A 144,179-nucleotide genomic window follows, 5' to 3' on the forward strand; every position below is an offset into this window, starting at 1 on the left:
TGTAGAGCCACTAAAACCATTGAAATTCGCTGAAGGATTCAATCATGCACGACGTACGCTCATTACGTGCCTGTACAACTGCGCTACTTCTGGAATGAAACAGCCGTTAAAGGACGATTTACTATGATAACTGACAGATGATCATTTGAATAAGGATTATACCTGCTGGACGCTTAAAAGATTTGACATAGCGGCGAATTTATTCTATTTTATCGCAAAACAGCTGATGTTTTATGGTATTTCAAATAGTATTTTGTTGATTGTCTCATTTTGGTTCATGGAATTGACAACCATCGTTGATTAACTCAACAGGGCTGACAAGATAACACTTATTGAACCGGAAGTAAAGTCCTAACTGTACTTAACTGTATTGACAACTTAATGTATTTGGATTGGTTGTGTTTACAATAATCAGTGTACAACCAGTGGGGTAGAGTTTATTATTAACTTTATCTACAAAGTGAATTTAATCTAAAATCATAAACAGAATATCAACAACAAAAATAGCCTAATTCTTTTTTTGTGTGTGAAATTAATTTGTTTTTGCAGCTGTAGTTGTAACAAAAGCTAGTCTTTTACTACCAAAACCAGTAAAGATAGCTTGTCCCCATACCAAAGCCCGGTAACGGTGTCTACTCTTTAACACAAACCCAAGTAGAAATATCTCCTCCCCATACCAAAGCCCAATAAAAACATCTTCTCTTCTTGCGAAATTCCAAGAAAATGAACATTCTGCACTCAAATTCAACTAAAGTATAATCTTCCTGTATAGATAATCCATTAAAGATACCTTGTCCCCATTCCAAAGCCAAATAGAAATATCTACTCTTTATGCAAAATTCCAAATATTCAAGAAATATTAACCAGCCTCCATATCGAATCCCATCAACCATTCCCCCTCTCCCTCCCCCTTTCCTGACAAACCCCCAAATCTCTTTACCAATCGTTCTCTCTGTCCATAAAGACCAACGTAGCATGATAAAACATGACAGATCATTCAAGCGTCCATCTCAACAGCAAGGTGTACGTTACGTCCATGCATCATGGATGTTTATACGTGTATAAATCTCTTGACGAGCAAAGTTATCTCTCTGTGGAAGACAACGGGCCACGGTGGAAGATAAGACTTATCGCGGGGCTGGCTTTAACCAGTTGTTATGAGTTATGAGTTATGATTATCTCGGAGCTACAAAGGACTACTGCTATGTATCACAACTGACATAATGGACGCCATATTGGAGATGGGAATCAATACTTGCAAAATGTTTATGTGGTGTTTCTCGGCTGCGCGTGATCTGTAATCTTAATCTTGGCAAACAGAACAAACAAGTCAAATTCATCGCATTAAAACTGTATTTCATGTTATATTCCATAAAAGATAGAAGTGCTTTTTAAGTTGGTTGTAGAATGATTCAATATTGGCTTAAACGATTCTCCATGAACATAATGTTTTCTTGTCTAAAACATGATGTTCCGAAGTAAACATGCTCTTTCGTCAGAGTTCTTGTAGGATTCATTATAACTTGTTACACTTAATTGAATTAACAAAAGATCATTTATTGACTGCAAGCTGTAATTGGAAATGGAAATTCCTTACCGTTTCCTTCAGAACGCAACAAGTGTTGGTGTTCTGGGAATGAATTCTATGGTTACAGTGACATTCTTGGCTGTAGTTAATTTACTAGGAGATAAATCGTATCCTAGTAACCGTCACTTCTCATTTCATCCGAGACTGGTACCATTAAATGTCATTTTATTTCCCTTAGCCATTCATTTGAATTTTCTCCCGAGCATCATTTAAGTCCTTTATATTGTCGTTTCAGTGTAAGACATGACTCGGTGTTGCTGAATAGGATCGTTGGGATCAATAAGACTCCATTATTGCCTTGTAAAAGTGTATCATGGCACTTCTGGGGATAGTAGACCAAGCAGGCCAGACTATTACTGGCCACATCGTCCTGAACACGCTGGAATACCGTTATACCGGAACACCAGGATGTACACTTGCTTCTGACACTTCTCCTTCTATACACTTGATTCTGACACTTCTCCTTCTATACACTTGCTTCTGACACTTCCCCTTCTATACACTTGCTTCTGTCACTTCTCCTTCTATACACTTGCTTTTGTCACTTCCCCTTCTATACACTTGCTTCTGACACTTCTCCGTCTATACACTTGCTTCTGTCACTTCTCCTTCTATACACTTGCTTCTGACACTTCTCCTTCTATACACTTGCTTTTGTCACTTCTCCTTCTATACACTTGCTTCTGACACTTCTCCTTCTATACACTTGCTTCTGACACTTCTCCTTCTATACACGTGCTTCTGACACATCTCCTTCTATACACTTGCTTCTGACACTTCTCCTTCTATACACGTGCTTCTGACACATCTCCTTCTATACACTTGCTTCTGACACTTCTCCGTCTATACACTTGCTTCTGTCACTTCTCCTTCTATACACTTGCTTCTGACACTTCTCCGTCTATACACTTGCTTCTGACACTTCTCCTTCTATACACGTGCTTCTGACACATCTCCTTCTATACACTTGCTTCTGTCACTTCTCCTTCTATACACTTGCTTCTGTCACTTCTCCTTCTATACACTTGCTTCTGACACTTCTCCTTCTATACACTTGCTTCTGACACTTCTCCTTCTATACACTTGCTTCTGACACTTCTCCTTCTATACACTTGCTTTTGACACTTCTCCTTCTATACACGTGCTTCTGTCACTTCTCCTTCTATACACTTGCTTCTGTCACTTCTCCTTCTATACACTTGCTTTTGACACTTCTCCTTCTATACACGTGCTTCTGTCACTTCTCCTTCTATACACGTGCTTCTGTCACTTCTCCTTCTATACACGTGCTTCTGTCACTTCTCCTTCTATACACTTGCTTCTGACACTTCTTCTATACACGTGCTTCTGTCACTTCTCCTTCTATACACTTGCTTTTGACACTTCTCCTTCTATACACTTGCTTCTGACACTTCTCCTTCTATACACTTGCTTCTGACACTTCTCCTTCTATACACGTGCTTCTGACACATCTCCTTCTATACTCTTGCTTCTGTCACTTCTCCTTCTATACACTTGCTTCTGACACTTCTCCTTCTATACACTTGCTTTTGACACTTCTCCTTCTATACACTTGCTTCTGTTACTTCTCCTTCTATACACATGCTTCTGACACTTCTCCTTCTATACACTTGCTTCTGTCACTTCTCCTTCTTCAGTACACTTGCTTCTGACACTTCTCCTTCTATACACTTGCTTCTGACACTTCCCCTTCTATACACTTCCTTCTGACACTTCTCCTTCTGTACGCTTGGCACTGTTACACTCACCATATAGAATGCCTAGATCGGGCCTCATGTGCAGGATTTTATTGCAGTTCACACATTCTAGGTCATGCTATCTCTCCCACACCTCCCACACGTCTCCCTTTACCATGCAGGTCGCTCATCGTAGGCTACATAGCCTTGACCTTGGAGATAACTCATCGTAGGCTACATATCCTTGACCTTGAAGATAACCCATTACAGACTACATATCCTTGACCTTGGCCTATTGAAGGCCACACATCTTTGACGTAGAATATTACCTATTGTAGGCTACACATCATTTTACCTTGGAGATTTCCTGTCGGCGTCAGTGACATAATATACTGTAATGAGCTGACCTGTGTTCTGCGTTCATGAGGTTACATGTAACAAATATTTACAATCAACAACGTCATTCATAATTTGCTCATAAACCTTTTGAAAACATGAATGAAAAAGATAAAACAAACTTACCAAAGACATCTCAGTTACAGACATGACACAACTATGCATGGAGTCCTACAAAGACACTGTGGCGTAGTTGACCTTCTCATAACGTGTAAGGTGTCATAGCACGTCCGTCTATATGTCACCGAAGGAATATATAATCACTTTCTGTAAATAAGATAAATAACTACATTGAACACCATTTTCCTATTACATGCAGTTCAAGGTTTTGTTTTCACGTGTCTACACACGTTGTCCTTGATGAGACCAATACTGGCAGTTTCTCTGACCTTCAAGTAAACTCAAGAACGGCTTTAAAACGACTCGACGCTACGACCTAAACGTTCCGCCAAGCGAAGCACAGTAAAGCCTATTACCAATATTGGTCTATCCATATATTAACGAGGCTGTTTAATCAAGATGCTCTCGGCGTTAGGATGTTGGATTTACTGATCTCTTCCACAGGCAATTTCCTGTTAGACGCGACTAATATGATAGCACGAGAAAGCAGGCCTCAACTACAATCAGTTTATCGTCCTTTCCCCCGGCGCAAGTGATGTTGGCGTTATGCTTGCAATGTCCTAAGTTATCAAATTGTGCTCCCTGCTTGCCAGCAGCCTCGAAGTCATGGACCAATCATAGAACAATCATGGACCAATTGCTGTCCAATTATGGTCCAGTAATGGTCCAATAATGGTAGACAAATCGTGACCCGGGCGATGAGGTGACCTTGTGGTTAAAGCGTTCGCTCGTCACGCCGAAGAACTGGGTTCGATTCCCTACGTGGTTATATTTGTTGTCGCATTGTTGTCCAATGCGGACCATCGGGTGGTTGGCACCTCCTCGTATCGTTACGTGAAGCATTGTTACAGAAGAAGAAGAAGAAGAAGAAGAAGAAGAAGAAGAAGAAGACGAAAGACAAAAAGAAGGAGAAGGAGATGAAGGAGAAGAAGAAGAAGGAGACGAAGAAGAAGACGATGGAGAAGAAAAAGGAGAAGGAGAAGAAGAAGATTGTTTATTAAAGTGTCACAAGTTGTACATCGCAGAAAGCATCATATATATGGTATTGGCATAAAATAAAGTACAACATCCGGCCAACACGGCCTATGAGACACTAAATACTATTTAAAAGCAAGAATTAAAAATAAGAAAATAAATGACCAACAACTATAGTTGTTACAAAGCGCCATCGAAAACACATCAACACGTTTCCCCGTAACGGTTCTCAGAGTGTAATTTACCAGGGACTATTTTCAATTAAATGCATCAAACAAGAACGTAGTATATTTATGAATATTTTACATTACGTTTTTGTGATATCGATCTACCAATCAACTACATTTGTTCATGCTGACAAAGGTTTCAAGACAAACGCCATGTGCAGGGGAAAATGTTAATAATAAATAAGATAAATGCTGTTCCTGTATACGTTTCATGTTTACCCTTGAAAAGAGCATGAATAATATACAATAGTAAACTAATGGCGAGCTGCAACTATTGGCAGGGACGTGAAGGAGTACCAATAATCCAAGGCACAAGGTCACGCTGACCTAATGTCTAACGGTACCTTAGAGATAACGGCATTACTTATTGCAGTTTTATCACTGCTGTTAAATGCATGGCTTTAGCAAGGAGAGGTAATGTGGTGTTTTACGTTCAGAGGATTGTACAAATACATAGCCGTGCATGCATACATTTGCTGGTGTCTGCGTCTCTGTCTGCATATGTGTCCGTGTCCGGATTATAGGCGTTTAACCGAGCCAACTCACTGACTTTCCATTTTCAACATGGACACCCCAATGAGACATTGTGCACGCATTCCGAGTCACACAGTCCTTGTCTATTCCTTGAATACCCAGTGCCAGACAGGGCAACAAAAGTTCCATCGTTTTACGTCGTTTGGTATGATGCAACCAGGGATCGAACATCGACCCTCTCCTGAGTGGATTGACGCTCTATCAACTAGACCACGCGGGCGGGATTGATAAACAGGTGGAAAGCATTTAGTATTTAATGTTTGGGTTCTTGTTCAACGCACCGCTTAACATTATTCCAGGTACGCTGCTATGAGCACTATCCCAGCAACAGCACGACGGGACACCATAAAAGGGTGTTACACATTGTACCCACGTTTGCAGTCGAACCCGTCTTTTGGTGTGACGAGCTAACGCTTTAACCACTCGGCTACCTCGTTGCCACTTCATCTAAATAACGACGCTGAGTATAATTCAGCACTTCGCCATTTGGGTACGATGATCGGAAACGCATGTCGCCGAGTTTGAATCCAGGTCCATTTGGATGCTTATTTACCATCAGCATGCGTTGTTAGGGAAGTATTGTAACCCGAAGTTGTAGACGAACAAGTTGTCACTGTACATATTTTCCAATTCAAAATGAAAAAAAAACCTAATGAAAAGGAATCCTTGAACTTGCCACATATTTCAGACTTGCATCGGCTTTCTTGAAAATATTTGTTTTAGGGGCTGTATGGCCAGTGGCGCTCCTTAACATGACTCACACCGTGAGTCTGTATAATGGCCCAGCAGGTTAACATACAGCTCCGGCTTCGTGTTTGGATCTCCTGTCCAGTGAACCAACCGGCTCAGCTTCAATGTGCATTGCTGTATGATGTTTATTGCCATACAACGATTGTTGGAGAAGATTAATCCCGGCAGCCTTAATGTTTAAAGCGATGTAAGACAGGGCCGATTGATAACGAGCACCAAGGGGCCTGGAAACTGACAGTCTCGCCAACAAACATTCGTTTTGGGTTTTATTTATTGCTTTGAACTCAATCCTACCAATTTGGATTGGGATATTATTAGATGTGGCATACTGATTTACATTTTTGTTATTGATACGAAAAGCGTCTCGCGCCACTATATATCAATACCCTGTGTTCTTCCCAGATAGAGCATTTGTGGGTAAACTCGTAGTTAAGGCGTTGGCTCGTCACGCCGATCGCGAAGACTACGGTTCGATTCCCCACATGGGTACAATGTGTGAAGCCATTTCTGGTATCCCCAGCTCTGATATTTGCTGGGATATTGCTAAAAGTGGCGTAAAACTAAACTCACTCGCTCCTTGCTGAGAGATGATTTTGTAATGATCGTCTGCAAATATCATGTCAATTCAAGTAAAATATTGAAATTCAGTGGTACTAATTTATTTGTAAAATAAGGTCAGTGAGTTGGTCTAGTGGTTAAAGCTGTATGAGGCATAAGAGTCCGGGGCTCTATTCCCGACTGGGGCGGTGGGGTAGCCTAGTGGTAAAGCGTTGGCTCGTCACGCCGAAGACCCGGGTTCGATTCCCACATGGGTACAATGTGTGAAACCCATTTTCTGGTGTCCCCCGCCGTGATGTTGCTGGAATATTGCTAAAGGAGGCGTAAAACTAAAACTCACTCACTCACTCACTCATCGTGGTGCAGTCCACATACGTATAACAACCTACGGTTTAGACGAAGTAATCGAACTACGATAAAGACGATATGACTCCCCTCGTTATAACTTCAGGAATCTCTTTATAGGAGCTACATAAGGAAAGCAAGGCCTTTTTCACCTGACTTGTTTCTAAATCACTTGAAAAAAACCAATTACAATACGTTACGTTTACGGAAACATTAAAATTAGCTGCTTCGGGCACTTGGTTTATTCACACAGGCAGGCGCCTGTCAGGGCTTTCAAAGATGGCAATATATTGAAACTTCACGAATGCACGGACGTTAATTCCAGAGTGTGTTAATTGTTTCTGCTGCCACCTATGATACCCATAGTGTTGATTATAACATCAAACGGACTGCTAAAATAATTATTCTTTTTATATTGTTCATTAATCATTTTTGTCTACTTACCTTTTTCTAACAACGGATGTATGACAACTCCGCCCATTGTATAATTCCTAGTGTATCATAAACATATAATCAATCTAAATCAAGCAATCAGCTGAATATCCAGGTTATAATTGGTCCTCAGCAACCCTTGCTTGTCGTAAGAAGCGACTAAAGGGATCGGGTGGTCAGACTTGGTTGACATACGTCATCGGTTCCCAGTTGCGCAGAACGATGCTCATGTTATTGATCACTGGACCGTGTATAATTCCTAGTGTATCGTAAAGATATAATCAACATAAATCAAGCAATCAGCTGAATATCCAGGTTATAATTGGTCCTCAGCAACCCTTGCTTGTCGTAAGAAGCGACTAAAGGGATCGGGTGGTCAGACTTGGTTGACATACGTCATCGGTTCCCAGTTGCGCAGAACGATGCTCATGTTATTGATCACTGGACCGTGTATAATTCCTAGTGTATCGTAAAGATATAATCAACATAAATCAAGCAATCAGCTGAATATCCAGGTTATAATTGGTCCTCAGCAACCCTTGCTTGTCGTAAGAAGCGACTAAAGGGATCGGGTGGTCAGACTTGGTTGACATACGTCATCGGTTCCCAGTTGCGCAGAACGATGCTCATGTTATTGATCACTGGACCGTGTATAATTCCTAGTGTATCGTAAAGATATAATCAACATAAATCAAGCAATCAGCTGAATATCCAGGTTATAATTGGTCCTCAGCAACCCTTGCTTGTCGTAAGAAGCGACTAAAGGGATCGGGTGGTCAGACTTGGTTGACATACGTCATCGGTTCCCAGTTGCGCAGAACGATGCTCATGTTATTGATCACTGGACCGTGTGGTCCAGACTCGATTATTTATGACAGGCACCATTTAGCTGGAATATTGTTGAGTACGGCGTAAGACTAAACTCACTCACTCACCAGAAGAATGTGAAGAAACGCGTTTGAAAACTAATTACTTTAGTTTGGACATTACACAGTGCCTGCATTTGCCATCCAAGTCATTTAAGAAAGTTGTACAAAGCCAAGATTATTGCAGTTGATGGAACAACATATAATCCATAAACGTATGTCGCAGAAAGAGCATGTTGGATCATGACTTAGAATTTGTGAAACGTTTGACATTACAAGAAGCTTACTAATCCTATTCTGGGCCTAGAGTTTCGAAGTTGAGATAGTCGTAAGTTAGTGTTAACGTGTGGCAATTACGACTGTCTTAGCGCTAAGAAAGCTTCGAAAATCCAGGCCCTGGTCTCTAATTGTTTTGTCTAGACGTCTTAATTTGCGCCCAACTGGGAACTGTCTGTGTTTAATTAGGGTAATCATTAACCGATGAATGGATCAACATGCTGCAACTAAATTTAGCAGGCAGATGAAATATGTTACGAGTTATATCAAAAAAATATCTGAATGAATTGAATTTAAACTTCACATAATTACTTCCACATGTACTGAACCTGAACACTTTTAAAACTGACGGAAAAAAGAAAGTATGCACACGTGTTTGACTGTGGATGAGAATGAACGAAACAAAGAAGGGTTACTCACTTGTACTGATATGGATGTCGAATGTGATATCAGAAGAATGATATCAATGATATCCGACAACAAGTCAGCGGTTAACGTTAGTAAATAAAGGTTTCAAGACATTAGTGTAAACATTCTTTTGCCGAACAGTTATCATTCTTCTCGTAATCAAATAGTTGTGATGTTAGATATGTCTGAGATACGATAGATCTGAGTTTAGAGAGTTCTGATGTAAGATAGGTCTGAAGTAAGAATTTATGGTTTGGGCGAACGTCTATAACGATAATTACGTTTCAAGTGACCTTCCACCACAAACGACGTAAACGCTATTGATCTGAAGCATCCTTAATAAATCAGTGCAGTACAGCACACATAAAATATCCTTTTTCGTGATATTTATCAAAGTAGCTGAAGTGATCGCCACACTGGCGGTAGCAACATAAACAGTGATTCACTTGTGGGCCATTAATTGTCTTCATCTTTACTCCTTTACTTTCTGTAACTTTACTCCATATTTGAATGTCATGTAACGGCTGTGAAAAAAATCCCGAAAATATCCAAGAGGTTTGTTATTGTCTGTATTCCCCCTAACAACAACCTTAAGCTTTCAGTGATTCTCCAATCTTAAAATGATCGCAAGAAGTCACGATTAACTGGTTCCCTTAACGTTGCTGCGCGGTCTGTCGTGTGCGCTTGGCAACCACGATCCCAGTCTTACGAGTTCCGAACTCTTCTCACGAAGCGGGAAGACGTTATTGTGTTATTTAATACCTAATGGGATTCCACTACGCTCTTACACCACGATTAAGCACACCCCAAACCTATATCCGACCTACAGAGGCCTTACGACAATGAGCAACGCCATGCATTAGACTGGTTTCTACATGGCGCTAAATATCACATACATCCATCGGACGTTCTGCCAAATTAATAACCTCTAATGACTGTTCACTTTGCTATCAGTTCAGTCTGGAAGGACCAACCATATACTCCTAAATAACGCGAGCATTGATTTCTGCTTTCTGATTGGTCACGTGTACATCGTTCAGACAATGGCGGCGTGGTTACGACTCAAAGTAAGACTGGAAAGTCCCCATGTGAAAAGGGATTGCAGCTGAATCTTTTGTTGGTCTTCATCCCCGGGGGAAAACCGAGGATGCTACCTAAAGAGGATGCCCTGAACGACAAACATCAAAATGGAGTTAGCCAAACCGAACCAATACCGTAATGGCTTACGAGGGCGGTTAAATGGCGACTGAACTTTCGGACTCGATAAAGCTCTCACAGTCTCATATGGGTCAGTTTTTCTTATAAATATTAGTTGTTGTCGAAGCGAGTACGGTGAGGCGTCTTATGCGTTTACTGTTACGCTAGGTCAACTTGACCTGTCGTTTGATGATTGAAAGTTTCCAGATCGGTGGAACGAATTGATTCAGTGCTCATGTAGCTAACGGCGAATTGCGGGCTGTCACTCCCGTGTCAACTGTTTGAACTTCGAGAATGGGCATGTTATTGTGATAGGACTTGATTGATGGGTGGGTAATTACGACAACGAATTTCTTCTTGAAGAAAGGAAAAGCGATAAAAGACTACCGTGTGACGGGAAGTATATGTTAATATGGCGAAGAAAGCCTATCAAAGAAGAAGCTGTTGAAGTTTTGATGAGTTATGCAATTATGTGTAATACGTCTCTGTCACATACCCTCAGGGCTACGGCTGGTAATGTTGTGGCAACCGTCGATGTCGATGGCGGTAGAATTAGCTACTTCATCATCAGAGGTTTTAGGATCAAACACATTCAATGCTTTTACTGAGTTCCAAGTTGCTCCAAACCTGCTAAAGTAACCTTTTTGATGTGGTAGTGAAACTAACACGAACTGGATTACAGTCTGTAAGAAGCAGTAGATTATTGCATGCAGTCTTTTGGCAAAGCCCTGGTGATTAAATGCAGCGGAAGGAGTTATCTATCCCTAGCCGTGGTGGTTGATGGCCTAACGGTTGATGGTAGATAATATCCAAGCTTTCCAGGAGTGTATACCTGGCCCTGTCAGTACATGGTACATGATCATGGATCGGATCGCATTTTATTCGTAAACGTTTACATGATTCAATGAAATGTGTGTTGTTTTGTTTTTTAACGTTGCAATAGACAGTATTCACTGTATAAAAGGTGGGAATGTATGGAATCCAGCTTCTGTGTTGAAAAAGAAAATGTTTTGGATGGTTTTCTTGCCTTCATAGTTATGAAAGAGTAAAGGTATTTTCCGAAACGTTGGGTTCATAGTATTAATAAAGGTTGACATCCATAAATCCCCAGCAAAATTGCTGAGTGCGGTGTAACACAACATACAAACAAAATTATACGCAATGATGACAGTGGTGACCAATAACCTTTGGCCATGACGAATATTTATTATCGCTGGAGATCCGTGAAGGTTCGGAGTAGAGGATAGAATGGGCCGTCAGCAACCCATGCTTGCCATAAGAGGCGACTGTGCTTGTCGTAGGAGGCGACTAACGGGATCGGGTGCAACGTGGTCTCGGTTGACACATGTCATCGGTACCCATTTGCACAGATCGATGCTCATGTTGTTGATCACTGGATTGTCTGGTCCAGGCTCGATTATTTATAGACCGTCGTTATGTAGCTGTAATATTGGTGAGTGCAGCGTAAAACTAAACTCACTCACTCACTCACTCACTCACTATCGTCGCTGAATATATATGTAGCGGTCATAAAATTTCCGTGTCCCGTGCTGGGATTCTGATACGAAATAGGATGCCTTGTCCACATGACCAAAGAGTTTAACCCCGTCAGCAAGCTGACACGGTAAGGATGTCATATGTGGGATGACTCCACGCCCTGGTACACATATGAAAGAAGACGTGTACAGTGCACCGGGCAGCCGATAGTCTACCGAGACACAGTCCCAGAACCGAACTGTTTCCCCTACTGGCTAACCCTCCCTGCAATACCAAAAAACCCCTTAATGAAGCACGTACAGATTTCCCCTGGGTTCAACATATCCCATTTTACTCGGGCTCCTATTCGATTCAAAAGGCGAATAAGTGTGGTTTAATGTCACTTTTAGCAATATCTAAGCAAAATATCAGAAATGGACCTTAGATATTGTACCCTTGTGGGGGATTCAAATGGGATTATCTGTTGCTATCAAAATCTGTATATTCAGAGACTCAAAGTTAGTCAACATATGGTCTATAGTAACAGCGTCTGAGAAAGTGGGACACACGAGTTGGGCGGGTTGGGGAAAACTAGTTATTGTCTTTAATGTCGCAGAACGACGCCTGTAGTACTTAATCATAGTGATTGCGATAAGTACGGCCATTTCAGTAACGTTTAACCAAGACTAAAGCTTTCCCGTGTCTTCATAAGTGCGCCCGGTGTAATTCTTCTCGTGCAGCGACCATTCTACTTGTTTTGAATAGCCGAAACACTTCAAAGAGTAAACAAAACTGTTCGATAGGGGAAATGTCGGTTTCGCAGCAGATACACTGCAATAGTTATCGATTTAGCAGTTGGTAAGAAGACAAAAACAAACTGCATACATCCAGGGCTTTGAAGACGTGTGATGAATTGTACTATGGACGCAGTGCCTGCAGACACGAAGACATGGGGAACCCGGTAATCAATTGTCAGCTCAGTGTGCATTCATAGCAGTGTCTGTCTGCAGTGGAGAACACCGATTTAGCGCATGGTGAAAGGCAGTGGTGTACCGTCAGCTGCTTCAAGCATGTAGCGTCGTGTGCGAATACACATTCGTTCTGTATACAAATACTGCGTAGGTTGAAAGATAAACTGCGTGCGTGTTCTTAAATAAATAGATCGATGTAGGTCATACTGAGAATTTGATATGTTCAGTTTTAAATTATCAGTCGATGTGGTTTTGCGGTGGGGTAGCCTAATGATTAAAGCGCCCGCACGTCACGGCGAAGACCCGAGTTCGACTCCCCATTTGGGTACAATGGGTGAAATTTATTTTTGGTGTCAGCCCCCTCGATGTTGGTGGAGTATTGTAAACGCGGCGTAAAAAATAGTGTCTCACTAGGTGAGATGTGAAACGACGTCATCATGATTTGACGTAATTAGAGGTGGCGTTGTTATTTCTGTGACCTTGTTTCAGCGTTACGTACCACGCGTACAGTGACGTTACTTTTCCGTGCAACGGTTCATCTTGAAGTAACGTTACGTATGTGTAACGTTAATTTGATACGTCGTCACCGTCCCGATTAGTTTCAAATAGCGTTATATCTGTGTCTCCGTTCACTTACACATGTGCCAGAAGCTAATTTCAGTCGAACTCTCTTCATTGTCCCAAGACAGTCTGAAATGACATTATTTAAAGATGATTTTACTCAAGGTTTATCACTAAGTGCCTCGTCATCACCGTCTCTAGTTTAAAGAATATACATGTCGAACGATAATGAACAGACAATATACCAGTACCAACGGAAACGTCGAAATGACGTTATAAGACCGTCCCTCGAATCAAGTGACTTAAGCGATATATTGCCACCAAACATTTTCGATCACTTTTAGTGTTGCCAGTTTGAAGTGACTTTACATCAGTATCTCCCATCAAAGTTTATGTGAGGTGTATTTAAATGATCAATTCAAGTTTCATCACTATTTTAAACCGTTTTCAGAATCGTTTTCGGCAGATATTGGAGACTATGCGTTATGATAATTGTGCCCTTTTCATACCACGATAACTCGTCATGTATCAGTGCTAATAGGTAGGTGGAGAATACTGCAAATAATACGTGTTGTTTACGGTATTTGAGTCTTGTCCGCTTTATATGACGTTCTATAAATACCTGATGTTTGGCGAAACCTGCTTACGTCATAACTGTCATGGCTACTGCAAGCGTTAACTGAGAAAGTGACAACTGCCGTCTCCGAGTCCAAGGTCATGGTCACAAGCTTCAGCAACATCAGTTGACAAAGACGTCAACGCGACAACTATGTCACTTCACATCACTCAAAATTCAAAATTAACACAAACCGATATTAACTGATGGTTTCTAAACGATTTCAGAGGCAATTCTCATTACTGACATTTTTTTCAAGTAAAACATTACTTCCATTACTTTCTATGACAAAGACAAATGTGGGAGTCGGAAATTGCCATATAATGCTGCTACGCATGATGATCGTTGTGAGGAGGATGGAGTTCCTGGGATATATCGATCCTTCCATAGTAGAGGAAAGAGGATCCATCACTAGCAGTAGGGGAACAAATTGCCTCTTGTTATCGGATTGGTTCTTTCTTTATTTCTCAGGCAAACTTACTTGTGTTTAATTTGGAAGCAAAATTATCATTGACGCGGATGTTACAGTTGATGCTTGTGTTACTTGGTAACACAAACAGGCAGCGACAAATGGTTTTGTGATAAAAGACAAAAGATGCGCCTGCGTTTCCGTGCAATCAAGCAGACAGCCAGTTCGCTTTCCAAAATGTTTGTCCCCAAACAAAAGCTGTTAACGTGTTTCATCAATATAATTGAAATCTACGTGTAAAAGACACTGTATGTAATCGTTAAATTTATCTGTCAAAATTGCCAAATATATATTTTGATACGGTATCTGTCAAAATTGCCAAATATTTGATACGGTATCTGTCAAAATTGCCAAATATTTGATACGGTATCTGTCAAAATTGCCAAATATTTGATACGGTTTATGTGTGTCCATTTTGTTTAGTATATGAAGCTGTCGGTGAATAGTCTTTGATGAAATAAGCCAGACACAAATGCCAGAGAAATACTCAAGTACCAGGAGACACATTCATTTCAATCGTTTTATGTTTGGGTGACTGGGGCAGACATATCAATGTTCGTCACAACGGTGCTTGACTGGTTGTATGCAATTGTTTTGGAATCTACACTAACAGCAAGAATCATATAGTGAGTATATATAAGTGAGTGAGTTTAGTTTTACGTTGCTTTTAACAATATTCCAGCGATATCCGAAATACTCATGTGGGGATCGAACCCGGGTGTTAGGTGAAACGAGCGAACGCTTTACACACAGGGCTATTCCAAAGTCGTAGAATTATTTAACAACGGTGATAGGCACTGATGATGATGATGATGATGATGATGATGATGATGTCAACTGAAGTCAACACAGATAATGCCTCCCACGCCATATGTCTATTGAATCGCGTAAAGCACACCAGGTGCACGGTTTATGACTTTAGGAGATTCCATTCCCATGGAAATCTGACAGCGTGCTGAAACAGTATGGACACAGCAATCACCGTCACTGAAGCATTTGATTGTGAAGACAGATGTACTTGACGGAAGATGATTTGGATGAATGATCGATACTCAATCACAGCGATCAGTGACATATCCGGTGATCGATGACTCGTGCGATGGACAGGTCGGCGACCTAATAACAGCTCTGACCAATAATTACACCTCGCCTGAGCTGGACCAAGCTGATGAATGATCAATAGAAGCACGCTGATCTAATGCCAACCCAGAGAGGAAACAGATACGATAGTTCATCATCGCAATAGATGATGAGAATATTCATCATGTCAGAACTAAAGGAGAAGACTCTCACAGTATGGTCGGCTTGGCGAGAGCCTGCAATGCTGTTGAGATGCTGTTTATGCCACTATTCTGCAGTTTGGTTACCCATGCCATAAATCTCATATTAAGGCTCCCGTAGATTCCCAAATAATTGCATATTGAGCAGCGGCTCAAGACAGAGTTGTCGTCTCACCAATTTTATAAACGTTTTTTGTAAACGGTTTTGTCATTCGCACAGATGCTATATATCCATCTGTGACAAAACTCACCTATTTTTATGCGACTTTTTGGTGTTTTTATCATTGGTGCAAATCATATATAATTATTTGTAGCATAACTCACCAATTTTAAACGGTTGTTTCGTTAGTATTTTATTTTGTGCTTGTTTTTTATGCCCCCGGATGATATATTATTAGCCGTGACGTAATTTCCTGACCTATCATCCAGGGCTGTATAAGAGAAATGGAAGTTGATACTATTCACATTTTGTAAATATCATATCATATCATATCATATCATATCATATCATATCATATCATATCATATCATATCATATCTATGATTTGTACACGTCAAGGTCGAAGGGGCGGTCGCCATGTCGAAGTCGATGTGCTTGATGTACTGTAGACTTAACGTTTAAAGCTAGAAACTTATATTACTCGCTGAATCTGGAACATTAGTAAGTTGTGAATAATCCCACAGTCTGCTCGGATCGTGTGGATCTGCCAGTGTAGTCAGCATTTTATCAGCATCAACAGTTTAGGCTCGCGTTAAGCACTCACAATGTGTTATGTTTGTATATATGGTTACATGTGATAAATTTCTCCATTAGCTTCGGGAACCAACTGCAAACTGTATTCAGGTGAATTGCATCGGGATCATGCATCAAATTGCTCATGAACAGGTGCAAATATAGTGCATGTGAACAGCTGCGTTTTGGCGTAAAGTTTTGTTAATAATTCACCAATTTTCATCATTTACTGCACTCATGACAATAATCTTTTCAACGTTACGAAATTTATTTTACAATGCACCAGTTCATGTGTAGATAGTACCTGTAAACAGTTTGGGATATTTTGCAAAGTCTTGTTTTGAACAATTGACTGAAGTAAGTGCCTATACGTACTCTAGTGAGTCTGATGAACGTGTGACGGGTAGTATATTTACGATATATTTTAAGAGTTCTTGCTGTTAGTTTCAACATATTTCCATCACAATATTCAGAACTATAATCTACTCATATGTCCGTGTCAGGCCTCAAAAATAAATCTACTCTCATCAACATCTCAGTGTCCTGACATGTTTTAATAAAACTACGCTGTATGGCAAATGCATCACAATTTCATTGTGGAAATCCATTTGCCCAGAAACTCTGCGACTGGTGTCTGACAAAGGATTTGACAAAAGTCAACATCTTCAATATAAGAATGAAATTAAATGTTACGAAATCGTTCCAGAAAAATGAAATTTCAAGTTTCTAACAAAGGATTTGACAAAATTCTACATGCCACAATCTGTTATATATGTCAAGGATGAAATATAAATTCTGGAAAGTTCAGAATTCGATAAGCAGCCCCCTTTCTGCTAAAGAACAACAACAACAACAACAAATTACAGTGGTTGGAAATGTATGAAGGTGTATTTAAATACGTAGGACTCAAAATTCCACTTCTGTTATCTTAATGCGGCTAGCTCCTACTGAGCTTTTGTTCCGTCACGTCCAACCGTATCTGGACACGTAAAGAATGCTTGCTCTATCGATATTACCGCTCCGGCCAATAGTCCGTCAACACTGCACGTGACGTGGACACCACGTTGGTCACTCTTGCATGCATGGTATGGCAGTCTACCCGTTGGCCGGAGAAATAATTACGTTTCCTTGGCAACCATATGAATTAAATATCAATCCGGTTTTCCAAGCCGCTAAACGCTAGATCCATAACGTCGCTGGAAAGGACTAAACATTCGACCCGCAGTGTGATATCATTGATTTATATCTCCACACAGCCTTAAAAAACAAGTCGTATAGAAAATATCTTCCAAAACAAATCCAGTTCATACTGTGGCGTATAGAGGAGACAGTATCTGATCTGAACGTCTCGGGTTGCTAAAGGTTACAACTCATGTTTAATAATCGTCATTAATGATCGCATTCCGTTCTAATTACCAGCGGAATTGACTAATTATTCATATCAGGGAAGACGAGAGTGTCATGTTAATAGTGGCAAATAGTAGATACTAATGACACGCTTATTTGATGGACCAGTCTTCGGATTGACAGAGATGGATGTCAATTTTCTTCCATGTCTGTACTTCTGATTTGGCCCGGAATTCATTTACGTAATGTCCTAGGGTCTGGATAGACGCTACTCTCTGCCAATCAGTTGTACACGTCTTCATATCTGGCAGTGATGACCGTTTTGGTTGGGAATATTGACAGAGGAACTCACCATTGCGGAGTTTAAACCATTAACGTCGTGATATCGATTAGTCTGTACAGAATGCACTGTTTTGTGTTGCAGTGGAACCGATGATTCTCTGTTCTCGGTGGTTATCGCTTGGCGAATATACAGATACGAAGGACATGATCTGACCAATATCCAGTTCTTTGTATAGCAACCCTTATCTTTGAGGCAGTGGGGTCATTTGAAGGGACGTCTGACCACGGTTTCTGATAATCACAAATTTAATATGCAATGCATTTGATGGAATCGATCCCATGGATCCTGTATAAATACGGTATGAATGGTTCATAGACACACATTGTACCTTCTCAGACACACATTGTACTTTCTTAGACACACATTGTACGTGGGGAATTAATCTCGACGTTTCGGGGTAAGAAGCGAAACAACCAAGATTCACGATGAAGATGATGATGATGATGATGATGATGATGATGTGATGATGATGGTGAATATGACGCCCGATAGTTCCACTGATATGAAGATCGATGTCGAATGACAAGAATAGTGATAATAACTGATAATGATACTGATAAATAACCAGGTTGCTGCAATCATAATAAACACAACGAAAGTAATTAGTGGCAATTAGCGATAGTGCAAACTTGATGATGACAGCAATGATGGTTCAGTTACAACGAGTCCATGATCTGATGAGTCGTGAAAGCCTTTGCACATCACGCTGAAGCCCGGGCTTCATCCTCAACTAGGCTTCAAAGTGTGACGCAAACCTCCGCGATATCGATCAAATATTGCTGAAGCGGCATAAAACAGCACCCACTCTTTTAGTTCTAGTAGCTTATAATTTCTACAATGTCGGCCTTGTTGTAAATTTGATGGTGACAGTGATGATGGTAACGCTGGTAGCATTGCAGTAACAATGATAATCATATCAGTGTAATGAGAAATATGTCAAAATATGTAACAGAGGCAACGGTCATTATGACAGCAAACCCTTGCCAGTCAGTTTTGTTAGATACATGAGAATATGTTCTTCTCAGGAAGCTTACGACCCGTGAAGGTCCCGGGGTAGAATAGGCCTTCAGCAACCCATGCTTGCCATAAAAGGCGACTCAGCTTGTCGTAAGAGGCGACTAACGGGATCGGGTGGTCAAGCTTGCTGACTTGGTTGACACATGTCATCGGTTCCCAATTGCGCAGATCGATGCTCATGTTGTTGATCACTGGATAGTCTGGTCCAGACTCGATTATTTACAGACCGCCGCCATATAGCTGGAATATTGCTGAGTGCGGCGTAAAACTAAACTCACTCACACTCACCCAGGTAGCTTACCCTGATGGACAAAACAAACTTCACACTCATTTTGAATGCAAGGAAAGTCAAAGACAACTCCAGTCATAAAGATAATATTCTTGCAATATTGGTCTGCAACACTAGCTGCTCGCTTTACCAATGGTTCTGTTTCGCTCCTTCTAAGACAAAGGTGACATATCGTTTGTGGGTTTTTGTTCTTATCACGTGAAAGGGTTGTCTATCATTATCTACTTCAAAATTGTGCCTGTATTTTGTGTATTGACCGAAAAACATATTTTGCCATTTTTGTGGGGTCTACGAAATACGCGGACTCTTCGCAGTGAAGTTAGACCCAGACGTCTGTCTAGTTTGGGGGCAAATGAAAATGGAAAATGTATTGGGGCATCAGTTTAAGTTGAAGTTAATTCTAAAACCGATAAAGCTAATGCTGACACAAAAGTAGGTTAGTATGAATTAATAATGTTTTCACGCTGAAATGCAGATCGATGCATTGCGCGAAATGATATAAACAGTCATGTAAAAATATCGAAGTTATTATTAACTGTTACAGGGCATGATGAACCTTATCCCAGAAATATCTTTCTGTCAAATCATGAACCACGCAATGATTCATGTTTGGTTTATTAATAATAAATACATCAAAATGCGTTTCCTTCCTAAAGCAGTATAACTAATTCCTTTTCAAGATTATTTCGAAATATGAAGAACTTAAAAGCTTAATTTTTAACTGCTTTCAAAGACAAAGATAATTTTAAAAAAGTGAAGCTGTAGATATATTTTTTGCCGATATTTTTACTTCAAGTCGAATAAATTCATCTAAAATACATTAAACACTAAAATGTTACTGTGTCCCGACATATAGTCGCGTCTTGCACACTCATCAATATTTACTTGCTTACTTATCGGGGCCGAGGACACAAGGACTCTCAAATAATACGAGAACGGCAGTATGACAGTTATTATTTGTTTATTTTCAAGTGTAGATCTATGACTCGGTGAATTGCTGCGGTTAGGTAACCATTGCATCTCACGGAAAAAAGGGATGGACAAGTGTGCCTATTGCGCCAAGTCCTCCAGTCAAAGATGACATAACACAAAAGGACAGCAATGATATGTATTAAAACAGAAGACTTAGTGTTTGTAAGTTCCGACTGCCCCGTCCTGGTGAAACCTGAAACACAATCCACAGGTTCAGATGGCTTGTTGTCACCTCGACCGTGCAGGCAGGAAGAGCTATTATATAGATACAATTATGAACATTAACACCAATCCGAGTGATGTACAGGATGTGACGGCAATACTTAGTTCATGAAACAATATTATTAAAGAATACATAAACACAATATTGGTACCAAAATATATGTAAGCATATGTACGCATACAATCCCAAACAGTATTTACATAAATAACATTAATATGACAATCCCAAAAGTCACATCTGTGGATTCACATAGGACCATCTGAGGTGAGGTGAAAGTCACACAAAAAGGGTCAATTTCTATATTTGTGTGTAGTAATTTGAAAACCACTTACAAGTACCTGTCCTGCTAACAACATAACTATACATAGGAATCTATTACAGAACATCCAGTAGCACTTTCAGGCAAGCCGGGGTTCTTAAATAAAACACAATCCAGAGGTTAAGATATGGCTTGTTGTCAACTAGACAAAGGAAGAGTCCCACCTCCTTCTTGTCCCTGTCATGTGCCAACATAGTCCTTGGGGATTGGCTTAAAAAGATGTTGCTATGGAACCCATGGCAGCAGTGCCTAGAGCCCAAAAACCTTATCTGATAACTGGTAAGGAGCGGGATATTGCACGGGCCTGAGACAAATTATCCAGGCTTTACACTAAGGATACCGATACCTTTCAAATTTCGAAATGAAAACAGTTAGGTTTAATGTGTGAAGTCCATTCCTGACTCGAAAGAACACCCCAAAACGGGGATTGGTTTGTAGGCTCACTTGGCTGAAAGTGTATGTGAGTTGAGTGGGTCCATGTTCCTGCTATCAAGGAACTAAATCACAGAAACCAACGAACTAAATCAAAGAGTCCTACTAATTGAAATTTCAACGAATTAAATCAAAGATTATAACGAACTAAATCAAGGATTCCAATGAACTAAATCCAAGATTCCTACGAATTGAAATTCCAACCAATTAAATCCAAGCTTCCAACGACCTAAATCTAAGATTCCAATGGTCTAAATCAAAGATTCCAACAAACTAAGCCACTGTTTTTGTTGCGAAAAAATTGGGTTTACCGATGTTGTTATTATTTATAACATCTCGGTGGGTCAGCTGATATGGGAATAAATCACGAATGGTCCGTTTGATGCAGTCCGTGGTAGCGTACACGTGCTTTGTGACGGTCATAGGTATTGTAACGGTCTTTGAAATGGTTCGGGAAATTGTTGTGATAGCGTGGCCTATGATGTGGCTTGTTAGGTGGCTTGTGAGGTGGCTTGTGATAGTGTGGCCCATCATGTGGCTTGTGAGGTTGCTTGTGAGGTGACTTGTGATAGTGTGGCTTGTGAGGTGGCTTGTGATAGTGTTGCTTGTGAAGTGGCTTGTTATAGTGTGACTTGTGAGTTGGCTTGTGGTAGTGTGGCTTGTGATAGTGTGACTTGTGATGTGGCTTGTGGTAGTGTGGCTTGTGATAGTGTGGCCTATCATTTGACTTGTGAGGTGGCTTGTGATAGTGTGGCTTATCATTTGGCTTGTGGTATTGTGGCTTGTGATGTGGCTTGTAGTAGTGTGGCTTGTGAGGTGACTTGTGATGGGGCTTGTGAGGTGGCTTGTGTTGTGGCTTGTGATAGTGTTGCTTGTGAGGTTGCTTGTGCTAGTGTTGCTTGTGAGGTTGCTTGTGCTAGTGTGGCTTGTGAGGCTGCTTGTGCTAGTGTGGCTTGTGAGGTTGCTTGTGCTAGTGTGGCTTGTGATGTGGCTTGTGATAGTGTGGCTTGTGTTGTGGCTTGTGAAGGTGTGGCTAGTGATAGTGTGGCTTGTGTTGTGGGTTGTGGTAGTGTGGCTTGTGATACTGTTGCTTGTGAGATTGCTTGTGATACTGTGACTTGTGAGTTGGCTTGTGGTAGTGTGGCTTGTGATAGTGTTGCTTGTGAGGTTGCTTGAGCTAGTGTGGCTTGTGATGTGGCTTGTGATGTGATGTGGCTTATGTAGGTGTGGCTTGTGTCGGTGTGTTTCGGGGGCTGTTTTCAGCCAAGTTACTCGTTAATTGTGTTTGTATAACGGTTTTTTTAGCGAAATGTGTCCGTTTTGCTCTACAATTTATGTTCACCTGGATATTCAGTACTTGAATGAATCCACATTAGATTTGGAACCGGTCTCACAAGTTTCACTGGTTCGTTGAACTTCGATTGTCATTTTCCACGATTTACATCCCTGGATTGTGTTGGAAAGGTGTCAAAATGCTTTCATGCACTGATCCTAATCAAATTCTGCCTTTGATGTTACGAAGGTGAAGGAATAAGCCGAGCGAATCCGAATGTCAACGGAAGACGATGTCAGACTCTTTATGGGCGATTTTCAGGCATGGGGAGACCATTAACCTGTTTCAAGATGCTTTTTAACGCTTCGCCCTACAGGGAGCTTTCACCGCTATCATAACTGGTTAAGTGATTTTATCTGTATCCCTCGGATACAAACCGTTTCTATGGAAACTCATGAAATAAAGACGACACACTGATTAGGTTCGCTCAGAGAAAGAAAATGAGATATTGTTGAATGTCTCAGGTGATATCAGATCCAAATAGGATCCATGAATAAAACAGGAATCAAAAGATCACAAAATTTGATATCACTCTTCATTAATCGATATAAAGAGCGTAATTTATTTTATGCAGATCACCACCAACATCAACGACTTGTGACATGCGTGAAGTCTACGGATGGTGATTAGGGGGACACAATCGTGAAGACTCGGGCTTGTCTTGATGTTCACAAAACCATTCTTTCCGGACTGAAAACTAACGGAGGGGCAGACTCGCAGACTTGACTGGAGCATGTCATCGTATCCTTGTATCTGAGAACGGAGCTCTTTATATCAATCACTGAATTATATCGTCGGAACAGTTACAGATAGTAGAAATATAGCTGCTTTATCAATGTCGATCAAGCAACTAAACAAACAAACAAACCCTCCACACCCCACATCTCATACAAATAAATAAACAAAAGATCTCAAATAATACGCATTTATCTACTTTAATCACGGTGAAAAAGGTAACCGAATGGGAGAGAACACGGGTTCGACACCCACTTCCAATCAACTGCTGAGCATCATTTGGTTAGAAGTGGCCAGAATTGATCTTCAGGAACCCCTGCATGTCGTAAGAGGCGAGTAAGTTGATCGGGTGGTCAGACTCGCTGACCTGGCTGACACGTGTCATCGTATCCCAATTGCGTGGATTGTCTGGTCCGGGTATTCGCAGGCCGTTGCTATACAGCCGAAATATTGCTAACTGTGGCGTTAAAGTAACACAGTGATGGAAGCCAAGTGTAGGCAAATGATGAACATTGGTATGCCTGTATAATCTTGCTTTTTTAGCTCGCTATCATTGCATCGATCCTCAGGCGGTTATCTTTGAATATAGATCTGGATACTATTTAAATGTCATAGATCCACATCTTCGTGCCAAGTGTAAAATACATGTATACTCAATAGGAGAAGAAAGGCTTTTTGTTAGGTATATTACCAGAAGCCATAAACATGACATTACTTTCATGAGACGCGTTTCGAAAAGCGTTTCTTTTGCTGTTCGGTACATGAGCACTTGCTTCAGTGCGGCCGTAATTTTATCAGTGTTAAAGAAAAATTCCGAAAAACATCTGTTCATCTGTTTCGTAGCGTAAACCTTGGGTATATGTACTGACATTTGACAGTTCACATCTCTAGTTTATTATTGCCCTGAGAAAAGGTTGTATGCTGTTTATTACTAAATAAACCGAATTTCGGTATTTAACATATATTTTGATATAATGTTGATGAAATATTAAATTCATCATTGTTATGAAGTTTTGTGTGAAACATCGATCTGTATTTTCAACAAAAATGATGATAAATTAAGGAGATTCCCGCTAAAAACGTCAATTACTCCCATGTACATTTTGTTGATGGTTGTGAAGTTATAGGACAGCTAAAGGGAGGTAACTCTCGCAACAAACCTATATTCTTGCAGTGGTCAAGTCAAGAAAGAAAACGAAGTTCGGTGGTTAGGATTTATTATGTTTTAGGTGCCTTGTTTAAAGCACTGAAGTGGCTAATATTTCTCCAAACCAGAATATGATGATTTATTCTTATATTCGGATTCCACATTTAGTACGAGTTAGAAAATTGGGCCAAACTGTACTAATTCATTATTTTGTAACATTATCATGCATGGCATAGATGCCATGTTTGCTCATCTTGTTTCAGTTACAATTGTTTAAATAATTTCCAAATTCAAAGATACACATAATAGTTGAACTGTCGGATAATCTGTGTACCCGCTTTTTTCCAACTGGGTGAATCTCAGCTAAAGGTCAAACGCGCAATGTGTCATACCTGTAATCCAAATATCTTTTCACATGAACCAAAAATTCAAACACAATTAAAACGCAGTTTTCACTTTTTGATGACATATGTTATACATTGCTGCTTGTAAAAAACCAAACAAATAAACAAAATTATAAGCGAGCAATCGCGATTCAAAAGTGCAATATTCTGTACTTGGGCTCACTTCCCTCGAAACGAAGCCCTCGAGAGACCGAACCCAGTCATGGCGGCTGGACGTGCACTCAAGTGTAACGACGGCTTCTGATTGACTGGTTCATTTGCTGATACGCTGAGGGCTCATTGTGTGTACAGAAAGGTGATCCGTTTGATGGGCATTCTAGAAGTATGGCGAGTCACAAGAAAGTAAAATTCTTTGTGAATAACGACTTCTTTTATTGTCCTTGATGTGTTGTTTCAGTAAGGATTCATATACTGTTGTCAAACAAAATCATACACACTAGAAGAAGTTGTTATCCATAAAGAATGTATACAGAGATGTTGGGTTTTGTAAATACATGTTCTCTGAATTTGCGTTCGACCAAATAAAAAATCATCTCAGTAAAGACGGTGAACTACGGCGTGGCTGTACAAAGTACAAAGCAGGACTTGAAACTGACAAGAGTTTGCACCTGTTACTGTCAGATCCAGTCATCCGAGAAAAATGGATGTAGTTTGTTTGCAACCCACAGACATATGAAAACGTGTCATGTGTACAAGTATCACACAAGTATCGCCAAATTACGTAATGTGGCAGAGACAGGACTCGTGAGCACGAGTCATAAATCAATTCATTATGTTTATGGCGTATACTCCGAGAGCAGTCTAAGTAAACTTAGTCTCAGTGTATTTCGTTATACTCCACCACTGAGTCTAACAAAACCTAGTAGAAGGTCGCGTCAGGTAACCTTTGAGCGACCAATGACCGTCCAATCAAACGCGAGACGGTTAAATAGATTTAACCAATCAGACAACAGCTACTACTTAGGGATCGGAGGGACTTTCAAAATATTCAGGTCACTGACACAGATTTCTCCACAAACAAAAATCCGCATATAACACAGTTATTTGACCTGCAGTATATATGCTTTGGGGTTTCTGTTGACATGGTTACCATTAGTTAATATTTCCGCACGACACCCTTGAATATTGCCCAAAACACTATTTTAAGAGACTGTTTACTCACGGTTGTACGTACGCCGTGTGCATCACCCGGAAGCGAGCTAAATAGCATTCGGAATCGTTCGGGTACGAACCTTTTCGAGATAAAAAGTTCAAAAGGTATGTGCGAATGCCCACTTTCGCGATTAGGTAAGCTGTGTTCTGATTGGTCAATCTCAAAGGTTACCTGACGCGACCTCAATAAGGTTTTGTTAGACTCAGTAGTGGAGTGTAACGAAAAGTACTGAGGATAAGTTTACTTAGACTGGTCTGAGAGGTGTTAAGTTCAAATTGCGTGTGGTCATTGACTGAAGCTGTGTATTGCAAATTGTCTTTAGCAGACAGGCAGGCATATAGGTGTCAATAAACCAGACATTGAACTTTCTATGTGGTAGAGGCTGCTTACCACAATCGACAACTTTTTTATGTATGGAGTAGATTATTTACTTGTTTGTGTACACAACCATGATTAGACTACTGCTCACAACCTCATACTCCGGGCGGGCATACTGTTTCAAGCTCCGCCAACCTATCCACTGTGCATGCGTTATGGGCGCAGCGCAGCACAGCTGCTGAAACCAGTTTTTCCCTCAGCGCTGTGGGAAATGTAGTGAATCGTTTGAACTCTGATTTCCCGGGCTTTATTTTCATCGAGGTTTTTTCAACTTTTAGGTTGAGGTGCCATTTTGACGATCTCTTTCGGTAAGTGCATACCGAAAGTATCAGAATCTGCAAAGTTGTGTTTTATGTTGCGTGTGACCTCGGTTGGTTTGTGGTTTAACGCCACACTCAACAATAATCCATACAATGTATGGCGACGCCCTGTAAATAATGGAGTCAGGGTTAGACATTTCAGTGATCGACAGCAATACGACGAATACGACGAAGTTCTTGAGAGGCATTTACAGTATGGTTCAAAATTATTGAGAATAGCTAAAGCATTTCATATTATTAAACGAGAACAAATCAGATAAAATTGAATGTATTGTTAAAGTGAACTGACCTTTTCATGTTGTGTAGGTAACAATTTAATATTTTATCAAGTCTCCTTCAGCTTCACGGCACAGTCTAAGACAGGTAGGCATACTTCCTATCAGAGAGGTTAGTGTCTCGTGAGTTATGCTGTCCCAGTATCGGACCACTTCTCTCGTCATGTCTTCAATTTTTGTCAACCCCTTTTGATTCACACATTCCTTCATCACCCCCCAAATGTTCTCAATGGGATTTAAGTCAGGACTATATGCAGGAAATGGTAATGCAGTCACATTAATTAATAATATTTTCTCCTGAAACCACTGCTTGGCATGTTTTGCGGTGTGTTTAGGATCATTATCTTGCTGCAAAATCCAGTCATTTCCATAAAACACATGTGCACTTGGAAGGAGAAAATTATCTAATATGTTAGTGTAGCGTTGACTTGTCAGATTTCCCTCAAACACACACAGCGGGGTCGTTCCTAATAAGGATATCCCTCCCCATACATGAAACTTTGGGCTGTATTTAGGTCGTCGATACAACGGCGCTGACGCAGACTTTGTCCATATTTTCACATTATTGGGATATACCCATATTGAGCTTTCATCAGTAAAAATCACATTTTCCCAGTCAAAGTTTTCATGTGCCAAACACCACTCAACACGCCTGTCTTTATGTTCTTGTTTCATGAGAGGAGAAGGAATTCCAGTCTTTTTCTCCCATCCAAGATCAATCAAATTTCTTCTAACTGTAGATTTTGATACAACTGTTGATCCCCTTTCTATCATTTCATACCTGATGTTGGAGATGCTTGCCCTTTGCTTTTTAGACGCTAAAATTCCCAGCCGGACGCGATCTGAGAAGTCCAATTTTCTGGGTCTCCCTGCTCCTTTCTGGTGCCCAAAATCCTTTCCCTCTTTAAAATTCTTCCTAATCCTATACACAGTAGAAAGAGGAGTTCCTGTTCTCTCTGTCAATGTATTTACATCATCAATTCCTTGATTACACAACTCAAAAATCAACCTTCTTTTATCTTCAGCAGACATTGTTGATAGTGCTGAGGAAAATGACGTCTGCTACAAATTCAGGGGAGGTAACTCTAATTGCACTATACTCAGTAGGCCAAGATGAGTTACCTCCCTTATACCATTACTTAGTTTTAAGTATCAGTGAATCAGTTGAGGTGTTAGGATAGCTCAAAGTAAAAAGAAAAATTCTCAATAATTATGAACCAGACTATACAAGTCGATATTCTAATATAAGACAGAATGCTATGGATGTCAACTTCTTCTTCATTGTTTAAACAACATTTATGGGCTATTCCTTGCCCCTTCGTCTGGTAGATGATTCAGACTTAATTCATTCATCTGACGAAAGGGCAAAGAATAGCCCATAAATGTTGTTTAACTAATAAAGACGTTGACATCCATAATATTTTGTCTTATATAAGTCAACAAGACTGATCACCCGATCCCGTTAGTCGTCCTTTACGGCAAGCATGGGTTACTGAAGATCTATTCCAACCCTGATCTTCACGGGAACCATGTGTATGGTTTGATCACCTATGCTCTTCAAATGCAAACGCATTGTACTGTGTACATCATTTGTTCAATATTTTAGGTTGTGAAGTGGGGAAACAGGACAGCTAAAGGGAAGTAACTCTCTCGACTAACCTAACACAGTACATGCTGACTGTGTTCACGTCAAAGAATGGAAAGGAAATTTGGAGGCCGAAGAATTTATGTTCTTAGTGTCTTGTTTAAATCACTGAAGTAGATGATTTTCGAAATGATCCTACCAGAATATGAAAGTCTCATCTTTGGTTCTGATGTGTGCATCGTTTGTTTAGTCATGACATCATACAGTTACGTGAAATGAAAGTCAAGGGAATGCGTATTTCCCTGGTGAATTCAGGGTCTCTCTCTCCCCTTGTCTCTCTCTCTGTCTCTCTCTATCGCTGACCCGTGAAGGTCCTGGGGTAGAATAGGCCTTCAGAAACCCATGCTTGCCATAAAAGGCGACTACGCTTGTCGTAAGAGGCTACTAACATGTGGTCAGGCTAGCTGACTTGGTTGACACATGCCATCGGTTGTTGATCACTGAATTGTCTTATCCAGACGCGATTATTTACAGAATGCCACCATATAACTAGAATATTGCTGAGTGCGACATAAAACTAAACTCACTCACTCACTCAGTCACTCACGCTATCTCTTTACATCTACCTCTCCCTCTATCTCTATATCTCGCGCTCTCTCTCGATCTCTCTTACGCACGCACACGTACATATCCGTCACTGATTTGGAAAATGTTTTGTTCTCCTACTAGAACCCCACAATGGGACGTTGTCGCTAGCTGGAAGTCTTCAATTCGAAGCACTTGTAAAATCCCTTTCACTTTGGGATATTCTTTGATGGCAACTCTTTTTTCTGAAGACCTCGTTTGTATGTAAAGTACGAGGGGATGTCAAAAGGCAGTGAACCTATCTGTATTCTCGATGTCCAATGTTTGTAATTGTTCATTTTATTGTGAAGGGGTCTTTGGAAAAGCCATATCAAAAGTGCCACATATGTGGGTAATGTGGTTCACGAGGTATGAGTCATCCCAACACATTGGGGGTATAATAATTGTAAAATAATTGCAGAAAATGAAAACGGTATGTCATTTGGAACCTCTTGGATAATATCCTCAGATAGTATCATGCAACAATATGTTCTGAATGGTACTGAATTTATTCCAGTCATAATCAACAGCCAAAGATTTGAATTGCTTGATTTAGACGGTTTTCAAGGACACTCCTACTTTGATATTTCCTAAACATTGTGTCCAGATATTCAAGAGGGCACTGTTTACAATATAGTGGGAGCTGACACTTGTGTGACCATTCAGTATTTAGCGTAAACCCTTGACATCATGTATGAATAGTGAATACGTTAGAATTGGTTATGTCATTACGATGAAGTCATCTGGAAGGGGTTGGATAGTGTTTCCAAAACTCTTTCAGTAGTCATGAAGTGGGGAGTTACTTTAACAAGTTTCAATTTGCCTTTTTATACACTTTCATATAAGTTTGATTTTAACGGACTTCTACCTACATCAGACACACAAAATGTTTATTGCATATTTTGTTCCCTGGTGTCTGTGATGCATTTATTGCAGATTTCGCGTTTTCGGGGGTTACCAAGATAAAAAAAAGTCAAACAAAATGGGAATGGTGAGGCAGAAGCATAGCGAGCCAATTTGCTTGAAGTTGACAGATGCATATGTTATGTAGAAAAATAAAACGTAAAAAACAGCTGCACTTATATCATTTCCTGGTAAGGCTCACTATATTTTGACATCCCCTCGCAAGTTTAGCGAGTGAGTGAGTGAGTGTGGTTTTACTCCGTCTTACACTCCGTCCTACATTCCAGCAATGTCTCTCCGCTGGACACCAGGAATGGACTTGACACATTAAGACCCTACCAAACTAAATATAATAAATGAAAATATTTGTTAACTAACACCAAAAAGATCACAGGCATAAACCTCATAATAAAACGCCATTTCAATGTATGACACTGTTATTCACATACTTCCTACGTGTATTCTGTATGTATTCTGTACGCAGCATGCAGGTGTACCCGTGAAGATCCGACTTAGAACTGATCTTCAGTAACCTATGCCAATCGGAAGAGGTGACTAACGGGATCAGGTGACCAGAATCGCTTGCTTGGTTGACACAGGTCACCGTAACCGACTTGCGCAGAATGATGTTCATGCCGTTGATCACTAGAATGTCTGGTCCAGACTCGGTTATTTACAGAACGCCGCCATATATCAGGAACATTGCTGACTGCGGCCTAAAACTAAACTCACCCACTCACTTCTGTCCTGTTGCTACACAAGGTGACTAAACGGATCAGGTGGGAAAGTTGGGCAGTTAACGTTGTTTGCTTGTGTGTCAACGTACCCCAACGGAGCGGTTGGTGGTCATTATCTGTCTGATCCCGATTAAAATGTTTACAATCTGTCATCACACAGCTGGTATATTGGAAACTATAGTTTTATAAACAACCCGATTAAAATGTTTACAATCTGTCATCACACAGCTGGAATACTGGAAACTATAGTTCTATAAACAGAGACATCGAAAAAGGATTCATTTGTGTATTCTCTTTCAACGAATGTAATCCAAATGTGAAACAGCTATAACTGACTGCATATATGGTGAGATCAAACATTGGTATCATTCAAAGTTTGCTGAAAAATTGCACTAGAAGTTGTTTCGTTACAAATGCATTTGTGAGTGAGTATGGCTTTACGCCGCTTTTTGTAATATTCCAGCAATATCACAGCAGAGGACACCAAGTAATAGACTTCACACATTATACCCATGTGGGGAGTTGAACCACACCTTCGGCTTGACGAACGAACGCTTTAACCACCAAGCTAGCCTACTGCCCCACAGACATTGGTAGATTTATTGATCTCTTCAAAACATTATTTATGCAGTAATACACCGACCAAAATGAATATCCTACGATTTATATCCATGCAGATGGTGGCAACACAACATTTTGTAACTCGTGCCAACATAACTCAAAGCCATAAAAAAGACCGATCAAACACACTGTTCATATTTCAAGGACCTGATATGACAAACGGTGTTTGTTCTGAGTTTGCACTTATGTGCATAAATCAAAGACAGAAATGTAACTTAAAGTAATGTCATTGTACAGTTAACTTCTAAATAACACTTGTGATAAAAGCTAAATCAATAATAATGTGTACACTAAACAAATATAGTAGTGAGCGGAACAGCTCACATAGCAATGACAGTGCTGACGTTCATGTCGGACGTCATTGTGCCATCGAGTCTGAAGACTTGCAGCAATCGCATACGCTCGTGTTATTTCGTACTGTCTTTGGCGGGGACGAACCGAATGTCTCAGAAGACAGCTGTCTTTTATGAGGATAGCATCTTCACAAATTCTAAATAAAATTAAAGAAATAACATTAGATTGAATCTTCATGCAGAACAAAAGAATGCATAGATTTGATATCTCAAGAGATTGGAAAGGGAGGCCACACAAGGTTTAAACTCGTAAACAAACATTGACATCCACAAGCACACTGAAACTTTTATTTTCTGCTTGAAGTGTGAAGAACAAAAAGTGAGTGAGTGAGTGAGTGAGTTTGGTTTTACGCCGCTTTTAGCAATATTCCAGCGCTATCACGGCGGGGGACACCAGAAAATGGGCCTCACACATTGTACCCATGTGGGGAATCGAACCCGGGTCTTCGGCGTGACTAGGGAACTCTTTAACCACTAGGTTATCCCACCGCTCAGAAGAACAAAAAACTGTTGAGGACAATGAATGTTTTGCGGGATCTTGTTGTGCAGCGTGCGTATAGGGTATGTTTTAAAATATCGCCCAAAATATTCATGATCCCCAAACAAGTATACATAAAAATGTATATTTTTGATGCTTCAAGTTGATGACAATGACCGAATGAGTGAGTTTAGTTTTATGCCGCGCTCAGCAATATTCAAGCTATATGGCGGCGGTTTGTAAATAATCGAGGCTGGATCAAACAATTGAGTGATGAACAGCATAAGCATTGATCTGCACAATTGAGAGCCGGTTATATGTGTCAACCAACCATGGGTTGCTGACGGCCTATTCTACCCCAGGACCTTTTACAGGTCTTGATGACTATGACTACATGACGCGTATACAGGTATTACCTTGACCAGAAGAAAGAGGTAATGAAAACGTTATTATTTCCTGTACATACTTTTCATGGTTGGCAAATTCGCATCAGCCATCGTAGTTAGCACTCACACACACACTCTACATATACACCGCCATATAGATCAATATTTGCTGACTGCGGCGTAAAACTAAAACCAAAAAATCTGCATGTGCTAAGGGATGCGATATACTGACCTCCATACTGTAGACGGCCGTCCAAGTCGCTGTCAAACTTCATGATCAGTTCATCCACTTCCTTCTGAGACAACTGTTTCCCCAACGATGTCATCAACTGCTTGAGCTCCTCCTTGTCCAGACTACCATCGCTGTTCTTGTCAAGCAACCGGAACACGTGGGCCATTTCCGTTTCTGTGTTTGTCTTCTGATTCATGCAAGTGACGACAGTGAGTAGCTCGCCCAACGTCACTTTACCGTCACCTGAGACCAAGAATGACAGAGAACCAATGAAAGGTCTGCTACTAACGCTACATCTTCTACATCGTGATCTCGGTATCTGATGCCTTTTCGCTTTAGGAACCTTTGCTTGTTTAATCACTGTGTATCTACAGCAACTCATAAATTTGTTGTTCTTTTAAATATTAGAATTTGAGGGTACGACCAAGCGGCAAACAAACATGACTCTTTATTTAAACTTTCTTGGTGTGGTTAAGGTGTAGTATGATTTTCCACTGAATTCTATCCTGGGGAACGAGTCTATTGTACGTTGTTGTCCAGGTATGCTGACCACATGTCATGAGCTATAGGCCACTATGAAACAGAGGTGGCCTAAATTGCCATCGTCCGCCAGTAAACCACTAACCGTTTGCATGAGCTTCAAGAAGACTCTTAGCCACCAATGTATGTGCAAAAACACGCCAGACCAATCGGAATCTGTTTAAGAACTTACTAAGGTACTTTGATAATAATAATTACGAATGCTTAAACTGTTCATGTCCCGGAACGAGTTGGCCATGAATAATACCCGTCCTTTCAAACCTGTGTACTATTATGGCTCTAACTAGGAATAGTCATGATTTATCTACGAACTGTTGCCATGTAATTCTGAATCTAGAATGTTCCCAACAATGATTCGTTTGTTAGCACAAGATCCATGCTCGTGGATTATATCAAACTGGCAAACATGAACATGTGGGCCTCTTTGAAATGTCCTCCCACATCAAACAGACTTGATAAATACCACGTTCTGTCTTCAGTGTCAGTGGACCACCATTGCTCGTGTGGAAACCTCACGGGACCGATGGTGTTTGAATCTCCTTGTATGTAGACAGTGAAAATGACTGTTTGAAGCGTCTTCAGAAGCACCAAGGATCTTACTGTTCTTATACATCCACGGGTGTAGTTCCAGTCCTGCATGTGATGCACCCGCTGGTTCAGTACCAATACTTCCTACATACGTATGGGAACATGGGTGACTTCACCATAATTCAAACATACACAGTCTGATGTCTTCAACACTCTTACCGTTGATGTCAAAGCTGCTACAGATGTCTGAAGTGTCGACGTTGTTGGTGTTGAGGATGTTGCCCACTCTACTGAAATCACTCGCCGTCAGGTATCCTTTACCTTCCTCATCAAACACCTTGAATATGTCGATGTAAGCTGGGCAGAGGATTAAAAACATGCATTTTATCATTCTAGAGTTCAATTCATTGGATTCTTGAATGCTGAAAAAATTGTAAGCAGAAGGTCAAAGAAAGTTTGCTCTTGGTGCAATTCAAAATTTGTTTGGCATAGATGTGTAACCACATGGCCTCTGGCGTTTTTTCAATATCAAAAGACGTATGTGTTTCTGATAATTTTATATGTACTTTGTACAAGTTTCTAAACAACATTTGTTGTACATCAAGTAGTATTTAAGTGTTTAGTGCTCACTATGCGTGAGTCCAGTTTTTGGATATCCCTAGCTTGAGACGATTACGCTTGAAAATCAAACATTTGGTACATTCACCATACTTCCCGTGCTTTCATGTTTACTTTTCACTCTGCTAAATGTCCAACAGATGTTAAGATTGTATTGTATCTCATTGTGCCATGTGGAATCGAACCCTGACCCATGGCATGGTGAGCAAACGCCCTAGCCTCAAGGCTAACATAGCCCCATCAACCAAGACGCACATTGCTAGTTTTGTAGCCTTTACATGACACATTTGTAGTCATTAAATTGTCATTCGACTGGATCCCCATTTTTGATTAAGATGGCCTTCTGTACATGAGACATGGTGTCGGATACTTCATATATGTGATGCATATGCGAGAACACTTCCTCACCCTCTACTTCATCCGGGGCAAGGATGTGATACTTCATCTTTCCGTCAATCTTGTTCTTCTGTAAAAGAGGAATGGAATAAACACCTGCCTCTTCAACACGTGGTGCTAATCATCAAAGAGTCCAATGTGTCAGTAGTAGGACTTTATTCAGAAGCGGAAATGGACACTTCACATTAAATAACGATTCGGAACACCTTTGACAACGAAATCAGGTGTTCTTAGACTTGGTGTTTCAAGAAGTGAGTGAGTTATGATTATAATCACGTCGGCAATCGTGATTTCGCAATTTCAGTCATATCGTGACGAAAACTACTTCTAAGTTCATGATACATACATATGGTGTATAAAACCCTGTCAACGAACGGCAGTAAAATTACTAGATTATCACAATATGGGTTAAAACTAGCTGGCATAGATCTTTAACTGTTTACAATACGATTTAATTGATCGCCAGCAACTGAAGGTTGATCACAGTACTGAGGGTCATGGGTAGCTGCATGGATCCTAGTTGTATTTACACAATCCTTACAGTCGCTGGCGATATTAGTCGAATTGAGTCATAAATTAAAATCACTGAAATACTACGTTTTAAGAATCTTGAAAATTTAAATTTTCTTTGGGCGTGTCGGAACTAACTACCCTCTCCGGAGGACAATAAATTTCGGCGGGGGATCCCACAATCGCGCCACGTTAAGCGTGCACAAAGCAGCATAACACTTCAGAAAGTATATCTTTAAATTCACTTTACATTCTGCGAGACTTCACTTGTAAACAGCCAGTGGCTATATGTCAGTCTCATGCATAAGGTCGTAACAGTTGTTCATTAATCCTCATCGATTATACCAAGCTCCATGGACCCTACAGAAGGACAAAAATAGAGAAAATAAATACTAATTATACAGCTTGATCAAATATAGGGCTTGATCAAATATACATGTCAGAATCAGCACAGACGGGGTTCGTCGCATTAAACCGTCGCATCTCCCTGTAATAACCTTACACTAAGTTACTCCTTTTATTCCGAACACGGTTCTAACGAACTTGCGGGGGTAACGAATTGTGTTTACTCATGTGTATTTCATTCGAAATAACGGACTAAGTAGGTAACTAGATAAAATTACCAGTCCATTTTGAGATCGTTATAGTCATTGCTTACGGTATATTCCTTAATACAGAATCAGAAAATGATACACTGGCATGGGGTAAACTAGGAAATCTGCAGCTACACAGAGGAAAAACGTCCTACAATTCGCTACCACACCAGTGATACCCGCAGTGTCTGTGTAACCTGTTTAAAACACATTGGATATAGGGATCTATACAGTAGATTCTGTCGAAGTTGAAGTGACCTACATAAGTACTTCGAATTATCAAAGGTTCAACACAAACCAAAACGACTGGAGAAACATATATTCGGGGGTATTAACCCTTTTACTTCGTTACAACCGTTAGTTCGCCACAACTATGTTTTAGTATGTAACATTTACTTTACTTTTCACCTAACGAGGGGCGACTGTGTTTGTTGTAAAACGGGATCGGATGGTCAAGCGTGCTGACTTGGTTGACACTTGTCGAATTGCGCAGATTGATGCTTCTGCTGTTGATCACTGGATTGTATGGTCCAGACCCGATTATATATAGCCAGCCGTCATATGGCTGGAATACTGCTGAGTGTGGCGTAAAACTAAACTCACTGTATAAAGAGGTGGAAAATCCGCCAGTTCTGGTCAAGCAATTATATGGGTAAAAACTAGTTATACACAGACTTCATATTTTAGGGGTTATGAAAAAAAATCATTTCTTTACTTCAGCAAATTATGTCGCTCTAACACATACAATAAAACGCTTTGACGCACATGAAACAAACACCAAACTCTTTTAAATGGACGTTATCATAGTAGAGACGTATAGTTCGATAAAACAACAGCCTTGTATTTTATCAAAATCTCGAAATGCTACGTTAAGAGAGGTTCAAGTACTTACCACGATCGTGAACATGGCAACCCGTTGGCTTTGAGGACTCTACACAGTGGTAGAGTGACTCACTTGAATTGTGAGTCGTGTCCTTGATAATTAACAGGTAATCAGTTAACAGGTAAATATTTAACAGTCTGTTTCCTGTAATAGCTTTACAATATCGTGATCCCATTTGTGATAACGAATCTTTTGTATAGTCGTTGGTGATTCACGTCAGTGCATACACGACATGTTCGTGCAAAATCGTAGAAACTTACCCATTGGGTGAGTTTCGCGGTGTGAGGATTTCGTGTGATAATTAAAGAAGACGTTTACACGTGTTAAGGAATTATGTTTACTGAAGCTTTGTAAGCTCGAAGTCCCTTAACCCGATATAACAGTTTAAGTGATTCTTTGATGGAAAAAAACGTCATCAAATATTAAAGAAATTGATAGGAACCCTGAAGTTAAAGGGAGGTAACTCGATATATCGCTTCGTGTGATTCTTTGATAAGAAAACTATAGCACTTGTTAAGGTATTAAGTTAACTTAAGGTTCGTAAACTCGAAGTTCTGTAGCTCGATATGTCGCTTCCATTGTATCTCTGTTATCGACATTCCGCTTGTCTCGAACTACGGATCCCTTGACATTGCTTCATCCTGCACAGGACACTGAAATCATCTCCCTTTCTTATACATACTCGTACGTCAAAGAAAGGGTTTATCTAAAATGTATAACGTTTGACACCGTACGGTGTCAATTCAGTGAAACGCACATTTGTGATGATAGACGATATAGTAAGGAAAGCGTATGATGTCTTGTGTGATCGAGACTGATGTTGTGGAAGATCAAGACGAAGACTGGTGTTATGAAAGATAGAGACTGATGTTGTGGAAGATCAAGATGAAGACTGGTGTTATGGAAGATCGAGACTGATGTTGTGGAAGATCAAGATGAAGACTGGTGTTATGGAAGATCGAAACTGATGTTATAGAAAATCGTGACTGATGTTATGAAACATCGACACTGATGCAACATAAGCCATATTTGGGATTTCACTTTCTCCGTAAAGTACAAATTCTAGTACTCGTTTGGTTGAGATTCGAACCCGCACCCTCAGAGTCAGTCACCTAATCGCCAGCACACAAAGTCAGTCTCCTAGCCCGCTCAGCCACCGCGACTTCGACAAAAATGAAAGTCGGACAACTGGTAGTCTAGACTGCATACTTTGTGTACCCCTCCGATAAGTGTGAACTGGCACGGCTCCCACGGTTGTGGACGATCGAGACTGATGTTGTGGGTGATCATAACTGATGTTATGAAAGATCGAGATTGATGTGGGTGATCGAGACCGATACTGTGGAAGAACGAGACTGGTGTTATGAAAGATTGAGACTGGTGTTGTGGAAGATCGAGACTGATGTTGTGAAAGGTAGAGACTGATGTTTTAAGTGATGGCGTGATTACATTTTATTTGATAACTACGTTGTGCCTAAGAATATCGTCACTTCAGTATCACATGCGGGGTCGCCATTGGATTGACAAGCAGGGCGGAAGTTCACCTTGATCTGTCTGGAATATTTCCGACCACGTCTATAAATACATCCACTAACCTACTCACTACGAACAGAATCTGATGGTTTAAAGACATCCCACACGCATGCACATTCCGTCCACAGAAAGGCGAGAAAATGGAGCATAGCATTTATGATACTGATACTACTTATTGTCTTATACCATTATACCACGTATATCAGCACAGCTGTACAATTGTACCTACCAACGTCAAACATTGACAGAATGTACCCATTTAGACTAACAACTTGTGTCGGAAAACACATTTTACAGAGAAAAGTTCATAATGAACAAACTGAAGTAGAGTGAAAAGGAACCCGCCCCTTTCACTAACATTCCAGCAACATCACAGCGTGGGAAACAAAAATTGACTTCACACATTGTACCCATGCGGGTATTGGACACCGGGTCGATATCAATTTGTGTCAAGATCGTTTAGTTGAGAGTCAAAATCGGATTACAATCGACTTGCAGAAATAACAATAAAGAATTGGTAGGTGTCATGAATGGTGTTCAATAGGCCTATCATCCATAATTATGTTGACATTAAGTTTCAACTGATTGCATGCGATGGTGGAGTAGCGATCGGCAAAGAAGGAGGATGTGGTTCACAGAAGTGCGCAGCCTTGTCATTATGTATTGCACTGTGAATTGGGGGGTCGTCTCAATTTTTTATGTATTTTCACTAAATATTTAATACTCGTAAAGACACGAGGACCTGTGTTGCCTTGTGGTTAAAGCTTGTCACGCCAAAGACCAAGGTTCCATTCCCCCTCATGGGTACAATGCCTGACGCCCATTTTTATGTCTCTGTCGTGATATTGCTGTAATATTTCTAAAACGGCGTAAAACTAAACTCACTCACTCACCTACAAAATTACCAAGGACACGCGTCACGATACAAATCAAATTCATACATCAGTCGTCAAACTTGTCACGTACACATATTTTTTGCAAATGTCCTCAACAACCCTGCTACGAAAACCTGAAAGCATTATTGAGGCAGTTGATTTTGCGTGACCGTGATCAAATAACGTTTGAGCAAATGTTGAATGACTTTCTTTGAAATATTCACAGAAAATACATACTACGTTGCACCTTCAAAGGTAGATTGTAATTCGTAAATAAGATTATTAAGTTTTTAAAATCCTTTCCTTTTAATCACTTTAAATCCTTCCTCCGAGAACCCCTGAGTTTTAAGTCAGTTTCGCCTGTTGCAATATGACACTGAAGTAGGCTTAAAGGACAATTTGAACGGAGAACATTGTGGTTTGCAGGATATATACTAGCTTCTACCTACAATCCAACATGTGATAAGGTTAATCATTCTATTTGAATATACACCTGACATGCAGGTCTTACGCTTATCCTGGTCAGACCAAAATGTTCCTATCAAAAGGGGAAGAGTATATTATACATGCTACTGTTATACTGTATGCTACTATTCTGCTATACAGCGCGTGAGAGAATTTACTTTTAGCCACACCCAGCAATAGTCCAGTATTATGGCGGCGATCTTTAAATAATTGAGTCTGGACCAGACCATCCAGTGATCAACAGTATGAGCATCGAATTACGCAACGTGTCAATCAAATCAGTGAGCCACCTGATCCCGTTAGTCGCCTTTCACGGCAAGAGTTGGTTACGGATGATCAGTTCTAACTTGATCTTCACGGGATGCACACGTTTGACGACGACTCGTTGATAATCAAGCCTGAACAGATTAGTTTAGTTCACGTGTAACATACTCACTGGACGCACTAGTTTGGTTCATGTGTAACAAACTCGCTGGACGCACTAGTTTGGTTCATGTGTAACAGAGTCACTGGACGCACTAGTTTGGTTCATGTGCAACAGACTCACTTGACGCACTAGTTTGGTTCATGTGTAACGGACTCACTTGAAGCACTAGTTTGGTTCATTTGTAACAGACTCACTTGACGCACTAGTTTGGTTCATGTGTAATAGACTCACTTGACGCACTAGTTTGGTTAATGTGTAATAGACTCAATGGACGCACTAGTTTAGTTCATGTGTAACAAAGTACAATCATCATACTTAGCTCGCTCAAGTTGAAGATCATCTGTGTGTTTAGACCTGTGATCTTCACTAACCCATGCATCTCGTAACAGGCGACTAACGGGATCAGGTGGTAAGACTCGCTGACGTGATTGACACGTGTCATTGCATCTCAATTACGTAGATTGATCATCATGCTGTTAATCACTGGATTGTCTGGTCCAGACTCATTTATTTACAGATCGAAACCACACATCTGGTCTATTGCTGAATGCGGTGTTAATCAACAAACAGACAATCAATGAAGCGATTAGCTCACGTTAGGTAGTTTGTCAAAATGTCGACTCGGACGCAGTTCCTGCCGTCTCCAACATCACATGACCTGATAACATTAACCAGGACCGGCGTCCTGTGCCGATTACTCCGAAACATGAGGCAGTGACTCTGAAACATAAAACAGTAACTTTGTCTGCCCGTTATCAGCTTTGCAAATAATGAGAATTTTGCTGAGAATTACATTTGCAAATAATGGGAATTGCCTTGGATTCTGGCTGCGAGGGCTGACGTGAATGACGGGATTCGGATGTCAACACCGCCGCTCGTATATTTTTCGTGAAACAATAGCGATTAGGGTGTCGTTGAGGAACATAATGTTTGCAGTTGGCTAAATTGCTTCTGTCTGCATCAGGGTGCGATTGACTTTGTTTAATGGCTTGAGATCGATAATGGACTGGAATAACAACAACTGACAGTAACCGAATATTTGTATTTAATGCCGATATTGCTGATGCTTTAGTTGAAGGGACTAATTGAACTCAGTAAAGTCAAACAACTCAGAAGACAATGATTGGAATAGAAAGTAATCATATTTGTCTGTTTGTGGAAAGTTTGTGGAAATCAGCCAAACCAAAGGCACACTATCCCGATAGCGTTGATCAATGTTCATGGTGTTGATCACTGCAATGTCTGGTCCAGGTTCGAATACATACAGACCTGCGTCATATAGCTATAATATTGCTGGAAAAAAGTCGTTGGTCCTGTGTTTGAGCCTGCGTTTTCGCCAAATTTTGATCCATACCCTGTTCCCCTGTTAAGCACTTGATCGTATAACCAACACAGTAAATGCCTGAAACACAAAAGGCGTTACTGGGGTTTTTTCCTTCACACAGAAGGAATGAATACCGTACAACCAAAGGTTATACCGTACATACTATGAAAACAACGTCAGTTAGCACTTGTGGCTCGTTTAATGAAATTGTTGAGGTCTTAAAGGTTGGGACTATAATTGTACGTTATCATTTCACTCATTCATACATGCACGCAAACCATGTACTCACGCGATCGTGTAATGAAGTTCACGTGGTTTGACGTGACACTGAACAGATCACGCATGCAGAAGGAATGTCAAGGTCAATACAATTTGATAACGTAATCGTTTGTACCGTCGATTTTTGTCACAGTTGGAGTTGTGCGTGTAATTTTATTTCCAGCGTTAAATATCAGCACTGGCAGAAGAGGAACTTTAAAAGTTCTTGTTGCTTAAAAGTGATAGTTATATTATGAAGTGTATTATCACAGTGCAAAGAGGCTCAGATAAAAACAATAAGTGTTTAAGACAAAGTTATTATTAAGAAGTCACGCACACTGGATACGTGCAGAGTGAGTGAGTTTAGCTTTACGACGCACTCTGCAATGTTATATAGTTATATACTTATATAGCGGCGGTCTGTGCATAATCTAGTAAAGTTAAAACCCGAATAGGTTAGTTGCCTCTATATCAGTTCTAACAAGGACCTGTACGGGCCGACACGTGACAGGGGGCATCTATGATTACGCTGTCTCAACGCTGCCTCACATCATCACGGAGACCAACCATACCGCATCCCAGACATCTTCTACTCAGCTCCACAGATACAGACGACCTTGACCCACTTCTGAAAATAATAGTTGGTTCAAAAGGCCAATACTACATCTCAAAGTGTGTAGTATATATTCTCGTCAAGTGGCCTCCATTCTGGAAAGTGTAAAAGTCTTTGTGTCTTTGATCTCTCAACATTGTGAATAAATAGGTAGTAATTTTGACACTGCGGGACAATGCAGACTGGACATTCGTACTTTGAATGTGACATACAACAAATTTGTAACTGAAATATACAGGTCTTGCTGTTGAAATTGGGGTGGCCTTGCAAACGAATGATTACGAAGACTTAAAAAACCGAAACATACAAAGGTTTTCTAATATATTAAATTGCACATGCTGAGGTGAGTATACTCCTCAGTGTAACAATATGGTATTCGACAACGTTCTACACGAGTCTATTCATTTGTCGATTTCTAATCTAAAACAAAGCATACATCAGAAGGCATTATCTAAGCTTGATACACTGTTGTACCTGTGAACAAAGCATTTATACAAAGTGATTCGTTGGTCTGGGACAAACGGATAGTAACCTTCTATTTCGTTTTAATATACTTTCTTCTAGAAGTTGATTGATCAGCAGCAGGGACATCAGCTGATTGGGTTCCATAGACATTAAGTCATTCATCCACCAAGGTTTCCACAAAAGTGGAGTGAGTGAGTAATTATTGCTAAACGCCACATCAGCAATGTTGCAGCTTTTCCCGGCGAACCACAATGACGATGTCGAACAACTGGTAGACCTGGCCACGGACTTAGTTCACCCCATATCCAAGTGGGAGAAGATGTAAAATTTAATTTCACGAAAAATGCGAAAAGGACATTTCAATTAACATTCATAAGAAATGTCAGTATTGTCAGGTACATGAGACAGGACACACATGCAGAACGCTGTTCTGAAAGGTCCTTTCCCTCCTCCAACAAAACACAAACCTTAACGAGGAATTCATACACAGGTTATCTAGACACGTTTCTCGGTATTTTAAGACTACGCTACGCCACACCTGTCATGTATGTTGTTGACATTCATCTATGGAAAAGGTAATAACTGACCTACATGTGACAAACATCTCGATCAGAGACAAAACATGTTTAAGTAGCTAAATTAGACACACATACAATGCATGCAAAGAACTCTTAGTAAAGGGCAAGTAATACCACGGACAGAACAACACCTTCACATTTTGGTAACCTTCAAACATGGTGTAGACAATTAAGCTACTTGGCAACAGTGCGCAGTGGTTGGGCGATTAATTGATGCAGTTTTTTCATACGAATATATTCTGACGTTTTTGATGGATAGTTTGAAGTAAAGAAGTACATTTTTGTTTTGGAATGATAATGGTACACACTGAAGACCCGGATATATGGGAGTTTGTAAATAGTCGTGTTTGGACCAAACAGAAGAGTGGTTGACCAGATGAGCGTCGACCTATACAATTAAGAAACGACAGCATGCATTAACCATGTCAGCCAGCCTGACCACCCGATCCCGTTAGTCGCCTCTTGCGACAAGCATATTAACCTTTTATGGCAAGCATGGGGTGCTGAAGGCCAATTTACTCCGGACCTTCTCGGGTCCATGATCATTGTGACGAGGTATATTAATTTTTTTTCTGAAATGTCACGATTACCATAGAAACGCCCCAAAGTTATGTGTTGTTTGATACTATCAAGACTGGCAACAAAAACTGGTTTCGGAAAGCTACTGATTCCAAGCTGTCCAAATGTACCAAGTTTACTCCTTCAGAGGACCTATCTGGTGTGCCACTTGTCTATGAGTTGATGAAGATCAATTCTAATCCGGATCTTCGTGTCTTTGTAAGGTAAGGATCTTCGCGTGTTTGTAAGGTAAAATAGGGATAAGAATATATTTGTAGAATATGAGTTACGTTTGAATATATTGTGAGAGTCCTCATCCGGATCTTCACGTGTCCCGTTAAAGTTAACACTAGAGGGTTAAGCACAATGCCGTGTAGAAGTTGTCAAACAACTGTGTATCCTTTCATAAAACATGACAATCATAAATTGACAGAACTATGTTTGGACACTAAATCCTATATTGTGACTAAGTAATTATCATAATCAAGGGAATCCTGTGCTATTTTCTGTCTAGATGCCATAGGTACTGTTTACACTTTCTGCTCAGCACGGAGTAAAACATCTCATCAACTACAGAAAACAAAACCGCCATGACTTATCTCTTTGACGTTGCCGCTCTTGGATTTAAAATTGTCATTCGTTGTGATATTATACCATGCAAACATTTTACCCAGAAAACGACCAAAATAGTCCGTGGCTGTTTTATCTTAAGCAGCTACTTAAGAATGCTACTTAAATTGTACAATACAAACTATAAAGGAACGTTTGAAAACTCGTCACGTATTACGCACGACTGATCCAGTAGCGTCAATTTTTAAATCTACCTTCTTAACCCTTTCGACCTTCAAGATCGTTCGCGGTTATATCCTCTGTTGTCGTACTTCACTACGGATACCAAAATGCTCCCAATTCGTTCCATAATTCGATACAACTATTTCTAAGATTTAAGTATATCTTTTACAGTTTGGGAAATCTGAAGTTACCTGCAAGTATCGCATGTACAGTTTTAGGGCTAGTACATAATTATCAATGTGGCTATGTATCATGTCTACACATTTCTGGAGTTCAACTAAACTCATGGGCAAAAGAAACTTATCACTTTAAAATTTCCATTTACGCTTCTAAACAAAACTGAACTAGGTAAAACATACTGAGAAAACATTCGCTAAAACACATTTTTAAGCTGAGTAGCAAGCAAAAAACCCGAGATATTGTGATTTTCGTGAAAGCACGAAAAACAGTGAAAAAGGTTTTTTGAGTGTAACCAAAAGTTCTCGTGCACATTGGTTGCATAAATACAGCTGTTCGACAGTGCAATCATGCATTATCAAAAAGCATATCAAAGTTATGCCACGACTGTCATCGGAGCAACGCAATAGGGCCATCGGTATGGCCCATATGGGGGCGTCACAACGTCAGATTGCCAGAACATTCCACTGCAGCCAGGCAACAATCAGCAACCTCCTGAGACGTTTTCAGCAGACAGGTCAGACCACTGACCGTCCAAGATCAGGTAGACCAAGGGTTACGACGCCCGCCGAAGACCGCCATATCCGTACGATACACCTACGGAACAGATTCGTCACAGCGACGTCAACGGCGACCACAGCCTTGGGACACCGCATCAGCAGACGAACCGTACTAAGACGTCTCCGTGCTGCTGGTATCAGAGCTCGCCGTCCATTCCGTGGAATGCCCTTGACCCGCCAACATTGTCAACGTCGGCTGCAGTGGGCACGAACAGTACGTCGGTGGCAGCGACGTGACTGGCAGAGAGTGCTCTTCACTGATGAAAGTCGTTTCAACTTGTACAGAAATGATGGCCGAGCCCGTGTATACCGACGTAGAGGTGAGCGATTGGCGAGGAACTGCATTCAAGAGGTGCACCCATTTGGAGGAGGTGGTATCATGGTGTGGGGTGGGATTTGTGCTGATCAGAGGACACAGCTTGTCATCCTGCATGGAAATCTGACAGCCCAAAGGTATAGGGACGAAGTCTTGAGGCCAGTTGTTTTGCCCTTTGTGCGTCAACAGCCAAGAGGTGTTCTTTTGCAACAGGACAATGCACGTCCGCATACTGCCAGAATCGTTGAAGATTACCTCAACAACGCCAACATCAACGTTTTGCCCTGGCCAGCACGTTCCCCAGACATGAATCCCATTGAACACCTCTGGGATCATCTCGACAGACAGCTAAGACAACGACAGCAACCACCAGCAAATCGCCAACAATTGGAGCAAGTTCTCTTGGAACTGTGGCAGAGGATTCCTCCTGACGTCATCAGGCGTTTGACGACATCAATGCGGAGACGTGTACTAGCGTGCATTGATTCAAGGGGTGGACACACTAGGTACTGAGTGCTCAGACACTTCCAAGATTCAGTTTTCCACACACTCTGTGAATGCAATCCTCTGTGTAAACTTTCACGTCCACCCCATGTGTCATCTACCTCACTTCCTGCATGCATGAACATTGACAGGGCATCAACAAATACAGTTTTTGCTGTGTAAATGGCTTATCTTTCTTATATAAACATTCTTTCTGACATTTTTTTGTTTTTGTCGTTTTTAACACAAATAATGTCGGGTGATAAGTTTCTTTTGCCCATGAGTTTACTCGGTAATATTGCATAAACTGTTAATGAACTTAATACGAAATGCCGTTAATAATATACCCCAATACTTTACACCATTCTGAGCTTCATAGCTATATTCAGAATACTCCTCCTCACTCTACTGTTAAATGAGCCATTTCAAAAGAAAAAACAATTCGTCAAAAGATGAACATTTCCCAGAGATATAAAGCAAAATATGAAAATATTGAATGTACTTAAGAAAACGCACAATTAATGACCTGTAGTAGAGACGTTAATGTGCATAAATAGCAATGAGTGGCTTAGATGATGTGAATTAAATTGAGTGATCGAAGAAAGACAAACAAGCCGGGGTTAATGTATTGTTAATTCATGTCACCCTTCTGCCACAGAAATACACGACACTGTAACGCATGCATAATCACCTAGGGCTGTTTCGCAGAGGCAGTGACAACTAAGCAACATGTATGGCTAAGATCAACGTCTCTTCTTTCCCCAAGTACAAAACAAAAATGATTTTAGTCCAACATTTACAAAAACATATGCATAACCTTACACGTTTCCTGAACACACACAACATCACTGAACGTCTTTCCAAACAGTTTAAAAGTTTTCTTACAATGGGGCACGGGGATTCAAATTGTCTGTAGCCTTCACTAAAAGTAAGAATTAATCCAATCAGTTGTTTGCTTGATGGCCTGGGCCAAAAAGCTCTCGTAAGCCTAAGATCTCTACACTTTTCTCGTAGCACCCGTAGCTCCTGCGTTATAGTAGGAGGTACAATGGTTGCGAGAAAACTTGGATCTTAGGCTTACGAGAGTTTTGTGAAACGGGGCACTGGACTGTACCGATTACTTTTTTTCAGAAGAACTGCAAATCAGGAAGTGAAACCTACAAAGCACTAATACACTACAGGCGGAGAGAACACGAAACCACTGAGAGTTAGTATTAGTGCTTCAGTTGTAGTCTTTGAATAAATCTGCACGTGTGCCTTTGTTCCACGAATGCAAATACCCCCAGGGCTGTTCTCTTGAACAAAACAGTTTTGTACAGTGAAGTCTCCCACTGGGACATGACAAAATGGTTTTCTGACGTTTTGTCCGAATATCGACTTGAAGTACCCCACTATTGCAACACCAAAGAACAATGTCTCCGACCACAAAACATGCGTCGTTAAATTTAGACCTGGACACTCCCATATTTGTAAAGTTCCGCGTAACTTTTGATTTTGACTCTTTCTTTTGATTCTGGAGACCTGAGCTGAATACCTTTAGTAAGGCCGTACAGTTTCTGAAACGAAAACGAAATCAGCGTGTGGACTAAAAATTCTCATTACTGCTTGACTGCGTGAAAATAAAATACGTGGTCTGCTTCCATACATTTCTGAATTTTTACGTCGTTCCCGCTCCGCAAATGCATAATTGCTTGTGCGCCCCTTTAGAGGAATTGTTTCTTTTCCTAGCGTTTCCCCCAAACATTGTTTACGTAGCAAAGTATCACTGCCGCTCACTGTAAGTGATTCAGAATACAAAGCAAATTCATTCACGTTCAGCGTTAAGACAACATCGAGGGTGTACTGCAGTCCAGTTGGATACCGTGTGTGTCTTTCAATATCGTACAAAGAGACATTTAGATATTTTCCAGAAACGCCCGAATTAAACAAAACTAACAGAAAGAGTCCTTTTGGAATCAGAATCCCGGAAGGAAATATACAGGTATGCCCATGTGTGAAGATTGTTTCGCTTTCTTGGCCAATACGATATGCAGTGGCGTCATTCTCTAACTGTCTACTGAAAGCTTTTTGGCGGAAGTGACTGCTCTTTGGCCGTTCCTTTTCCTTGCTCTTTGGTCGTTCTTTTCCGTTTCTTAATCTGACTGCTTTGCGAAATGGTGAAGTTTCCCATAGATGTATATGGAAACCCTTAAACACTGCGTATTTCCAATAGCATAATGTCCAATTTACACAGAATTGTGCTCCACTGATGCCCTCTTTTCTTGCTTTCAGTGACCACAACACAGCCATGTTTCCTCGAGGGAAATGACTCTGCAGAGGCTGAGCATCTTACCCGCAAACAGCGTCGTGTGAGAAACTTGAAAAAAAAATTATGTAATTTCTCTTCAATCCTCCTCTGTTGACATCTCGACAGTTCTCGGCTGTCAAGTACGCCAGTGGTGTAAATATAACTAGTAGGTCTGATACTCTACAGAGGCGCATCATCACCACACTCTATCACAGGACGGAGGTTAGATCAAATACTTTGCCCAGAATTGATCTGGAAGCTATAAATTTGAATATATTGACGTCATTTTCCGGTTAAATGGTCAATATATGTCAGATATATTAATTTCAGCTACATGAAAAGAATTGTAGTTACTTATTCCAGTGTTCACTGAGCTGATGGTGCTTATTGATTTATGTTGTATTCATAATTAATTTCTTTATTTCCTTAAATGTACCACTGGAACATGGCAGCATGCAATGCAGGAATCATTCAGGAACATAGCATGTGCCATGTCAATATGTTTCTTGATATATCACGTTATTGCAGACAGCACGTCTTCATTCACTGATTCGAGACAATTAAGACCTTTTGGAAATATGATGAAAGGTAATCACATGATTAACATAAAGTTGAGTTACACATACATCTTCTAGTTTGTACCGCGATCTTATTTATGAATCCGTCTTATACTGTCTGTTTTCCGAAGATGTATGTTCATTTTTCTTTGAAAATAAAATCAGACGGTAGATGTTGCTAAGATGTACAAGATTCAAGTTTACAAATAGCATCACATTTGCACTCAACCTCACACACTCGCGCGTGCACACACACCTCTAGGGATTTGTACTGGTCATGACTTCTACGAGTTTACAAGATCTTTCACTGAACAAAACACTTTGTTCAGCCATGATGACCATGTGCAGACATTAAATCCTTTTTATATGACTGTGTGTCTGATATGAGTGTCTGATCCTGTCGCACTTGGAACAAGGCGAGTGGATTTAAATTTGTCTTTCACTGTCATATCATGCAATGTAAACACTTTTGTTCTGATTTTATCTTAAGCACAGTGATGAAAGGAGTCTTCTGAAATTGTTCAATACAAACTCTAAAGGAGTTTCCCATTGTATGAAGGTTCAGTGAGTACTGCTGATAGCTTATTTGTGAGGGACAGATATTATGTTTATATAACCTCACAATTAACTTTACTGAAACAGTACGTCCTACATTTGACCTCACATTGATTCCAGATATATTTACAAAATACTGTAGTACTTTATAGGTATGCGATTTTTCAAAATATTTTTATACAAAACACCATGAAAATGTAATGAAAATGTAATGAAAATGTAATGAAAATGAAATTTACATGGCTATAAAAATCTCTATATTTGACTTAATTACTCATATTCATGACGATCACGTGCTTGGTTGCGCAGTAGGTGACTGCAATGACAGGACACATAATTACACTGCCGTCACAAATTGATAACGTATTCGTTGGTAGTGCATCATTTTGTTACTAGTGGGACAGGTCACGTGAGTATCGTTTTTGTGTTCCTCAGATGTACAACCACGACTTTCAGAGACTGCACAAACATTGTGAGAATAATCTTCTGTGTCAATGGAATTGGCTTTTCCTTCAGTTTAGAGGACGAGAGACTCAGAAAGATAGATCGGGGACTGGAACGATTCGTTGTACTTTTGCACGCGTTTGATCCCCGTCCGTGTTTCAGCAAAAGTCGTCAAAACATTGTACTTGTTTGTCCCTGCCTAGGGGCTCAGCGTCAGTATAATGTGTTACACACCCATAGACTTACAGACACACACACAGGCACACACAGACACACACACACACACACACACACACACACACACACACACACACACACACACACACGTGGTGTTGAATGCGGTGAATATATGGCTTCAGTTCACAAGCACGTGACCCCTAACACGAGAATACCATTATGCCAAGCTCAGCAATCATGCTTTGGCGGCCCAAAAGATATTGGAGATCATATGCAATCTTCTCGCAGGGAATCCCATGGTCCAAAGCCACTTGACCGAATTACTGAGACAATATAACACAGATTACACAGATCACAGATCACAGATTACAGATCACCGCGATGTAGCTGGATTATTGTTGAGTGCAGTCTTGAACAACAAACCAAACAAACTATTATGAACATCTTCATATGCTATCTACCTTGTAACTACAGGGATACCTTACACCATCATAGTTTGAAGGATGTGGTTTCCATGTTCTTACTTATGAAGACACTTTCCCATACATTCAGTTGCAATCTTTTTTTTTTCTCGAAAAACGTTTCTAGTCAAGTCAACAAAAGGAGTCAAAATACGGAGAGCACCCTGTGAACATTTCTGGGATCGTTGCCTGAGCAATTTGATACATGAAATTCATGAAACATCATGAACACAATTTTAATGACCACAATATTTTGTCCGTATATCAGCAAGCATACTCGCGATGTAGAAAAAGTGTAAGGCCGTTTTTCTGATAACCGAACATGCATGTTTAATGGAGAGGATGACACACTGAAGGACTCACGTAGTCGACTGGCCTATAGCAGTGACGTTATTGTTCCTATACATGTAGTGGTTATTTCGGCCGTAACGTCATGCATGTAGATATAACATTACGGTGCATTCGTCGGCATTTGGGGAAGCTTTTCCGATGTAAATTTATCCAATGATGGGATAAAGACAAACTAGTCGTTGTTTAGTGTATTGTTAATCCTTGTCAACCGTCTGTCATAGAAACCACACTGTACACCCATGCGTAATCACCTATGTTTAATCCTGGAGAAAGGAGCACTTAACAGCATGAATGACTAAGATTTACACATCCTTTGTGCCCATACACAGAAGACTGACAGACCTGATTTTGATAAAGCCAATGGAAGTATTTATATCACTGAATTTTTATTGCAGCGTGAATGGCAACATTCAGGAAAAAATACTACCGACAAAAACTAAGGGATCTACATTCAAATGTAGCGGATATTGAGGTGGTGCAATACCTTGGCGTTGTAGCTGAATGCAACCACCAATCACAATTAAATGCCACAAGATGCATGAATAACACGTGTAGCATGTGCACACAAAAGCTAAACTGTGTCTGACTCAGACTCAGCACCGAACACCTGAACACTGATCACATAACGCCCGTGATATACGTGTTCTGTTCACCGATGACACTTTTCTTTCATCCCTGAACTGATGGCAGTACAGATGCACATCTGGCCATTTTACTTGGAAAGAAATCATTTTGGGACCGTGGGTCTTATGGTCTTGTATGGGTTAACAGCTGCGACAAGGATGCTAGTCATTGAAATCGCAGGGATACGAAATTTTGCAAAAGTATGACTTTTACTTTGTCAGTCCATCGATCCTGGAGAGTTGGGTTCTTTTCGCTGGAGGCTGTACATTGGTTGTGTTGTGTGACGAGGTACTGGCATGAACACATTGTAGAGTCAAGACGTCGTTCCAGCTAAATGAACACATCAAATTTGTCACACTGCAGTGAAGACATCACACAGAAATCTCATTCTTCACACTTCTTGAAAGTGCCAAACAATATGTCGCTTTTCCGTGATAACCATGCAATTTTACAAACAGTCTTATAAATCTTGGCGGAAATCATGCATTTTTTAGCATTGTTAATGTTTCTCCTATCCAATGCACTGCTCTTTCAATGTGTGTAACTCAAGGTCAAAGATCAATGTCTTACAGCAATGTAATTATGTCTTCCCCCGAAGGGAGACATATTGTTTGTGGTTGGGTTTCCGTCGTCGTCGTCGTTGTCGTCGTCGGAGTTCCCATTGTTTCCTGAACATAACTCTATACTATTTGAACAAAATCTTCACCAAATTTGGCATACTGCCTCTGTATATCATGTTGATGTGCCTCTTGGGGGCTTTAGTTGTTTTTCATTTTCATGGCAACAATTTTGAGCTTGTAATTTTGAAGTGTAAATTTCTTTTCCTGAGTAAATTTCTTAAAGTATTTGACCCATCTCCACCAGACTTGCTATACTGCCTCTCCATATCGTGGAGATGTTACCTTTTAGGGTTTGAGTTAGGTTACAATTTTATGTTTTTTTCCTGTTTCACTGGCGACGAATTTGCACTTTATCTTTTTGAAGGGTAGGATTGCGTTCAGAACATAACTCCGAAAACCACTTCACCATCTCTGTGAGTGAAAGACACCAGATTCATTCATGCACTTCGAAATACAGTCATTTATAAATATGAATATTTTGTAAAGTACAACTGTGGTGTTGTTGATTTGTTGATTAGCAATTGCGTTCAGCTGAATAAAGAAATATTAAATGAAGAGTTGCGTTCAGCTGAATAAAGAAATATTAAATGAAGACTTGACAACCATAATAACATGCTATCAATAATATGTAGTTTCATACTTAGAGATTTTGAAATTGAAAAAATCAAATGAAATGAATGAGGTCTCGTTGAATTTTCGGGGAATGGGGAGACGTGTGTTTACGAGTAAACTTGAAATTCTATCTTGCAAAACCCACGGGTGCGTTATGCCTGCAACACTGTGCATTTGGTATCGTAGAAATATAATAGAATGAACTTTTTGAAAACCCAGTTAAGAAGCATGCCATTTAGTGCGTTTCGATAGTAACGTTGCATTTTATTACCTAATAGCATTGATTATAACTGCCGTTTGCATTATAATCTCAATTAAAAGGTATTGTCTTGGGGTTTTAATGTTAAATGCGCTAAAGCGGAGATGCATTACGTTGAGATTTTCAGATAATATGAAAGTTTACCAGACACCATTACGAGAAATTCATTACCCTTTTCATGTATCTAAAGGCTTTGACATTTTAGTCGACATCCTGTGTAAGGACGATGTTGTCAAAGTCGGCATATCCTGTCATCAGTACGCTTTGACATGATTGTATGGAGATGCCGTCGAGCTGTGAATTAGCATTGAAGAAAAAATATCTTAGCAACAATATTGAAATGAGTCTTTAGTAAAGACTCACAACGATTTTTGAAAACATGTACACGATCAAGAACAGCTCAGGGCAAACAACCTGGCTGTATTCTTCAGTAGTGAAACATATTGATGGTTGTGTAAACCAAGATTACCTATTTCACTCTCACTTGCGAAATCACCTTGGATACGAAACTGCTTTTACACAGAAGGATTAAATATTGTTTTCGAGGACTTGATTCAGTTTAAAATACGATTGTCTGGTTCCACACACATACTTGCAGGATAGCTAGGGCCATTGTGTAATTGCTTTGCCTTGTTTTTCGACAACGTGATGCTTTATCATAAGAAACGCTGGATTAATTCTCTCAATGCCCATGAAAACTAGGGCAACTTTACATGTATGCATTGAGGAAAATAACTTTGCAATATGTGTAACAGTTACTATGCGGAAATTCTTAGCTAGGGTATGATGCAGTAAATATATCGCAAGTCACCATAATTCCAGAGCTCTATATAAACTATATTTCTTCATGACAGTTTATAAGCAGACACATTGTCAAATGACAATTGGTTTATATGACATAGAGTAAATTTGGCTGGTTGGCTTGTTTAACGCCGCACTAAGGAATATCCCAGCTATAGTTTGAGTCTAGAACTGCAGTAAATCCAGTGATCAACATCATGAGCATCGATCTACACGACTGGAATACGATGACATATGTCAGCAGAGGTAGCCGATCCGGTTAAACTTACGACAAGCGTGGATTTCTGAAAATCAGCTTTAACCCGGAATTTCACGTGTTTTATTGAGTAAAAGAAAAAATCGAAATCACAGAAGTATATATGATATTTATTGCATCAACGTTTTGAATAGAAAGTAAAATCTTTACATTACAACTAATGCCAACACGAATGAGAGAGCAATGACACAGTACCAAAACACATCAAAGAATGTTACATTCAGAATATGAATACTGAGGCTTATTTGCTCTTTGGTTTCAATAATATTCTGGAAAACAAAACAAAGCAAAACAATGAGGTACATTCTTTTCAAATATACTTAAAAGACGACACAATTTAAGCTAGAAATACGCTTAAGTACTAGTATTTGCTATCCAACAGATAACACAAACAGAATAATTGTACTTGGACATATGATAAGACAATGAAGCTACCAGACAATTGTGCGCAGTTGAGGCGAATGATTGACGAGGTTATCGAAGTATCGGCATATGGTCTCTGCCCAGAATCGAAATAGGTTGTGGTGAGTTTGATAAAAAGTGAAAACAGTTTTAAACAGTGAATTCCCGCCAATGCGGACAGTAACGATTTAAGGGAGATTGTCACCATTAACAAGTTTTCGGTTTACAAATATACTGGACAAAATAATTTGGATATTGGTATTTTTATTATTGATATTTCATCAGATTGTCAATGAATAAATAGATCATTAGTAATAATTTCAAAATTTACACATATCCCTAACTATTTTTGTCCAGTATATTTGAAGGTATAACCGATTCATCATTCTCTTCCCACAGAGGTTTCTCCTGTCGTATCTTCCTACGTAACCTCTGTTCTTATACGGCCATATTTCCGGTCATCGAGAAATCCCCTTGCGGCAAAAAATCGCAACAGGAATTATCTCCCTTGTTACTATCCAATCAGAATACGCGTTAAATAGACTTAGTTCCAATATGGCGGCCCCCATGGAGTTGGTTCAACAACGTGCGAAGGAAAGATTCGGTATTTCACACTTAACTGAAAATCAGAAACTGGCAATAGAGAGTGCAGGGATCAATCGCCATGATGTGTTTGTAGAAACAAAAACTGGTAGTGGCAAGTTTTCCCGATGCTTTCGGAAATTAAAGAGATCTTGCAATGATCACTCTTGAAACAACGCCTCTGATTGCACAACTAAATCTGAACGCCTCCAATCGCGAGTCTTGAACACTCGAACCATGAAAGGGCCGTATTAGAACAGAGGTTACGTAGGAAGATATGACAGGAGTAACCTCTGTGGGAAGAGAATGCCGATTCATATGTCTTCGTTGATCCAACCGAATCAACGTGTTAGCCTTTCCACATCTACAGCTGGTATGTGCTTTAACACTTGCATGATCTTCCAACTATAAAATGATGGCTAAGCTTTAGTTCGTCTGCAGAAATGGTTCTGTATTGTGTTTTGAAACATTTAGAAACTAATATTGAAAAAGAACATATTATACGACTGGTGTTCCTTCACGTAGAATGATAGTTTGTACCGTAATTACTTGCCAATTTATTCATTTCATAAATAGAAATCGTGATCAGCTTTTATATAATGAGAGAATTTAGCTGTCACTCAGGGCTAGACGATATGAAAAAAGTTGTTTAAAACTTCTGTTAATGATAGATACACAAAGTGGTTTGCAGACTGTAACTAAGGGAAATTTCCAGGATTATCTTAGTTGAATATTAGCATTTTGGTAGTAAACCATACAGATAACACACATACAGAAATAATATTAAATTAGTACATAATCTTAATTTCTAATATACCATATGATGAAGCATTATCCCAAAGTTCAGGTTATTAAAAAAAATTTAAAAAATGAAAAAAAATGAAAAAAAAATGTATTTGGTCTCTGAAGTCTTTCCCCATAAACTAATCAATATAGACGTCACAGAAATCTTAAACGACCTTCACTCGACAAACTAAAGTTTGAAAACACCCGTCAGCAAAGTCGAGTTTTAGACAAACTGTTATCGAAGAACAGGGTCGGTCTCTATTCTCACCAATTTTTCCATCAAACTTTCGGTGTCGTCAAACTCTAGTCTGACGTGTAAAGTGTTGTCCAACTCATGCTGTTCAAAAGAAACCAACCGCAGTCAACGAATTTGTCACGTGACCGCATCGATAGAGACAATGGTCACAGCGCCCAAATGACACGAACGTTTGAAATGTGTTTGACATATATATCATACTTTATTTTGCCATTTGAAAGCCGCTTTACAGTCTCATTGCGTTCGTACTGCGAACCCTGGCTATCTCAACTATTGATTCCGGATTAACGAGGTTTCACTGTATATATTAAGGACATCTTATGCACACTGTTCTCAACATAATTCTATATTAATAAGGTCCGCTCGCCTTCATAAATAACTTGAAGGGTTCATTGATAAATTTTGATATATTGTGTATTTCACAATGTCCCATCACGGTGTTTTGTCATGAAAGGGAATTCAAAAAGCCAAATTTAATTTACGTGATGGGTGATATTATTAGACATGTATAAAATATATTGCTGTCAAAGCTTTTAGGAGCAGGTATTGGAGGACTATTTTCACCACATTTGGTCGTAAAAGTTTCTTTGAGATCTTAAAACGATCTAACATAGTACATTGGAATGTCAGAAAAAGACGTACCAATTATCAAGAGACGGTTAAGTCCAAATATTTAATGGTGGCGTCACGAATTTAGCAAAAGGCATGACGGAAGTTGGTGTATGTTTCCATAGCGACGGATATTCTTCATCTGGCCTGCATCATCAACACGAACTCTGCAAACAAAAAAGTTCTCGGCATTAACTCAAAGGAACATAATTATACAAACAACTGCAAGATTTGCAGGTCGCAAAAAGATTAAACAGAAACGTCATTATGAAAAATTCATTCATGTCCAGTGTTGGGCAGAATAACATCGTAACAACGCGTCACAGCTGCTTATTACTGCACAACTGTACGATAACGGTTTTAAAATATAAAAAAATAATTAAAAAAATAAATAAAAGTAAAAATAATGAAATAAAAAAGATAAAAAAGACACAGGACAACATACCGCCATATGTATCCAAGGACAACGTGACTTAATGTACGGATCTGACATACAGATTTTAACAGTCATTTCCCAATTCATGATATCATAAGCCTAAAAGCAGAACATACTTTCATGTCCATCTATATTGCAATATAGAACATACACAGACTATGTCCTGGCTACATGATCACGTACCATCATAACTGATCTTCTCGTCGTTGTTCTTATCGGCTTCTAGAATCATGACCCTGATCTCTTCATCCGACAGGTTCTCCCCCAAAGCCTTCATCACCTGCTTCAGTTCTCTTGCATCGATATAGCCGTCGCCATCTTGATCAAAGATCTTGAACGTCACCTTCATCTCTGGCTCCATCTGAGATTTGGATGTTTTCGTCATCACAGCTACGAACTCGTCGAACTCAATAGTGCCATTCTCTGCAGATATAATTGTCATTAAATGAACTAGAGATGAAAATACGAAAACAGATTTGATATTTGTGTATGATTGATATATTTTGAATTTAATGGTATTATGTCACATCACACTTCTGTGAAATAGCCAATTGCAATGCATTTATCTCAATATTGCTATCAAACTTCAGGGATGCGATAATGCTTTAAAAAACAAAATGACGCTTATTAGTCTGCCAAACTCATTTATCATGAAGCCCATTGGTTAGAGGGAAATATGCTTCTCAGGGAAAGTGTTTGCGGGGAGAAGGGGGTGCACACCCCTGCAACCCCGCTCTGGATCCGCCTCGAGAAGTACAGCTTTTAAAACGACTGACAGATACAGTCCGTTGGAATTCAAAGGAGGAAGATGAATGATTTAGAAACTTCAAAAAGGAACAAGTGCGAAAAGCATAAATGAGACACATGGGGAGTGACAAGAAAGTAAGGTGTTTATGGATAACAACTTCATTAATTGTACTTGATGCGTCGAAGAGTGTATTTAGAGAAGTTGAGTTTTGTAAATACATGTTCGCTGAATTTGCGTTCGATCTAATAACAAATCATCTCAGTAGAGATGGTGAACAACTGTGTGGTTGGAAACTGTCATTTGTCCAAGTACAAAGCAGGACTTGAAACTGACAAGAGTTTGCACCAGTTTCCGTCAGAACCAGTCAACCTAGAAAAATGGATGTAGTTTGTTTGCAACTCACAGGCATAAACACAAGTCATGTGTACAAGTATCACACCTGTCTATTTACATAAAGTGGCAGAGACAGGACTCGGGTGCATGAGTCATAAATCAATTTATTTTGACTATTTATTATACTCCGGATATGCATGTACTGCGTTATGGGCGCAGCGCAGCGCAGCGCAGCGCAGCACAGACGTTGAAACCACTTTCCCCCTAGTGCTCTTGGAAATTTAGTGAATCGTTTGAATTCCGATTTCGCAGGCTTTTATTTCATTGCGGTTTTTTTTTCAATTTTATAGGTTGAATTGGCATTTTTGATGATTTGTTTCGGTAAGTGCATACCGAAAGGAATCAGAATCTGCACAGTTGTGTTTAACGTGTATCCATGTGACCTTTAAGAAACCATCATATAAGATCGTGCGATACTAACGCTTCACGCCGAGGGGTGGCAAACGGCTGGTGCACCTGCTGAGCGCTGGATGTTAGCAGTGGCATCTGGTTTTGCAGACTTGCACCTGAAGCGGGTGCAGTTGCTTTTGCACCAGCCGTTGTCACCCCTCGGTGTGAAGTGTGAAAATAGGACAGTATTACGTGATAGTTTCCGTGATCGATCATAAAATGTCAGATTTCAGATCCTGTTAGGTATGTATCGTCTACACCGTGATGAAGGAGTGAGTGGGTTATTGGCACGTTTCACACTGGCAGATGTCAGCGATGGAACACCCGATGGGTTTCATATGGGTGCACGTGCGTGTTGCTTGACTGGTGCAAAAGCGATGATGATATCACAGAAGTTAGAACACTTCAAAATATACCAATGGACATATATTAATATATTACAGTAACTCAAAACTGTGTTTCACGAGGAGAGATATAGCTTGTGTTAGATCAAACGATATATATATCACAGTTTTGGATAATAGACTTTTGGATAATATATATATTATAAGCTATATCTGTGTGTGTGTGTGTGTGTGTGTGTGTGTGTGTGTGCGCGCGCGCGCGCGTATGGATATTGTACTATGCCCTGACAATGCTATAACGTCATGAACTTAGTGACTTAGTTCAAAGACAAAATCCAAAAATAAACGAACGCAATGCTGCATCCATCTTTTAAATGGCTGACCTTGACTCCTCTAAAGAACTTGTGTTATGATGGGTATCCACAATCTAGTACCTCGTATTGATATCCATGAATGAAATACCACATTTATTACAAATTGGACCATTCTCTTCTAGAGCGAAAAATAATCAGTATTAAAGATGGTGATCTTGTTCTTGAAAATAACAAACACCCATTATCCTTGATATGATGCATATTAAGCATAAATAATGCAAATCTAGTCCATAATCTGTGATTTCGATATTTATGTCAGTAAAGCATTACAATAAAGTTGTACAATAAAGCTGTACTTCGTATGTGCATTTAGTTTCAACAACCTAGTTTCAACAGATCCAAGGGAAATCAAAATACAGCAGTGATAGTGTTTGAGAACATTTCGTATATTCCATCGCCTCGAAGATCGACGATCAATAATTCTGGATGCAGCTAAGCAATTCTATAATATTCCCTTCCTCCAAATGAAACAAAAAAACCCGGAAACCAAGGAAACAAACAAAATAGCCCCGAAAGAAAACAAACACCCCCCCCCCCCTCGTCTCCACCGAAAAAAAAAACCCCTCCCAAACAAGACAAAACAACCCCCCCCCCAAAAAAAAATAACTAACTAACTAAATAAATAAATACCCCCCCAAGAAAACCGAAAACAAAAAAAACCCCCAAAAACAAAAACAAAACAAAAAACAACAAACAACAGCATTGAAAAAGAACAAAAAACAAAACAGATGTGCAGAGTAAGCAACTTCAACAAATTAAATTACAATTTCTAAAAACGCACGTATTAGTTCCATATAACCCGAGTGTTTAAGAAGCACTAACACGTAATTGCGTTTACTTTGGTGAAATGTTTAATCCCAGTTATTGGCATATTTGTATAATGGGGATATTGCCAGCGCTTCATTGGAATACTCGTTTGGAAAGGTCATCACAGTTCTGATTACATGTTCATGGCTACTAATTGTTTTCCTGGTTCTCGTTTGAACCCGATCTTCTTTGATGCCAGCGGTATGACAGACTGAAGACGGAAATCTAATTGCAAAAATAATGTTTTCAACTGATTATGTTGCAGAGTGAGAACACATGCCCTTATGAAAAGAGGTTACGAATCAGCGAAACAATTGTTTTCCTGGTGAACCACTTACTGTCTATGTCCATGTTAGTGATCATATCTCTGACTTCAGTGTCCGTTGGCTTGATGCCAAGTGATCTCATCACCGTCTCCAGCTCCTTCGGCGTGATGCGACCGTCTTTATCTTCGTCGAACATAGAAAAGGCCTCGTGGTATGCTGTAGAAAGTGAATGAGTTTAGTTTTACGTCGCTTTTAGCAATGAGTCTAGCAGTATGACGGCGGGGAACATCAGAAATGGACTTCACACATTGTACCTAGGTGGGAAATCGGACTCGTGACGAGGAAACGCTTTAAGCTTTCAAGGAACAAAATACATCTGTATACAGGATTGCTGGGGTAGGTAAAGTTTTGTTTGTTTGTTGTTTAGCGCCACTCTCAGCAATATTCCAGCTATATGGCAGCAGTTTGTTAATAATCGAGTCTGGAGCAATCCAGTGATCAACATCATGAGCACTGATTTACTCAATGGGAACATGATTACATGTGTCAACCAAATTGGGTGACCAACTGGACCTGACCATCCGTTCCACATAGTTGCCTCTTACAAGCATGGGTTCCTGAAGGCCAATTCTGGATCTTCACACATCGGTAAGGTAAAGTACAGAACGGCGTTATGAGTGAATATATATAGTGACAATGTATACATATCACTTAAACAAAATGTATATTACTTGAATAGACAAAATGTATAAGTAATGAACTGAAAGACTATGCATTTAACAATAAACATCGCTTGCCTCTTTTGTTGAGGGACACAATGCCTTTCTATGTTCTTTCTTAAGCAGTGTCTGAGCGTGGTTTGAATAACCTTTCCCTAACGAATAACAACACAAAACGTTATATGCATATTATACGAACTAACCCATGGGGAAACTATTTTTATTCTATTCCCGAAAACCCTCCAATAAATATATAGAGTGTATGTTGATTGAAGAAGTGTTTGAAGATTCATTTAAGAAAGAAACAGTTTCTTTTCAGGACCAATACAGTATATATTTTATAATGATGAGTAAATGTGTCTCAATCAAACATCACTGCCCATCCAGAACGATCATTCGAAACTAGAAATATATACCCTTACGTCACTTTAACATGTGTATAAATATGTTATAAAATAAAGGTACATAATAAAGTTACATAATTTAAAGTCATCAACTCGTACAATCGTATTGCCCACAGGAATTATATCAAGCCCATTCAATAACATCCCAGTCAATAAATCTATATCATTGTTGTGAAAAAGCCTTTATTGAGGATGTAGAAGTATAGGACGACATGCTGAATCTAACAAATGGATTTTCCTTAGCACTATACAAAACTAGTTTGGCGTAGGGAGTGAACTTCGCTTGTGGGATTCCGCTCGCTCATCTATGTCCTGAATTGCCCTGTTGATGTATTTGAGGCCAGACACATATGCTCTTGAAGTTCAGTTTACATGCCATAAAATATTGCACAGAAAGGTTGAACTGAAAACCTGAATGTTGAGAGAACTATATGCGTCAACATTATGCTTTATATCCGTCAGCACCATTTACTGGTAGCCAGGGACACGTGAAGACTTGTAGAACTTCATATTGCTGAAGTTCCAGGCACTAAGCATCGATAATGAGCCCCGAGCACTATTCTAGTTATATATGCGTCACTAAAGTGAACCCCTGATGGTGCTTGGTGATACCCGATGATGTTTAACTAAAGTGTGTCCCTGATGATGCTAGTGGAAGTCGCGGTGGCTGAGAGTGTTAGGCAGCTGACTTTGTGTGGTGGCGCGATTAGGTGCCAGACTCTGAGGGTGCGGGTTTGAATCCCAAATGGGACTCAACCTAAAATGTAATAGGATTTGCACTTTATTGTGAAAATGTAATTCCAGATATGACATGTGGTACTGGTGTTGCTTGGTGATACCCGATGGCGCTTAACTAAAACGTATACCTAACGGCGCTTGGTGATACCCGCTGGTGTTTAACTATAGTGTATATCTGATGATGCTTGGGGATGCTTAACAACTCTTAACTAAAGTGAATACCTCACGGTGCTTGAGGATACCTGATAATGTTTAACTAACGTATATACCTGGTGGTAACTGGTGAAATCCAATGATGTTTAAGCATAGTATATACTTGATGGTGCCTGAGGATACTTGTGGATACTTGAGGATGCTTCAACCTAAACTCATGCTGTCACTATGGAAAAGAAAAGTCATTTGAAACATCACCAATGTAACACTGTCTTGACGAGTTCATGAGAGTAGGGTGACATGACGTCAACAGTTGTGTAATAGCGACAGCATCCGGGTATATATAGGAGCTTTATGTAACATATTTTATATTTGGGCTTACAATTTGCTAATTGTTTCTTAAATCACCTTTATCATGTAAAACATGGCAGTGACAGTGGAAGCTCTACCCAAGCATAATAACTAGTGGTATATCCTTTCCTGTACATCATTACGCGTCGATTGATTGTCTTCTTACGCAACGGTGACAGAAACATGATTCACAGCAAAAATAACCTGGTTTCCGCAGTGCGGAAACCTGATGGAAAGTGGACTGAAACTTAAGTTTCCACCAAGAATCCAGTGAGTTTCCGTTCTTTTACACTGAGTTTCCGCAATGACGGAAACTGTCAATTACCCACTTTCTAAGGGTTTCCGCACGGTATCCGTTACCCATGCTCCAACAAGTTTCCGTTGAGTTTCAGTTAAGTTAGAGATCCATCAGGTTTCCGCAGGGTTTCAGTCACCAAGACTCCATCAGGTTTCCGCAGAGTTTCAGTTACCAAGACTCCATCAGGTTTCCGCAGAGTTTCTGTTGCCAGAAAACTTTCCACAGCATTTCATTTACTCGGGTTCACAGGAGTCATTCAATGTGTGTCATTGCATATAACATTCTTGTTACTCCTGGTTGGCAAAGACAATATAAGGAGTTTGTGTACAATCACCATGTATACATAAAGAAAAACAAAAGATACAATAAGATTCACTGTTTTATTTTCAGACAAATATGGATCAAACATATATCTAATAAATAATAAAAAGATATAGCACTAGATAACAGATCAATATTTGTCACTTATGACAAAAATATTTATAAAAACATGCTATAACAGTTGCATCCCTTGACTCCTCCTGCACCTCCTCACGCTGACACAGAAAAACACACCCCAGTCAGTCAGTGCTAAACATATAATAACACACACCATGCAATACAATACAACAATGAAATAAAATGCAATAAAGAACTTAGGTTACATTGAAAGTACAAAAAATGTATTTAAAGTAAATAAAGGTCTCTTGGAAAATAGATAAAAATTAAGATTGAATAAAATTGTATTAATTGAAATACAATCAGAATATCAAAACTATTAAAGTTTTACATTGAGAATAATTCAAATTTAATTGATCACAGATAAAATTACGTTCATGTGATCGATTAGCTATTTACTAGCCCACTTGGGCATCCTTAAGCGGATATCTCTGTCATTGTGGTTGGATGCCGCATCCTGGTCTTCATGTTGGCCTTAGCTTTGGTGGTGGCGTTGAAAATTGTGGCTGAGTCCAGTGCAGACATCTTGAGTTTAGATTCCCAGGTAAAGGGGTAAGAGAACAATGAATTGGCATCTTCTTCATCACTCACAACTGGTGAAGTCATTTCCAAGGTAAGTATAGTTGAAACCCTTTCCTTTCGTCGATCTGGCCAGTCAATAGTTTTCAGGCTTTTCATGCGCAGTGCAATTTTCTGAAAATTAAACAAAAATCAATCAACAGATAAACCATAATGCCAAGATGGATTGCAAATTATTAAAAAGGAAGTGTCGTGAAAAATTATTTACTTCATTAATCACCCCAACACAAGTTAAGCAGTTCATCACATTTAATGACATATCCTATTTTCTTATGGACACACAATCTGTTGCTCTGAAGTGACATGAAGTCACTGAAGTGTAATAACATGTTTATATATCACCATTAACTGACTTGATTCTTATGTTATGATTTATGAAATTATGATCTGAATCATGTGTTACATATCTTAAGAATGTAAAAAGCAATAATCCATAAACATTTTAAATGTATATTTCCGGAACTTAGAATCTGTCACACATTGTAATGAGAAGAATTGTTACATGTTATTATTCGAATAGATATACTTACGGATTTCATTCTTTTTGTTTTGTTTTTTTTTTTGCTGCTGTTCTGTGTGACACTTTCTTTCCGGTTTCTTGTCTACTGAGATCATCACGCCTGTTCCGCCACACTCTACAAAGCGCTTCTGAAAATAAATGTTTAAAGTGCTATACAGCATGTTTCACACATTTTAGTTCATCTGTTAGGCAAAGGTATTTATATATGCCATGCTGGCTTGGTTACTGAAGTTAACATCCATAAATCTGTCTTTACACTATTATTTAAATCATTAACTATTTATAATGACAGGCAGGTGAGTGAAAATTACCTTCACAAGATCCTATTGACCATCCTTGGTCGTGATATAGTCACTTGTTTCTTTGACTACTATATTCATAGAGTCCTCGTCATCGGCTTTACTGAAATAAAAACAAATGTCATTTTTCTTGCACTTCATTCAATCATGCATTCAACACAATGTCTATTAAAATTAACGATCGTCAGTGAAAATTATACAACCAAGTAAACTGCAGATTTATAACTTTGAATACATATATTATTCTGAAAGTTTACCATTTTGTAATTAAATGATTTAAAATAACTTCCAAAAAGGCTAACCATCCTTTGTGTTATTTCGTGCAAATTCTATGTACATCCTGTTTGCCAAAGTTATGCAACCGGTAAGTGAACAACTGACATAAAGATCATGATAAAAGAAGTTTAGTTATATCACATGACATAACCATGCAGCAATTAAGCATTGTAAAATCAAGGGGTCAGTTTGATGGCAATTTTACACAGGTGTAATGTTAAACTGATTTAGTTTACCGGCTATTCAAATCCATTTGCAAATGATACTTTCATGTATTTTTCATTTTGAGAAAACGTACGTAGGGAAGTGAATTAATGAAATATTCAAAGTGAAATTACCTAGTAACATGAGCACATACCTTCGATAGACAAGGGTGATCCTCCAGGAGCAGTCGTGTCCAGATTTTTTTCACAACAGCCTAAAAGATTAAATCAAATACGTTAAATATAACACGTATATATATATATATATATATATGATTATGCTCAACACGTATGTATTCAATTATTGAAAATTTACATGAAATTTTAAATGTATCCTACGCAGAGCTAACAGTTTCTTATATGAATTTAGTGTTTGCCTCAAATAGTTCAGAAACACATCTGACCCCTCTGAGCGAATTTGGGGGTAAACAATTTCATTTCACTAATGATCCAGGATTGCATTTAATAAATTACACCGAAATGTTGCCATTGTAGAAGCCCATCATTTTTATCATTCTTTAAAATACATCTGAATTGGTGAAATACATTTTGCAATACCCAGTAAACCCATGAGTGAACCACTACATATGGCGGATTTTTTTTATGCAGATCGTAATTCATCCCCCCCCCCCCCCCCCCCCCACACACACACCTTTTGTACAAGTGTTAACCGAGTTGCAACGCTAAAATTTGCAAACTATTAACAGGAGCACTAAAATCAAAAGTCTGCCCCTTTAAAGTTAAATAAATACTTATGGTTAGTACTAAGATAGTTACTTACAAATACAAGCTTGGTGTATTCTATACCATGTCGATCTATTGAAATGGAATATAAACAAACTTATTTTTCAGGCCTATTTTACTTAGATTTAACGATAACATTTAAAAATAATACGAGCGAAAATATACATTCGCGGGATAAACTTTATAATCTATCCGGATTTCTGTCATTAACGCAATATTTCTTTAAACGTTATTTACAATAAAATACCCTTGGTCTTACCTGACACATCCGAGGTACTCCGAGTTGCTCGCATCCGTTCTCTGCTTTCTTCTCCAAGTCGCGAATTCTTTCGTCGAGTGCTTTTGGGGAAAGTGAGGTGGCCATGGCAAAGTTTACACGACGCACCCATCTTATGCTTAAAGTTTTGAAAAATAATTGCTAGGAAAACAAATTTGTTCCTACCCGCCAAACAAGATGGCGTCTCGCTAACACTCACGGGAAATAGACAGTTTTGTCATTGTGTTTTTTTTAAATAAATCTAATGTGACCATTTGACAGTAGATTTCCTCGTTCTACAACAAATGAGGAAGGTACACCCTGTTGTGAGTTGTTTTGTTAACAATTAGATAGTCTCGCATGGACGTGATCCTGTCGCTATTCGTTTATTTGTTTACATTGCCGACATCAAAGGGGAGTGTGAAAAGTGGAATTCAGCGGATTGAATGTAAGTACTCAAAGTGACAACAGTGAGCAGTTATGGTTTTAGCAGTCTTTTCATCGCATTAGCGTCACTGATTGCTTTTTCTCAGTGTCAAGCATCAATATGTAGACCTTGTGATTATTAACAGTGATTAATTGTGAAAACATGTTCACCTTACTTTAACATGCCCGAGCGTCATGAGTCCTACTGATTTAGCACTCATGGGAAACTTTATTGTGGCAAATAAGTTATTTTCTAAAATCCTGTCAGGAGAAGGTAGTATCCGGATATATTTCTGCTGGATGGAAAAGGATTGTCAAGAAAAACAGCCTAAAATCACGAGAAATACGTTTCTGAAATATGGTTTCTACAATATTTGTTTTAACATGGGTACCCAGAGATATTCCGCATATATGTCTCCGTTATATCTATTCATATAATCTGTACTCCAGAAATATTTCAACCATGTCACATCATACATTTATTAGTTCATCAAATTATTTAGTATCTTATGTTCTGTGTCAGTTCTGTGTATCCAGTTGTACCAGTTAATCAGTTTCATGGTTTGATATTTGTTTTATAACCATTAAAACCTTGTCCATCAGTACATGTTGCATGTGTTAGCCCTACAATGCATTGACATTATCATCACACCTCAAGTTTCATATTTCTGAAAGAATCGTTGTGTCAGTTATTTGATTTACAGATATGGATTGTGGACCAACAAACTCGGAGAATGATGCCCGGTAAGGGAATCTCTTTGATAACAATATTATTCATATAGCTTTATAATGAAGCTAACACTATGTTAATACATACAACAAACCTTTTTGACCTCACTCAAAGTGTAACTGTACATGGATTCAAGCATAATATATACATATATTTTAAATTCCAGGAGAAATACGGCTTTTCTGTCCTCACTGCCAGACGTCTGTTTCAAGAAAAACACGTTATCTCCATCTCCGTAACAAGATGTTTGTTAGTTTGTAAAGATTTTTCGGGTGAATGACAAATGTTTCATCAGGTTAGTCATCAAAGAATTTTTAGATTTCACTAAAAATCGAGTTTGCACTGTCACTTTGCTATCCATGTTTAATATATTTAATGTATGTATCATACATGTAACTGTAATAACTGAAAGTGAGCAAATGGTAATACGTATTTAATATTTGTAATACATGTTATCTGCATTATCATATATATTGCTGTGTTTCATTCATTGAATTGTCTCTCAGTTGAATTGATGATTCAAACTGAATGTCCTTTTCCTTTCCAGACACTGACAGTGACCAAGATATTAACAGCACATTCAAGGTTTGCGAGCTATTACCACCACAATGTGAGAGCCTGACTGATTCGGATTCAGATGTTTCGCCAGATATTAACCAGGACTCGCATACACCAACAAACATCTACAGAAGAACAAAGCACTTTGTGTACTGGCTAGCTCGTCTTCATTCAGTGTGCCTACTTCCTGAGCAATGCTTGTGTGCAGAGAATTCTGTTACTCTTCTCTGAGCGCCCCAGTTTCTTAATACAGCGAATTGTGTACTACTGCAACTGCCCTGTTGCATTGAAATGTGAGCTTTTCTAAGAAATGAAACAGTTGGATCATAATATTTCCAGCGTTTGTTTTTTGTTCAAATAAATATGTGATAAATATAACAAGATAATACAACATATTTCAGCTTTCTAAACTAAGCGAACTCTCATTGTCATCTTCCTTGTACAGAAACCTAGCGGAAACCTACATTACCCAAGATCCACAAGGTTTCCGCAAGACCAGAAACTTACTCACTCCAGCTATAAAGGTTTCAGTAAACTGAAACTAAATGGAAACTTCCAACTACAGTTTCAGTTGACGGAAACATGACGGAAACTAAGACTTGTTAGTTTCAGTTGTGGAAACTATGCGGAAACTCTCATTGCGCGTTTCCTGAAACTGAAACCTAGCGGAAACCTACATTACCCAGTATCCATCAGGTTTCCGCAAGAACGGAAACCAAGTTATTTTTGCTGTGATTCTTTTACGGCTTTGACATTTTAATCGACATACTGTGTGAGGAACATGCTCTTCACGTCAGCATCTCTGCATCTTCATGTCAGTTTCTATGGAGATTCCATGTTATCCAATAAGCTTTGAAAGAATAGCGAAGGAAAGCACTTTTAGCTATGACTGGATCATATCCAGATGGTTGCGGGTAAGTGTTCTTGTTTCAAACACAAGAGGGCGAGCTAATCGTTCTGTACTCTTGTGATAAATTCACTCCCAGACTTTCAGACCACAACACTGTGAAAACAAGCAACTAAGACAGAGGGAGATTCATCATACACGATTATATATGTTATGTAGGGAACTCTCTTCTAGTTGACTTATAAAGTGTTGGTGCTTCCTTTTCAAATGGTGTTATAAATTGTATAAATTGTTATAAACTACTGTTTTGAAACATAAGTTTATGATAATATACAGGTTTTGGCCAATGGCTTTTGTTTCTAATGATTTAAAATATGCGGTTTATGAGAATATGCAAGTTTTGGATCAATGGCTGTAAGTTTCAGTTCTAATGATTTGAAATATACAGTTTATGAGAATATGCAAGGTTTGGCCAGTGACTGTAATTTTTAGTCGAAATGATTTGAAATGTACGGTTTATGAGAATATGCAGGCTTTTGGCAATGACTGTTAATTTTAGTTTCCAATGGTTTCTTTGCTGGTGCAAAGCAGCAAGCTGTCTAGCGTTCAATGGGAAAATGTAAGAATGTCCAAACGGCTCGTGACGTCATTCAAATGCTGTTTGTTTAAAAACATACAAAGTATCCATCACAAAGTCCATGTTGAACTATAGCTTTTACCGTCAAACGAGAACTTAATGAAATTTACAGAGACTTTCTACAATCTAAGTAGGTTTCTGTACTGTTCTTTGAGTAAAGAGATTGCGATTGCTGTGATGAATTTGAAAGCTACAGCACGAGATGGCAGTCGATGCCAGACAGATAGGAATCTGGTCTTGACTCCTGGGAAGGGGAATTGCCTTTGCAAGAATTATCCATCTAGTAAATGCTCGACAGTCCTTTCGAATTTTCTTTGATGTTGCAGTCGTTTCCTGAGGGAGGGTTAATTCCTGTCCTGTTTTCGCAATGATTGTTTGAGATGAGTCAGTGACATGCTTGAATCCAAATTATGTCACCCTAGATCCAGTAACATTTTTACAGCCGTGGCTTTTGTGCAAATGATTTACTTAGTTCTTTCTTCACGTTCTTCGAGACCTTTCAACAAGTAGGGCACATGGCTACGGACATGTGCCATTGCCACAGAAACAATAAATAGTATTACACATATGCACTTGAAAAGAAACAAATGAAAAAAAATATTCCAGGTCATTGGAATCACGTGCGATTTGACCTGTAAAAGTTTTGGAAAATCCTGTCCTGATAGTTTACCTTTACAAAAATAACAGTGATTCGCAGCGGAAATGAAATAACTCTGTAACTACATCTTTATTTGGAAAAATGGCATGTTATGTCTAACTATTGATCCTTTAGCAGCAAGCTTTAGATATATGAGGCATGGTCTTTAATTTTGTTCAGGTCAAAACGACATTTGCCCTGCGGTATAATACGATTTACAAATACAATAATTGCTTTCCATTGATCGCTTTTTTTCCACGTATATATGTGGTTGTTTGTTTTAATTTCTCTTGGGAGATATTGTGTATTTGTCCACCAGATGTGATCGGCTACCAGACTGATGCAGTTTCTCCAATGGAGGTGATGCCAGGTAGGCTTGATGATGCATAATGATGGCTGTGATACGTGGTGATGTCTGGTGATGCTTGATGATGCTTGTGCTTGCCTAGTGATATTTGTGCTTGCTTGCAGATGCCTCGTGATGCGCAGTGATGCCTGGCGAGGCCTCGTGATGCTCACTGATACTTGGTGGTGCATGGTGATACTAAGCGATGCTGGTGATGACTGTCATACTTGGTTATACTTGGCTATGTTTGGTGATGCTTTGTGATGCTTCTTGATGCCTGGTGAGTGTTTGTGATGCATGTAATACTTGTTGATGCCCATGATACTTGCCGATGCTTGGTAATGCTTCGTGATGCTTGATGATGCTAGTGCTTGCTTGATGATACTTGTGCTTGTTTGAAGATTCCTCGTGATGCTCAGTGATGCCTTGCAAGGCCTGGTAATGCCCAGTGATGCCGGTGATGCCTGGTGATGTTTGGTGATGCTAGGTGAGGCCATGAGGTGACTAGTGGATCTGGTGATATCTGGCACACTTTAAAATCTCTGGAGATCGTTGACAATGGTTCCTGATTATGATAACCTCAACCATTTTCACGCGGCTAATGGATGGACCCATGCAGTACCCACAGACTACATCGCCGAGGAACGTGATTTTGGACTTTGGTCCATTAGTCGCCTATGAAGACATTTTCACAGATGTCAGTTCCCGCAAAGACAATCACTCAGTACCTCATGGTAGTGATATCCGTTGTCTCCGATCTTTTGCGAAGTCGGCTCAATACATACATAAACAATGTACATACATTTTAATGCCCAAATGTGGCCAAAGACATTTAAAGAACAATAATATGTAGGTGAGACACGTAAAGTGACATATCATCGATCAAACAGGAGATTGTCTTCCTTGGGGAGGGAAGCGACCATTCCACGACAAATGGTCTATTAACTCGTTCGGCGTGCTGACTAGGACCAGACAAAGTGAACATGAATGTGAGACAGCGTTATTTAAAAATAACCACTTTTTGCGAATGTTTTTCTGATTGATACATCGAAGTGCATCTGCCACGGTATGGCGTTGATTATAACGATGCTTCCTAAATCCTCCATAAGAAATGCATTTGCTCTAATATTTTACGAAAAAGGTGTTCGAGAAATCCAGAAAATGCTGGTAGAACAATTCGATCCAAATGGGATCATGGAAATAAGTTTGATGAACTTACCATCGAGCTGTTCCTTCGACAGTTCCTGTTGCTGAAAATGAGAAAAGAAAACATTATACAGGCGGTGTAAATAAAGGTATACTTCTGTAATTATATTAAACGTGATTTCCTTAATTTGAATAGTACCTGATTGCAATATTCCACAGACATTTCGACATTGGCATCACATAATTGGGACTGTCCTCTCATTTGTGCGAAAAGTCGTCCTTAGGACCAAGAGTACCCCGTATTTACGATATCGATGCACGTAATGGCGGGTTAGCTCTCGTCGAATCAAGCTGTGTTACACTAATGGTGGAGTTGCACCTCCAATGATGTTAAAACTGTCCTTCGACTGATGGTTGAGATGAACGTGTGTTACCACTATTAGTCAATGATTTCGGGAATTCTGTGCTTCCACTATTGTTTAAACAACACTCCTACTTATGGTTAAGCTGTATTTCCACTATTGTTTAAACAGTGTTTCTACTTATGGCTACGCTATGCTTCCACTATTGTCTAAACAGCACTTTTATTTATGGTTAATCTGTGCTTTCCTTATTGTTTAAACAACACTGTATGAAGCTGTACTTCCACCATTTGTTCGTATATCGCCCCATTGATGGTTCAACAATTCTCTACACGCGGTTAAGCGGTGCCTTTACTGGTTCCATTTTGTTTCCACTATGGAAACCTATACTGACAGACACAAAATACATAATACGTTTAAGCTGCTAGTACACTCATTGTGAAACTGCAATTCCTCAGTGGGTTAAACTTTTCATTCGCTGAAAGTTCATCTGAGCTTCAAAAGATGGTTAAACCAAGCTTTTACAAACGATTGAGCTGTGCTTCCTTGGAATATGTAACTGCTTCCATTGATGGTTTAGTGGTTCAGTGTCTCCTTTGATGGTTCAACCATGTCTTGGCTTGGCGCCAGACAAAGGAGTTACATGACACTAACGCCTGCACCAACGATGATTCGTCTTGGACACTTAGTAAACACCTCACATAGTGCTGCTTTCAGTATCAACCTGTTCATTGGGAAACCTGTCTGTCTTAATCACAAATAAGAACACACTAAAGTGATTTACTCTTTTTCTTTCTTTTTCTCAAAGTAAGGGTGAGGAAAATGAAATGTGTCTTTTGAAAAGACACGAACTTTTTTTTACGAGAAGCTTTTTGGAAACATTTTCGTTTGTCTGTCCTTTTAAGGATATACTAAAATATGGAGCAAATTTTCAGAATATAATTGAAGCTGATAATTCTTTTTGGAAAGGTGTCTTAAAGGCATGGGAATCATATTGCATCAAAAATATTATAGATGCAGAACATGAATGAAATCGTATCTCAGCCTTTGTGGCTTAATAGCAATTTCAAAAACATCATCAGACACTGGGCTAAAAATGGAATCTTGACGATTAAAGATCTGCGTGATGAACATGGGTTTACATCCTTTGATCATTTGAAGCTTAAATTTGATATAATAGGTACTCACTTAGATCTTGGATATGTTACATATACATATTACCTGAACCTTGGAAAAAGACTATGAAGAAACATGGATGCATAAACATTAATGACCCTGCCATAAATTCTCTCCAGAAGGATTTCATATCCCCAAGAAAAGGTTCAAGGGTCTTCTATGATAAATTGCTATCTGAAAATGTCAAATCTCACATGTGCCAAAAATGGGAAACATTAATTGATTTTAAAGATTTTGATTGCGTTTGATTTTTGATACTTGCAGAAAGAAATTAAAAGACATGAAACTTCTAGATTTTCAATATAAATTTCTCAACGGAATTATTTATACCAAAAAGGAACTTTTTATAATGAATCTGGTTGACAATACCATATGTTCATTTTGTGATGATTCTGTTTGGACCTTATGCCATGTATATTGGGACTGTGATGAAACCGAAACTTTCTGGAAGAAACTTGAACAGTGGATTAAGAAACGTATGTAAAGACGTATTTTGACAATAAAATTGATTTGGTTTGTCTTGCTAGGTAAGAGTCCATTACTGAATCATATAATCTTATCGAAGAGGTATATTTACACTTGCTCTTTGAAAAAACAATTCCAAAAGTTGTCAATTACTTGAAGATATTGAGAGCCATATTTACCACTGAAACATTCATATCCTGAAGGAATAATAATTGTGAAAGCTTAAGCTTTATAGCCAAATGGGTTTTTCTAGTCCCTGAATTTAACCCGGACTAACTGCTAAATCAAAACATGTTACTGACATTGATAATTGATGTACTCATTGTACTCTATCTGTATTGAGCCGACAGTTGTTATCTACACATATTCATCTTTATGCATTCGCATATTTTTCTACTCAATATCTTGGGGACAATCAAAATAAAAAAAATAAGAAAAGAAATAAAAAATTGAATTAAAACCCCCCAATTTTTCTTGACAGATGTTCAGATTTTTGTACTCATTTTAAGCCTTGGATGATTTTTTTACATTTTGCTGTTCAATTCGTATTATATCTAAGTAGTACAAATTAGTAAGAGAACCACTAATGAGTGAGTGAGTGAGTTTAGTTTTACGCCGATTTTTAGCAATATTCCAGCAATATCACGGCGGGGAAACCAGAAAATGGGATTCACCCATTGCAAACATGTGGGGAATCGAACCCGGGCCTTCCGCGTGACGAGCGAACGCAGTAACCACTAGACTACCCCACCGCCCCGAACCACTAATGAAGAAAAATCCATATCGGTTCCATTTTAATGGTCCGTTTGGGGTGATTGAATATTGTGCTTGTTCAGATAATATTAAGCTTAAGAAAAACACGCAAAGAGAAAATATTTGCTATTACAAAGGTATTATAGCAATGAAATTCTTGACATATTCTCAGAGAGAAAAATATTGCTCTGTCTGCCAGGCTTAAAGTAATTGCGCAAACTATGTTTCCACTAATGGTTAAACAACACTTTTACTAACGGTTAAGCTGTGCGTAAGTAAGCTATACCTCCATTAATAACTAAACATCACTTCCGCTTACGAGTAAGGCGTACGTTCACTAATTCTGTGATTATAGTAATGGGTCTGATAATTCCAGTTGTCAAACGCATTGTGAGAAAACTTACTGCTTTGCCTGCCATGCTAAAGTAATTTGTGTTCCTAAGAGGATAATGAAATCCACGGACAAACAACTGTGAATGTTTTAGGTTTACCTTTGATGTCGGATATGATTCTTTTGATATGTAAATGAATACATCTCACTGAAACACCTAATTGCATTTGATTGTTGATTTTTCGTAATCATCTGAAACTTACACTTTATCGTGAAGGTCTCTGTAGGCATTTCCATCAACTTGACTTAGTACTCAAAGCATTGTCACGCAAAATACTTAATAGGCGCGCACATTTCTAGCTCATTTCATCATTCAAAGTAAATGAATTCTTGTATCATAGCATATTCTGCAAATGGACTATATTGAGTGAACAATACGTTGTGGCAACAGTTGCGAATCATGGCGGGTGTAAGAGATACAAGTAATTGTTATTTTGAACAAACACCAGACACTTAATGACTACCTCATAAATTTCAGTTTCTTTACAACAAGCAGAGATTTGAATGCATAATGCCATTTAGAAAGATTTCTAATGCAACATAGGTTATATCTGAGATTACACTTTCACAGTAAAGTATAGTTTCTGGTACTTTTGTTGGGTTGAGTCCCGTACGGGATTCGAAACCTTCCAGACCTATTTGAGACCGCGGGCGTGTTTTTTTTTCAAAAGTAGCATTGACAACAATCCAATTATGTTGTGACTAGAAAAACAAGTCCAAGGTATATATTTATTACACGATTGTGGTTAAATTGTGCTTTGACTATTTCTTAAAGAACCCATCTGCTTATGGTTTATGGGTAAGTTAACATTCCAGCCTAGGTTAAACAACACGCATGGCATAGAATGTGTCAAAATGTTAAACCTCCCATCGATATTATTCTAGCCATATTGCAACGAGAGAATGTATACGTACACAGGTCCTGTATGATTACATAATTATTTTTTTAATTTCGTATATACGTATATGCGTTATATACCAGCATACGGAATGAAATGTATAAAACATTGGAGAAGATAGTAGTAACAGGACCGATCGCAAGGGTAGACAGAACTTTCACTGCTACTGCTTGATATTGTGAAACCCTTGCATATGATAGCGAACAAAATGATGATGAACTTTTCATCGAAAGGGATAATGTCGTCCTCATCCTAGCAGATATTCAAAAGCAAGCTGTGATCATCGTAAAATAACTTCATCAAGTCTCGGCTGACACTCCGAGAAGGTGTGAGTGAATGTGTCAATTCCTGCATGCATGTCCATCTAGACGTACATAAGATTCGGAGTAGAATTTTACATGGTGGCATTACTACCCAACATAAGGGTTTGACTAAAGAGCTGCTTTAGTTGCATTTGCTCTTCCTGTTATGCCTAAATGACGTAGTAATTAGCTAAAGACGATGAAGAAAGATCATTGTACACTTTTAAAATGTCAAGGATTATTGGATGACTCAGTGAGGCAGTTTGAGTGCCTGGAGGCAAGACAAAGAGTCTGAAAAGATGATTAAGTTTTCACAATGGTTTTCCTGTTTGATAGAGGTCTTAATGAGAGATCTGACACCAGCATTGAATACTGCACCATTATCTGGGATTCTTGAGGAGGCATGGATCCAGTGGAAGTAGCATCGACAACTTTGCCTTGGATCCATATGTGAAATGGATCGGTAATCTTTTTTCGAAATTGGTTGTAAAAAGATACTCCTGTTGGAACACCAAAGGGTTTGTTTCATTTAGAAAAAATGTAAAAATGTTTGGTGAAGGTAATATACTGAGTCAAAAAAGAAACTTCACATTCTCTCTTCAGGGCACTATAAAAGAACAAGAGGTGGTAAGATGGTTAAATTGTTATTATTTCATTGCTGAGATCTGCGTGATGTACACGATACACTGAGAGTGCCACAATCAGTTCCATTAGGCTACACGGCCGTTCCAAAACATGGGTATACAGAATATCAAGTCACAATATGGAGTCGTAGATTGGCAGCCCGCAACCGATTTCAAAAGGTCTGTGAAGATTGTCGATCTACAAAATCTCAGCCCTAGTTGGTGTAGTCGGCAGAAATCTGTCACGTAGGTGACGTAGAACGATTTGACGGTCTTCTGCTCGATCTTCCTGCTTGCAACATGCCAACGGCACGTTCACGTTGCACATTTGACAATCGTGGCATTTAAAGTACCTTTATAACTGTGGTTTAAAAGGTTTTTTTTCAATTCTCGAGGCCAGTGCAAACACGTGCAAATGAAGAACACTTCGATGTGAAGATCACGTGATCGACTGCACGTGCAGAACCTGATTTGGCACTAACGTCATTTGCACGACGAATGGATAGGTATGAGTGGGTTTTGCTAACATTTTTCTAGAGTCGAAAGATAGGGATCCCATTTCGGATACATAGATGTATCATCAGAGATACGCTATTCATTATTTGTAAAAATAAGATTTTGTGAAGTTTCTTTTTTGACTCAGTATATTTACCTCAGGTTCTGGAAGTCTGAACTTCTTCTGAGCTTTTTTTTCATCGCTTTTTCAACTTTATAGGTTGCATTGACATATTTGATGATTTGTTTCGGTAAGTGCATACCGAAAGGTATCAGAATCTACAAAGTTGCGTTTTACGTTGCATGTGATCTTTAAGGTTACTCAGGTAAAAGTAAAATGAAATTTCCTAGCTGAATGTGTACAAAATTCACCTCATGTTGCTGACAGTGTTGTGCAGTGTCGATGTCAATGCAACTGAGATGGAAGATCTCCAACGGCCAATCAAACACCCTTCCATATCCGGTCGCTGATTATATCGACCTTGTTGTTTCCACCGTTAACGATGTCGCTCACAGAAGCAGGACGTTGTATGGCAACGGATCTCGTCTGATAGGCGCCGATCAAACACGCGCGTACGTTGATGGTGGGTCGTTGTGTCGTGTTAATGCGCTTCATAGCTACATTGATAACATTATGAAATGATACAGTCTCGAGGTCCTCGATCAAGGCAGAACAGAGGGACGCTGTAGAAAGGATCGGTTGTGGTAGAAAACACTCAAGCTTAGGAACCATTGTAATGGGCCATTATACGATATGCGTCGACACACATAAAGGAAGAGTTCAACGCGCTCTCTACATCAGTATAAAGTCTGAATATGTTTGAAATAATGATAATGTCTTTGATAATATGAATGGTCTTACAAGGGAAACAGAGATCTTTCTCTCTCATTTTTAAAAAAAAAATGACCCGTCACATCCCAATGTTAACATTAAAATGTTGACTGTGTATCAAACAAGCTGAGACTGTTCAACGCACTGTTAATGGATGTCCTTTCCTGGCACAGACAATATGTCTTGCAGTTTTATTATCGTCTTGATCCCGAGGCCTAACATATCTAGGTAGTCATGGAAAATGACACCTTTAATTTTTTGGAAAAAGCTATGAATTTCTGCCAACAGATGTGGTAATCTTTTTGATAAAGCCAAATGAAACTTGTTATGCTATTGAATTCTCTTCCTCTTTTGACAGCAATGTAATTGGAAACAAATCAAGAAAAACATGATAAACATGAGGAATACCGCCTTTTAAATGTTTTGCTTGCTTGCTGTCTTCCATCGGGACCACGTCCTTTCTGACACCCTAGGGTATGCAGAAGGCTGCAATGTTGGGGACTATTCTCCGAGACGCTCTTGGTGGGTACGACTGGGTGAAATCGTAAAGGGGGCCTTGAGCTTATGATGAACCTACCCAGCCTGCCTATACCAGGAATAGAATACCCGATCCCCTCCCGCCCCCTTCCCCCTCAAAAAACCCCAAACAAACAACAAAACAAACCAAAAACAAATAAAAAACAAAACAAAAAAAACAAAAAAACACAAAACAATAAAAAAAACAAAAAACAAAGCAAAAACAAAACAAAACAAAAAATATAAATAAAAAACCCGAAAAAACAGCGCTCCGAATAGAAACAATGCCAGTAGCGACGATGGTGATGATTTGGGATGCCGTTTATTTTCTTCTGTTATTGCCGCACTACTTTATGAACACAAGACAATGGAGCTTTTGGAACTGCCACTTAAATGAAATGTGGAGTAACACTGCATCCCTACCCCTTCCTATCGTTACGTTTTATCTGTTACTAAGGGGACAAATCACACGGGGCCGGCAACTCACATAGCTCTGTCTGATGGAGCATGTGTTGCAGAGGTGTGCGACAGACTCTCATCAGCCAACAGTCTCAAACGTTAGCGCTGCACGGCTATTGGAATAAGTGATACACTACATGCTTAATTTGTTTTCCAATCGATTTTCATAGCTGGACACTGGTTCAAAGGGTGTCTGATTCATGAAATGGTCTTGTGGCTTGTTTTATAGAAATAAACTGCACTGCACCACACAGGTGACGTTATTCAGAGACACACTTCCCGACATCTCGGTGGGTTGCCTACTTCAGGCTAACTGCCATCTGTTGTGCAGGTGATTATGATCAACGTTTTAAACTGACTATGATCAGTCTCTGAAACTGTCTTTGCTTTTGCCATTTATCGTTTATATGATGGTTGAACTTTGAATCTAGCGTTGCGAAAACATGAACAATATGTTTGAGTGTGAAACACCCGAAAATGGTTACTTATTGTTGAAAATGATGAAGTCACCAAATGATAAAAAGTAAGGATTACATGATGTGATCAAAACATGACTCAAACATTTGATCCAAATAGTAATGCCACCAGATTATCAGTAAAATGATTTACCTTGCAAATAAAATTGACCAAACAGAATGATCAAAACACTGATGGGACGAAGAGATCAAAACATTACATTTACTGACAAGAAACTGGGTTGGCATTAGCTGTTTAAAATACACAAATGCCGTTTTCAATTACAATAGTGGTGATAACATGTTATATAGGTGTCCGATTCGTGAGTTGGTCAATGGTCAATGTTGATGCAGTTAATGGAAAACGCGTTGACACCAGCTGGCCAAATACTGAATATGGATGACATACGTTCAGAATAACCGGACACTATATTTCATTTTAACACTTAACCGCGAAAATAGCAACAACCGAGACAAGAGTGCATTCAATTTATGCACTCGTCCCTAGAGCTGTTCATCATAGGACACAAAGCGGTTCGTCTTAGCTGGTTTATATGTGTCTTTCATCAGACCAATGCCCGAATAACAAATATGTCCGTATCTCCTTCACCGCTCTATGGGATTAAGCCAGTGCTAAAATAGGCGCAGAGTCCGTCAAATGGTCTTTACATAATTGTTTCAGAGAAACACGGTCTTTGCAGTCCGCAGAGCGCATATATCATGACGGTCACCAATCAGTGATTTAGTCTTTACAGACTAAAATTCTTTGGGGGGGGGCTAAGTGTTCTCAACTGTTTGATGCTAATCTTTTAATATTCACAATATTAATGTCAGATACTATTAATGTTATTCATACATTACTATTGCTCATTAAACGTACACTTCAGATGGAGGTTGTTTAAGATTTTTAATAGTAATCGTTCATGTAAATAACGAGAGGTATTCATAGTTTGTAAATACAACGATCTAAGACTACGTAGATGATGTCAATGAAGAAATGAGCCAAATTGTTTAAAAGGCCGCTTAAAATAAACGTCATGCTCATCACTATAATGTTGTACAGACACTCGAGATAGGAATCCCTGGCTCTCTGCAAACCTATCTCTTGTCTGTTATCATTTAGATCAATAGAGATAACTGTCCTCGGAAAAATTGCTGTCAGACAATGTGAAGTGTCTAAATGCTGGCGTGGACGCAAAGGAAATCCGAACCACCGGATGCATTGGACTTCCGATCTTCGTATTACCTTCCATGATTGGGAAAAACGAATATAATAAGCGTTTTATATAGGCTGTTCGAAGGGTAAATTGAAATGTCACCCCAATGGTTGACCGCTAGGCAATAACTTGGCCACACGAAATAGTCTTCATTACCCCGGGAACATCATGACATATTCATGTGGTATGGGGCCAGCTGCTTGATATTATATGGGAAGGTGGGCCGTTGGGTTACTCTGTGGAAATCATAATTTGTCTTTCAAAAACACACCTGTAAGAAAATGGAAAGCTCGGTCGACAGTTAAGTAATTTCAGGAAGCCACACATGCTGTTTTTCGATCAATGATGCCGAAATTAATGCCTGGAATTAATCTCTAAATAAACTTTCAAACTTTCAAATACTGATCTCAATTCCCCAACAGCTCTTTGTAATGTCATGGAAACAAATAAGGGAACACCCACAGTGCAATATATACCAGGTGAAGAAATCCGGAAAAAAATAAAGAGACGCTTGTACTTTCATGTGTTCCCTTATTCCTTTCAGCTCTGCTAATAGAGCCAACAGAACTGTAAGAGAGCATAGCTGCAGTGGATCATGTTGTCACTGGTAGAATGAAAAGAGGTTTCGGGACTGAAATAATATCTTTTATGCCAGTCTGTTGTCATCCATTTTCTGACAAGCCAAAATCGTAACGTTTCTTTCCGACAATGCTTCATATATACTGAAAGGCAAAAGAAACGTGGTAATATTGGAAATAACTTTTATGTATCAGTGGATTATTTGAACCTATTTTTGAAATATACACCGGAAGTCAAGTTTTGGGAAAACATGAACCGTGGCCGTATAGCCTGTTTGTTCAATCAATGTATTGTCTGAGAAAGGGAAGAGTTCACATAAACACAACACTGAAATTGAGATCCATGTTCATCATGCTTTCTGTCAGGCCGGCTTGAACAGCAATCGTTCACTTGTTTTCTGAACACAACGTTAACGGCGGCTATGGCTAGGTTAACGAGAAATCATCATCATCATCATCATCATCATCACAATCATTAACAACAACAAACCATTGGACGCCTACACAATCTCAAGCGACGTTTCTTTTGACGCCGTGTATTAGTTCTATTACATGTGTAAACATAACTATTAATTGTTTGATCAAAGAACTGGATGAAAAATATTGCTGTGTGTGAAAACGAATATGCTGATACACATACACACACACATCCGTCGATATAGCTAAAGTATAGCTGAAACACAAGTATCGGTACATTGGCGAGAATGCTACTCCATATCCAGTGGAAACTCTTCTTCGAGCTCTGGGCTCGAACTTTCTGCAGCTAGAAGTAAAACAAAAATAAAATAAAATAAAATAAAATAATGAATAAATATCGAATTTCAGCATAGAGGTTTACATTAGACCTCAGGTCACTTAAGCCTCGCTACTCACATTAAGTCATGTGTGGCAAGAGTGATGATTGGAATGAGTCATATTTTCCTTCATGCTGAAACTATTTTAGCAACCCAAGCAAACTTTTCTACATGTCAAGCACCCTTCAAGGAACAATCGAGTAGGAGCAGGCCCTTCCACGAAGATTTCAAAGACCGCCATGACTCAAATCAAGGTTTAATCAACGTTACAACTGTCAAAGCCTAGAGGAGACGTTTCCCTTCGTTGTTTAGCTGACATATGGAGGACATTTCCACAGTAAACGCAACAGTGACAATCATGCCCAACGAAACTTCATATCTGTGTACATAATAATTGAATAATTGAATAATTGACGAGCCTTAGCATGAGTTTGTGATGGTGTCATTAATGTCAACACACACAGCTGGAACCATCACATTTTGGTAGGTTGGCTGGTTGGTCCGTTTGTTTGTTTGTTCATTATTGGCGTATTACGGCGATATGTAAATAATAGAGTCTGGACCAGACAATCCAGTGATCAAGGTTATGGACATCGATATACGCAATTTGGAAAAGATGACATATGGCAACTGTTCTCATTGGTAGTTCCCTCCATCATGCAGTCATTCTCGTATCATACAGTCGGATATTTATAAGTAAAAGCGTTTCTGTGTTAAGCTAATGAATATGGAAACGATATTTTGCAACATATTAATGTTGTTTTGTCATTCGAAAACAGAAAACATCAATATCGGTAATATCTTCAAATGTTTATGTGTTGATTTGTATACGTTCAGTACATCCGGTCAATGTTAGCTGTGTGCTTTCATATTGAACAACCCATGTGAACACGAATAATTTCTGTTATTTTTTCTGAGTTTAATAGGATCCCATCCTGTGTTTCCATTTGTCAAGCATATCAACACGATCACAGGGCTGATGGATGTACCGACCTGATGTATTTGTCTTGCTCTACATCCCAGTCAAATTACCATGACAGTCTGTGTGTACACTATTTGACATGATTTAGTCTAATCAGCGTCTTATCTGCACCGGAAGTGGTTGTGTCACTTGACCTTGAATTGATCGAAAACGCGCGTGCTGAAGTTAATACATTGCTCTGTTTGTAAACATACTACCAACACAAATATTAAATATGCAGACTGACGTTGTGGACGAACGACAATGGACGTGCTCATCTGTTAATAATGATCGAGATGGATGTGTCATGAGATTCAGAACGAAATGGTTTTACTTTGGACGTTTGGTTTGGTGAAGTCTCTGGTAGGATCATTTGGGGTATCATATTATTAAAGTACTTGTTTTTGATTCATCAAAATCTGTAAGGATGCTGTTTGTCCATTGATTTTCTGGTCCATCCTTTGATTGCCTTTTGTGGCACATGGTAGGGCGGCGGCCGGTAACGTAACCAATACTTACTGACATAAGAGACATATTCATATATTCCGTATAAAATTCCAACGCTACATATTAAAACCTCTAAAAGAATTATTCTTTTTAAGAAAATCATCTATCAACTAAAATGAATAATTTCATTCACAAATGGAGCCTTCTCTCTTCAGAACTTAGACGACTCTAAACTGTATTGATTTGTACCTGACATTATCTAATAAAATATCTGTTTAATGATTTATGCATGTTTATAAATAAATGTATTTAAATGTGACCGGTATATTATGTAACAATAGTACTTTATGTCGTATATGTCACAGCTTTGTATGTTTGTGATATTATAATCTTGGGAACCAATAAAACAACAACAAAAATGACCCAAACAAATACTTACTGTATATGAACATTGCGCAAATGGCTGATACAAACAGTAAGGCAGGACATGCTGAACCTTTTCGCAAGCACCTGTTGTCATCACTGATGCTCAATGATTCATATCCAATGATATTCTGTTTAACAATTGACGTGCATTTGCGTATGGTCGGGTAGCAGGAGGGTACACTCATCTTTCCACTGTTTATCACAGATCCACTGACATACGACCATGGTATTGTAAGAGTCGACTCTGACACCTACTTCTTAAGGATTTTGTCGCTTCTAGCAGTTTGCGAATGGTTGTTGTGAATATCTGTATCTGGACATTTCATAAACTCAAGTTTTCAGTGTAAGATGACGTTATCCATAATGGCTAAAATTTCAGTAAAAATAATAAACGCCATTAAAATAGTTATGCATATATTACAGATGCTGAATAACCCTTTCATTGACTCAGGGTGGGTTAACCAACTGAAATATCTCAACGAAACAATTGAGATATATATTTTATATTATAAAATAATATAAAATAATTTATAATTTGTTACCACATGAAATGTCGAATATATGTACTCGCTTTATGCAGGTGTAGAATACCCATGCACCCGATATAACATAACGAAATTTAAATTGTTTGCCCGAGGCATTTTATTTGAGAAATAAATGCAAAATGCAGTCTTCTTTACTGATCTGCTTCACGAAGTTTTGTGAGCCGGGATTTGAGAGTTCAAAAGATTTGGAAGCGATTTCCATATTTAGGCGAACCGTGTTTTAAGGTAATATTTCCTAAGCGTTTAATGAGTTGTGGACGCGGGAAATGTTTGCTGCGTAATTACTCCAGGGAGAAGCTTGGAGCTCATCCAGCAGAAATTGGATAATGGCAAACACGGCGTTATATAATCTCCGCTGCGAGCAGTACTACAGATCAAGGTTTGGCGTAGTATACTTTCGACACAAACATTGATTTTATTATGTGCTTCACTGTTTAAACCAGATGACACGAATACAGATTTCTCTACTGATCAGCAGGTCTTTTTGGTTGTGTGGTTGGGTATTTCTTCCAGGACAAAGAGTAATCGTGTGCATGCCGCTTTGAACAGCACCAGTGTCTAATAACGTCATTGGAGGTTCGGAAGTGAGGCTTTTTGAAGACTATTACCATTTTGACGAATTCTCACCAGCACACCTATGGTGCAGGCAAACCAGGAACAAGACAAAAATATGATTCGAACCCGTGATTATAAGATTCTAAGTGAGTGAGTTTTGGGCCGCTATTGGTAATATTCTAGCAATACCAAGGCGGACAACATCAATGGGCTTCACACATTGTGTTCATGTGAAGAATCGAACCCGGGTCTTTGGCTTGAACCAAGAAGCTACGCCTTAGCCACTAAGCTGTCTCACAGCCCTATATGAATTTGAAGGTGAATTAGCCATAGGACTTGGACGAACGTGCCATGCGTTCCTTGGTTGTCAGATTGATGTTTGTGTTTTGATCAGATCTACACCCATCAATATTCCAGCTATGTGAACAAATATAAGAAGTGTTAGAACACTGCGACGTAACGATGTTGACAGTCCAGTCCAACGTCAGAATATATAGTGTATCTGAAATATTGCAGAGACTAAAGACCAAAACTAGCTTTAAACTGGATAACAATGATGATCTAAATAATATTTTATGATTTTATTAACAAATTTTTAAAATGTTTTTCTCGAATTGATTTCATCGGAAGTTCTCTTGAACTTGATATCGTTCGCGACTTCACGTGTTGTTCGCTATTTCTTCTGACCCGATCTCTCTTCAAAGCAAGCTCCAGTATTACAGAGATCAAGACCAGCCACTCAAGGCTACGGTTGCTATTATCATCTTTGATAAAAAGAGTCCATTCAGGAAAGAATCAGCGGCAAATGCGCATCACCAATAACAGCAGGCCATGGACCAGGTCGCCTGGCGCAACCAACCTACTCATCTTCCTGTTGTGTAAAGCCGCATGTACCTCGTGATCCTCTAAGCTTATTATCGGGAAAATGTTCCTTAGGATTTTGCAAGATTTAACATGGTTTTTGTGCTCGGTGACATCGGGACTTAGCGCTGCAGGCATGCGGGATTAATCCATCCTTGTTATTGGGATGAGGTCTCAGTCTACAGAGTTCTATTTTAAATAAGCGGTTGAATATGTTTCCACTTTCTCTGGCATTACTTTCTGTGAGAAAGGAGTGCATGTTGTTTTACGCCCAGACAATCAGCAGTATGATTGCAGCCTGTTTTGAAGCATATACTCGGACAGATTAGTGGCTGCGACTATGAGGACACCCGGTGCCCTATACTAAAAGGCACACCTGACACAGCTTATAGAGAATCCTTACCAGTGAGTGAAAAATTCCAAGTAACAAAACTAATTACACTATTTCCAAAATGAAGTTTACAGCCTCCACAATGAAAACATGACGATGGCTTTACTGGCAATATGACGTTACTTGAGAATGCTGCCATCTAATTGGCTCGAATCACCTCTGTCCACCGTTTTGTTTGGGTACACATCGTCCGCTAAGGGTTCAATGCGATGTTCAATAATTGACCCAGACGTATATAAGTCGTACCAAAGCGTGCCATTTCGTGATAATGCGCACCATTTTCGGTCAGGCATTGTGTGCAAAGTGCATAAACAAGACGCGAACAGTGCGCAAACGAGGCTCCACGACGAATTGTGCGGAGGCCAAATATGTGCAAGTGTCAGGGTGGCATTATTCTAATGTTTTCACCTATTCATGTATGATACTAAGAGTTCATGCTAAATACTGAAAGATCACACAGGTGTCAGCTTTCAATGTAAACAGAGCCAGCTTGAATAGCTCATGATTCTTTCAAAATAGAATGGAAGCTTTTCAAACACTCGACATCGAGACTATAGTCAGAGTGACTTTTTGAGCGCCCCTTGTAGATCCACTCAGCATTAAAGATGTATTTAGCAGGAATACTACTGACGTAGTACAAGTTAAGGGTGAGTATGGCAAGGCACTTACAGACCTCACATATATTAGGCTTGTAAATCAGTGAGGTTACCGAAAAATAAAATATTTTGTAATCTTTTAAAAATAGCGGTAGATTGAATGTCAAAAAAGGTTTTCTGCGGGTTTGTTCCCAATTTCACGTAACAATATAAAACTTTGAGATGATATTTTCCAGCACAAATCTCCCTCATAGATACCAGTGTTGCGCCTATAAAATTTCCAATTCGAACAACAGAGTTCACATGACCAAAGAGGTTAACCAGTCATCAATCCGAATAGGTAAGGATGTTTCATCAGCTTATCGAATCAATGATGACATGTGACATTTGAAATTGTTGTTCCGGTATTATGAGACAGTGGCAGCCATTGATTGAAGCGCAGGTAAAATGCCGAGTGATAGTAAGGGGAATGGTTTTGAGTTATTTCCCTTTGAAGTTAACAAACACGGGACGCCCATTCGTTCTAGAAGTTTTGTCACGGGTCAGTTTCTAGAAGGTATGTGTACTTCTGTAGGAGCAATACTACAGCAACTTTTGCTTATCAGTCTCCTCGTGCACGTAACAATGACCTGGGTGCCCTTAAACCGCCCAGAAGATGGCAGGACACGAGTGGGTGAATGCGCGTCGTTCTTTTAAGTCGTAGTAAGAAATATGTCTGAACTAGATGAATCAGCGGCTGAAACACATACAAATCTGAAGCAGGTAAAGCTGAAACACATACAAATCTGAAGCAGACAAACCAATGGTTAAAAATATACGCGGCCACCTGAACCAGACAAACCAGTGGCTAAAATATACAAATCTGAACTAGCCAAACTAATACCCGAAATCACTAAAACCGTCAACCTCATCGTCAACACAAACGACAATCAATAATTGTTACAGAACAAGACAACATTTGCCAAAAACAAGTGGTGGCGGCTTTGTACTGTCAGTGGGAATCTAGCTTGTTTCTTTATCTAGAGCGTTTATGTGTATAAAACCCTCCAAACGAACAAAGAATCTTAGATCGTGATCTGGACGTCTTCTGTCAAATAGAACGCATATTAAGATAACTTAGAGACTGCATATGGAGATATATGGAAATTTGGTAAAATCATTAACAAATCGATAAAGAAAGACGCCAAGGACCCATGACATGAGACACCTACACTGTTAGTCGGGGAAAAATCAATAAACATTGAAGTCTGGAACAGCGTCTTGTTGTAAACACGTTCCTGTCGACGTTGTTTTCCGTTATTCGTTCTCTGATCCTCTGTCTGATCAACATGACTGAGACCTACATTTGCCCGGAAACTTGTGATGTTTACATAATATGTTTAATCACGGTTCTTTGCAAAGACTGATCTTTTTTGCTTGTCATTATGTATTTTGCCTTCAGCTCTGGTCATAATGTGATCTGAATGGATTTATCTGTATTGATGCCGAATAGCACATGACATGTCGTATCATATCCTATACAGTGTTTTACCAATCTATATGTCTGCACGAGTCTGAATGCTGTGTCTTCGCGTCCACTCCAAACAGAAATCTGTTGTATTTCTGTATCTTCAGTTCTTGTAATTATGACGCTTTCTAAAATAATAAAGAAAAAAGTTTGCTCTACCTCCATGTATAGTGTAATGAAGTACATACTGCCCTGAACTTTTATAACGTTAAAGCAGTCGGACGCAAACGTCCTATAATTTGTTAAGGGCAAAACTGTATTACACTCATGGGGATAAAGCGAACTGCATATCTTTCCTACGATGCCAAGTTTGAAACACGGAAATTAATCTAAGACAGAAAACACACAGAAAAGCGACGGTATCGGTGACCAAAATTAACAATCCTCGTTCAGGGCTTCCAGTGACGTGCCTGCCCCCCACGTTAAGACGCACCTTGTCGTGAAAACAAGTGATTAACCGTTTGAATACAGTCCTTGGACAATATGAACGTCGCACTTCTACGACCAACGTAAACTGAGAACGAAAAAGCCAAAAGCAGTTGACTGGTCAACCGACATTCCACGAATGCATTGTCGGACTTGGGCTCGGTCAGTGAACGTAAAAAGCAAGTTTAATGAAACTTGAGGAATTACTCATTTATTGAAATATGTTGAAACATTGTCTTTCTAGAAGCCACACAGCTCCGAGACCACTATCCCCAAAGCATATAACCACACCATTTAATTCTGACATTATTTATTTCAGTTGATATATTCTGTTCTGGGAATTCGTGTGGAAACTGTCTATATGATTTTCTTACAATAAATCTTGCAAGAATTATGGTGTTTTGCGGGAAATTGATTTAAATTGTATCTCAAATTTCTGAGATTCTTGATTATATTTACAAGACCAGCACATTATCAGACGGTCAGTGCCCAACTGCCGCCATTCAGCATATTGATGGTTGAATGTATTGCAACTATACTTTCTAAGTGCATTTACATCTCTATAATTTACTCTATATTACTTATTATTTTGATGGACCATGCATACATTATAGTATCTACGCCATAGTAACATGTCATATTTGGTATTGCGGTTAGTAAAGTACAAATTCTGGTGCCCGTCTGTTACATATGGGTTGAGTTCGATCCGGGATTCGAACCCGCACCCTCAGTGTCAGGCACATAATCGCCAGCACACAAAGACAGCCGTCTAGCCCGCTCAGTTAACACGACTTCCACAAAAACAAAAAGAAAAGAAAAAAAAGTCGACAAACTGGTAGTCTAGACTGCATAATCTGTGAATCCTCTGATGAGTGTAATCATGCTCAGCACTGTGTTTTCACAGTCTTATATCACGCAAAACCAACCAAACCATGGTCATATACAGTTGAGTTGAAAAAGAGCCATCGTACGATAACGACTATATGATACGCATTCATCTGCGAATCACTGTCAAACAGAGATTACCCCAGGTGTTGGCGAAGATATGACAACAGTCACAAACACAAAGACAAGTCAGTTGTTCATTTCAAATCAGGCACTGCCTTCCGAGTGTATACAGCAAGTCTTTTAACGGCATTACAGAATCCCATGATACAATAAAATGAACAAGAACCTTATGATGATTTTTTAATCTTGGTGGAAAAGTTGTCGCTCAAATACTGTTTTTTCGTGTTCTCGTGTTATATGATATCATTTTGGCTATATTTTTTACATGTGTACAGTGGAAACTGTCTAAACCGGGACTCATTGAAGAAATAATCCGCTTTAAATAATGTGCCGGATTGCAGAGCTGATGATAAATGTACAGGCCACGAACGGGACTGAGATTTCACGTAAATGTTGACAACTTGCCTGATTGCACAGATGTCGATTTTCACAGCTTTCACTGTATACAATAAAGAGCGATACTACAGTATAGAAAACATACAAGATACAACATACAACCTTCTGACCCACCTCTGTGTCACGCTGAACAATAAAAATAACAAACGCAGCAATTCCCGCTGGTCCAATGACACGGAAACATGCAAACAGTATATTATTCAAGGTTAATAATGTATGAACCTTCCGGGAAAAAGCGCATTTAAAAACAGTTTTGCACGACAAAGAGCATTTAGGAAAACTATCGGGACCTTATCAAGCTTATGATATCTGGAGACATATAAACCCATAGAGGAAACGTTTAAGCAAATATATCCATGTGTCCCTGAAAAAAGAGATTGTCACAAAAATGAGAAAGAGCAATCCGTTCCCACGAGAGAGTAATCAAGAACTTTCTTATTCTGAGATTAATCGGTACAGAAAAATGTTTTCAATTGATCTGTGTGGGTTATTCCAAGCGGCTGGAACTCGAGACTGATCAATCAGTGTTTGTGTTTTCGATTCTGGACTCGGAAGTCTGTGTTGTGTAAGGTTGTGTAACGGATGTGAGTCTCTTTAGTGGTCTCAACAAATAAAAGGCTCGGTGACCCGCTTCTCTCAGCTATTGATCCTGGTGGTCGGCAATTAGGACCCCAGAGATCTTGTCACTCATCGGTGACAAGACAGCGTCCTCTACGGCGACATGAACATCGTCTTTAGGGATGTCTCAACATCATAACCGACTTTCGAGGCTCTTCTGAGCTTGACCTGGTTTAAGTCAAAGGTATGTCCTGGTTTAGGTCAAGTTGATGGCTTGACCAGACATGATCGTGGACAAAAATGGTATCTGATTAATCGGTGGAGAGTTCGTAGTGCCGTGAGTGAGTAAGTTTAGTTTTACTCCACACTCAGCAGTGTTCCAGCTACATGGCGGCGGTCTGTAAGTAATCGAGTCTGAGCAAGATAATCCAGTGATCAACATGAGCATCGATCTATGCAATTTGGATACGATGACATGTGTCAACCAAGTCAGCGAGTCTGAACACCAGATCCTCCCAGTCGCCTTTTACGACAAGCACAGTCGTCTTTTAGGACAAGCATAGTCGTCTTTTACGACAAGCATAGTCGTCTTTTACGACAAGCATAGTCGTATTTTAGGACAAGCATGGATTACCGAAGATTCTAATCCGCATGTTCGTGGGTGTCGCAATTGGTTGAAGGGTGTCGCAGTACCGTTTGGGTGAAGGGTGTATATCAATTTAAATGATTCACATGTCCGTCAGTCTGTGGTTAAGATTGACGAGGTTCAGGAAAAGGAAAGAGTACTATGGACTGTAAAGGTAAGATATGTTCCAAGAGCACTACTAGCCAGAGGTTAAGAAACCACGTATTCTGCAAGCATGTTCAGTAACGTCACAAGACGACAGAACGGTCTGAGGGACTGATATCTTTGTGGAGTTGCACAAACAGAACAAGATTATCGGATGAGGCGTACCACATGTACGTATTGAGAGTTCGTGATAAAACTGTTTCTAACATTCTGTCTCGAACCCAGGAATCCGCCTTAGCAAAGTGGCCATTCATACAGAGAATGCTAGATTTACGATGCAAGTTAGGGGGTCTGACTACCCGATCCCGTTAGTCGCCTCTTGCGATAAGCATTGGTTTTGCTGAAGATCAACTCCGATCTTCAGATCTCTGATGAGAGAGAACAGTAAACGTTTGATGGTACATCACAGTACACAGCCTTGATAAAAAAATGTCGATCGAAGGTGTCGTTGTAATTCATACAGCTTTACAACAAAATCGTCTGTTCAAGTGGTCAATGAGCTTATGTGATGGTCCGTGAACTGTTAGATGCATTCGGGTGTCAACGTATTGGTTAAAGATAGGTCTTTCTTGGAAACCTTGCAATGTGAAAATTGTTCCAGAGCAATTAAGATGTGTCATCGTATACCAATTTCGGAGTTTGATGTTCATGATACTCTTGATACGGAAGTGACTTGTCCAGATTCGCGGGCCAGTGGAGTAACCTAGCGGCTAAAGCGTTCACCCGTCACGCAGAAGACCCGGGTTCGCTTCCCTGTGTGGGTACAATGTGTTTCTGCTGTCCCCCGCAGTGATATTTCTGGAATATTTCTAAAAGACCGTACTCACTCAATCCAGACTAGATCATGCACAGACCGCCCCGTATAGCTGGAATAGTGTCATGATAAAGGCAAACAAACAAAAACATTGTCAGCATCCAGTCAGACAGCTGACCTTGATAACTGAATTATAGTTCTGAAAGGTAGTCTGTTGACGGCTTCCCTAATAGTCATTAGGTTTTATCAGCGCTGTCAAATAACACAATATTTTAATTTAATAACCAGCAGTTATAAGAGTGGCAAACTTTATTTTCAATGTTATGGAAGCCCATTTCTGGTGTCCCCCGCCGTGATATTGCTGGATAATTGCTGAGAATGGTGTAAACCAATACTCACACACTAAGGTTAAGAGATTTCGAACTGTACGCTGTAACAATCTACCAACCATATAATTGTTTTTTCTTGATCAACTATGATTATGTCAATTAACAAACTATTGGAATTCTTTAATTCCCACTGCTACACAGACTGTAGAATTAATGAGAAAAATAGTGATCTGGCAATGACCTTGAATATAACATGAAAGGTCAAGCCCATTAGTGGTTAGACGGATTAGACGTCAGTTAATACATCATGTCAGCTGTGTAGGCTCTTATTATATGTATATTTAATGTCACTGGAGAGTTGGTAGTCATGACAAAAGTGACATGTCTAATCTGCGAGGAAGCATTATTGTCATGATTGCCATGATCTGTCATATCATTACGTTCCGGAGGCCATTGCCGTTTGGAGCAACCAGATGTTTTGGCAGCTAATTACATCTTGAACGGTGTACACATGCTGAGTCGTAGCAGAAACACAACGGTGCTTATATGTGTCTAGAACTTATACGTGTACGTATTCATAAATACGTATGGTTATGTTTGTTATACTATTTGGCTTCGACGAAATGCATCGGATGAAACCGTCATCACTGGAACCCACGCGTCTAATGAAGAGGATGCATATATTTGGATTCTCAACGCCATATGTAGAAACACCTTAATATTTCTCGATTTCATATAAAATCAGTTGTAATTAAGTTTGAGAAGATTTTCACAATGTAACATCAACTGATGAGATATACCAGTGTTTATATACTCAAATCTTTTTTACAAAACGATTTCAGTATGAGTTAAAGGTTATAAAAAATATGCTTACCTTTTGACTTGCTTGGCAAGAAGTAGACATGGCTGTTTTGAATAAATCAAAGTATTGGATTAATTTAGAATTCCAAATGAGAAGGCTGGTCTTGTCGTCTCACAACGCCAACAGTCGCGCATGGAAGTCCTTCCACTGTTCCTACAGTCGTCCTTATACAACTCTGTAGCGAGACTCGCGGAATGACGCGCTGAGAGAGAGAGAGAGAACCAACTGCCAGTTATAACCACTGGATGCAGTTGTTAGGAGGACAGTATCAGTAACCCGTAGATGATTGGTGGACAGCATGTGATCAGTTCTCTGGAGAGTCCGAAGGATATCGGTGTTATATGGCTTTTATCAGTTCCTGATGATGTAGGATATAATTACATATTTGCGAAGGGGTTTCAGTCAAGGCAATACCGCACCAAATCAGAATCCATAGTTCAACAAGCCCTTTCCGTACAGATTTCGGTGCAGATTGATCCATCCAACAGCTCTGATTGGATGATTTTATGTTAGATATTTTTGTTTTTTAAATGTATATCCACCCAGTAATTAATATTGAATGCTGCCTTTTTTAACCTGACGGTTTGTGCTGATTGCGATCACATATATTTTTAAACGGGTGACATTTTGTGCGGAAATGATGTTGGTCTGTTTAGCCCTCGGTACTTGGAAATGGATCTGGGTGAGGCAGACACTAAGTCAGACACTATGTACATTTATAGGTCAGACACTATGTACATTTAGTAGCTGTTGAGGGCTTAATAATTTGATACAGAAATATAACTTTTTTTTTGAAAGCAATAGGAAAATATTTGGTTTTATGTAACCTCAAAGGGCATTACTGACATTGTTATTAGATCAGTCAACCCTTAAAATACAGACTGACAACAGAGTTATGAAGGGCTGCTTGTTTCATTTTAGTGATCTGTCTGCAACTGTTCGAACTACGAACTAAGGTGATGATTACATGCATCAGTCGAATTATCGAACACGATCGCGTTAGCTGCGTCTTGCGATAAGCATGTTGCTCTCAACCAGTTCTTACCGGATCGTGACGGGTGCACAAGCGGTCTGAATGATACAGGGGGCGTGGACAGGTTTGGTGTTTTACGCCGCACACGAGTGTAAATAATCGAGTCTGGACCTGACGATCCAGTGATCAACAGCATGGTCACCGATCTGTGCAACTGGGAACCGATGACCTGTGTCAACCAAATCAGTGAGCCTGACCACCCGATCCCGTTAGTCGCCTCTTACGACAAGCATGGGATGCTGAAGGCCAGTATTCTAACTCGAACCTTCAGAGGTTCTTCTGCACTGAAGTGAGAGATATGGCCTTTATAAATGAAAACTTAATAAAAAAAGCTATCTATATGACCGATACTCGGCGTGCAAAAGACGTCTTTGTTTCAGATCGATTGCTAAAACCTAATTATATAATGTCTCTAAGGTGAATATTATCTGCACGCTCTGTCCTCCTCATTTGTCACAAGAGCTTGGCTACCCTGTGAATACCGTTTCAATGATATCACAGCTTGGGTGATTAATAAAGATTAAACGCCTAAAGAAATACAAAGAGACCCACATGCAATCTCAGATACTGATCATGGAATCTAACCGAAGAGCATCATTGAACGTCTGAGAGGTACATGTAAAAAAATGTAATGTGCATAAACAATCTACAATGTCTACGGAGACGGATTACGATTCAAATTGTTTAAATGAAAAATTTACAAATGATTGAGGAGCTGCTCATATACGTCAGTGGATGCGCAGTAAATATGGCCTTGGTTGAATATATTTTATCTTATTTTTTCATAAAGAGGAATGCAAATTATAGTATATGCCACTTTCGTTTCTCCTTTTCTATCGATCCAGCTGATAAGTGAAGAAACAGTCGTTTATGATAAAACCATCCTATTTCAAAGGAGACTGTGTCTGTACCGTTTTCAACCTATACAACTGCTGCCGGAATACAGTTTCCATGGTAACACGAATCATTACAATATGACATAATCTATTTGTATGCTTTTTGTGTAGTTTCAAACGCCGATGTGTTTTCAGTGATCGATTGATAGAAAGTGAGATCAAGGGAGAGAAGCGAGGGGTGTCACTGGGAGAGAGTGAAAGACTGAGGTAGATAGATAGATAGATAGATAGAGAGAGAGAGAGAGAGAAAGAGAGAGAGAGGGAGAGAGAGAGAGAGAGAGAGTCTTTGTAGGGGACAGAAATGAAATGTTCGGGTGAGAGAAAGAAAGAATCGGTGAGGATTACGGTGAAAGTTCGATACAAAAAGTGTAAGGATCGAAGGTGATCACATGGAATTATTCGATATGGTGAGGGATAGTCGGAACTGATATGAACAGTATTTCAGTTACAAAACACAATGTTATCATAATGTGGGAAAACTGCCTTAGGGAATTTAAACCATCTTCCAGTTGTAACATTAAAATAAGGTTAAGTGTAACAAGATATCACAAATGTGACAGACCTATTGTTAAAAGCATCCATATGACCATGCCCATTCTTCTGATGCACGGTCCTGTTCATGAATCCCGTAGGCACTGGCATCGGAGACAACACGGCTCACCATTACCAAGTGTTTGATCCATGGCCGGACTATGCATGTCATCGTCTTCTCGTAATGGCCGTGATATGACAGGCGCTATCGAGATGTTGACACACTCATACCTGAAGGACATAAAAGAGATATAAAGAAATAAGAATCACAGACTCTCATATTACCCATTAAATAAACGTCGGATTCTGAGATCACAACATCTTGTGAAGACCTTACACCAAACTGCAAACTAGGAGAGGATGAAAACCGTTTTAACGACATAACTGTTTATACGATGTATGCAATGTTCCTACTGGTTACATCGAACGAACAGACAGATTGTATATTGAACTGAACAATGTTTGAAGGTTGCAACCATCAGGACAAGCAGTTCTGACAGAAGAATTTCTTTGGCTCTGAATACCTTCACATTGTTCTCAGGTGGGCTGAAACTCTGAGGACATGACATGCAAAGATGCTTTTCATTCGAAAGGTTTAATTTGCTCGGTATAAGGTGTTCAAGGTGCAGCTGGTGTTTTGCTGTACCTGTGTCGATCTATGAATAGGAGTGGAACAATTTCCATGCCGAGTATGATGATGAACTCATGTGGACACTGTCATGAACGTGAAATGATTCTGGAGGAGGACAATGCCTGACTCTGTTCAGACAAAGTTTGGTCGATGAGCACTACTTAGCGTCATTGTGATGACGTCGTCTTCAGCGTCGCCAGACATGCCAACTTCCGGAACGACAGATTGGCTTGTGACCGCTCTTCCCGGTGCCCATCTTAGTCTGTGAACAGTGGCTACACATACACAAGCTCTTCTTAATCTAACAATGGCGGTAGGAAAGCCTAGGTGGTTAGACGGTACGCTAGTCTCTTCGGTGACCCAGGTTCAATTCCACCATAGGGAGAATGTGTTCAGCCCACATAAGGTGTTGCTCGCCATGATATTGTAGGGATATTGTTTAAAACGGCGTAAAAGCATACTCACCACAAGAGAACATCCAGGAGGACGCTTGATTTCCATGGGGCTTTTTCTTTATCCCAGGCCCCTTAGGCCGTCAGTACTCTTTTTTGGATGCCATTGCGTCTTATTCCCTTATGAGTGCTGAGCAGTTATTGTCGGGGTTTCGACTAGACGATTCTCCTTGAATATGTTTAACATTGTTTTTCAGCGCCACACATTTGGTGTCAAACGTCTAAATAACTGCATTATTTAAGGTTTCCTTCCCCCGTGAAACTGACCTGCCTTGGTTTCATACTGCAATGTTGCTGTTCAAAACTCACTGACTCAATCTTGTCCTCAAATTCAACCTTTAGTTTAAATTTTAACTGTAAATTAATTTCATACATTTACTCCGCTGTCAAAATCGACAAAAGGAAAACTGTCACATTTCACAGCCTGAATTTGATCACAGGATCCGGTGTCAGTTGCCCGAACCACATACGTTAGCATCTAGTACATATGCACTCAACCTTTCAACTTTCTGTCCCTGAACCCGTGAAGATCAGGGTTAAAATAATTTTGATCTTCAGTAACCCATGCTTGTTGTAAGAGGCGACTAACAGGATCGCATGTTCAGGGTCGCTGATTCGGTTGACACGTCATCGGTTCCCAAAGGTGAAGGTCGATGCTCTTTGTGTTGGTCATTGGATTGTCTGTTCCAGACTAGAATATTTGCAAATCACAGCCATATAGTTGGAATATTGCTGAGTGCGGCGTTAAACTAAACTCACTCAAATCTTTCCTTGATGTTGATTATTCAGGTTTATTTTGTGCGAGTAGGAACCCACAACCCATAGCCACTAGACTACCCCACCGCCCTTACAGCCGCTTGAGTATGTATGCGACATGAAACGGAGCATGCATTGTGACATCCACTCTATCATCTGTCAAAGAGGCAGTCTACAGTCTTGTTGGAAGATGGAACAGGAACTCTGTATTTCAAACCACTGACTGCTGAAACTGGAAAACGGTATACATTCATAAGAAAGATAGGCTTTGGTCCCTTTGTGTTGAATGTAATTTGTATGCATTTTATTTAAATGCATAAATTGGATCATTTACGGAATGAATAGCTTCCATCATTTTCTGGAACATATCAATATATTAAGACATGTATGATAATGGGAGGTATCACACATCGTTTTGAACCTCGTTTTAGGTTAAGCACAGAGAGTAATTATAGATTTGGTGACTGTGTTCTACAAATAACTCTCTCCTTGCTGTGTATATAACTGTTATCTACGGTTATGGCCAGTTCAAAATGATTATTTTAGTTCGTTATAACCTTATCTGGTTCTACGCATTTTGACTAAATTTATAAGAGGCTGGAATCAAACTGTTCGTTATATCCGCCATGTCGTTACATGAGTATTCGTTGTAACTTTAGTTTATTGAACGTATGTTATGCTAATCATGAACACGGTTTCTGTCGATTTATGATTCGACGTGAGCACGTGATGAAGATCCCATGTCCGCCGTGATGACGAGGATCCAGTGTCCGCCGTGATGACGAGGATCCCGTGTCTGCAGTGATGACGGGGATTCCGTCTCCACTACGATGACTAGGGTCACGTGTCCGCCATGACGACGTGGATCCCGTTCCTACCGTGATATCAAGATCCCGTGTCCTCCGTATTTATGTTGATCCCGTGACTGCCATGATGACGGGGATTCAGTGTTCGCCATGATGACGAGGATCCAGATTGTGCCACGATAACGAAAATCCTGTGTCCGCCATGATGGTGAGGGTCCAGTGTCCGCCATGATAACAAGGATCCAAAACACACAAAGTCATATAACAATAAATGTGAACTAATAATGCCCCTTTTCCAGGCACAAGGTCCATGATGAAAGCGCTAACAAAGTGGGTGGATAGTAAACATATGTATATGATGAGAGTGAGTGAGTGAGTGAGTTTAGTGAGACCAGAAAATGGGCTTCACACATTGTACCCACGTGGGGAATCGAACCCGGGTCGTCGGCGTGACGAGCGAACGCTTTAACCACAAGACTATCCCACCGCCCCTGTATATGATGAGAGACTGATAGCAAGTAATAATACAGTGAAACCAGATGAGTGTGCCCTTGGTGTCAGATTGCCTTTATCGTGATTAAATCAACATATAACTTAGCTCTAAACTGTTTATCCCCTAAATATTCTCAAATAAATACAGCTGGCCGCCAAGACAGAAAGGAAAGCAGAAGTTCTATTTGTGATTAAATCTCCTCAAGCGTCGCATAGTCTCTCTTGAGAATACTCACTTAATTGCATCATCTACAGATTTGAAATGGAAATGAAAAACTGCAGGCATTCGTTCCAATGCAGTTCGTCTCTCGGCAGTTCAATACACAAGTACGATAGCCTCACAGCTATATGTTGGACTGAGAGAAAATTATTTGTAGTTTCTGATCAAACCTAACCGAAGTAAGAACGTGAGATTAATTGCGCAAGGTTCAAATATCAGTAATACTAAGCAGTTAAAAAAATTCTACACGCTTAGCAATCATTGTTATGTTATATATTGTTATAACAATCCGTCAATTTTGTTGTTCAATTGATAAACCAACAGTCTAGCATGTCTGTACCAAATAAAACCATACATGTTTTACACTTTTCAAATCGGTGTTAAAAAATTGAGGGATGGTGGGGTGATTGAGTGGTAAAAGTGTTCGCTAGTCACGGGTTCGATTCCCCACATGGGTAACCATATGTGATGTCCATTTCGGGTGTCACCAGGCATGATATAGGTGGAATATTGCAAAGGCGGAAAGAGACTCACTCACTCAAAACACAGAAACTGAAAACGAAGTTGACAAGTGTAAGATGTTGCAGGACAATACAGTCACAACGGATAAAATAAACACAAACCTGCCTATAATTGCAGTTTCGGTATACCCGTTGTTTGTTATACGCATTTTGACATAAAAAAGAAAAGACATGTAGTCTGTTTACTGTAGTTTCAGTGAAGTGAATAATCAATATAATCAGTGCATATTTTCAAACTAAGTCTTGCAATATTACTGTACACATATCCACATATAAGAAGCAGTGATACAAACTTGAGAACATCGCCAAGCAGTGATCTCAACTCTCTTTCCATATAAAACCTTCTATCCGAGGGCAGGTGAGTGAGTGCGTTTGGTTTTACGTCGCACTCAGCAATATTCCAGCTATATGGCGCCAGTGTGTAAATAATTGAGTCTGGACCAGACAATCCAGTGGTCAACAGCAAGGACATCGATCTGCACAAGTGGAAACCGAAGACATGTGTCAACCAAATCAGCGAGCCTGATCACTCGATCCCGTTAGTTGCCTCTTGCGACAAGCGTAATCGCCTTTTACGGCAAGCGTGGGTTGCTGAAGATCTACTCCGATCTTCACGGGTCTCCTAAGACTCTGGAATACTGGAAATGTAGTCTTGGACATTCAATGCAATGTGAAGCACCCTTCAATGTCTTGACAATTAACCCGAGTATCCAAGGCGAAAGGGGCGACAGACAGGGTCGGAGTGGCCAGACCTCTTGAACTGGTTAACACATGTCATCATATCCCAGTTTTATTTACCGATGATCATGATGTTGATCAATGGATCGTGATCTGGATCTGGATATATGGTCTAAGACTACCAATGATGGGACAAGCTGCGCTGGACAGCGTAGTGACAAGTGTTCTCGGACAGTCAGTGAATGGCGAAGCTGTACAGGACATGCAGTGTAGTGGCAGGTGACCTCGGACAATCAGTGATAGGAGAAGCTGTATTGGACATGCAGTATAGTGGCAGGTGACCTCGGGCAATCAATGATGGGCGAAGTTGTGCAGGACATGCAGCGTAGTGGCAGGTGGCCTCGTACAATCAATGAGGGAGAAGCTGTATTAGACAAGTAGTGTAGTGGCAGGTGGCCTCGGACAATCAATGAAAGCGAAGCTGTACTGGACATGGAGTGCAGTGACATGTAGCCACATAGTTGTGAAATGACATGATATAGCACAACGTGCCATACTGACCAACGCATTTGAGACAGTCTTCTTGTCAAAGCGTTCGCTTGCCACGCCGAAGATCCGGGCTCGAGACCCCACAGGGGCAAAATGTGTGAAACCCATTTCTTGTGTTCCCCGATGCAATATTGCTGGAATATTATTGCTAAAAGCGAAAAAACGTTTAGCAAGTAGTAAAAATTAGAATACAATTTGAAATTGGGCAAACATTTTTAACAAGTAACTGTCGCCATGCTCTGTGATAGTCACGTGAACGTGTGTATCAAGAGAAACCAAACCAATTGGTCCCAATGTCGGCCGCCAAGGCCCCCAACTTCGCGGCAAGGATTAGAAGCATCCGTAAAATATTTGATGTATCATGTGTCACAGAAACACTTGCATACTGATTCATATTAACTGCTACCAGTAAAAGTTTAGACTCGCCAGTTTAAATGTAGTAATCTACTTCGGGCAACTCTTCTAAACTGAATACTGCAAACTACTCCATACTGAATAAAGGTAATTGATGACAAATGAACTGATGAACTGTAACGTTGAAAAAAAGATTCAATGAATGGTGAGAGTTGGTAAACCTGGAGATTCTGAACACACACACACACACGCACACACACACACACACACACACACGCACACACACGCACACACTACGCACCAGATGTGTTCAGTATACAACGATGGTAGCTGAGGGGGCTATTCGACGAGTATTACGTCCCTTGACGGTACCTGGATCCGAGGATGGGTGCTTCAAACAAAGTATTTGTCCTAATAATGACTCGTTTGACCATAGTTGTAGACGTCTCTGCAGGCTATAGCATCTTAAGGGCGGTTGGGTAGCCAGATGGTTAAAGCGTCCGCTGATCACTCTGAAGACCCGGGTTCGATTACTCACTCAATCACTATGACATCGTACGGGTATCGACTTATGATTGCCATACTTACACAGCGATAATTACGCACATTCGCACATTACACTTAATCTAACATTTGGGTCTGTTCCTTTCTCTTGTGCGCTGCAATGGACGTAGAGCCCACGTTCGAATCCCGACTGCGTCCTTCCTAAAGATGGCAAATAATTGGACCGTGCCGTATTAATGCTGTCAAAAGTTCAGCATTAAAGAAGATGTTACGACTCCGTGTCAGTACAGTATGTGGCAGATGGGTAGTCGTGTTAAAACTGCACCCTGACCCTAGATTTAACAGCCGCATCTGTCAAATCCCCATCTCATGTTAATTTTACTGTAAACGGATGCAAAGTAAATAAACATCGACGCCATCGGATATTGAAAAGTATATATTGATTTAACTATGATGGAACCGTAACCGGGTTAATTCATAAACTGTGCATCCGTTCCTTTGAGTTCGCTGAACGAACAGACAGTAATTACTACCGTTATTACCTCCCATGCATTGGCAGACGGGAATTTCATTTGTGATGTTAGCGTTGAGCTTAGTTAAAGGTGGATGGTATATGTGATTACATAACAAAAGTGTTTTGAATGCCTTTTAGATCAGTCTGTCTTTTTAACTGACCAATCATAAACAATAAAGGTGTAAGTAATATCAGTTTGGTCAAAACAAGATCAATATATACCGAAAAGAAATGTCTAACTAGGATATCGAGAGAAACTGCAGTTTTGCAGTTGAATGTCAGTTAAACAGTAAACGCAAGCATTGAAATTAACCCAACCTGAATCGGGCGTGAAGTTTTGAATGCGGGAACATGAGTGAGTCAGTGAGTGTGATTTTACGTCAGCTTTTGGCATTACTCTAATACTTCACACATTGCACCCATGTGGGGAATCGACCCCCGATCTTGGGTGTGACGAGAGAGAGAGACTTTAATTTACCTCACACATAGATTTTTGGCTGCGCCGGGAAATGTAACGTGAACTTTGAAAATTGGTTTGGTAGTTCGTGTCAGTAGTGTTTGCACCGATGCCTAACTTCGGAACTCGTCACTAAGGAAATATTGTATTATCTGACACGTTGTATAATCAGACATTTTCCCCGGTCCTAGTGAGAATATATCTATCCTTAACCTGTATAAAATAATTGTGGAATTTTAGACCTTTCCCCAACGACTCAAAAACAAATTAAAACGCCTTCGTTCCAAACGCGTCTTATACACTGAAATATACATGATCTCTTATTAATAAACATCATCAGTCCACCACTCTCGTATGCCCAACATAATCATTGGGATCAATGCTTAGAGTATTTAGTAAACCAAGCTTGTGATATTTAGTAAGCCCTGTTTGGGACTGTTGTGTGTATATTTCACGTAATGTGACGTATATCATGTATATCAAATATTCCCGGTTGTACAATAACTCGACATCGCGTCTCGCGGTCTTCATCTGCATGCATTCTTCACTGTGGTGATATAATCCAAAGCTGTCAAGGGGACGGTGTAGGTTGGTGTTGGGGACACCACGCAAGATGAAGTGAAACGTCTGCCAAAGATAAATTACTAGTATGTGTTATCAACAGCTCTGATCTTAGCAGGGATATCGTGTCGTTTTCAACTCCACCATAGAGAAAAACACCGATCGAAATAATCTTGTTTAATTGATACAGAGAGACATCGCTCTGTGTAGTTGTGCATGATCCTAAGCAAATACAACAGTTACCAGAATCCGCAAAACACACCAGAACCAGTGTTCAAGAACATCTACCCGGAAGTCACTCTGTATCTCATGTCTGGCACAAAACCATTACCGACGTAGGGATTCTGTACTCCATAAACCGGAAGTTGCACCGTTGTAACTAACATTTTCTCGATATACAGTTTTATTTTGACAACAGTGTCTACATTTCAAGTCGGTTTTATATCATACACGCGTTACGTGTTGATTTTCAGTATAGTGTGTAAGCGAAGACATTCCGTAACTAGTTATTGAAGTACAAAAGTGTCTCACGCCACACCTGCCAATAGTCCACCTATATGGCGTATAGGTTTGTTAATAATCGACTCTGGACCAGACAGTCCAGTCATCAACATCACGAAAATCGCTCTACGGAATTAGGTGAGTGAGCAAGTTGTTTTACGCAACACTTACCAATATTCCTGCTCTATGGTCTGTAAATAATAGTGTCGGGACCAGACTGGGTGGGTGAGTGAGTGAGTTTAGTTTAACGCCGCACTCAACAATATTCCAGCTATATGGCGTCGGTCTGTAAATAATCGAGTCTGGACCAGACAATCCAGTGATCAACAACATCGATCTGCGCAATTGGGAACCGATGACATGTGTCAACTAAGTCAGCGAGCCTGACCACCCGATTAGTCGCCTCTTACGATAAGCATTGGTTGCTGAAGACCAACTTGAACCCGGATATTCACGGGTACCGACACACTGATCTCCTACTGTATACAGCTTGAATTACTTTATAATTATTATATGGATACGTCGCCATATTCACCACGAGGCCAAACCATACCCAGGCTCAAGGAGGCACCCCTTGAAAGGTACAATCTAATCAGTACGTACACTTTTCTCGAACACCTGGTGTTACCTATGCATGCATTTTTTCATCCCTTCACATGGCTGAATTCCTTTGGTTTTGACGACATATAATATTAACTTTGTTAATTATAACGCTTCATCCAGAGGTATTCCAGCTACACCACAGCTGGTTTTAAAAATCCATTCTCAACGAGACAACTCAATAATAAACATCGATCAACGCCAGTGGAATGTCAACAACAAAGTCATCGAACCTCATCACCCAACTCATTTTGTAGGCCCAGGTTGCTGTGGGCTAATATTCTCGCCCCGATTCTGGGAAATACGAACATTACCAGCTGAATAATGAAAAGAGTTTATTACAGTATATGACAACAGGGAGAGATCGATGTAGAGTGATTAAATTCAAGAGTAGCAATGAAACATATCGATGTATAGAATTCGATACGAGAAAACGTTCAGTTGTACAGATGCATAGAGGCTTAACTAATGATATTTGTATAATTGAGAATCAGATTACGAAACAACGTAGAGGAGGGAAGATAAATAATCATTATCAAAATATACACACAAGAATGGGATATTTACAATGTAAAAGCATATTATTTTTTTTCGATAAATCAAGCATTCTTGATTGGTCAGATATCCATGACGTCATTGATGTCAATCATGACAGCTTGCAGACCGAGCACAGGGCGATGGACAATATTGCTGTACAGGTGGTCACGTGATACTGTAGCCTCTCACTTCGCTGTCATCATCTTTACGAATTCTGTGAAAAAATGAAAAATTGAGAATGTTGTAAATATCGAGACTGGCTGTTTGATGATCATAGAGAGAAATTTGGGTATACAGTACCCTTTGTCGTTCACCGCGAGTCAGTTCAAAGTGGGACGAGTTAATAAATAAGCATCCATGTGGGGAATCGATGCCCTGTCTCCAGGGTGACGCGCGAATGCTTTAACTGCGAGGCTACCTTACGTGGACGAAGGTTCCAAGTAAAACACAAAGGCGGGTATAGTATGGTATTTACACACCTATAAACCAAATCACTGCGATCTGAGATTCGAACCCACAATCGAGGGTTTCTGGAGTACCAAACAACTCTGCATAAGAATTGCTACTGGGCCAACGGTAACACATTTGGGCAAAGGCTCACTCTATACTGAACAGCAAAACAAACGCAAGTTTCGAAAAAAATTAATCTCCTAAAAGCAAGCGTTCAGGTCTCTTTCCTATTTATAAACAAGCAGAGTTGCGTTTCTTTTTCTGTCAGTACATATCTAGCTTTCTCAGCACACATTCTGACTTTCATAGGTTATGCTCATCGGAAACTACTGATTACATTGCATTCATTAAGCGTTGTATGTGAAACAATTGCTCGCCGACAAATGATTTATCACATGGGATGCCATTGATTATTACACCAATGTCATCCCTCACAGCCGAGCTGCTGCCCTATTGGATATTTCTACAGTACACGGGGTTATTGAGATGGCTTTGATCAATACATCAGCTGTATCCCATCGCAATGATTGTAGATGTTAACTGATGAAACCAGTAGTGTTTGTTACAAAGAGTCATAGCTGGGTGAATAGATTTGAGTGAGTGGTTGTACGTCTCTTTGATAATTATTCTTGTAATACATTGTATGGGGTTCTGTGGAAGTATAAGGAGGCAAACCTACTTCGGCAACCACCGGACCACATGTGTCCCATGTTGTGTAGCAAGACAATCAAGTGACTGATCATAGCATCTTGTGATGACACATGCATCAACCATGTCATGAAGCTTAAACACCCAAGTTGGTTGTTTGTAATTGGTTGCTTGATTTAGGTCATTGGTTTATGGCGTCGGTCTGTAAATAATCGAGTTTGGACCAGACAATCCTGTGATCAACAGCATGAACATCGATCTGCGCAGTTGGGATGCGATGACATGTGTCAACCAAGTCACGGAGCCTGACCACCTGATCCTGTTCGTCGCCTCATACAACAAGCACGGGTTACTGAAGTCCAGTTCTAGCCTGGATCTCAAGGGTTTAACCATCCAAACCCATGTGACCTTTCACAACATGTGCTGGTCATTGACCAATATCGAGCGGGATAAACATTGCTAAAACCATGAAAAGTAACACAGCTGGACCCACAGAACCCATTCATGATACTGGAACCATGAACAGGTACTGTAGACCATCGTCATATTAAAACACCATATACTTGTATGTATGTTTAATTTGTTCAACAGTGCTTTTGTGTAAATAAAGACACTATTCTAATTAACCATGCTGCATTTGAGACACATGAGCACATTTTTCCAATTACAGGGGCAATATGGTCAATGCCAAATGTGAAATCAATACTTTTAGCATTTTCCCAGGATTGTGTAAACCATAAATCGTGAACGATTGCCTCCACGACAGGACAATGCTCATGAAAACGGTAAAGGCCTATCTCAGTCCAGAACGGATGAATGTGTACGTGTCGTGAGCCGTCAATCAAATGTCACATTATCACATGATTGATAGAAATACACAAGTTGAACGGGTCCGACTGTTACGCGGTGCGAATAAGCAAACTCGGAATTTAATTAACGCAGCATAATTGCATACAATCACATCTCTGGACGCATGACCACTCCAACGTCGAGTGGGCCGACGGCGACATTAACAACAGCACCCTGGCTGAATCTAATGGTGTCTTGTTGGAGTTTGCAACAGACAGCTGTCTACCAATGTTTCGAGTGCATTACGTATGCTCATTGTTTAGCCAAAAAATATTGTGTCTGAGTCTGGAAAGGTAATCGATACACGGATGGAGCTACGAACTTGACAATAACGCGGAATTCAAGGCCACGGGAGACTCGTTGTCAGCTCGTGATGAATTGCCACTGTGAGGAGGACGATGATCTCACATCCCGCCGGAACCGAACTGATTTCATTTCCATCGACCAGTCATCCCAACGTCAAAAGCCAGTCTCCGTTTAACATCTATTCCATTGAGACAATCTTGGTTTAGGTTATGCAGCTATAGCTTGTCTGTTTTGATTTATTTATATGGGGGAATAGATAAATCGATGACGTCATCAAGTGCTCGTAACACTGATTACAGACTGCAATATTCGAGTTATATGTCTTCTCGGAAGAGCGAAAATTATCGACACTGGCCAACAATCCCGTGACTGACATCAGAAGCATCGATCTATGTAGCTGAAATATGACATACATCGACCAAGTCATTGACGATGACCAGAATTTCTCGGGCACAATACATGTATTTGCATGCATTGTTACAACGCCTACTTAGAAAGTGGACGCTTCGTTTCATTTCATATTTCTGTCAGTTCTATCTTTAAGTGTCTTTAAACTCCTCATATCAGTAATGAATTTTACGCACCTTCATAATTTACTTGTCCATCACCATCAATATCTGCTTCCCTGATCATTTCATCAACTTCCTCGTCCGTCAACTTCTCGCCCAAGTTTGTCATGACATGCCTCAACTCAGCTGCACTGATGAAACCGTTGCCGTCCTTGTCGAACACTCGGAATGCTTCTCTTAGTTCTTCTTCGGTATCCGTATCTTTCATCTTCCGCGCCATCATGGTGAGGAATTCTGGGAAATCTATTGTTCCGTTTCCTGTACAGCGATAAGAAGTTGACTATTTAGGCGCTGCAGAAGAGCGAGTGATTGAGTTTTACGAACTTACCAATATACCCGCAATATCGCGGTTGGGGACTCCAGACTCAAGACTTCCGACAAGCATAGTCGCCTTTTATGGCAAGCTTGGGTTGCTGAAGACCTATTCTACCCTGGGCCTTCACAACCACAGGTTTCAATAAATGCCAGTTTCAAGTTCACTCTAAGACTTCAGGGAACTTGACAACCCTGTCATTATCTCTGGGTAGATTTTATACTTCATTTATGATCAGGATCTGCTTGGGATGTTTACCCAGTAGGTAGGCGAAGAAGCCATTTATGAAATTCGTCAATTTTAGCAGTAATGTGGTCACAGATCCATATGCATTATACATTCAACTTCAACTTTGGTGCATAAAATGCGCCGTCGAGATGAATACGTACCATCAGCATCTACTTCGTTTATCATGTCTTGCAACTCTGCCTCTGTTGGGTTCTGACCCAGTGACCTCATGACGGTTCCCAACTCTTTGGTTGTGATGGTGCCATCGCCGTCTTTGTCGAAAAGGCTGAAGGCCTCTTTGAATTCTGTATAGACAGAACAATTGTCATGTGTATACCAAATACATAACCAGATTTTCAATTCACATTCAAAGCAGTTCGGTCATTTTCAGGTCATTTTACGGAGAAGGATGAAACAGGCAATAGCATAGTGTGGTACGTCAACTGATTGCTTGACTGACGTTCCTGAGCTTGATGAGTAAATAATGGAACATACGACTTAATGGATTAGAACACCACTATCGAGTGAGTTTTACGTTTAGCATTCGTGTGTGTGTGTGTGTGTGTGTGTGTGTGTGTGTGTGTGTGTGTGGAGAGAGAGAGAGAGAGAGAGAGAGAGAGAGAGAGAAGAAATGGGCTTCAGCTTGAGACGGTTTAAGTATCTACACAGGAAACGTTTTCTTCATTATCAGGGTGAATTGGCGCCATTCGCACACTCCAACAGCAGTAGGTCGTCACATCTTCCATTTAATGTATGAGATGAGATATGTATTCTGATAGCTTCTCAGAAACAGGTGGGCATACGTTTCAGAGGTTCATGATTTCTGATTGAGTTCAGTTTTACGCCGCTTTGAACAATATCCCAGCACGATCACGACGGGAGACATCAGACATGGGCTTCCCATGTGGGGAATCAAGCCCATATCCTCGGCGTGACGACGAACGCTCTAACCACAAGTCTACCAAAACGCCTCGTCTGATTTATGACGCAATGCACATTTATGTATCATCATGTCTCGCTTGGTACACACAACACCCCCCGAGAAAGCTTACTCTACAACAAGATAGAATTGTATCTTGTTACGCCAGGTTAATAAATATTTTATGACCTAAGTACATTTAGCATTCTGTATCTGGAGGAGCTCAGATCGATTCATCTCGCCGGCTTTTCTAACACAATATATCCAGATTCTACAGCTGACTTTGTGGCTACGCCTATGCATAATCAACACATCACACACACAAACACACACAAACACAAACACACACAACGTAATGATATTGATACAGAATGGTTTCACAAACTTCCGCACCTAATATCAAGTTATTTGTACAGGCAATTAATTTTCCTTGTTGATGAATTTAGTTCATAAACATTAAATTTTAACTAATATGATAGGGTGGTTACGGTTTGGATATTGCACGATAACACTATTCATATTTATTATTTATTATAACACAAATAAATTCCACCAAACGAAAGAAAAGGAAAGGCTGGCTTTATTATACCTCCCGCTCGCTCTTTCTGCAATGTTAAAACCCTAAAAGTTTAGATTTCCTGAAGATCTCCTATCTCAGTGGCTCCTTTTGAATTCCAAATGAATTATTTGTTTCTATCCAAATTACATACCTCCAGAGGCTAAGCGTTAGTCTACAACAGAGAAATATCATTACACGTATGCTCCTAAACATACATGAAAATAAGTCGTTGAACATGTGTTGGATTTTTGAAAAACAAATGTGTGTTGTGAGTAGTAAAGATTGGCCTCAATGCAGAAATGAAACTGTATGGTGTGAATATTACTCGGTATCATAGAGAAACCATCTAATTACACATGGCATATGGCCTGAAATGCAAACCATCCCATCCTAAACAATCACAATATTTATTGTTCCCGGCCCTGTCTGTTTACTCTGAATGAGTCCTCAAACATATTACATATTTGACATATTCTGTTTTCTCGGGTGACGACCAAACGCTTTAACCACGAGGCTACCCTACCGACCTAAACGTGGCAGAAGGTTCCAAGTGATACACGAAGGCGGGTATGGTATTTACACACCTATAAAACAAAATCGCTGCGATCTGAGATTCGAACTCACAATCAATGATTTCTGGAGTGCCAAACAGGCGCAACTCTGCAGAGCACCTGCTACTGGGCCACCGACAACCTTTTAGGCAAAGGCTCAGTCTATACTGAACAGCAAAAAAACCCCGCAAGTTTCTTCGAAAAAATGAAATCTCATGAAAGCAAACGTTCATATTTATGCCTTCTATTTAAAAACTTGACAAAAAGACAGTTGCGTTTGTTTCGCTGTTCAGTATATATAGAGTATATACAGAGCTCTCCGAAATGTTCAAGCGGCGACATGACAGTCCAGTTCTGGATTTGCATATTTAACTTTCAAGGCAGCCGGACTGATGACCCCAAAGGCTACAACTGGACCACCTGTTTCTCATCACTATCGCAACTGACACACGCCTTGGGTCCTGGAGACCTATTGGCAACACGCATCCTTCAGCACCATACATTAGGAAGAGCTGTTATTTGAGTGGGTGGCATAATCGAGATGGGAACAGACATGAGGGGTTTGGGGTGGGACTTACAAAGACTTTGGGGAGGACTGCCCATACCAAACCAACAAAGCGTATGCATGATCTTTCCCAGGTGTGTCTGCTAATTCTTCATGGTCTTTAAATGTCGATGCGATGTGACAATTTGAAAAACCACTCAGCTCTGCAGTACCAAGGCGCGACAACTGGTTCAGACATTCAAATGATGCAACTAGGTACATCTTGGGCTCTTACAGTCATCTAATGTTTTTCTTGTGAGTAGTCAGAAGATATTTGATCAAGACAAATCTTTCTTGACAGCATTATCAAAAACTCAAGATGTCAGACTGCCAATCACCCCGATGTAGTTTCTATATTCTGTTACAAAACCTCTGTCAGTACCCATTAGTGCATAGACATGAACAGACGTTTGTTATTACCTCAATCAGGAGTGACAACATATACATGAATTTATATTTGTTATTAGACCTCTTCTGCAGTGGGGACGCATGCTACGTTTGTTATTACACCTCTATGACTAGTACCTACTTGTGCCTTTACTTTTGTTATTACACCTTAATCAGTGGCACTTACACGTGCTTCTAAGTTTGTTATTGCACCTCAATCAGTGGTGCTTACATAACTGCATGTAAACCTGTTATTATACATGTGTGAGTTTAGTTTTAGGCCGTGCTCACCAATATTCCAGCTATATGGCGGCCTGTTAAGAGAGTCTGGACCAGGCAATCAAGTGATCAATAGCAGGAGTGTCGATCTATCGATTTGCGCAACTGGGAACCGATGACACGCGCAGCCAAGTCAGGGAGCCTGACCACCCGATCCTGTTAGTCGCCTCTTACGTCAAGCAAAGTCGCCTTTCATGGCAAGCACGAGTCGCTGAAGGCCTGTTCTAACCAGGACCTTCACGTGTCTGTTATTATACATAATCAATAGTGCTTACATATGAATATACGTTTGGTATTACACCTCAATCGACATTGCTTACATACGAATATACGTCTGGCATTACACTTTATCTATAGTGCTAATCTATGCGTTTGAGACTTATTTCATCTCCCTCCTTGGAACTTGCTCCCATCTTGCTCGAACTTAAAGTTCATAGCACACAACATGAATGATATAACTACACAGTCACAGCCTCATCTCAGTTTTAACGAGAAGCATGCCACCGTGTTTTACACCAGTATCAACAGCGGGTGCTTTTACCTGACTGCAAACTACAATGGCTTCATTCACAGAGCATGAAAGCAACGCCCTCACATTCCATAAAGCCGATTTAACATAGTACAAAGCCAACATGGCATTAATTATGCGACTTCCATGTACAGAACAATTACCAACGGCTTGATTGGCACCAATAAACCCCACAAAACAAGCCAGCGTGGTGTGAATAGCGTGTGACTGACTAATCAAACACACATCATAGTTTAATTACAGTGGCAGAATTACATTAGTCCGAGGAGGCTTGCGATATGAATTATGACCTCATTATTTATTGGTGTCTGACACGTTCATGTTGCTGCTTCCAATGGGATCAGTGGAATAAATTAAATCGGCCAGTAGCCGCTACAAAAAATATTTCCTTGCATTCCCACCATATCTTTGCCCTCTGTAAATACTTCGTGTCTGGTAATATTATCTACGCCTGTTTTCAACAATATTCCAAAAATGTTTCGGGATTATCACGGACAAATATGGTACCCATGTTTAGTTCATTGTTGCACATTGCACTATAGCTACATGAATGCGTTCTGTATATATTCAAATTTGGACTAGACAATCCAGTGATTGACATCATGCACATCTATCAAAGTGACCTGGACACGGTGCCATACACCATCGAGCATGACAAACCCTCTTACAAGAGGCATTTGGTTTCCTTGTACCCATGTGAATCGAACCCTCAATTCCTCGGCCCCTTCACGCATACATTATAATAGTGACCGAGTTTAGTTTAACTAATCCCGTCGCTTTTTAAGCAATATTCCAGCAGCATCACAGCTGGGGTGCACCACAAATTGGTTCGCCAATAGACTACACGGAGTCAAATAACGGTATCTCGTGGAACTAGAAAACACCGACAAACATTGACCCCAATGCGTTGCGAATTTATTACCAATGAGTATTTACTCACCAGCGATCTGTTCCTCTGTCAGCTGGTCTGCCTGTAATAAACAGAGGGACATGAGTCATTTGATCACAAACATTCAACAGGTGCAAGTGTCTACTTTCAATAGGTCAATATCTAGATGACATCTTACAAACGCATCCCTGGGTAACTAACAGCGACGTGGGTTCCGGTATGTAAACGGGCTCTAGTCAATAATGTAGGTTGCCAGGATACCAAGTAAACAGACACCGGAACAAGGTATAATAGGGTCAATAATAAATCGTTTTAGATTGATATTCATTGCAACCATAAGTGTAAAATCTGCTGATTTCAAACAAAGGTAAGTAGATTGAATTTCTCGCCCTTGAAATCTGCCATGTTCTTATTCCGGGTATGGAGATGATTAGAAATGGCAAGTCCATATTCGGTCAAAATTTAGTTATTCGGACATAACTGGTTGTCCTGAGATCGAAAAGTCGAGGAGTTAACCCAATGCGACATACATATTCCAACAATATAGACGTAAACTGGATACAGTTTTAGGAGTTTTAAAAACATAGAAGATGTATTATTATCAATGTATTATTACGCATTAGAGTTCTCTAAAGCAGCAAAACGTAATGACAAAACTGATGTACACGTTAGTATTGAGTTACTGCTGTGCGACTGCATTAAATTGTACCAGGAATATCCGGTTCAGATGAAATGGTTTAAAATTTAATGAGTGAGTTTAGTTTTACTTTTAGCAATATTTCAACAATACCACAGCTGGGAACACAGGTGAGGAATCGAAACAAGGATTTCGGCGTGACAAGCGAACGCTTCAACCATGAAGCTACTCCGCTGCCCCTCACATGACAGTACGAGGAATGGTACATACATCGTATATGAGGCGCTTATAGGGCCTAAGTAGGTTATATATCACAGAAACAATGGCCATTAAAGGGAAATTACATCACTTGTGACCGAAATGTCAATAATAATTGGCATAGTTGGCACTTTTATTGCAATGAGAAAGCTTGAACACTGTGCACTATGCTGACCTTGCTATGATTCACAGAAATAATATTATAATCTGCACTGATGTTGATTAACGCCGTAGTTTTCGAGGCGGCTGCGGCTGCTAAATAATCGAGTCTGGACCAGACAAACCGATGACGGAGACTGAACAATGATACGCCGCGGATATTTTGTTCTATCCGAATAATATCCAATCAAGAACCAATATGTACATCGTTTTCCTCCTTTACTGCTCCGCTAGTAATTGACATATTATCAAATAATAAACCTCGAGTACTGTTTGTAGACTGGAACAAATGGCCCTTGTACAAAGTGACCGAATTCTGTATGTCACATTCCTCGGAGCCGTTCAAATTATCATCCATCCAATTTCGTGAGAGTGGACTAATTGAAACTTATCCGCGAACATTATTTTATCTACAGAACGATGAGTGAGTGAGTGAGTGAGTGAGTTGGGTTTTACGCCTCTTTAAGCATCATTCAAGCAATATCAGGACGGGGTACACCAGAAATGGGTCTTCACACATTGTACCCATGTTGTGAATCGAACTCGCATCTTCGGCGTGACGAGCCGAACACCTTAACCACTAGGATACCCCACCGTCCCATAGAATGATGAGACTAGTGAACGTATAGGTGGACTTATCTGGGTAGAGCTGCGTGCATTGACTCCATCGGAGTCATATGGTCTCCGGATGCAATCCTGTTGTTTGAAAATCATAAAAACCTGCACCACTTCAAATTCAGCTGAGGCGTCGTGAAATAGAGTGAGTGAGTGAGTGAGTTTACTTTTGCCCCGCATTCAGCAATATTCCAGCTATATGGCGGCGGTCTGTAAATAATCGAGTCTGGACCAGACAATCCAGTATTCAACAACATGGGCATCGATCTGCGCAACTGGGAACCGATGACATGTGTCAACCAAGTCAGCGAGCCTGACCACCCGATCCCGTTAGACGCCTCTTACGATAAGCCTATTCGCCTTTTATGGCAAGCATGGGTTGCTGAAAGCCTATTCTACCCCGGACCTTCACGGGTCGAAATAGTAAAATATTGGAAAGGGTTAAAATGGACTCAAATATTATTAGCACAGTGCCTTCTTATGCTGTTGAATTATCCAAAACACACCACGGCGTTGGCTAGACTTTACACATTGTAACCCTGTTGGGACATGAACCAGGACAGTCGAGTTAACAAGCAAACGCTTTAACAACTCTACTATACCATTTCATTATGCTCGAGACATGGCGCCTAAACCTCCACGCCAAACATGTTACGGACAAGTTTATATGAAGAAAAATCTGTCTTATCACATTGTGATCACTTAATCAATTATTTCACAGCGATAAATATCCATGTCACAGACATTACATTCCGCTGCTCGGATGACACTGTTTATCGACATACAGAACTGTCAACGAAATTTTGATTTACTAATGTTCCATTTACCACGGGAAGCAATCCTTTGCTGGTAAGAGTATATGACCTCTTTACTATAACGACTATACTGCACGGCTTAAGGAACGCAACTCTGTTTTTGTCACGTTTATAGATAGAAGACGTATACATGAACGCTAACTTTGATGAGATGTCATATTTTTTCGGAACTTGCGCGTATCCTCTGCTGTTCAGTGTATAATGAACACGATTCAGTGATATAACTAGTGTTTTGTTGCCAAGACTAAATCTAAAATCCCAGAGTCCACACAGTCCCCGAAAGTCAGACTTGTCTCCTATGGTCAGAGGACATTTGCCTACACTGCAGCACTGCACAGGAATTCTCTATCAGCTGATGTCAAATGTGCCGAGTCACTGAACTCTTTCAAGTCCCTTCTCAAAACCCATTACTTCTCCATAGCCTTCTCTTAGACATTTTCTTCCCTTTTAACTCCAACTATTTCTAATCCCCTGTATACATTGAGCATAAATTTGACTATGGGCAGTCACAAATCTCGGGGAGCGCTGCGCACAAACAAAACAAACCAGGGTAGTTTTCATCTTACTCTTACAAGGCAGATTTAGAGAACTTCATGCTTGTCGAGACTAATAAATTATTCCCAAGCAGAGAAAAAACTGAATGTTAGTCCTGGTTGACTTGAAGACTGTGGGTTTATATTCTGAACCAGTTCTCAGTGTTTAACATTGCTGCATCCTGTTAATAGACATGAAAATGACCGTCAGAAAGTGATACCTTTCACCTTGTGTTAGCAGGACTAGCCACAAACTTCGAGGACTAGTTGAATAAGATTTACCCAACAAAACTGAACGCATTAAGGCAGCAAGGGTCCTTGGAGAGACCACTTGGACTGCTCAGCCTGACTCAAAGCTGGGGGCACTTGACAACAGTGGAACGCCGTTGTAAGTAGCTTTAGATAATCTCGGTTGAACTTGAAGTCTCGATTGTGCTCGAACAGCTGAATGATAAATACTAAAGGGTGATTAAAGAATCAGATGAGTGATCACCAAGTCGGCCTCCAAGGTGTGTATATATGCCTTCGCTTGATAAGCAGGTAGGGTGCTAACGAAGCCGATTACCAACGCTAGGAATAATCAACAAAGACCTGTTGACGACTGTTTCCTTTGCTAGATATAACAGTTTAGTAGCTAGGAGTTACCAGTAGCTATGGTGTCGCTATTACCTAACTCAAATGCTGAAGACTGTCGCCAGGATGTCATACTTTGCAGTTTGAATATCTGTATCCTTCACATTAAATAAACAGTGAGAAATGTATCGGTTAAAACAAGGCGTCGCAAGTGTTAAAACTTGTATCCATGGAAACGGGAATTATTCTCTTTGAACAAACGAGGTTTAGAAGATAGCACAACTAACAACAGCTAGTAATGTACAATTCACGTCAAATAAAAATAGCGGATTCGTGATTTCAATAAAGATGGTTTAAACAAATGCAGTTTTTAGAGGAGTTTTAGACAGGAAAACAACAAACATTTCTCTATCACTCTCCGCATTGAACTGGGTCTCGTCTCCAAGGGCTATTTTCGGTTGATGTTACCAACCGCATTCTTATGCGCCTCAGCAAGTCATAGCTGAGTGAACCAGTAGTGAGTAATTTGAAGACCTGTAATATATACGTAGGCCTCTCATTGAGATAGAGTTGCGGAGCATGTTTGTATAAATTACATTTGAGATCCACCGTGTCCCCGACACTTTTCCGTGCTTGGATACAAACGTTTATACCTCACTACAGCTTACAGTATGTATGTGATATACAGAGCAACAGAGATATGTAACCAAGGTAAACGATGTACTCACCATGCCGTACTTTATGTTTTTGAAAATAGATGTTTTTTCTTAGCAATTCCAATGGGTTTCGAGGCTGGGTAGCCTAGTGGTTAATGCGTTCGCTCGTCACGCCATAGACTCGGGTTCGATCGCCCACATGAGCACAACGTGTGAAGCCAATATCTGTCCCCCGTCGTGATATTGCTGGAATATCTATGAAAGCGGCGTAAAACTCAACTCACTCACTCCAAGGTTTTGAGGAGACAGTGATAATAAGGATAAAAACTACTGCTTGTTACAGAAAACGAAAGCAAAGTTACCATGGCTTTTCACACGTATTATCAGTTATATTTGAAGTTATAGGGTCGTTTTAACAAAAATTCTACCAGCAAGAACTATTGCCTGGTTCCAATACATGCCTTCATGGGAGTAGTATAAACTTCGTTCAGTTACATTTGTTTATTAGAATACACACATTATTTATTGATTCCCTTCAGTCAACAGTTCTTATATTACAATGCATACACGTTTGAATGCTATTTGTTACAGCTTGATGCTCAATGTTACTGTAAACTGACTGTAAACAATCGATCAGAAAGACCATTGATTAACCTGCACCGTTACAATGTCAGGGTAGGAGGACACAAAGAGAGTATGTTTTATGCCGCTTTTAGCATTGTTCCAGCACTATCACGGCGTAGGACACCAGAAATGAGCTTCACAAATCGTATGCATGCGGAGAATCGAACACGGGCCTTCGGCGTTTTAAATGAGCGAACGCTTTAACCATCATCTCCATCGCAAAGGTTATTAATGCACGGAGGGAGAAATGAAGACGTGCATCCAGATAATAACACTAGTGTTACTATTCGCCATTCCGAACGGCCCGTTTAACAAGGAAAATAAGCGCCACTAATTGATGAAAATTACAGCCATCACACAGAATAATAACTCAAAGCTGCCAAATACTCATGTTTCGTTGATTCGACTTCTGGAATCAACCAGTTCTCAAGAGCATCCAATACAGAAAAATATACATTTCATGGTCTTAGACGAAATATACTCATGGAAACGAACAAGGGAACACATGAAAGTAAAGTGTTCCTTTATCCTCTTTCAGGTTTCTTCACAAGGTATGCACTGCACCGTGGGTGAAAATCTGAGAACTTGTGCCTTCAGGCATTCCCTTATTTCTTTCCATGAGTATACATACATATGACTGGAAGGATATTGCGAAGACACTGCTTACCAACATGTTGAGATGACGATGCAGTACAAGAGGGAACAATGGCCGTGTGACCCTCTCTCGGGTAGCCTTTTATATCTGTGATGATGTAATGATCCTCCAAAGCTAACCTGGTATATTGAATATCATACGATTGGATGCCCGTTCTCATAGACGATGTTGCTTAATGTTGTGTATATGGTGATGGCGGTTACGTCACGGGGACGCCAGGGAGCACGTGCTGCCTCGGGACTGCCTCAGCCAGTGTGTCCGTAGTTGCGGTCGCTATTGGCAGCTGAATTGATGGTTTACATCCAGAGGGGGTCTCGCGGCACTTAAGTGGTCGACTTTAATTTGAACATGTTTGGTTCACTCGAATTACATATTTATAGCTCGTTTCAAGTAATCCTACCAATCTGCTTCACTTGCCAACTGTTTAATAGCTATGGAAACGTTATAATTCATTCAACAAAACACGACAAACTACATTTATGATCAACATAGATCAACCCGCACTATATTTCTCATATCCTGTCCATATCATTCTACAGGTAACTGCTAATTCACCCAAAGAGTATTTACACAAATCCAAAGGGTTTTCTGCATGAAGAAATCGCGGCATTAAAATATTTCACGAGCAATACAACATGCAATTTTTTTCAGAGTGTGCATTAATTAGCAATATAAACGTGACATGACATCAAATTACAATCCACCATTTCACACGCTGTAGGATAGGTTAGTTTGAATCACCGGATCCTCTTAGCCTACGAAATAACCTACTGCAGGGGACACCACACGTGGAAATGGATATGGAATATGACACTTGCGTTAACTCACATTTTGTCCGGATACATGAATCCCTGGATATCTGAATTCCGTCGTTACCCCTTCCTCCGATTCAACATATATCATGATTAACATTCTTAGAGCATTTTGGCAGTATTGGATTTCTGGATAGCACTTTATGTGGCATGTACTTCGTTTCATCGCCCGATAGGCGATTTTCACGAATATCTGGGGTCCGAATTAGAGGGGTTTCACTCTATGGGTGTAAGCGAGAGTGAGCATGGTTAAAAGAGGCTTTAAGCAATATTCCAGTAGCATCACGGCGGGAAACAGCAGAAATGGGCTTCATACATTGCACCCATGTGGGAAATCGAACCCGGGTCTTCGGCGTGACGAGCGGACTCTTTATCCACTAGACTATCCCGCCACCCCTCCATTGTAAGAGTGTGGTATGGGAGCAGTCTTCTTCAAATCACCATGAGCTCAAGAGTTTATACATGTCATGTCTGTCAAGTGAATGTCTTCTACTGAATTATAACCGGGGACATTGAGACTTTCTTATCGTTCTATATGTGATGAAACCATAAAATAATTATTAGGCAAGGGCTATATATCTTATATCTGCTGTTTATCGCCTTTATATACCTCTGCAAAATATTTCAAAGTATAGTGGAAACTATTCCGACAGGTCCACAAATACTCTAATCACTTACTGCACATAGCTTTAACTGACTTCAGTGCCATGTGAATATGAAATCTGTATAGAAATAGCCAATTTGTATTGTTTACAGCGGCCAGTAGTCTTCTCAAAGGGCAGCCAGTGGAGGAAGGTTCAATGGAAAGATGAAAGAAAAAAGGCCTCAGAAAAGCCTAAAGGTGGAACAGGTATATTCGGAATGTCAATGTCTGTCTGCTTGTCGTAAACATGTCACTGTGATATTTTGGCTCTGGGGTGTATATTCAGCCAATAGCATTGACTTTTACGCATTCTGTTCCCCTGATGCTACAATAAGACCATGAGAGTTTAGTTTTACGAAGCATTTAGCAACATTCAATCACTATCACGGCGGGGTACGCCAAAAGGAGCTTCACGCGTTGTACCCCTGGAATCGAACCCAGGACTTCGGCGTGACCAGCGAACGCTTTAAGCATTAGGTTACTCCCATCATAATTTAGAGAATAAATGGGAGGTGAAAAAAGAATCCCTTTCAAGATTGGAATGACTTGGCCCAATCGCTCCAAGCCTGATAATATGAAGCGAGGAGACCATGTATTTGTTGCGTGGATACGTGCGCTACATAAAAAAAACATCCAATGATATAACAGATATTTAATTTGCAAAAATAACTTATTCTGGGACAAAATGTGTGCCGAGTTTTAGAAATGCTATGGTACATTGGGAAAAAACCCCGATTTCCATGCTTACGAACAGCACATATTCGAAATTGTGTGCTAGCCCGAATCTATAGTTCACAGTTTTACAAAAGATCTGACGATGAAAAAATGAAAATACATGTTCATGAACCTTTCATATGTGAATGCAAGGGTGTAAGTTCTTTTTACAATGTTTTAAAGTATTTGAGTTTTAAGGTGTGCACTTGACCATTGTGTGTACACTACAGTCACAACATAGACCCACTAAAAATGACATACATAATTTTTTATTATCCCTTCTTGTACCCTAAAGCATAAAGTGTATAACAATTTTCAGACATATCTTTTCTGCCAATTACCGTCAGTGTTTCTAGTCAGAATGCCACCTATGACAGATGTCATATCCTTTGGCCTTTTGGTAGAAGATAAACGATATCATCCTGATTAAGCGGTATAAATATATCATGAGCCGTTTTGTCGACGCTATCTGTCAGGTTAAGCTGGCAACCGAACATGGCAACATGGCAACATGCCACATACTCTCGCTGCTGCACAACGGTGGGGAATTCGTTCTTATTGGGCGTGCTCGATTAGGTGGTCCGATCGTGACCACGCTTGTCCATCCGAACTGATGTGTGGGAGCTTGACCACGTGTCGGGTATAACACGGGTGACAGAAAATCAGCTCACTGACCGTATTTGTGAATATTTCGTACTTTGGCACTCTGTTGTTAGAAGGGACATTAAACAAGTAGTGTTTAAGGTTTCCATAGAGACGACACCAAATAAAAGTCTCAAGGTCAACGGCTGGACATCCCATATCAAATTAAAACCCTTAATGGCTACAAGATCAAGTCCCAAACTATTCCCAAGTAGACATAAAATGACAATGAATGAACTTGCATTAGCAAGTATGTTCTTGTAAATTGTTTCGCCTCTGCCACGACTGCTGAACCTTTAAAGCGTAATGAGCTCATTTGACAACCAGCAAAATACAGGTTAACCTATTCAAGTTACATTAACATTCTGTGACATGCGTGTACAAAGACAAATGACCTGCTTGAATCGTCCTCCTACCTGTATTAGATATCGTATGGAGTAAGACGAAATGTCATCAAATACTTAAAGGAAATATTTGGAAAATCTACCTATGCACTGATCCTTCGCAAGGGCAGTTTAAATTTCAACTCAGCAGATAGCATATCTATGTTTGGTAAATCAGATAGGTTGGGAATGAATCAGAGCGTAATAGGCTACACACAACACAAGATAACATCCTCTTCCAAATGTGACCACAATGTAATTAAAATGTACGTGGATTTCTATTCATTTTTCAGAAGACGACTAAATTACTTTCCATTTCGTTATTTGAATTATACATAAAATATGTCAAATTGGACTAAATCAGTGGTACGGAATATGCTGACAGTGGTCTTTTAAATATTCTGTTCCCTTAATTGAATGGTTGATAAAAACAACGTGATACTAATACAACTGACAACAACTACGTCTGCCTGTATACAGAGGACTTATTATGTGACGTAACTAGAACGTGTCACGGTAAAAAACATTATCTTATTACCTATATTGTACAGGTCATGATTAGAGACAAAATTATGACAAAAGGCTTCTGTATTTCAGCTATATCGAAGGATGTGTGTGTAGGGGGTGGGGGTATGTTTTTTCGCCCTTGAGCCTTTGAAGCAATATTCCAGTAATATTACGGTGGAGGCCACCAAAATTGGGTTTCACACATTGGGTAAGTAGGGGGAATAGAACCCGGGTCTTCGGCGTGAGAAGCGAACGCTTTAACCACTAGGCTACACCATCGCTATGAAATCTTGGACGTGTCGAGTGAGCGCTTTAACTATGAGGCCTCCATTCTACCCGTATGATGTAACAATCAACCGTCGCTGTAGCTTAAGTATTCGGAGATTCATCTCGATCTTTGGAGTGTTACAGCTGACCGTACAATTGTACAATTGACCGTAATCACTCGCGGATCGTCACGAGCAGTTGCAATTCGGCTACCTTGATGAAACCTGCGGCAGCTGTCACGTGAACAATAGCTTTTCAACCTGATCTGCATCACTTGCTCGAAGTATATACAATACCGGGGAAAATATGCTTACAGCAAGGCCCAAGCATCATCGATTTCCTATACCGTACAACAATTTAGCTTACAGATGCGTCGAGATGGTACGTGTTCCTTTGAAATGGGCTATAAACGTATTCTGATGTTTCAGATTCGCTTTCATGTCGAGCTTTGAATCGGCCCGTATCAAATTTAACCGTGACCACAGGCGGATAGACATGGGGTATAGTAACCTGAGTTAGGACCTTGATATTCATTACGGTAGGGATAAATAACTGTGTCTCGCCATGACGGTCACAGTAATTGGAAATAGGGGGTTAGCTTGAGTCGAACTTTGGATAACTCGAAGTGTTTACAAGGCAAATTCAACCTCGACACAACGAGTTTGGCTAACTTCACACTACCACGCATATTCGGTATGTAGACTATTTTAACGTGTCATCGGTATTTGTAAAGCCAGTGGAGATTATTTGAAGCAGAAAGCACTCATTGTGACGCCGTATCTTAAAAAAATGCATATTCAAGTATGCACGTCAACTAAAACCTACGCCTCTAAACATTTTCATTTCATGATTCAAAACAGACATTCAAGAGGAATACCATAAATGCATTCACGATCACAAACGAATTAATCACCTTGTTAATATCTGTTCACATGGATACGTGAAATATTTAAAACAGAAACAATTCATAGAAATTCCCTTTGAACCACATCCCATATACTTGAGGTTTTGATATGCATGCGTCGGTTTAATACTAATGTCGGCCTGACTGACTAGCCCAGTGTCAAATAGTTCTGCTCACCGATATATGTTTTACACGTCCTTTGTTCTGGATTTGGGTTATACGTTCATGGCATGCATAGTAAGTAAATTATGAAGATTGATTTACGAGGTTGGTGGGCAGAATGAATGACGGTTGCGCGAACAGCAGGGGGTCAGCGAGTGAACGGCGCACACATGTGTGCAAATTATTCTATTTATAGATCGGTTGGATGTACGGCAATTATGTTATGAAACATGGTGAAATAGGATATGTTACTCTTTCGGAATGTAATGACCGGATATCTGAGCGCTCGTTGCCGTTGTGATCCAACTCGTCAATTATTTTGAGCTGGCCTGCTCCCTCTCATGCTGAGCGTGTGGGACACTTGTTGAACACAGTACTGCACTTCTGAGCACAGCCAGAAATTACTGATTCCCCGGCGCGTTATACAACGAAATGTTCCACATAGTCGAACGGAGCAACTTTTGCATCGTACAAAACTAACTGTGATAAATGACTTACCATTTCAGTGCTTGTCAGCGCGAGTTTTCCGAGCCGAGCGTGTGTCGTCTGCGACCGAGTTTCTGTCGTCTGTGACTCGTTTTCACCGCCGCAGTGATATTACTCCGCTCGTTCACGAGATCTCGATCACCGGAGTAGTTCGATCCGAATGACTGAAATCACTTTTTCCCAACGGAATGGTGTTTGTTTTGCGGTAGAGGTACAGTGGGCTTGTGGTCAGCTGTTCTCTCGACTGCCCTTTTAGAGTCTTCTTCTTCAATAGTTTAATCCGCTGTACTTACTGTGCGAATATTCGTCGTGACTACAGTGCCGCATTACGTAACCGGCTTATGCAGTAAACAACTCGTGCTGTGACAGGACTGGTGGTCCATGCTTAGAGCAGTGAAGCAGTTAATCACCCCGCAAAGCAATAAAGGGTTCATCTAGCTTGATTGAAAGTATGGTTCATAAACAAGAAGCCGACTTACTCCTGCCCTGGGATTATGATTCGTGTTAAATCTCCACCAGCAAACAGTCAATAGCGGTAGTTGGTGATATATGTAGTAAATTTAGTGAGTTACCGTATCTAGGGATTAGGATAATCGGAATTACTTAGTACAGATCTTTGGTTGTTGCAGTTGTTTAACGCCGCACTCAGCAATTAATATTGCGATTATATGGCGGAGCTAGGTCTGTAAATAATTGAGTCTGGACCAGACTATTCAGTGATCAACACCATGACATGTGCCAGCTGAGTCGCCGAGTCTGACCCGAACCTGACCGAACCAGTCAGTCACTTTTTTACGACAAGGATGGTTTGCTGAAAACCATTTCCGCCCACCACGGACTATTACAGATCTACTCCGGTTGTTCCATCACGATGTTTGAAAACCCGAAGTGATGTGTGTCTTGGGTGAACACTTGGGTAAAGTGACCACCTAAATTCTCTCTCTCTCTCTCTCTGGAAACGATGTTCAGTCCGCAGCCATTTAACTGGAATGTTGCCGAGTGCATCCTTCAACAACCTAACGTGATAATCGTTGTTGATTCTATATTTACGACGACGTGTTACCAGACTGACCACTGACTACTTACTACAGCCAATACACCGTAAACGTGTTTCATGAAGTTGGTTAAAAGTTGACATACTAGTAACATTAATCTGTTGTGAGTCGAATCTAACAACGCTGTTAGCAGTATCACAATGGTCCCATGTGAGACATCAAGAGTGTTCGGCGAGACGAGGAAACACTTTCACTAAATATTTAAATTAAGGCCGACTCTCTCTCTCTCTCTCTCTCTCTCTCTCTCTCTCTCTCTCTCTCTCCATCCGGACACGATGTTCAGGTATCCACGATTAAGCGTTTGCAAGAGGCAGCTACCAGTTTCGGATGGTCAGGGTTGCCAGCTTGTGTGCGTGCACATATGCATAGTCCCTTTGGGAGATCGCATTTGCAATAAATGTAACAGTTATGTGGTTGAGGACGAAATTCATTCCTTGGCATGCTGTATTTTTTACATTCGGATAAGGACAAGACTTATGGAACGCTGTCAAGGCGGTATACCCTTCTTTTACCCAGTACACCCCTGTTGATCAGGTTACGCTCATTATGCAATATAGCCAGCTTATTAAACAACTAGTCGCTTTACTTCCATGTTTAGAGGCCGTCAGTTTACAAAGTAATCCGTACCTCTTCATGATCTAACCTCATCTTGTTGTCTTATTTTTAACTTTGTGGTTTTATTTCACATTCCCAGTAATATTACACTATCTTAATAGTTGTTATTAATTCACTGTTTAATTTTAACGTAATATAGCATCTCATAGACTCTATTGGCCGGATTTCATTGTGTGTGTTGCCTAGTAGGAGATTTACGGTATCTATAATTGTGTTGTATGTAAACCGTGTAAAGAAACCGTTGTTATGGACATGTCTTGGTGAGTAGAAACGTCAACAAGAAGCTTCTCACTTGAACTTCTCTCCACCTCTTCTCACAAACCTGCACTCACAGACAGGAGTTAAACCTATTCAGGACACGCAGAGCGTGGGGTAAAACTACGTCGTCCAACACGTACTGGGGCCAGGGGGAAAACCTTTGCGCTTTCTATTTCTCTTGGATTAAATTTGTAGACGGCCTATGAAATAAGTGGACACTCAGTGGTATATATGCAGGCACGTGTGGGGGTACTTGTAAACACGTTATGAAAATTTGTAGACGCCAGCATTGGGGTATAAAAACTCATGCCCATGGAGTGACTTCAAGACTTATGATGTCAGTTGTGGGGGTAACAGCTATAACTCATGATCATCTGTATTCGGAAAGCGGGCCTCGTGATCAAAATAATACACACCCGTTTTAGGAAAGCGAGACTCGTGATCAAAACTATATACACTTGTGTGGTAATAACAAGACCCATGATACACACCCGTATGGAGATGTCCAGATTCACGATCAAAATTATACACGCCGTATTTGATTATCGAGGCCCATGATCAAATATATGCACACCTTATGGGAATAACGAGGCCCGAGATGAACATTATACCCGCTGTATGCAGATAGTCAGATTCATGATCAAATATATACTGCCCTGTAGTGCGATAACAAGTCATGATCAAATATATACCCGCTTGTGGTGGTATAACAAGACTCATGATCAAATATATACGCGTCTGTATAGTGCGATAACAAGACTAATGGTCAAATATATACACGCCTGTAGTGGGATAGCAAGACTCATGGTCAAATATATGCTCGCCTGTAGTGGGATAGCAAGACTCATGGTCAAATATATACTCGCCTGTAGTGGGATAACAAGACTCATGGTCAAATATATGCTCGCCTGTAGTGGGATAGCAAGACTCATGGTCAAATATATGCTCGCCTGTAGTGGGATAACAAGACTCATGGTCAAATATATACTCGTCTGTAGTGGGATAACAAGACTCATGGTCAAATATATACTCGCCTGTAGTGGGATAACAAGACTCATGGTCAAATATATGCTCGCCTGTAGTGGGATAGCAAGACCCGTGGTCAAATATATACTCGCCTGTAGTTGGATAACAAGACTCATGGTCAAATATATACTCGCCTGTAGTGGGATAACAAGACTCATGGTCAAATATATGCTCGCCTGTAGTGGGATAACAAGACTCATGGTCAAATATATGCTCGTCTGTAGTGGGATAACAAGACTCATGGTCAAATATATGCTCGCCTGTAGTGGGATAGCAAGACTCATGGTCAAATATATGCTCGCCTGTAGTGGGATAACAAGACTCGTGGTCAAATATATACTCGCCTGTAGTGGGATAACAAGACTCATGATGGAATATATTCATGCCCACGTAATCGGCATACGTGCAAATGTAGACTGAAGTACGAAAGAAAGTACACATGTGTTTGGGCATTAGCTTGTAAAATGATTTCGTTGTTGATAAACAAATATAGGGCCTCCTCACCTGACAGTTCTGCTCGAAGATGCCATGCGGCATGCTGGCATGTCAACGAGGGTTTTTACAAGAGACGTGTGTCATTCATCAGTTATTAGCCGGTTGGCCAGGAACCACCAGCAAATGAAACTAATCACTTTTAGGACCTGGAAATCGTCTCAAGAGTCACAAGACTTCATACCTCAAACGGAAACAAGAGTCTCATTTACAAATCCTGACGATGACCTACTTTTCACCCGACCCGAACTTTCTCGTGTAACTCACTCACTCGACCATTTCGGTGTTTCTCCAGATTTAGTTTTCTGCTTTAAGACAGCTGCAAGTATTCGACAGAGAAACGTTGCTTGGTAACAGCTAAAGTGCGTTGCCTGGTTGCACATTTGACACAAATGCAGCCTGTATTGTTCTTCACACATCCCAACTGTTAAAGGTGTGCTACGCATGGTCGTCAGGCTGAAAGAGGTTTCAGCAACGTCTCAAAAATACACATTTTATCGGAAGGCGAACTGAAACGCCCAAATCGTCGTCTTAGGCTATCAGTTATGTTTCTGAACCGAGTAGGTGAATTCAGTTTTACGCCGCTTTGAACAATATTCCTGCACTATCGCGGCGGGGGACAAAACGGCCAACTTGCACATAACGATCTTTGCGCTGCAATGATTGTACAGTATGGTTCAAAATTATTGAGAATAGCTAAAGCATTTCATATTATTAAACGAGAACAAATCAGATAAAATTGAATGTATTGTTAAAGTGAACTGACCTTTTCATGTTGTGTAGGTAACAATTTAATATTTTATCAAGTCTCCTTCAGCTTCACGGCACAGTCTAAGACAGGTAGGCATACTTCCTATCAGAGAGGTTAGTGTCTCGTGAGTTATGCTGTCCCAGTATCGGACCACTTCTCTCGTCATGTCTTCAATTTTTGTCAACCCCTTTTGATTCACACATTCCTTCATCATCCCCCAAATGTTCTCAATGGGATTTAAGTCAGGACTATATGCAGGAAATGGTAATGCAGTCACATTTTTCTCCTGAAACCACTGCTTGGCATGTTTTGCGGTGTGTTTAGGATCATTATCTTGCTGCAAAATCCAGTCATTTCCATAAAACACATGTGCACTTGGAAGGAGAAAATTATCTAATATGTTAGTGTAGCGTTGACTTGTCAGATTTCCCTCAAACACACACAGCGGGGTCGTTCCTAATAAGGATATCCCTCCCCATACATGAAACTTTGGGCTGTATTTAGGTCGTCGATACAACGGTGCTGACGCAGACTTTGTCCATATTTTCACATTATTGGGATATACCCATATTGAGCTTTCATCAGTAAAAATCACATTTTCCCAGTCAAAGTTTTCATGTGCTAAACACCACTGAACACGCCTGTCTTTATGTTCTTGTTTCATGAGAGGAGAAGGAATTCCAGTCTTTTTCTCACATCCAAGATCAATCAAATTTCTTCTAACTGTAGATTTTGATACAACTGTTGATCCCCTTTCTATCATTTCATACCTGATGTTGGAGACGCTTGCCCTTTGCTTTTTAGACGCTAAAATTCCCAGCCGGACGCGATCTGAGAAGTCCAATTTTCTGGGTCTCCCTGCTCCTTTCTGGTGCCCCAAATCCTTTCCCTCTTTAAAATTCTTCCTAATCCTATATACAGTAGAAAGAGGAGTTCCTGTTCTCTCTGCCAATGTATTTACATCATCAATTCCTTGATTACACAACTCAAAAATCAACCTTCTTTTATCTTCAGCAGACATTGTTGATAGTGCTGAGGAAAATGACGTCTGCTACAAATTCAGGGGAGGTAACTCTAATTGTACTATACTCAGTAGGCCAAGATGAGTTACCTCCCTTATACCATTACATGGTTTTAAGTATCAGTGAATCAGTTGAGGTGTTAGGATAGCTCAAAGTAAAAAGAAAAATTCTCAATAATTATGAACCAGACTATATTTCCCATTCTCTAACAGAGACTTAAGATAGTCGTAGGGCTAAGATCTCTTTCTGCAAGTGAGCCCAGATATGGGCTCCACACACAACCCATGTGAGAAATCAAACTTGAGTTGTGACAAGCTAACGTTTTAACCACTAGGCTACCCTACGGAACAAATATGCTGTTTAGGTGTATATGATATGTATCAGGACTAAAGGTCACTGGCACTCTTAATGGTTTAAATCATTAAATCCGTTTAAATATTTAAATTTGTTTGGATATACTAAAAATAATTTTTAAGAATACATGCCATAAAGTTACTTCCCTTTGCAATCACTGCGTCACTCTTGACCTCTGTTTTTCGAACAAGCTTGTACAATAGTTCTAACCCACAGGTCTGTTCATATACTGGACAAAACTAGTTAGGGATATCTGTACATTTTGAAATTATGAAATGATGTATTCATTGACACACTGATAAAATAGCACTCATAAAAATACCAATTTCCCTAACTTATTTTGTCCAGCATACGTTTTTCTTCTCATAACACACAACACTACGACACTCCTATCTAATGATTACTGGTTTTGGATATGAAAATTCATTTCACTAACGATAAGGACGCTCAGAAACTGGAGGCAATATTTGCATATAAAGTCGGTACCAACAGCAATGCTCGCAAGCCTGGACACTGTCACGAGCATGTATCTGTAATTCATGGAGCCCCGCCGCGTGGTTAAAGAACAGAGCTCGAGGAAAACAAAGCATAACCAGCCAGTACTTTAGTGACGAATGTAAAATGGTATAGTTACAGACCGTATATCCTTAAACGTGTACGTTTATAGATCAGGACCAGGGCCCGTATTCTCGAAACGTTCGTAGCCTTAAGACTTCGTAATTTTGATCGTAGCCAGTATGTTAAGAATGGGCTTAAGAAATTCATAGGGTTACGAACTTTCCGAGAATGGCTTGCCAGGTCCCGATTTCTCGAAACATAACTAATTCTGAGCTTTGACTGAATTTGCAGTTTTCACTCAAATAAAACAAAACACAGGAAAATGCATTTTCCAGCATAAACTGAAATCGATATTTAACTCAAATATAGACAATTTCAGTTTGGTGGATAGATTAATTAAATTTGTACGGACCTTTTGTATTTAAAAAATACAGATGAGTTAAAGATCACCGGGTTCAATATATGTCAAACTCAGTTTGATATTTGAGTGAAAATTTAAGTCTGTTTCGTGAAATCGGGTCCAGGAATCGCATGGAAGAGCACTGACCGGGTGTCTTCATTGCATCCGTGCAATTATCCGCGAGTAATTAAGGTTGTGCTATGTCTATTTTAGATTTGTTATTTAATCTATTTACTATTGATTTTTTAAAACACTTTTTTAAAGCGGTACTGAGGATCAGTGTTGGCAGTGTTTTTGAGTTGGATCGTATCTCACAATGAATACGTGCTCTTAATGGAACATTGAGTGAGTGTTTGCTCGCATAAATTTAACAATGTATTTACCTCTCAAGATCTACTGTTATGTGTTGCACCAGGGGACACCAGAAATTGACTCCACACATTAAAAGAAATGTTGTACCCATGTGGAGAATAGAACACGGCGTAATGAGTCAACGAGTAGCGGTTCTCCACCGCTTCAGTAATGTCGCTAAATATTCCTTTTAACGGAACGGATTAGCATACGGATGACACAGATGAGTGACGTAATTCTTATAGCATTAAACATCCGTATTAATGACCATGCTAAACTTAAATCCGTTTGTAGACAACCTATATGACAGACGCGATCTCGTCCTTTCCATAGTAATAATAATAGACTTAAAAATAAATGAATGAATGAATGCATGCATGCATGAAGGAACGAACCAACGAACGGACGAGTAAATAAATAAATAAATAAATAAATAAATAAATAAATAAATAAATAAATCTGTGAAACCCTGCGTAAATAGTTCTCGGTTTCTAATATTGCCAGCATCAGATATACATGCCAGCAAATTCCAATGAATGAATGAGTGAGTGAATGGATGAATATGGTTTAACGTCTCTCTTAGCAATATTCCAGCAACATCACGGCAGGGGACACCAGAAATGGACCTGACATATTGTACCCATGTCGTCCAATGAATGAACGACCGATCGACCGATCGACCGATCGACCGACCAAATGAATGAATGTTCACTGTGATGAAAACTATTATATACTGTCTCCCTTTCGTATATTGCTGATACTGTTTGCTATGAGACACCTGCGACGCTGAACATACACTAGCTTTCATTCTTGCGGAGTCTACAAAGCATTTCCATGTTCCAAGTGAGCGTCTGAAAAACCTTTAAACAGACATTATCAGTTTTATAGTTTTACAAGCAGCATATTGGGGACACATTAGATCGTGTACCTCTGTGTTACAGCGAAAACAGCACTCGCACCGTGCAATACAGAGATGCGCCCGGTTGATTTAGGGTAAATAAGCGATGTAACCTGAAAGGTAGTTTAGCGGGTGGAGGAGGATGTTTGAGATATAATGTAACCCAAGTGAAAATTTATATACGTTGTGTTACTGTCAATATTTGGTCACACTAGTTTCCAGTGAGACAGTAGTGTGAACATCTATATACAGCTGGTTTATAGTACAAGGACAAGTGCAGGGCGGTTACAACAGGCTGACACAGGTTGTGACGAGACGCTTCTGAAATACTCTGGGACAATGAAGTGTATCAGATATACATCCAGTGAAACACATGTTTATCAAGTTGATGGTGTCTGCAAGGTTGGTTTATGGCTTATGTACAAGGTATTGATTTTTACTGGAGTAGAGTTATGGAACGTCATACTTGTACGTTCGGATCTTTTTGTTGTAATCAAATATGCCACGGAAGGTGTGGAACAACAATTTCGAAGATTACATGGCATCTTTGAGGTCTGTATGTTACGCCCAAATGGACAATTATGACGTTCTGTAATATAACAAACCCTTTTAATGGTACAGACTGCTTTAATCTGGCTCAAAACGTTACTGTTGAAAATACCTCTGAGGTTGCTGTGACTTGTGTATCACTCCGCGCAAGGGACGTACCACATATGTAGATCGTATTCCTCCGCCTGACCTCACCTATTATGTGTGAGGTTCTGATTAAGAAGGACATAAAACAACATTATGAATGATTTAATGCAGGGAGTAAGACTAGTGTGCAATGTTGGGAGCGAGAGTGGGATGAGAGGTGTCCGAACGTGTACGAGCATGATGTTTATATTAAACCCCAGGGTGAGCCTGGGGTCTGGGTTCCTGGGGTGCCCAAGGGACGCAATTCCACACATGGAGAAAACGAATTCCTTCAATATATAATCCGGATCTAAAGAGAAAAATGCAGTTTATGAAAAGTCCAAAAGCAAGTAACAAAGCCGAGAGGCGCATCTGAGAATTCACACCTAATACAGTACCGCAAGTATTACTTCATTGAGAAAGTGTAATCAATCCCACACAGACCACACGTTTACCGCTGCGGCTTAGTTTGTTATTTTAATGAGATGGTGACTGTACCATCGCCCATGAAACAGAACACACTTCACTGAGCCGTGCATAACAGCATATTGACATAGTTGGGAATCAATATAATCACACTCTGACATTACCTAAGGAATAGCATACATCTCTACTCCGTCGTGTCATATGAATTATCAATAACGTGCATTTTGTTGATTCAGTTTACGGGGGCCTTGATCGGGGGGAGTTACAAGACAGTTGTCAATATATTTACATACTTCCATGAGCTGTCGTTGACTTTTTTATGTCTGAGTGAAACCCCGACTTGAAGAGAGGAGAAGCTGTCACTTTGAATCTAAAATGTGTCGTATCTGTATTTGAATGAACCCAAGGAGTCTGTCTGTGTGGTGATATTGACTCAGCTGGTTCTGATTTCGATTCATTCACTTCGATTCCTTTGTCTCTGCAGTTCCGTCATTATGTCCGAGCATAAACGTTTTATTCTGCACTTACCGCTAGAATACATGTGAGCACATTTCGTACATTAAGGAACTAAATACATATGACATACATTGACAAATAAAATATAGAACTTTACAAGTTTGTCATGAAAACCAAAGAAACATGGACAGGAACAACGGACAAAACTAAAAAAATAAGATTAAAGTACGATTATAATTTTCTAAATCTGTAAATCCATACAGACAGAAACAAAGAAAAAACCTAACTTAAAGCCATTTTGCTAAAAGTATTGAGTACGAAACGAGGGACATTATTTGCTTGTGAACTGACATTGACAAGACACATATTTAATGCCGGTTTATAAAACAATCACTTCTGTGTCGTGGATACTGGACTAAAATACGTTTCTCCTAAAGTTTCTTTCATGGATGTGTCAAGCGGGTTGCACAATTGACGGAGACATATAAATAATAAATAAATAAATCTCTGAAACCCGGCGTAAAATAGTTCTCGGTTTCCAGTATTGCCAACATCAGACATACATGCCAGCAAATTCCAATGAATGAATGAGTGATTGAATGAATATGGTTTTACGCAGCTTTTAGCAATATTCCAGCAGCATCACGGCAGGGGACACCAGAAATAGCCCTCACACATTGTACCCATGTGCTCCAAATGAATGAACAACTGACGGACCGACCGGCCGAAAATGCGAAATGAATACATTATAAGTTTTATGGATAGCAACTTCTTCAAACGACATTTGAGAACTAATTCTCACTCCTCTGAAACTTCGTAAAAGTATGAAGAGAAGTTGTTATCCATGAAACGTGGCATGTATTTATGTTTGTCCAGCTTCTAAATACATTTCACTTCACGGTCACCCGTCGTAGCAATACATTTTTGTACATCGTAGTTTCCTTCAATACAAAATGCCTTGCCAAGCAAACTTTAACTTTACCCGTGTAGCCTTTCTACTGTTTGTTTCATAATGAATTTTGATTTTGACTCTCACATATCATGCATGCATACTTAAACTGGAGTTATTATTCATTTAACCCATATGAGAGATACTGTACACTTCCTGCCCAGAGATCTACGCTGTTAGTGGTTAATAAAGTTACGTGTTTAAATTTATTGAGTGTGTAGGACATTTTACTTCTTTTCACTGATGTTCACAGTTAAATATCCAGGCATTGGCACTTAGGATTTCATTGATTTCGCTGTAGTGGGTAAAACATAGAGAATAATAGACATACGATTAAATTTTATTTTTGCCATGTTAAGACAATGTTTTCATTCATTCATTCATTCATTCATTCATTCATTCATTCATTCATTCATTCATTCATTCATTCATTCATTCATTCATTCATTCATTCATTCATTCATTTATTTATTTATTTATTTATTTATTTACGCCACAGTGAGCGGCGGTCTGTAAATAATCCAGCTTCGAGATAGCAGTTGGGACATTTAGGATACGATGACATGTATATATACATTTTCTTAATCAAAACAAAATCAGCAACACGTCAACCCATGGGTATCCCCCAGATATACTTTAAACTTCAAAGAAGCTTGCATGGACTAGTTAGGCCGCATTAAAAATTAAATGTTTCGTGGGCACATTTTTTTCAAAAGTGACGATAGCGATAGGACTTTTCAAAAATAGGTTTTGATAGAAAAAAGTGAAGAGGGAGGAACCCATTATTATTTTATTCTCTCAGAAATACAGTTTGGAAAGTTTAGCATGTGTTAATGAGTTGTAGATTCAGTCACACTCGTTCTTACAGACACTTATTGTTACAGTTGACAAATGGATGATCGGCAAAGTCAAAATGATTTTTTTTAAAAATGGCAATCAAAACATTTTACGCGCACAAATAAAAGTGACGAGCTAATGCCCGAGAAACATTCCCCTTGTTTTACTTACACTTTAACTTCTTTTGTGCGACCTTGATGGATCCTTCATCCTTGGAGCAATTTGTCATTTCATTATCAACGAGGTGAAGTGTTGGCACGCTTGTATGAAAATACGCAACTTGTCCACAATTGCCTCACTTATGTTTACATGATGTCATAATTATGATCGTTGGTTCGACTCTACCTTCATCATGATTATTCTTTTTCCTTTACCATCACCATACTTTCAGTTTAACCAACACAACGGGCTTTCTGTCTAGTTAACCTGATAGCCACGTTAAACAAGAGGTTAAAGAATACAAATACCAGCTATGCTATAAAACCCATATTGCGCTGCAGAAACATGCTGTAATTATTGTATGATTTATGGAGACGGAATTTTGAAATTCCTGTAATGGGTAACGTATCGTTATCTACCACCACAGACAAATACACAATATATATGTATATATTTTCTCGCTGATTGAATAAGGTTTGAACAAATATTTCAACAGGACGTGTCAAATTAATGTGCTAGGTAAAACCAAAGTGATGCAGGGACACCTATGTAACAAAACCCAATTTGTTCCGTAAAAATATTCTGTAATACATTGTACCTCATGAAAAATCAATGTCCACATTCTTCTAAACTATAATGTTTTAAGTGTTCACTTAAAGACAAATGCATGATATTTTACCAATGAGTTCATCATGGAAGAAAATCCAGGGTGGCAAATAACTGTACAGAGTTGCGTCCCTTCTGCACCTCAGAGGCATGGCAGGTTCTTTCTTGACCTGTCATCAAAGTAGCAAATGTCTGAGACCTGTATCACTTGGATTGTTGGTCCCACATTAATTTGTCACGTCCTGGAAAAACAGTTGTTGAATGTCACTCATTCACCGTGAAAGTATCATGCACTTGTCTTCAACAGAACATGATAAGACATTAGCTATTACAAAAATGTGGACATTCCTTTTTCATGAGAGACAATGTATTACAGATTTGACTTAGTTGACACATGTGATCGTAACTCATTTGTAGAGATCGGTGCTCGCTCACAATCATTTGACCTTCTGGTCCACACTTGACTAGTTACAGACCACCTTCGTATATGCTGCAGTCAACAATAAAGATAGAAAGAAAGGAAGAATACACTGCTCCGTTTTGTCATAATAAGACCATAGTAGAGCAAATATCTATTCCTCTCTATACTGTACGCTATATGCTCTGAAATGAACTTTTCAAAGATCCTATGCAATCATTTTATATCATAAGGAAGGAGTGAGTGTTACTGTACATCATATGACTCTACAGTTACTTTCTCGCTCATAGGGGTCATATGGAGTCACTTTTTACAACCACAAGATGACCCTGATTTAATTATGCACACACGTTGTGTGATAAGTTTTGGATTTGTGGTCGTTTGTTTTGACATTGCTATCTATATAGATATGCAAATGATCTGTCAAATTCCACAATCTATAGAGCATCATTGAAAGGATGTTTTCTGGACATGTACAGGTTATCATGTTTTCTAAGTTTTTCTTTTTAATTTATCCAGTGGGCGCCTCTTTAGGCACCCGATATCAAAAGTGAAAAAGAAGAATGTTTCCTTGCGTGTTTTGTGCCTTGTAATTGCTGCTACGTCCAGTGTGAATAAATTTCAATGTATTTTCTCGAGTTATGGAGCTTAATGAGATAGTTTATCCAACTAGGTTTCTATTTTGAAACTAAATCCACGATGGTGATCAGTGTCATACTGTATGCTCTACCACAGAGAGGTTTGTTTCAGTCTCACCTCATGAGAGGCAAGGGTGGCAAATAACTGTACAGAGTTGCGTCCCTTCTGCACCTCAGAGGCATGGCAGGTTCTTTCTTGACCTGTCATCAAAGTAGCAAATGTCTGAGACCTGCATCACTTGGATTGTTGGTCCCACATTAATTTGGCACGTCCTGGTAAAACAGTTGTTGAATGTCACTCATTCACCGTGAAAGTATCATGCACTTGTCTTCAACAGAACATGATAAGACATTAGCTATTACAAAAATGTGGACATTCCTTTTTCATGAGAGACAATGTATTACAGATTTGACTTAGTTGACACATGTGATCGTAACTCATTTGTAGAGATCGGTGCTCGCTCACAATCATTTGACCTTCTGGTCCACACTTGACTAGTTACAGACCACCTTCGTATATGCTGCAGTCAACAATAAAGATAGAAAGAAAGGAAGAATACACTGCTCCGTTTTGTCATAATAAGACCATAGTAGAGCAAATATCTATTCCTCTCTATACTGTACGCTATATGCTCTGAAATGAACTTTTCAAAGATCCTATGCAATCATTTTATATCATAAGGAAGGAGTGAGTGTTACTGTACATCATATGACTCTACAGTTACTTTCTCGCTCATAGGGGTCATATGGAGTCACTTTTTACAACCACAAGATGACCCTGATTTAATTATGCACACACGTTGTGTGATAAGTTTTGGATTTGTGGTCGTTTGTTTTGACATTGCTATCTATATAGATATGCAAATGATCTGTCAAATTCCACAATCTATAGAGCATCATTGAAAGGATGTTTTCTGGACATGTACAGGTTATCATGTTTTCTAAGTTTTTCTTTTTAATTTATCCAGTGGGCGCCTCTTTAGGCACCCGATATCAAAAGTGAAAAAGAAGAATGTTTCCTTGCGTGTTTTGTGCCTTGTAATTGCTGCTACGTCCAGTGTGAATAAATTTCAATGTATTTTCTCGAGTTATGGAGCTTAATGAGATAGTTTATCCAACTAGGTTTCTATTTTGAAACTAAATCCACGATGGTGATCAGTGTCATACTGTATGCTCTACCACAGAGAGGTTTGTTTCAGTCTCACCTCATGAGAGGCAAGGGTGGCAAATAACTGTACAGAGTTGCGTCCCTTCTGCACCTCAGAGGCATGGCAGGTTCTTTCTTGACCTGTCATCAAAGTAGCAAATGTCTGAGACCTGCATCACTTGGATTGTTGGTCCCACATTAATTTGGCACGTCCTGGTAAAACAGTTGTTGAATGTCACTCATTCACCGTGAAAGTATCATGCACTTGTCTTCAACAGAACATGATAACACATTAGCTATTACAAAAATGTGGACATTCCTTTTTCATGAGAGACAATGTATTACAGATTTGACTTAGTTGACACATGTGATCGTAACTCATTTGTAGAGATCGGTGCTCGCTCACAATCATTTGACCTTCTGGTCCACACTTGACTAGTTACAGACCACCTTCGTATATGCTGCAGTCAACAATAAAGATAGAAAGAAAGGAAGAATACACTGCTCCGTTTTGTCATAATAAGACCATAGTAGAGCAAATATCTATTCCTCTCTATACTGTATGCTATATGCTCTGAAATGAACTTTTCAAAGATCCTATGCAATCATTTTATATCATAAGGAAGGAGTGAGTGTTATAATACTGTACATCATATGACTCTACAGTTACTTTCTCGCTCATAGGGGTCATATGGAGTCACTTTTTACAACCACAAGATGACCCTGATTTAATTATGCACACACGTTGTGTGATAAGTTTTGGATTTGTGGTCGTTTGTTTTGACATTGCTATCTATATAGATATGCAAATGATCTGTCAAATTCCACAATCTATAGAGCATCATTGAAAGGATGTTTTCTGGACATGTACAGGTTATCATGTTTTCTAAGTTTTTCTTTTTAATTTATCCAGTGGGCGCCTCTTTAGGCACCCGATATCAAAAGTGAAAAAGAAGAATGTTTCCTTGCGTGTTTTGTGCCTTGTAATTGCTGCTACGTCCAGTGTGAATAAATTTCAATGTATTTTCTCGAGTTATGGAGCTTAATGAGATAGTTTATCCAACTAGGTTTCTATTTTGAAACTAAATCCACGATGGTGATCAGTGTCATACTGTATGCTCTACCACAGAGAGGTTTGTTTCAGTCTCACCTCATGAGAGGCAAGGGTGGCAAATAACTGTACAGAGTTGCGTCCCTTCTGCACCTCAGAGGCATGGCAGGTTCTTTCTTGACCTGTCATCAAAGTAGCAAATGTCTGAGACCTGCATCACTTGGATTGTTGGTCCCACATTAATTTGGCACGTCCTGGTAAAACAGTTGTTGAATGTCACTCATTCACCGTGAAAGTATCATGCACTTGTCTTCAACAGAACATGATAAGACATTAGCTATTACAAAAATGTGGACATTCCTTTTTCATGAGAGACAATGTATTACAGATTTGACTTAGTTGACACATGTGATCGTAACTCATTTGTAGAGATCGGTGCTCGCTCACAATCATTTGACCTTCTGGTCCACACTTGACTAGTTACAGACCACCTTCGTATATGCTGCAGTCAACAATAAAGATAGAAAGAAAGGAAGAATACACTGCTCCGTTTTGTCATAATAAGACCATAGTAGAGCAAATATCTATTCCTCTCTATACTGTACGCTATATGCTCTGAAATGAACTTTTCAAAGATCCTATGCAATCATTTTATATCATAAGGAAGGAGTGAGTGTTACTGTACATCATATGACTCTACAGTTACTTTCTCGCTCATAGGGGTCATATGGAGTCACTTTTTACAACCACAAGATGACCCTGATTTAATTATGCACACACGTTGTGTGATAAGTTTTGGATTTGTGGTCGTTTGTTTTGACATTGCTATCTATATAGATATGCAAATGATCTGTCAAATTCCACAATCTATAGAGCATCATTGAAACGATGTTTTCTGGACATGTACAGGTTATCATGTTTTCTAAGTTTTTCTTTTTAATTTATCCAGTGGGCGCCTCTTTAGGCACCCGATATCAAAAGTGAAAAAGAAGAATGTTTCCTTGCGTGTTTTGTGCCTTGTAATTGCTGCTACGTCCAGTGTGAATAAATTTCAATGTATTTTCTCGAGTTATGGAGCTTAATGAGATAGTTTATCCAACTAGGTTTCTATTTTGAAACTAAATCCACGATGGTGATCAGTGTCATACTGTATGCTCTACCACAGAGAGGTTTGTTTCAGTCTCACCTCATGAGAGGCAAGGGTGGCAAATAACTGTACAGAGTTGCGTCCCTTCTGCACCTCAGAGGCATGGCAGGTTCTTTCTTGACCTGTCATCAAAGTAGCAAATGTCTGAGACCTGCATCACTTGGATTGTTGGTCCCACATTAATTTGGCACGTCCTGGTAAAACAGTTGTTGAATGTCACTCATTCACCGTGAAAGTATCATGCACTTGTCTTCAACAGAACATGATAAGACATTAGCTATTACAAAAATGTGGACATTCCTTTTTCATGAGAGACAATGTATTACAGATTTGACTTAGTTGACACATGTGATCGTAACTCATTTGTAGAGATCGGTGCTCGCTCACAATCATTTGACCTTCTGGTCCACACTTGACTAGTTACAGACCACCTTCGTATATGCTGCAGTCAACAATAAAGATAGAAAGAAAGGAAGAATACACTGCTCCGTTTTGTCATAATAAGACCATAGTAGAGCAAATATCTATTCCTCTCTATACTGTACGCTATATGCTCTGAAATGAACTTTTCAAAGATCCTATGCAATCATTTTATATCATAAGGAAGGAGTGAGTGTTACTGTACATCATATGACTCTACAGTTACTTTCTCGCTCATAGGGGTCATATGGAGTCACTTTTTACAACCACAAGATGACCCTGATTTAATTATGCACACACGTTGTGTGATAAGTTTTGGATTTGTGGTCGTTTGTTTTGACATTGCTATCTATATAGATATGCAAATGATCTGTCAAATTCCACAATCTATAGAGCATCATTGAAAGGATGTTTTCTGGACATGTACAGGTTATCATGTTTTCTAAGTTTTTCTTTTTAATTTATCCAGTGGGCGCCTCTTTAGGCACCCGATATCAAAAGTGAAAAAGAAGAATGTTTCCTTGCGTGTTTTGTGCCTTGTAATTGCTGCTACGTCCAGTGTGAATAAATTTCAATGTATTTTCTCGAGTTATGGAGCTTAATGAGATAGTTTATCCAACTAGGTTTCTATTTTGAAACTAAATCCACGATGGTGATCAGTGTCATACTGTATGCTCTACCACAGAGAGGTTTGTTTCAGTCTCACCTCATGAGAGGCAAGGGTGGCAAATAACTGTACAGAGTTGCGTCCCTTCTGCACCTCAGAGGCATGGCAGGTTCTTTCTTGACCTGTCATCAAAGTAGCAAATGTCTGAGACCTGCATCACTTGGATTGTTGGTCCCACATTAATTTGGCACGTCCTGGTAAAACAGTTGTTGAATGTCACTCATTCACCGTGAAAGTATCATGCACTTGTCTTCAACAGAACATGATAAGACATTAGCTATTACAAAAATGTGGACATTCCTTTTTCATGAGAGACAATGTATTACAGATTTGACTTAGTTGACACATGTGATCGTAACTCATTTGTAGAGATCGGTGCTCGCTCACAATCATTTGACCTTCTGGTCCACACTTGACTAGTTACAGACCACCTTCGTATATGCTGCAGTCAACAATAAAGATAGAAAGAAAGGAAGAATACACTGCTCCGTTTTGTCATAATAAGACCATAGTAGAGCAAATATCTATTCCTCTCTATACTGTATGCTATATGCTCTGAAATGAACTTTTCAAAGATCCTATGCAATCATTGTATATCATAAGGAAGGAGTGAGTGTTACTGTACATCATATGACTCTACAGTTACTTTCTCGCTCATAGGGGTCATATGGAGTCACTTTTTACAACCACAAGATGACCCTGATTTAATTATGCACACACGTTGTGTGATAAGTTTTGGATTTGTGGTCGTTTGTTTTGACATTGCTATCTATATAGATATGCAAATGATCTGTCAAATTCCACAACCTATAGAGCATCATTGAAACGATGTTTTCTGGACATGTACAGGTTATCATGTTTTCTAAGTTTTTCTTTTTAATTTATCCAGTGGGCGCCTCTTTAGGCACCCGATATCAAAAGTGAAAAAGAAGAATGTTTCCTTGCGTGTTTTGTGCCTTGTAATTGCTGCTACGTCCAGTGTGAATAAATTTCAATGTATTTTCTCGAGTTATGGAGCTTAATGAGATAGTTTATCCAACTAGGTTTCTATTTTGAAACTAAATCCACGATGGTGATCAGTGTCATACTGTATGCTCTACCACAGAGAGGTTTGTTTCAGTCTCACCTCATGAGAGGCAAGGGTGGCAAATAACTGTACAGAGTTGCGTCCCTTCTGCACCTCAGAGGCATGGCAGGTTCTTTCTTGACCTGTCATCAAAGTAGCAAATGTCTGAGACCTGCATCACTTGGATTGTTGGTCCCACATTAATTTGGCACGTCCTGGTAAAACAGTTGTTGAATGTCACTCATTCACCGTGAAAGTATCATGCACTTGTCTTCAACAGAACATGATAAGACATTAGCTATTACAAAAATGTGGACATTCCTTTTTCATGAGAGACAATGTATTACAGATTTGACTTAGTTGACACATGTGATCGTAACTCATTTGTAGAGATCGGTGCTCGCTCACAATCATTTGACCTTCTGGTCCACACTTGACTAGTTACAGACCACCTTCGTATATGCTGCAGTCAACAATAAAGATAGAAAGAAAGGAAGAATACACTGCTCCGTTTTGTCATAATAAGACCATAGTAGAGCAAATATCTATTCCTCTCTATACTGTATGCTATATGCTCTGAAATGAACTTTTCAAAGATCCTATGCAATCATTTTATATCATAAGGAAGGAGTGAGTGTTACTGTACATCATATGACTCTACAGTTACTTTCTCGCTCATAGGGGTCATATGGAGTCACTTTTTACAACCACAAGATGACCCTGATTTAATTATGCACACACGTTGTGTGATAAGTTTTGGATTTGTGGTCGTTTGTTTTGACATTGCTATCTATATAGATATGCAAATGATCTGTCAAATTCCACAACCTATAGAGCATCATTGAAACGATGTTTTCTGGACATGTACAGGTTATCATGTTTTCTAAGTTTTTCTTTTTAATTTATCCAGTGGGCGCCTCTTTAGGCACCCGATATCAAAAGTGAAAAAGAAGAATGTTTCCTTGCGTGTTTTGTGCCTTGTAATTGCTGCTACGTCCAGTGTGAATAAATTTCAATGTATTTTCTCGAGTTATGGAGCTTAATGAGATAGTTTATCCAACTAGGTTTCTATTTT

At 39.7% G+C, this 144,179-nt stretch overlaps 3 protein-coding genes and 1 long non-coding RNA gene across 6 annotated transcripts; all 4 read right to left on the minus strand.

Moving 5' to 3' along the window:
* Positions 1-31,933: 31,933 nt before the first annotated feature.
* On the minus strand, positions 31,934-35,228 carry LOC137295057 (calmodulin-like). The gene is made up of 4 exons (XM_067826327.1): positions 35,176-35,228; positions 34,369-34,506; positions 33,082-33,324; positions 31,934-32,122 (listed from the first exon to the last, which is right to left on the minus strand). The coding sequence occupies exons 1-4, from the start codon at positions 35,210-35,212 to the stop codon at positions 32,097-32,099; spliced, it is 444 nt and encodes a 147-aa protein (XP_067682428.1). The 5' UTR covers positions 35,213-35,228; the 3' UTR covers positions 31,934-32,096.
* Positions 35,229-54,671: 19,443 nt separating this feature from the next.
* Positions 54,672-94,370, minus strand: LOC137294363 (calmodulin-like). The gene is made up of 5 exons (XM_067825367.1): positions 94,017-94,370; positions 72,349-72,379; positions 61,043-61,186; positions 57,832-58,071; positions 54,672-57,379 (listed from the first exon to the last, which is right to left on the minus strand). The coding sequence occupies exons 1-5, from the start codon at positions 94,044-94,046 to the stop codon at positions 57,351-57,353; spliced, it is 474 nt and encodes a 157-aa protein (XP_067681468.1). The 5' UTR covers positions 94,047-94,370; the 3' UTR covers positions 54,672-57,350.
* On the minus strand, positions 64,705-65,560 carry LOC137293552 (uncharacterized). The gene is made up of 3 exons (XR_010957487.1): positions 65,482-65,560; positions 65,181-65,298; positions 64,705-64,764 (listed from the first exon to the last, which is right to left on the minus strand). It is a non-coding gene; the product is annotated as an uncharacterized lncRNA (long non-coding RNA).
* Positions 94,371-105,380: 11,010 nt separating the features above from the next.
* LOC137295439 (calmodulin-like) lies at positions 105,381-125,028 on the minus strand. 3 transcript variants are annotated; one of them, XM_067826811.1, is made up of 5 exons: positions 124,675-125,028; positions 113,669-113,699; positions 109,122-109,265; positions 108,435-108,677; positions 105,381-105,811 (listed from the first exon to the last, which is right to left on the minus strand). In XM_067826811.1, exons 1-5 carry the CDS (start codon positions 124,675-124,677, stop codon positions 105,783-105,785), a joined length of 450 nt encoding a protein of 149 aa, XP_067682912.1. In that variant the 5' UTR covers positions 124,678-125,028; the 3' UTR covers positions 105,381-105,782. The 3 variants fall into 3 exon arrangements, with proteins under 3 accessions (XP_067682912.1, XP_067682910.1, XP_067682909.1); XM_067826809.1 differs by lacking the exon at positions 124,675-125,028 and adding an exon at positions 119,155-119,481; XM_067826808.1 differs by lacking the exon at positions 124,675-125,028 and having other exon boundaries at positions 113,669-113,720.
* Between the last annotated feature and the right edge of the window lie 19,151 nt (positions 125,029-144,179).

This window comes from Haliotis asinina, chromosome 8 (genome assembly GCF_037392515.1).
Source record: "Haliotis asinina isolate JCU_RB_2024 chromosome 8, JCU_Hal_asi_v2, whole genome shotgun sequence".
Lineage (NCBI taxonomy): Eukaryota > Metazoa > Mollusca > Gastropoda > Lepetellida > Haliotidae > Haliotis > Haliotis asinina.

Coding starts and splice junctions, on each gene's coding strand:
- LOC137295057 (XM_067826327.1), bottom strand. CDS start 35,212: ATGAAGTATCACATCCTTGCCCCGGATGAAGTAGAGG. Junction 34,507..35,175: donor TGCCCCGGATGAAGTAGAGG/GTGAGGAAGTGT, acceptor TCCTCTGCCCAG/CTTACATCGACATATTCAAG. Junction 33,325..34,368: donor TAGCAGCTTTGACATCAACG/GTAAGAGTGTTG, acceptor TCTTGGTCTCAG/GTGACGGTAAAGTGACGTTG.
- LOC137294363 (XM_067825367.1), bottom strand. CDS start 94,046: ATGTCTACTTCTTGCCAAGCAAGTCAAAAG. Junction 61,187..72,348: donor GTCGAAGGAACAGCTCGATG/GTAAGTTCATCA, acceptor CACTTTCTACAG/CATACCACGAGGCCTTTTCT. Junction 58,072..61,042: donor CACTAACATGGACATAGACA/GTAAGTGGTTCA, acceptor TTATATCTGCAG/AGAATGGCACTATTGAGTTC.
- LOC137295439 (XM_067826808.1), bottom strand. CDS start 113,720: ATGTCCCTCTGTTTATTACAGGCAGACCAGCTGACAGAGGAACAGATC. Junction 109,266..113,668: donor GACAGAGGAACAGATCGCTG/GTGAGTAAATAC, acceptor CTGTCTATACAG/AATTCAAAGAGGCCTTCAGC. Junction 105,812..108,434: donor TGGACAAGTAAATTATGAAG/GTGCGTAAAATT, acceptor ATTTTTTCACAG/AATTCGTAAAGATGATGACA.